Genomic DNA, 143385 nt, shown 5'->3' on the forward strand with positions numbered 1-143385 from the left:
AAGGACAAAGAAAAGCAGCATATTCTCACAACTGAGAAGCTGGAAGTTGGGAACGTTTGGTGTTTCTAGCTTGAAATTTAACGATTTTCTGTCGATCCAATAATCATTTCAGCTCTGACGGTTTGGGAAAAAAGAACAGATGATGAGGAAAATGGTGACACTAAACTGACTCAATGATTATGCATTCAGTATTTCTGGATAATTAAAATATATTGCAAAAGAAACCAGCATGAGAGAATGTATAAATTATACATTTTTGTCAACCCTGAATGACTTCTATGATTCTATATCGAAGGATAATCAATATAGAATTAAATAGACATTCAGTTGCCAGATTATGAGGCATATCTAGGTAAAACTAGTGTAAACAAAAGCCTCGCAACTGTGTTTGTTGAAACCGTTTGATTAAAGTGTACGGTAATCTCAGTAATTCGTGTTACATTACATTTCGATACTACTGGGATGCAGCTTTCTAAAACAGTTTCATTAAAACTAAACATTATAACCCTCGAGAAATTAAATGTTACTGCAGAGCTGTTGTGTTACACTTTGTTAGCTTTACCTAGATGTACCTAATAAACTGGCAACTGAGTGTTTATTTACATTCACGAAAGGTCAGATACAAACATGGATGACTCATCCATCGAATGATTACAGCATTCAAATAAATACAGACCGATATACCCTGTCTACAAACTATAACTCAGTGGATAATAATAACTTTTTTTTTTCCAGCATATAGAAGCCGTGCAGGAGAAACAATTAATTCATACAGCAGTGTTCCTCTTTACAAAGCTCAGCACATGAGGTACCAATACAATAAGCTCTAATACTTGTAGGTCAGTAAATACATTCTGCGTGTGATAAGTACTATCGGGTAATACTTAGCTGCTCTTGGAAGGGCTTATGTGTAGTAATGCAAGATTATACTGGGGTTTTGTGTTGAGTCTAGAGAAATATCCTTTAGGTGTGGTTGAAGGAGGGAAAAAGGGATGAGGGAAGAGGAGGACAGAAGGATACATGCAGATACTGAGGTAGTGAGGATGCAAACGGCAAAGTTGAAAAGGTTAAAAAGCAGAAAAAAGACCTGATTGACTAAAAATGACGAGCAGGAAAATATAAACACCCGGTGTGAAGCCATCAAAGAGTTGGACAAGGACAGGTGCTAGAGGGAGGGGTAGAGAAAAGCTGAGTTGTAGTCCGGAGGAGGGGAGCCGCCCTCGTCGGACTCCCAATCACATGGCAAGATGGACGGCTCGTTGTCACGGAGACCTGTGATGTCATTGCACAGGAAAGGCACCTGGTTGTCTCGGCACTTAGCGAAGGAAAAGAACCTAAAACATACAAATTAAGAGTTATTGTCTCACTTATTATGCGTTTAGTTAACACGCTGCGTTCATGAATTAACTGGTTCCTAAATGATGTTGTTTATTTCGGTGTCCTGCTTTTAAACATCCTCTCATCTTTTTCACATAATGTCTGTATGACAAATACTTTCCTGTTAAAAATAGTCATATTTTCCCCAAACGCAATCAGCGTTTCACCAACAGGAAATGATTGTAATCTCAAATTCAACTGAAAACAGTGCAACATCTTTGCGTGTCGTCATCATGACGGGGTGTCTTGGCCATCAGGATGCAAGTCGGGAGTTTAAATGTCAACGATAAGATATCACCACCTGCTCAGCTTCCTGTTCTTGGTGCCGTTATTCCATGTCAGATGCTTCAGCTCCTCAGACGGCAGGACCATGCCGCTGTCGCTTTGCTCATCCTGAAGCAGAGAGGACGCAAACATGATGCTTATCAGGCTGGGTTTTCCATTCACATGTTTGTGTCGTCCTGTGCGTGCATGCAAGCAGAAGTGAAGGTGTTTTCTTACTTCAGGGCTGTCTGGCTCCTCGCAGGGCAGTTCCTCAAAAATCTGAAGTGTGGCCATTCCCCTCATGTAACTGGATAAAAAATGGATTCAAATTAAAAGATTGAGCTGAAAATGTCTTTACATTCTCAAGCTGTTTCCTGTTCTTCCTTAATTTAATTATCAGTTACTCTCATAGCTTTCACATCTGCACCTGTCCTGATCATTTTTTTAAGGCGAGGTGCGCTTTCTCAGACAGTCTAAACTGCAGTGTTTTCATTTTCTCTCTCTTGTTCCTTTACCTCAAGTTCGTGACTGCAAGCGGGTTTTCTTTGAACGTCTCACTGCGACCAGTGTCTGCAGTCTTGAAAGATCCCAGAGGAATGTAATCCTTCCCATCCTGCTCAAGAAAAGGAACAAATCAAAGTATTTTTAAGACCTTTTAAGCTTTGTCTTTTGTGTAGCTTTTCCATATGTTGAGAGACATTAAATAATAAATAAATCACAAGTCTGAGGATGTAAGATCTAAATATAACCCTGACCTGCTGAACCATTGCTTGCAGCAGGTCTCCCAGAGTCTCCACCAGGTTGGTGAAGGTGGGTCGATCTGAGGGACTGGCCTCCCAACATGCCAGCATAGTGCTGTAACTGCACACACAAACATACAGGTATAATGTTTAATTTATTATTCAAAACACACCCTCTTCCACTAAATGATTTACATGTTTTTACTATGTCCCTAACAGTGTTGAAAACACATCAACCCACATCTCAGGTGTGCTGTACTCAGGCGCTCGCATCCTTGTTCCCCCCTTCAGCCTGTGGCAGAACTCTTCATCTATTTGAAGTCCAGGGTACGGAGACGCTCCTGTTGGACAAACACACACACGTCACTACCTCAACACGTGAACAGTATAAGAATTTAATCAACACGGTCTTAAAATGTAAAGATCACAAGGTATAAGATCATAGTATTTGTTGCAGGGCTTTTATATTGGATAGTGTTTCAGTTATTTTGTCCACTTCCTATGTTTCAAGCAAAAACACGGGGAGATGTCTCTTACCCAAAGAGAAGATCTCCCACAGCAGAATGCCGTAGGACCACACGTCACTCTGGGTGGTGAACACCTTGTCAAAGATGGACTCTGGAGACATCCATTTAAGGGGGAGGCGGGCCTGTCAGCCAATCAGATCACAGGAATAGGGTTACAGATGTCCACTCATGAGGAAACATTTCAAGTTTGGCTGACTGTGTTCAAATTGTTTAATATTTCTAAAACATAAGCAACATGTTAATGTTGGGAGAAGCAGTAACAGGAGGCATTATTCATCAAAGTAGTATTAAAAAAGACTTGCCATGTAGTTTAATGTATCAGTTATGGCATTTTGTTGCCTATTTGGTTGATTTTATTTTCACATTGTGCATAATTGTCCAGTTTCATGAGTAACTACACATTTTAAAAATAATAAATCCTATTTGCCTCTAGTGAGTATCTTTTAAGAAAGTGTCTTCAAAAGTTCTTTATCTTATAAATGACTCAGTGGAATAGGTAAAGAACATTTTAATAAATGCCCAATTTGTAATAATCTGATTTTTTTTGTTTAAAAATTAAATTAAATTAAATTCTTAAATATGAAATATCCTAACCCTTTTTAAAAAAATTGAAATATCAAGTCAAAAATGCCATTCCTGCCGGTTTATTTACAGTGTGAAACAGTGAAAATAATTCACTGACCCCCCAAATTTTGTTTTCAGTGGCACATTTTCTTGGGGATGTCATCTATCGTTTTGTAAAAAGGCAAATAAAATATTTCTCAGATGGTGCATTTTTGAACCACGTGTACTCACATCTCCCTTGCGGACGTAGTCAGGGTCTTTGTAGATGTCCCTGGCCAGGCCGAAGTCACAGATCTTGACCACTTTATTGTCAGAAAGCAAAATGTTCCTGGCTGCCAGGTCTCGGTGAATACACTGATGTAGGAGCACAAAGAACACAAATAAGGGCTTTAATGAATCGCACATGTGTACCTGCATCCACACACGCACATCAAGTATCAGACCTTGCGAGAGGCCAGAAACTCCATCCCTCGCGCCACCTGGAAGCTGAAGGAGATGAGATCCTCCAGGAATAATGGAGAGTTTGAGGCAGATTTGGGATCTATGGGAAGAAGGAGAACGAGCATGGGGATTTAATAAAGCAGTTTGGTCACGCGCAAACATATTTAATGTTCACTAAGCTCCTGTCTCACCTTTCTCATCTCTCTCATCAAACTCTGCTCTGCTGTTGCTCTGGCTGTCAGACACGCCGCTGACACAACCTGACTCTCCATCCTTTCCTCCGGCCGACTGAGAAGGGGAGAAATCAGTTCATTGCTATCAAATGTCGTATGACAGAGAGTGAAAATTAGGACTTTAAAAGGTTACGATGGAATCCAACTGTTGAGATTTGTTGAGCAACTCATAAACATGTTTTGCCCTGTGAAAATTACCTTTGAGGCACACAGTTTTTAGTAATGTCTTAACTTGTGCAGTAATTAAGGAAGTACACGTTCTGCTTGAGAACTGATAACACCTTCAAACCTCAAACAGATTGCAGAAGTGAGTTTCTGAGGGTATGATTTTGTAACTGCGCGCAGCACGAAGGGGTGTTTTTCTCTCAACTGTGAAGAGGCCGAAATGTAGATCACACAGGCATGTGTGGACTCATGTTTCGTGTAAAATACGACTATCAAGACACCATCTTTACTTCTGTCTGTAGACTCACTGGGTTGTGCACAAACACTTCTCTCTTGCTCTTCAGGAAGTTGGAGAGATTTCCATAGCGACAGTACTCGACAATGACCATCAGTGGTCCTGCAATACATATATTATAGTTAGGATGAGTGAGCGTGAGGACACAAACACACACGGAAGTATCACCAGTGCATACATTATTAAATCTAATTTAGAAAACACACACACCTCCTGGCTTGGTGCAGGCCCCCAGTAGATTCACCACATTCAGATGATGGCCAATGTGGTTGAGGATCTTGAGTTCAGTCATCAGAGCCTTGTGTTCGCTGGCTGTAGCTCCCTCTGGTGGACACAGAGCAGAAAAGGAAAAAGAGTGGCGCTTATCTTTTTGTGCAGAATTGTAATTTATGCTCTCAGAACACCAGGGATCTGATCTTGTACCTTTGAGCATCTTAACAGCCACAGTGCTGCAGCTGGTGGCGTTGTCTATACCGAACGCAGACGCCTGTATCACTTTACCGAAGGCTCCACGGCCCAGAGGTTTCCCTGAAACAGAGGGAGAGGAAGAATGTGGGTGAGACTGACAGGGCGACAAAAAGGGAAGAGTGTTTTTTGTGTCTAATTGAGCAACATTATTAATTACTATTATCATCCACTGCGGACGTGAGACGCTGATAAGGGAAGACTAACAGTCCATCTAAGCGAATCCCACCCTGATGATAGTGGGGAGCTCATTAGTTCCAGTCAACACAGCTCACACACCCCCTGCTGGAGTTGATTAGCTCCTCCACAGACAACACAGACACAGAGTCTGATTAATGGAATGAGAGTCACTCCCAATAATAATCTGATAAGACCTATGAGAAAGTCCTCGTATCTGTTATGTGATCTTAAATACCTTGCCTCTCTCCCATTGTTAGCATTACAGCCCCAAAGTCCTTCACAGCTGAAATCAATCTGGCAAAAAAAACAAAAACGTGCATTTTCTGCATCTATTCTGTATCTAAACTTTTAAATAAAGAAGTGTACCTAATTTGAGCCGCTCCCGGGGGAACTCCCACTGGTTGGGGTCGTACTGCAGTCTCTCACACTGCTCCTCTATTGGCCCCTCTCCTGTGTCCAGAATGATGGACAGGTACTTGGTTTTGGTGTTTGAGTTGCTGGGCTTCATTTTGTAAAATAAACAAAAGATAAGTTAACATTAAAACAGATTCTGTTCTGCACGATAGAAGTACAGCACGCAATAAGAAAAGTAAGACCCAAGTACAAAGTACTGCCCTTAAAGTGGAGGTTATTCAGTCATTAATAAGAATGTGTAGGCCCGGTGCTTCCAGTAATTATAGACTAACAGAGTGGATTTGTAGTTTCTGGTATTTTGTAGAAAGCTGGGTGCAGGTTTTTGACAATGCAAACACGAGATCTAAAATCATGTCGCCAAAAAGCATTTAATTATGACTTATGTTATTTAGAAATCAAACCTAGACGACAGTTAATAACCAAACATCTATTGAATAAAATGGTACATGTGCATTTTCATATATTGTATAGTGAAACCTCTCAGTTCAGTTAAAAGAAAGATAACATGTCCTGCAAATTTGTTTCATCTGACCAGTAAACAACTTGTTCTTGCTTCCTCTCACCTGTTTCATTTTGCGTATGAAGAGCGTGAGCAAAAGCCAGAAGAGAGTGGCCACCACACAGGTACAAGTGAGCGTGGGGATCTCCAGAAATGAGGCCCCTGAGGCACCTGCACACAAACCAGAAATACACATTAGCGCTAAACCAGCTTTAATGTTGCATTAGGTTAGATTTGCGTATGTTACCTCTACAAATGGAAACATTTAAGAAGTTATATTTGGTTGTAGATTATTCCTAAATGCACCTCTGATATTCAAATACATTCACTTCAGTTTGTTTCCAAATCGAGATATTTAGAGAAACTTTGTGAAAATTACAATAAATCATTTTATAGGTGGTTTATGTTTTGATTTTTCTCCACCCTTCCAAATGGGGGCGCTGTGTTCTCACCGTCACACACTATTCCATAAACACTGACATCCATCCCCCTCATTAAATCCCAACTTTATTTATTCTTTCTTTTTTTAATCTGAAAGACTGGAGGTGCCCAGTTCGCCGCGGTGCAGAGCTGGGATGCAGGCCGGCCCTTCCAGAGGAAATAAAAACGGGAGACGGCTTCCTTCCTGACTGATCAGAACACAACACACAGCCACTCCTCTCTCCAGACCCGGACCGGGAAGTGCGTCCACCACTCCTGCCAGGGAAGGGTGCTCAAACTGGGGGTGTAGCAGAACCACACGGTGGCCTGTCTCTTCTGCCACCACCGGACGTATGAGTGTGTGTGTGTGTGTGTGTGTGTGTGTGTGTGTGTGTGTGTGCTCCACATTGGGATTATCTTAAGACCTTCTTTGATCAGTGTTTATCCAGAGATTGGTAAACAGACGTATCTTCTTCCATTAATAGAATTGTCTCAACACACCTCCATGTATAAATACTACATCCATAAAAACAATGTGAATAACCGCACTATACATCTGCACATCCAGACGATACATCTATTTAAAGGACTGAGAACAATGGACATTCAGACGTACCCATATATGGAAGAGCCGTATCTTTGAGAAGAAGTAAACACAGCCAATCAAAGACACAGACGCTTGAAAAATACTACTAGTTGACAGATACTCACCGTTGACCCATATATAGGCAGAGCTCTCTGCGGAGCCCCTCTCATTGATGGCCTGGCACGTATACAGGCCCTGGTCCTCCCCTGTGATTCGATCAATATGGAGGGTCCCATCTTCTGGTGATATCACAATACCTGAAGATGGTGGTAAAAAGTCTTTGACACCAGAAAACAACAACTTGCTTGCAACATGCTTTTGGTATATCTTTCTTTTTTCTACCTGATCCCTGAGACAGAGTTCGTTCGTCCTTGTACCATGTGATGGTTGGGGGTGGGATGCCTTCAGAGGGGCAGCTGAGGATCACTGAGCTGCTGATGTTGACAGTAAGATCTGTCAAATTATGAAGCAGCACTGGAGGCTCCAAAACTGAAAGGAGAAACACACAACATGTGATCCTATTTAGGAGGCTGTTATCTATGAGTGAGTACAATTCGATGCAGATTTTAGCAGATTTAAATATGTTTAAAAACTGGCCTTGGCGGAGGTATGCACTCTACTGACTGCCATTCTAGTTTTTGTTTTATTTTCCCTTTTACATGTTCCTTATTTAATTCCACAAACTTACTTCTTTCTGTATTTTCTTTTGACATTCCTTCATGCATTTCTACTCCGTTACACAAATGAGGGGGCTGCCATTCAGTGTGTGTCATGGTGTCAACCATTCGCCTGTTTGCTGAAAGACCTTAGTGTGCAACTATACCGTGGGTAACCTAACACCTCCTGAGAAACATATCAGCATTTTAGCTGCTACACTGTAGTTGCTGACTCGTAGTCTGCTGTTTGCAGTTATGCACGTGGTCTATCATCTTTTGCTAACCACATCTCCCTGCCACGGCCGAAAATAAGAGTGACGAGAGGAGCGTTAGTGTGAACAAAAACAGTCAAGAACTGAGCCGGAAAGACACTAAAATCCTCTGTCTAGCTGAGGGGAACTACACAGTCAGGTCATTATTACCTGTGGGTTTGTCCCTTGAATGACATTTGATGTAAGTACTTAAAGTTAAGTACAACTTTAAATAGAGGGCTTTGTAGTATTTCTACTTTTTACTTAAGTGAAGCATTTGAATATTTCTTCCACCAATGCAAACTTCCTTAGAAAGATCAGCGTTTACATCTGTCTCGTTACAGCTGCAGTTATTAATAGACTAAACCAGAATTGTGATGAAGTGGAACCAGTGCTATTCTTTCCCACTGTTTTCTGGACCAGTGCCACTTCTGGAAAATAATTGTGCAATGGTAGTGACACATTTTTTTCAGAAGAGTGGCCTTGGCTTCAACTTTGAGTCAGCTGACGTTTGAGTTCTCTTGGGCCCCTCACTCACCCTGAAATACCCTGGAACACAAGCCCGTTTCTAAAAAGCAACAACAATGTAGTATTTCGTCATGTGGACGATGATTGGCCTATGAGTGCTCACAATGAGCTGAAGGCACACTTTACCAGTTTACCTCTCATGCACTATAATTACATCACAATACTCACACACTATAATTAGACCAGATAAGTCCTTGAATCTCTCTAGCCCCATTATTTAATTTCTATTTCTATTCACCCTCTTTTTCTCTCTACTTGGCGTCCCCACTTCTCTCTTTCTGGTCACCCTGTCTCTCCCGCAATTCCCTCATGGGGGTCCCGAGGGAGGAAGTTGACGCGTTGAGCCCTGATTGTATAGAGCACAGCAGTAAAAGACATGAAGAAAAGTCACTTAACCAAGGCGACTGATTGTTGTTTCCCCTATCTTCCTCCTGGACAACAATTGATGATTGTCCGCGGGGGCTGGGGCCTGACAGTGTCTGATTGGCTGATTGTTCCTCCGGCCCTGTGTGGGGGCCTGTAAATGTGGCATTGTGGGAAGTGCCATTGTGTGCTCTTCCTCCAGACAAGAGCTCATTCCCACGTGAAAGAGGTGCTGAGCTGGAGCGCAAGAGCAAAGGCAGGGTGGGGCCCCAGGAAGTCGAGGGGACCCAATTCCCAAGCAGCGAAACTCTGTGAGAGAGTGTGGTTGTTTGTTTGTTTGTATGTATGTGCAACATATGTGCACAGAAAACATGTGGAGGATGTGAGCTTTACCTAAAACTGTATTTGAAAAGCTCCAAATTCAAAATCCTGACAACACCTTACTTAATCCTTATCCTTCATTTCAGGTGTATTCAGAGGCCCTTGATCAACTCTGGGACCCTCAAATAATTCAGCCCATGAAGACATATTTAATTCTTGAACGCCTTGAGTTTGGCATTACGGGCATCGCCATCTTGGTTTATTGGACCAAGAAGTGACCATATTTTGACTAAACAGTGGAGCTTGGGAGGATATCCTGATTGAATCTGACTGTGAAACATATGACACGCTGTGGTAGCGACTTGTCAATTACCAGGCAGCCACGCCTTTAAGCATACCCTGCTTTATCGTCTATTTTACTCCACATGGGACCATAGTTTACAAAATGAGCATCATCCTGAAATGAAGAAGACATGTAAGCAGTGATTCAGACCATAAACTCATTAGGAATCTGTTTACTGAGGTCATAAATCAAGTGAAAAGTAAGGTCATTTTCGCATAAACTTACATACAATTAAGTTTTTTCTTTTTTGCAACCAGTGGAGTCGCCCCCTCCTGGCTATTAGAGAAAAAAATGCAGTCTATATTTTAAAATCATAAGCAACTGAATACTTGAAATCCACTCCATAAAAATTACACGTAAAATTACACGTCCGCTCAAAAAAGCAAGTTGCTAAAATTGAGGAATTCAAACTTGCATGTTCAGACTACCAAGGAGAGCTCAGATCTCTGTCCTGTCAGATACATTCAGTGCAGTTATGATCTGACCTGACGAGACCTGAGAAAAATAAAGATTTGTGACTGGAAACAACTGGACACAATTTCCAGCAAAAACTGTAATTTTAAACATTAATTATTCAGTCGTGATTAAAATGTTAGATGTTCACTTGCTGATAACCCTCAAATGATTGTGGCTCTTCTTTGCTTCCACAGTTTGTTGCTTTTAATCAGCTGTTTCATTGTTGTTTGTTATGTTATCTTTCTATGTTGTTGCTCTTGTGTTTGTTCCTATCCTCCCATTTGTTTTCCTAGCTAAATGCTTTGATTGTGAAAGGTGCTATGTAAATAAATCTTTGCGTTCTCACTCATTTAGTTTTTTATTGCATGATCTAAAAAAATAAATAAAACCAATGTAACAAAATAAAAATGATTCATTTCTTATAAAAGTAAGTGTCCCCAAAATGCACAATATTAAACTGTAGGATTATAGATGTTGAGGGAAAAAGATGAGGAAGCGATGACACATTTGTAGTTACTCACTTGTGACCACCACCTGCGTGTCCAGGTGTGTCTTCCGTCTGGTGATGAGGTGGCGGGCGGAGCATCTGTAGGCTCCAGAGTCTCTGGCTGTCAGGTTGCTTATCGACAGGACCAGAGAGTTGGAGAACTCCCCTGACGTGAGCTGCTGACTACTCGGGCTAGGGCTGCGGGAATGGGCGTCCTCTGTGTCATTCAACCTTTGCCATGACAACGCTGTGTACAGGTACTTATTGGCTACACAGGTGAGATGAAGGTCTCCGCCCTCTCTGGGTCCCTCCCTCCGGCTCACACTGAAGCCTCCTGGGACGTCTGAGGGAAACGGAGAAGAGATGGTAAGATGGATTGACGGGGAAGAGGATGTGAGGGAGGGAACATGAACACGACCTCCTGTTTGATGAACAAGCCGTCTCAGTTTCTCGACAGGCGAATGTGGATCCTGTCAGGTGCCTGAAACCAGGAGAGCTGATTCAACGGTTCCCCCATTTTTGTAACCTTTGGCGACAATGTTGAATGGCTATTGTGGGTAAAAGCAGCTAGTGGAATACAGTGAAAAGGCTTTTTATTTACTTTAGCCATTTGAAACTTCCCGTGGAAACGGCTCGAGAGTTTCCTGATGGCAGATAGTGTTTATCTTTCCCGAACACCCCAAGGCCTCCAGAAATAAAGCGGACCTGCCAGTCCAAGGAAGTGCGCTGCACGGGGAAGTGGAACGATAAGAGCCCCAGGTTCCTGTTTCGCGCTTGCTCACACACTAATAGCTCAGCACAGCCATACGCACAGGCACAAACGCACTCATGCACACACTTGAAAACAAATCGACACCAAACAACCTTAACCTGTATGCCTGGTATCAAATCTATCTACAGTATACACCCAATGCACGTACGCAACTTTGTTTTGCCAAGTTCTTCGACCTACATTCGTGTGTTTTACTTTTTCAGTGACACAGTATTTAAAACGTCTATTTGAGTTCTTGTATCTGGTAAAACTTTTCCAACAAAAATAGTCAAATTTGTTACCAATTACCACAAAAGAATTTCATAATAGTCCAAATAGCCTTTACCGAATGTCAAATGTTTAGATGCATAAAGTTACATTATCGCAATATAAAAATAAATAAAGGGACAGTTCACCCCCAAATCAAAAATACATTACAGGAACTATTTTCTTTCTACCAACTGTATCACCGCACAGAAGGAAATGTGCATCTTCTCATGGACGAGAGAGTTGGATGTGAGCATTAAAGGGGCACTAGAAGAAATTTAAACTCAGAATTGTAATATTTACATATTTATTTATGTTTATTACTGAATAAACAAGCTGTTCTCAGAGGAAAATAAGGTTCCCACAACACTGTTTGAAGCTTGAAAGGTGGCAGGGTCCGCCACATATAAACAAAGTTAAACAGTATGAAACTGTGTTGTCCTTTAAGGTCAGTTTGTTTATTCAGTTTATTCAGTCATGAAAACAAAGCGAGTTTGTTTATTTAGTTTGTTTAGTCAAAGAAAAATCAGTCAATGGAGATCTTTCACTTCTGACTACCATCTACTAATGGCATCATCCTCGGCCGAGCTGTAATTGAGTTTAGTTAGCTAGCTTCCTTCTGTGCCGTGATACGGTGGATCTGACTGAGTTGGGGTTTTAAGCAGCTTTACATTGCTATGGAAGCAGCTGTTGTCCCATCACTCCAGGTCCTGATCATTTTCAGACTGCAGTACAGTGACCTTGCTGCAGTGTCTCTTTGCACGTCTCTGACACTGCATCATTAAATGACCTTAACGCAGCTGTAACGACTCTATACACTCCTCCACTCCACTCTATCCACTCCTCCTCCTCGCCTGCTTTTTTAAATCAGTATTTTACCTTTCTTTCCAGCTATTCACAGGTGTGACATTCACACTATAGAAATAGAATAACATTCATCTACTGGTAATGCTCAGTGTCCCTTCTAGTCTTTACAGCACTGCAGACATCACATTAAACTCTCAAGTTCTTTTTATTTTTCACTTATTTTGTTTGCCTCATACTTTATTTTGGCAGTATAAGGTTAGGATTAACCCTGGTTAATTGAATAAATGCTTTCAAAATCTGACAAAGTAACAAGTCAGACTTTGCATGTGTATGAGTGGGTGTTCGGGTGTGATAGAAAACCACAAGATGAATAAGGGAATTCAAAATAGTGAGTTTCGAGTTTCAATCTGACCTAAAAAATTGTTTGGGGGCTTTTCTAGCATGTGTATTGATGGAAAATACGTTCTTTTATATGCTCTTATCAAAAAAAACATCAACAACATCAATGACTTTCAGGTTGAAAAAGATGAGTAACTGCATGTGAAGGTTTAACAGAACAGAAGAATTTAGATTATTTCACAATTCACTTATTAGTCCGGATAAAATATCAGTAAAAAAAATGATTTGGCAACCCAGTAATGACAAAATCATGTGTGGATCGGCTGACAGAAGCGTAGTGTCACATTAGTCATGACAGTATGAGGAAGGAAAGGAAAAAGTGAGACAAGCAAGCATAATACAGAAACTAGTTATTTAAAGACAGAAACTAGTTATTTAAATGAAGTTTCTGGGGCGGGGAGGGGCGGGGTAAGACTGTAAATGAAGATTTCATCAGTGTTAATTCTTATTTAAACTTTGACAAAAATTCCCAGATGTGAACAACAACAGAAACACCCATGTCTTTGTATATATGAGGAGATGAATCATCTTTGCCGGGATCACCTGTGACGTAGAAGTGAACGTCTAGCTGGTCGGTTCCTGCAAAGTTGGAGGCGACGCAGCGATACACTCCAGACACCGAGGCCTCTCCGACAGTCAGGACCCCCACTGTCTATGAAAAGCATAAACATCCGAATGAACAAACCCACACTTAGCACACCATGGAACACACACACACACACACACACACACACACACACACACACACACACACACACACACACACACACTCTTATTCGTGCACACATGTAAGGTCCAGGCTCATTACCTCTGCCACTGATGGCAGGAATCATATTTTCCATGGGTCCACTGAGCAGACAATAGGGGTCCGTGAGCCAGACCTGCTGCACACTTCCACCCCGGTGGGCAGCTCAACATGCAAGCTGTCGATAAGTATTAATACCGGTGTGTGTTTGCCAATGTGTGTGTGTGAGAACGTTTTCCTGTACAGTGAAGTTTCCCGGATGTCTTTTATTATAGAAGTTGTAACACATGATCCAACTCCTATTCAGATTGGTGCGTTCTTGGTTCTCATCAAAGAATCTTTTAATAAATGCAATTATGATATTTCTTCCAGGACGAACTGTATTCACTGAACATATTACACACATCGTACGTAGCTAAGAACCCCGTTACTAACACAGCATTGCTCTGCTGTGACTCACGGTGTGTATTTCAGCTTTACCCACCTTTTTCTTCCCCTGAAGCACTTCCTGTCTGTCTGTAACACTCAGGATGTGGTTGCTTGTGGACGTGGCAGGGATTCTTTCTGTCACAGAGCTCCACAGCGAAGAGGACGCTGGACACACACACCTTGAAGGAGAAGAAGGAGGAGGAGGAGGAGGAGGAAGAAGAGAGGGACAGGGACTCAGCTGTGTTGACACAAATCATTTTATGCTGCCTCCAGGTGTGTGTGTGGGTGTGGGTGTTTTTTTCAGCTGCGCTCTGCAGGAGGAAGACCAGAACATCAGGGACAATGTTTAATCATCGCTGCTTGATGTTATCTTCGGCCAAATTCACATCATCATCATCATCATCGGCAAACCATTTTTATCAATAGCATCACTTCCTCTCACCCTGTCCTGCTGGCTGACAATAGTGGATCTTTGGTGTGCTATGTAATGCTGGATTGTTCATCTATGGAGGATGCAGAGGTGGTATTGTCATCCCGTGGATCAACTTCCTTCCATTCTTAACAAATCATCCCACATTTCCAGGACAAGAGCTCCTCTCCCTCTCAATGACTCTCACAAGTCTAAATCCATAGATTACACCATAGTGGGACTGTGGGAACTAGAGCTTATGCAAGCCGCTTTGTGGTTTATTTATGCATATTTCCTTGTGGTGAAAAACTCTGAAGTCATAAAGGCGGTGGGGAGGGGCCTCAGAACATACAACGCTTGATCAATTGGTTTCAGAGTTGAAGGGAAAAGATGTATTAGAGGAGAAGAAAAGTGCACTTCACAGTTCATCTACTTCTCTACGTCTCATAAAAGTTATGCTGAAATATTCAGATGTTTTTAAATCAAATTTGTTTGCGTGTATCAAATATGACGATAAATGTTATGTAATGAAAATGTAAAAATTACTTCTACAACAAGAATCAAGTAATATATTGTAGTAAGCCTTGATTGATTGATTCATGTAGGACCCTGAAACAATTAATTAGTTTGTTTTAATACAGTTTTTAATATTATCACTTTTTATATCAATGTGTGTAGTTACTTAATTCACATCATATTTTAACTAGTACAGACGTTTCATTCAAACCTGACATTAGGGCCACAACCAATGATTAGTATTAAGGTTATTTATTAATCTCTCGATTTATTTATTTTATTAATTGGTCGTTTAGTCAATAAAATAAAGGAAATGGATCACGTTTCATGATTCTCCCAGTGTCCAGAATGTTGTCTTCATATTTTTTCTCCAAAACCCCAAATATATTCAATTAACATTTTATAAACCTGAAACCACTCACTGCTCACATTCAAGAAGCTTGACAGCTAATATTAATGTCAGCATAATTAACTGTTCATCACCAGAAATGTTGCCTATCTTAATAGATTAACCTAGCAGGCTAGCCAACGGTAAATCAACTAAGGCTAGCTAGCTCAATTGTTTGATCTCTAATGATGATGCTACTTTTCCTAATTGCCTCCTTATTTTGAAAAAAGAGAACTATTAATGAGTACTCACCCAATGGGAAGAGAGCACAAGGAATAGTTTGACATTTTGCGGGAAATACACTTATTCGGTCTCTTGTTGAAAAGATATAGCTAGCAGCATGTCTGTGGTGAGGTGCTAACAATCAGCCCTGCCTCCATTAGCTAGCTTAGCTGGTTGCCTAGCAGCCACACAGTCAGGCAAGAGGAAAGACTTCAAGGTAAATAATGCACTTTTTTTAAGATTACAGGATTACTGCTTCTACAGTAGCTAACCTTCTGTAAGACTATGACTCCTTTAATCAAACGAGATATATAACATATTAATTAGTGAGATTTAGAGGCAGCTTCATATTTCAAGGGTTACTATGAGCATATTGTCGGTTGTCTCTCCTGTGGGGCCTAATTCTTGGCAATAAAGCAAAAAAAACTATTTTTTTTATGAGTAAGTGAGAGGGACTTTGATTTTTGTGTGTGCAGTGTCTTAAGTCTCACCGTGAGTATGACTGTTACGGATGTGTAAAAAGTATTGATGATGAAAATAGCCTAATGGGTCAAACAAACTCTTGGCTGAGGTATACTGTGCTGTTCTGAAGGTATTGTCTTGACAGTTAAAATGCTTCCTTTCTTTGATAAGGTTGACAATTATGTGAATGATGCTCAAGATTATCTATCTATCTATCTATCTATCTATCTGAAGAATGCAGCTTCATTATTGAGACATTAGTCACCCTCCTCGCTGTAAACTGTCGTTTCCACTCTGTTCATTGATCCTGTTTATGGATGTGTCGCTGCCCCTCTCTACTCCCTGTCTCTGTCTGTATCCTTGTCGTCATCCTTCTCTGTCTGTCCTGCGCTCCTCCCTGAGGTTGGTTCCTCTCTGCTCCCTGATTGCTCTTCCTCTTGGCATCTAGTGCACGAATGACCCACCCTGTGCATGACACCACAGCCCTGACACACACACACACACACACACACACACACACACATCACACAGGGGCAGATTACACCGACACTCCCACGCTTTCCAGGAAAAGCTTTCTTACTCAAAGTTGCACTCGCACAAATATGATTAGTTGGATGGGTGTGTGGACACAAGCGTGGTTAGCGACAGAAAATGAACATACACACTCATACCACAGTCACATTCACACAGTGTGTGCCTGCCAACAGGGTGAGCAGCAGCCGCCTGGAAATATGAATGAACTGTTCAGTTGTGTATCAGTGGGGGTCATCTCCTGCCTTTTCTTCCTGTCCTGTTTCGCTGCCTAAAATACACTTTTACCGCTGTCCCTGCCGGTTCCTGTCTCAACCCCGAAATAACCACGAAGACGTATAAACCAATACACAAATATAAGCAAAGTTTAATGCAAAAAGACCCACAAACGACTGATATAACACTTCAATACATATTAACAGATTCATACAAAGCTGGCAAATATTGTCATTCGTCATATGTAAGTTAGTTGTATAAAATTATTAAATATTAGATTCATATATTACTCATAAAACATCTGTATACAAGGAATGGATCACATTGGGAGACACCCGTAGAATGGGACAAACACACACACACACACACACACAAACACACACACACACCTGCACATTCTTACACTTGCTTTACACACACATACACACACACACGGAAATGGACATTACTAAAACACCTATGGCACTCATTCTCCTAAGATGGCACATACATTTAGATTTGAATGAACTTTCAATACAAAGACAACAGGGCTGTTATACTGACATCATTTGACAAACAAGACATTTTGACATGGGATGACACTGGACGACACAGGATGACATTACATGACAGAGAGCGGTCATAGTCTCTGGTCTGTGGAGACTTCCTACATGGTAGGCGTCTGCTGACCATCAGTCTTTTTAATAGAGAACTGTAAGGCATCCCATAGCATCCTCTCTCCTGTTTCGCCCGTCCAAGGTGAGCACATTTTGACCTTCTACCAGTGGCTTAAAAATCGGAACAGAAACTCACAGCTTTTGTGGATGTCAGAATCAGATTAGGGCTTGGGACAGGCACGGATCATGCACCCATTATAGTACCACTCTAGGACACAAAAAACAAAGCAAAGCAGCTCCAGAAATGTGGCTGGTGGATGGATGGAATTGCACTTCTTCTGGCTCAAAATGTCTGAAATGTAAAGAGCATAAACCTACAGGATGGCTGGGTGCAAGGGGGGATTTACATTGGGGGGGAATGAAGGAAATAAATAAATAATCAGTAAAGCAGGTGTCCTTATATCCTTAGTGATGTGGCTTATTTTCCTCCTCGTTTCCTGCGTCTCCTGGTCTTCACTGCTCAGCAGTGTTCCAAGTCACTTTCCTCACTTTCCACATCAGTTTAGCAAGCACAGGATCATCACATAGGATCACTGGTAATGTCTCTGAGGGTTCTGGCTGCCATGGAGAAGCACTGATGAGTGTGTGGTGGAGGTGGTGGTGGAGGGGAAGTTTTTCTTCTGTAGAGATGGAGGATGCTGGGTTGGGGTGGAGGGCAGAGCTGGTGAGGGAAGGGGCTGGAGAGGTATGTGTGAGGGGCAGCAGAGTTGGGGGAAGGGGTGTGGGGGTGTTGGGGGTGTGTGTGGGGGGGCTCTCAAGAATAGATCAAGCTCTTGAGGAAGCGGACTGTGCCACGTTTGAAGACGAAGGGACAATCATGCTGCTGGGAAGCGTCTCGCGTCGGAGAGGAAGCCAAACAACGAGAGGAAAAGCGCTCTGATTTTCGCACAGGAAGCCCAGTGCGCCTCCTGCCCGGGCCAGATAAGAGCGCCGCGGTTCCCAGGGCCAGACCCAGGAGTGGGGCCCAGGACCCAGGCGCGAGGCCCCCCATCAGCCTGGGCCAGCCTGGTCCACTGTCCCTGGGCCTCCTCCGGCGCGGCGTCAGGCTCGTGGTGCAGCCGGGCTGCAAAGAACAAGGGCCTAGTGAGGATCCAGCCACAAACTGGTCTAAAAACACACTCAATACAGACACTGAGAAGAACCAGAACAGAGCTTTACAAAGGACCACTGAGGAGGCCAAATGCAATCTGCTGAAACATTACTCTGCAAATATACTTGAATTACCTCATGGTAACAAGCTGCAGAGTCAGTGCACACCTTATTCGATCTGCAGAAATCTTTATGCAATTTTGAATGACTTTTTTGCAGGATGTTTGTTTGCTGTTACGCCAAATTGTGCAATGACAAAAAGTCTGAAATAACTTTGAAATCTGACACTCATCAGTTTAAACTTCACTGTCGGGCAGTGATTAACCACATTGATCAATCAATACACAGGTTTTTTGGCCTGTGTTCTTCCATTTGCAGATTGCATGTGACTCAAAACAATCATACATACTGTACTTCTACACTGTAATACAATAATGAGGAACAACAGCGGCAGAAATTCAAAATAGCTTTTACCTGAAAACCTAAATTTATTGTCTGAGGTTGACATTTCTGCAGGATGAAGAGTTTATATCGCTCTGCCTTGCTTCAGTCTAACAGTGAATATCAGATACTCGTCTACAACATGTTCATGTCCATTATGTAGATTACATTTGGCAGAGACAGACGGATGAAACCACGCTGGAGGCACCTCGGCATGGCGCCATGTGTGAGTGCCGGGGTTAAGGGTCAAGTACACTGATGATGTCAGCGTGTCTCAGAGGGAGAATAGAGTATGGGCGGCTGCTGCGGTGCTCTCAGGTAATACTTAACCTTTCTGACTTGGTCATAAGCAACACAATAAGTGTCTGACCTCCAAGAATAACTCAATCAATGTTTCTGCCAAGTGCCTGCTTGAGCACTCGTGTGTGTGCACGAGTTGACTAAATGACTGTCCCTCGGCATCGCTGGGCTGGGCCATTTCTCATGAGAACTTTATATATAGTGTGTGTGTCAGATATAAGAAAAAGCATCACAGGATGCGGTGTGCAATCACAATAATAAACAGGCCTCTCACCCTGCGTCCTGGACAGGAAATTCATTAAATCATAGCGTTTGATTTGGAAACCAACAAATCGTGACTGAGAACACGGAACTGGCTTCTATTGAAGTGTGTTTTTTTTCTCTGTCCTTTCAAGTCCGAGATACACTGTGTACTTGTGTTTGTGAATGTAGCACACGCGCGCACGCACACACAGACACACAGACACACACACACACACTGACACACACAGAGGCTATGCATTTGAATGCACTTAAACAAACATGGAAAAGATCACATGGACAGTAAGAGAACAAACATATGGGGAAAGAGTTGCACAAGCAAGCAAACATATAAACACAGACACGATGAAACACAAACACATTATATGGGTGCATACACACAGACACACACACACACATTTTCACACATTCCCGCACATGAAAGGCCCCCAAAGGCATCTGTTCTGGTTACAAGAAGGAAACGCTGTCTGAACACATGCTGAAATAGACAAAACATGTCTCGTTTTTCAAAATCGCACACACACACACGCTCAAACACGCACACACGCCACATAACATAAAACAAACAAGACATCTTTTTTCGTATAATGCATAATAGTATTTACATTACTTTTAGCCTTTGCAGCCAAAATGTGTCTAAAATATACCGAGTTTAAATTAATATCAACAAATAAGCTCTACTTTTTTTCTGTGCATACTTTTCTTTGCATACTGCAGTTTTATTTGTTACAATATATTGAGTTTATAAAATTTCATTTATTGGTGTCAACATCAAAGAGAGCTCAGTTTTGCTGTATGCTCTAGATTATCCATATTTCGCCTAGTTTGAGTTTCTGTTTCGATTTCGGTTTCTATTTTCCGATGGTTTATGGCTCATTTCTAGTTTCTTTTCTAGTTTTTTTTAGTCTGAGCTACTTACAGGCCTTTGGACGGGCAGGGATGCCACAGCCACTGGATGTGTGGAGGTGGGACCCCGTGGGATGTGCAGTGAAGTGCTTGTCTGCTCCCTCGTGGCACTGAGCCCGGGTCCTGCAACGACACCGCTTTCTCCCCTATCTGAGGACTCACTGTCAGACGAGAAACCCACAAACACACACACACACACACACACACACACACACACACACACACACACACACACAAGAGCAAGGTTTAATCACTGCGGGGAGTCAAAGACGGAGCAGAAATGGGATGGTGGGTGGATAATTGAACCAGAGCTTCTCACCATTGACCACAAGTCTGAGTGTGAGATTCTGGAAGAGTCCATATTCCTGGATTTGTACCAGGACAGTGTACTTCCCAGCATCCTCCTCTGCTACGTCCCGGATCACCAGGGAATTTCCCTCCATGTGGTATCTGGAGCACTGGTCCGCTGCCACCTTGCCGTCCTTCAACCTGTCGGAAAAAAAAAGGTTTGGTGAGGAGAGTCGACATCATTTCAAAATCATTTTTCTCCATAAACTCTAAAAGCTTCATGTAGGAAAATTAATCAGAATTTAACATCACACTATAACACTTAGATTACGAAATATGATGAGTAATGCTTGGTTGCTCAAGTAAACATTTACATGGAGTCGGTGCTTAAAATAGATTTAAGGCGTGTGAGAGATTCTGGAGAAAAATAGTTGATTGTTGAGTCACAAATACTGACTTTGTAATAGGAAGTCCACCAGTCAGTATTTGACAACCTGGGACTGAGACTCAACAATTAACTATCTCACATTTTAAACTTTTGAAGACAGGTTTTATATAGACATCAAGAAAGGCAGGCAGAAAAGGGGGAATAAACAGACAAATCTCTGTCAGGTGTGATTTCAAGGATCAAGGTGATCTCTTACCAGATGACTTTAGGGGCGGGGAACGCTCGTAGTTTGGGAGAGATTCGGTAAGATTTCTGTCCTGCCTGCACCTCCATCACAGCTTCGTGTCTGGGCTTCAGGCGGATAAATGGGCGGTCTGAAATTGAGGAAATTGTTGCGTAAGATTAAGAGAGTGAATGGAGAAGTGTGATCATTGTTGTGACATACATCCACCTCTCAGTTGATGAAACACATGAAGAAATCATCAGGAAATATGAAAGTGTAAATGAGTAATCTGTCCAAAATGGCTGCGGTTGATGAATCTAAATGTCAATACGTTTCCTAGAAAGACACTCACCAAAGACAGTAACAGTGACTTTCTGCTGTTTGGTATTTTCCCCGCTGGTGACGCGGCATGTGTAGAGGCCTCGGTCCGAACGCTGGAGCTTCGGGATGGTCAGAATATTGTAGAACAACATGTGCGTTCGGTGTTTCAGGAGCCTCTTGGAAGTGAAGCCGGTGTTGTTAACCTGAAGGTGGAGAGGAGAAAAAGCCACGGCATTAACACTGAAGGCTCACCCCTGTGTCGTTAACATTTATTTTGAAAAGCTGCGAACAATAGGAGGTGGGAGTTTCGTTTACTGAAAATCTATTAACTGAATTTCTTCTTGAATTAATAAACAAAACAAGAAAAACAAAGAATCCACTGATTTACAACTCCAGTATCAGACAGTGAGACACCAACAGGCCTTATCAGTGATTTACTTGATGGGCTGAGAGCGGGTGAGTCCTTATTAAAGGGTTTATTTCACCGCAATAATCTGTCAAATCCAGACTTGTAAATGATAAATAGTTAATAATACACAAGATGCTCTGTAGTTATGTAGTCAAACTGCAATAATCCTCCAATCCAGCAAGTTTATGATGCATTTTACAACCTGAAACCCAAAGAGTTGTCTTTAAAAATAACTTCTCACTAATCTATGTAGCTTTAATAAGTGATTTATTAAACAATGAGGAAGTCATAGTCACAACTAATAACCCCTAAAGCCATACTGTAGATCATAAAGTGGTACAGTACTGGGACTTCACTGCTACTGAGATCCTATCCTTTGCAACTCAAAGCTACTACAAAAAACTGTTTTGTTGATTCTGGCTGTGGACAAAAGTTGTTGAGCACCACCGCCTCCTGTCTACAGATCTTGATCTGGTTGGAACTTGCATTTGTTTTGAAAGCAAGTGAAAGATACATATTTTATCTCCGCCAAGGAGGTTATGTTTTCAACTGTGTTAGTTGGTTTGTCAGCAGGATTACACAAAAACTACAGAACAGATTTCCACCAAACTTGGATGGAGGATGGGTCTCAGCCCAGAATAGACCCAATTAACTTTTGGTGCGGATAAAGGGACGCATCCAGGAGTTTTTCCTCACTTTCTTGAACATTGCAAGGTGATTTGAGCTGATTTAATGCATTATTTGATATTGGATTGAGCCAATTAAATTAAAGGGGAAATGTTGGGCCTTGGTGGAGGTAAAATAAATCTAACAGTTACTTGGATAACATTTGACTTTTGCTCACATAAACTTTTAAAATAGTAGCTTTATATCTACAAAAAGAAAGGAAACTTAACCAGCGTGCCATCAAACTTCAGATAAAACAGACCCTCTGAAGGTAACAGAATAACACACTCCTGCTCAGTCTCTGTCAAAGGTCGTTTGTCATCTAAACCTGTGCTTTTCTGCTTCATACAAAGTCTCCACAGACTTTAATGTAGGACTGACCTTTCCGGGGTAATCCCAGGTGATGTTGACTCTGGTATTCAGCTCCCCAGTGGCAGTGCAGTTCAAGACCAGTCTCTCTCCCTTCAGGGCCTGCACTGGTCCACTGCTGTTCAGATACACGTCCATGATGTTACTCACTGTGACAGGGAAAGAAGAAATATAGGAAATTTGATACAAAGACAAAATGGACAGGAGGTTTCACTTAGAAAACACTGATTTGTTTTGTATCTAAAGTGAATTTATACGCAGCTGACCCGTTCTGTGTACGAAGTATACACGTGACTTGTGTGTGACGCCGTCAGTGATTGTCTGGCAGAAGAACAGGCCGATGTAAAAGAAGGTGGGAGTTCGGATGGTGAAGCCTTGCTTGCTGTTCCAAATAATGTTCCTCTGGTCCGGACTCAGGCTGTGGTGGGGGAACTGCTGGAGGAGGACAAGAAGACAACACCCATCAAATGCGTCACTGTACCGAAACCAGAAGAACAGTGGCAATGACACACTTTAACCATTGAAGTGAAATCTTAGAGGTGCAGACATAATGTACCAACAGAATCACAGCTCCAGGAACACAGTGACTGATATCATAAAAACATTAAAAATAGCAAATAATAAAGAAACATATTCACAAGATAAAGTAAAACGCGGCCTCAGTGTTCTGTTTTTTTCTTTCTGGCCACTCGGGGCCTCCAAATCCAGCTAGTCCATCCTCTTACTCTGGGTTTTAGTTTTTAATGGACCATCCACCTCACGCTGGGTTTCTTTTGGAGTCTGATCATCTTTTGGTCACGCAAAGAAAACCTCAAGAAGATGGCGGTTATGGAGTACAATCTGTCAAACGTAGATGATGCTGCGTGTGTTGGCTTTTATAACTCTTGGCTACCTTGGCGTGGACGCTTGTGTAACCGTGCAACCTTGTTGTTTTCTTGGAGGCAGCCTCGAGGAAATGTTTACTAGAGTTTCTGTGACACAGTGGAAGCCTCCCACCCTCTCCCAGGGGAACAGGTAGACCTCCCCACCACACACACACACACACACACACACTTCCGTCCTCTCCTGCACCCCCAGTGTGAACTGGCTGATATCACCCCTCCCAGAGTCAGGTGACCCTCTCAGACGCCACTGAGCTCCTCCTCCTCTGCTCTCAGTCCTGTAAAGTAGATGTCTTACACTTTTCCCTCCGCCCGAACTCAATGACGCCCAATCTGAGCGCCCTCAGTGCCCTCTCTGCCCCTCTCACCTCCATCCTTCAAACCTGCATGTAAAATATGCGAAGGTGGAGAAACAGGAGAAGGAGCAGAGGAGTGAAGGAGTCAGAGGAGTCAGGATATGAGAAACGTGACTCCAGTCCATCTCCTCGCATCCTGTTACTACAGGATATAGACATTTCGACTGGAACCCCGGGTCGACCCCGTCATCCTGGACCTCCTGGTCACTTTCACAGCGAGAGCGAGAAAGCAGTGCCTCCTGGGTATTGTTCCCAGTGACAAGGGTCACATTAGAGATCCAGGCGAAGTGCAAAATCCTTCCAGGAAAAAAACACTCTAGAGGCTGTGACAGCGAGTGGATTCCTGGTCCAGACCGGCCAGCGCAGGGTTGGAGGAGGGAGAGGGAGATGAAGGAAGAGGAGGAGAGCTATTTTTAGATTAATTACCTTTGTGGCTCCAGCCATTTGTGAGGAGATGGAAGCAGGATAAAAAAACATGTGTGCGTAATGATGTCCAGTTATGTCTGTTTTAAGATCAGATTCATAGTTTGGAGACTTGTAGGATTTGTTGCACAGGGTCTGGTTTATCCTTAGTTGCACTTCCTAGATCCAAAATCCAGAGAATTTCAAGTTCCTATTGTCCTTTGCACTTGTTGCAGCTTTCCACTTGTTTTTTAGCCATACTCAGTGTCCACCGCTTTGGTCAAGACTAAAAAGTCTCAACAACTATTAACTGAAATACAGTGAAATTTTTGTCCATACATTCCCAGTTGATTGATCCCTCTGACTTTGATCATCCCCTGACTTTCCCTCTGGTGCTACTATAGAGTTCATATTTATTGTTTTGAGTGGAACGTCTCAACAACTATTGGATGAACTGACATAAAATATAATTCAGACATTCATGTTTGCCTCAGGATGAATTGTAATAAGGTTGGTGATCCTCGGGCTTTGGTGCTAGCGGCATAACAACATATGTAGTAGGGGGTCCCTGCTGACTTTCTATCAGCTGCCTTAGCCTAAAAATGCTGAGGACCCCTGGACTGTTTCATTAAAAAGACAACTACTTTACATTTTTGTTTTTTATACATGTTCATGTGCATGTAAAAGGTCTTGAAAGTTGAAAAGCACAAGTCCGGACCAACCGGAGCTCCTCTCTCCCACAGAAAACACTGCTCCTGAAACACCTTGTCAGACCATGGTCGAAATGAAGCTAACTGGAAGCTGAAAACAGGACAGAGCTGACCAGAGACACGGTGAGCTGTGCTGGCACAGGCGTGTGTGAGCAGACCAATCAGAGGAGACTGGGTATTCAGCTTAAAGAGACAGGAGCTGAAAGAGAGCGTTTCAGACAGAGGGGGAAAACAGTGCTGCAGCACTGGACACTATGAGAAAACTGGTATGGTCTTTAAGCAATAAAGCTTGTAAGTCTATTCTAGTAGTAATCCAGAATAAAATCATGAACCTGAAAATGAGCAGAATATGTCTCCGTTAAAAGGACACTCAAGGTTTTACATGTCAGAGTGAATTTAATAGTCTGTACAAGTGCTTTTTAGCCACTGATAATGGTTGTATAATTTATTCTCTGGCTCTGGAGGAGCATTTGTCAAGTGTGAAAAAAAAACTTAGGTGACATTACTTAATTGCTTGGATGATACACAATTTTAAAAAGAAGCGTTTGGTAGATGAGAAATGTTGAACCTGCGATTTTTTAACTTTGAAGTACGCAAGGAATCTGACGCTGCTGCACCAATTTTGACTTTTCTGTTCTAATCTGTCTCCTACAAAGTCTTCCAACTTTATCAATGTGCAATACTTAATTGTTGGGGTGTCCATTTAATACACTTTTATTCCTTCTCTTATTCTTTGTGTATCTGTTACAACAAAAACAGTCCAGTCTAGAGCCTTCTGTATGTTTTACCACTACTCTATTGTAGTAACACCACAATAAGCTTCCTACAGTGACGCACAAGCCATCATACTAATGATCAGCGTTCGTGATTAAAGAGAATGGACTGTACTTTGATCTGTTGGGGCCAACAGTAGCTACCTCTGCTTCCTCCACCAGGCTAACCAGCTGTTTTAAGTATCAGTCGGGGGAAGTTGGCAGCCAGGATTCCTACTACAAGAGGTGGAGGGCGAGATGTGGGAAGTGGTGCTGGCCGGGGGCCAAAGGGGCACTCCAGACCTCATGTCCTGTCTCCAGAGGTAGAAACAGCGCCAACAGGACGCTAAGGGCGCCGCGCCATCGGAAAAAGGCAGTAAAGAAAGGGGCATCTCTGACTGGAAGGGTTTCTTGCAGATTTACGCAGACAGACGTAAATAACATTTACACCTCAACAGACACTCACACAAAGCAGAAACAGACACACATGCAGACAACAAGCGCTCTAAACACTCCTCTTCGCACTCAGAGTAACACTGTCCACACACCCCCTCACTCAGCACTCAAGCACCAACACTCACAAACATATCCGCACACACTTTCACACATATCCGCAGACGGACACAAACAAACGGACACACACGCCACAGAGTAATGGCTGCCAAGATAAGAACAATGTGAACGATCTGGAGAGGGACTCTGCATTCTGTGCATATGTGAGCCCCGATGGGGGAAAAAAAAAGTGGGACAAGTGATGATGTGCATAGAAGGTGAGTGGTGTGATTGGGCAGAGAAGGACATGAGTGTGTATATTCAACATGGATTAAATCACATGCACTGACCTTGACCAGTGTGGTGGTGACATTCGGGTGGGTGACCCGGCAGGGGATGACCAGCGGCTGCTTCTCCTTCATGTACAACACATCTGGGCTCATACCCGGATGGTCCACAAATGGCTGCTGGCTGTCTGAAACCCAAACACTGCGGTCAGGGACACATATGGTACAGATAATAAGCATGTCAAATAAATGCATAAACAAAGCCTATTAGGGACATTGCCACTTGGCCTTAGATGTGCAAAAATGATTAATCATTTATAGAAGTGATTGCAAACAAACTTCCCGACTTAAATTAATCGACTTCTTGTTTCATTTTTGATATTTCTGCCTCCTGCCAGTAAGTGAATAAGGTTAATCTCTTCACAGTAACCGGGACCTGGTTACTCTGGATAATCCACAGATGTTAACGCCAACATGTAACATGAGAAAATATCTCTTGTGTAGAGAGATGTTCCACTGAAAAGTTTCACAATGACACAGTGTCAGGAAAGACGTGCTGCTGTTGTGTTTACTTAAGGCTAAATCAGTCAGCTCACTTTCATTTCTGTTAGGGTGGAGGAAGAAATGTCTTTGAGAGGCAAATAACTCAAAACACTGACTGATAAAATCAATATTTATCATCTACTTGGAGCACTGTGAGTTACTATCTCATCTTTCAATGCTTTCTTTGTTTGCTGTTTCTCTTTTAACCTGAAGGACGAAACCGAAGTTCCTTTTTTCTGTCCTGTAGGCAGGTATTCCTCTCAGGCTCAGTACCTTTCACCATAAAGGTAGGGCAACATGTAAATGGACTGGGAGTCATAACCCAGTTTGCTGCTTTTAGCACAAGATAATAGCTAAAGATGACTCACAAGAGTGAATCGACATTATTAGCAACTCAGGAGGAGGACGATGTTCAGGGAGATTTTAGTAAGAAAATCAACCTGAAACAACAAAATAAGATTTTGAAACAGTGAAGGAGACGTGTCCTGCCATCCCAGGTGAAATTACTTCCTTGATTAAGTGAAATATGTTTTTTTTTTTTAAATCACTTTCCCTGAACTGGCCTGCTGATTTCAAACAGAAAGGAAAGAAAACAATCAGCAGCCTATATTCACAAACACACACACACACACACACACACACACACACACACACACACACACACACACACATCCAAGTATCAATCTCAATAACAAACAAAAACAAACAAGACACACTCCTAAATATACACACCCATTCATTGAATACCCATTCAGCAAATGACTGCCTGCAGTCAACAATAAACACACAGATTGTTTAGAAGTAATCAAACGGCCTCGCTGTGCTTTCTCCTCCCAGCTCGACTACTGTATGAGTCCTGTGCCATTGAAAAGTGTGGGTGTTGCTCACTGTATTGTTTGTTACCGTAGGGTGTTATTCAAGGAAAGCAAATCTCTGAACATTCGAACAAAAGTACCCCAAGGACTAGCGGACTGAGGGCTTCCTTCTCTCGCTTTGATTCCTAATAGAGGACTCGGGGAGGGAGGCAACGTCTGAGCAGAGCCGCGGGCCAAGTCTGACGCTTAATGGACATGGTGACCTGAGCGATTGATGGCCCCCGAGGGTCCTGTTGGCCAAACAGTAGCGTGCCCTGTGACCCTGGCATCCAGCCCGGCTCCCTGCCCGGTGCAGCCCAGCCCGATCAGCGTCACCCTGCAGGACAGGGAGGAGCGGGCTGGGCAGACATCGCGCCTCCTCTGCCCCTGGATACCACTGAGCCACTGGCCTTCATCTTATCCTTCTCAGCTCCTCTCACACACACACACACACACACACACACACACACACAAACACTTCTACACACCTCCCCGCCGCCACCTTTTAGAGACACAGCGACATCCCCTCCCAGCACACCCCCTTCGAGCCCTTCCCCTCCCTCCCCCAAGCACAGGATGCTTCAAGCAAGGCTGAGCAGAGCAGATAAGGCTGATGCCCTGGGAAACTCTGCCCAGGCCTGAGCCTTTCAGCAGCTGGGCTATTCCTGGCCTCGAGGTAGCACGTAAACGAAAGTAAAAAAGGATTTATATATAGACAACAGGGAGGTAGTCCCGGGCTGAGAAAAGAGAGGCAGGGGAGTCAAGGGGGGGGTGGGTGAAACTGTGCCAGAGTCATCTAGAAGGATGTGTTGCTGGGACAAACAGTGTTTAGATATTATTGGCTCTCTGGCATTGGTCTGTATTTAGCACCCACCACATCCTGTTTAACCTGGGGATATAAACAATAAGCATGAGGGGGTGAAGGAGTGTGGGCCTTCTCAACGAGTGCCAGAGAAAAGAAAAGAAGTTGTTCTCTTGGGCAGCAGCAGTGTCTTCTTACCTGTGACATATACATAGATGGAGGTCTGTTTTCGGGTTCGGTGCCGGTATCTGCAGCGGAACAGGCCGGTGTGCTGCACCTGGCTGCGGCTCACCGTCGCAACGCTGCAGTACTGCGTGCTCGTCCTCCCGCAGCGAGACTCCTCCACTCGCACCTGATCTCTGGACAAACCTGACGGGAACGCCCATGACAGCTCCCAGCGACCCCTGGCCAACAGGCAGTTGAAAGTTTGCTTAGAAAAAACTTGGCAATCTTTGTATGTGCTTCCCCACATAGTTTGCATTGTATCATAGAGTAGGAAACCTTATCACTTCATCTAATGATTGCGTAAGGCAGGTGATTCTTGCCATAACTTGATAAGTTGATTTACTTTCAGGCTGTGGATGAATGAGAGGTTTATTGAGACTCAGCCCAGTCGCCAGAATAAAATGTTGGTATTTTACATTTCTGCAAATCATGGAAACACATTTAATTTGTAAATGTCATTTGCATCATTTCTGCAATCTGTGTAATATCACACCACATCTATATGAGCTGATTTTCATATCTCTTCATATAAGACAGCTGTCAAAATAGAGACCACTGATTGACCACTGAGATGTTGGGACATTTTCTAGCCCTGTTGGTGGCATCAAAACTAGATATTTTTGATGAGATGTCGGGACAATATGCAGCGGAAAACCAGGTATTTTTAACGAGAATTCCCAGCCATGTTAGTGGCAACAAAACTTGATAACTTTCCACCCCTGTTAGTGGTAATAAAGCCAGGCATTTTCAACAAGATGCCAGGAAACTTGTCATGTTTGAGGCAATAGAACCAGGTAAACCAAAATATATTTTCCTAAACCTGTGTGTTTTTTTGTGCCTAAACGTAACCAGACTTTAAGCACAGCGTTGTCACAACATAAAATAAAAGACAAACCTAAAGAAGACGAAAAGTTGCAACGTAAAGAAATGTAAAGATTTGTCACAGTTCCAGAAATGTGCATTGCTAACATTTATTCTGGCGATTGGGTTGTGAAACTTTGACTGCACTGATGAAACCTGTCGAATTACATTTCTCTGAAAAAAGTCAAATAGGAAACAGCTGATTTGTGGTCAAAATACTGTTAATAGCAAGAGGGACTGGGGCTGAATAACTCCACTGACAGAGGACCATTGTGCTAGTAACTGTTGAAGAAGTACTTGTAATGGACTAACAGTGATTGATATGAAAGCGCCTTGGGATGAGGTCCAATTTCATTGGTCAAAGTCAGCTTGGTGTCTCAATAAATCATTTAATGACATTCTAATGAGTCTCTTCATGGTGATTTTGATGATTATTTTTCTGTTACTATGAGGATACTAAGCCTTGAAGATGGGAATGTTTGCTTTGACTTGCAGGGGTCTATCACAGCGATCGCCAATTCTTTGTCCCACCATAGCTCCAACCCTGTTGACCCAGTAGGAGGTCTCTGGCTTGGATCCATCTACCTGAAACTCACCTGCAGCTGAGCAGTAGTGTCTGGTTGGTGTCCAGGACCAGCTGCCGAGATTTCACATCCAGAATAGGGACGCTGTACTTCCCCTTCTGATCTTTATCTGCAGAGGTCAGAAGAGAGGATGAGAGTACAGAAAACTCCATCACTGATTTAAGTGCATTGTACTGTAGTATGGGTTGTCTAGTAGTGACTGCAAGGTCATTGATTTATTCAACGATAGAGGTCAGAGCTCAGCATGTAAAACTTCAGTATGCAACATTATTTAGGGACATCTGGGCCGGATGCTCACTCTGAAATGTGGGCTTGAATCTGGGATTCCACAGAAAGAGATTTTACTGGTTTATTAATAAACTAATCGTGCAATAATAGTGGATACACCTTCACAATTATTCAATTCTAATCTTATGAATGGGAGTCGCCTTTGTGTGGACCCAGACCTACATGAGACCACTTTCAGAGGAAATCCTGGAAGGCAAAACACTTTACAAGGAATAAATATTTTCAGACAGTTCCCATAAGCTCTGTCCATTACAGGCCGGACTAAACTAGACTCTTGACTCTCTGACTGCAGAACCGATCTTGGGTCCAAGCTCCGCCGCACGTCCTCCATCAGGGCCACGGTATCTGTGACCCTCCTCACATCAGGCCACTTGACAAGCTTGTGTGGAAATGCGTAAGCAGCGTCCCTCTTGTTTATCAAATGAAGGCATTTCTCCACTCCATCGCTGAGGTTTATTAATGAGAGATAAAGACGACTGTCTGTCCGCCCTTCCTTCCTCCCAACAACAGCGGAAACATCATTCAGGGAAGTCCGTCCTTCACTGTGACCGGTCCTCGCAGAGTGAGACTCAAAACACTCCTCACATCACAACTGTCTTACTGCTCTGCCAGTAGTTAAATCACAGCGAGTGAGTTTATCACTAAAGTCCATTATTACCATTCATTGTCAGCATCATTGTTCCCAGTGGATGCCCCATTGAGCAGATCCAACATTACTCACACTGCTAGCACTTCCTATACTATTTCCTTGCATTTCAGTGAGTCAGTAGGCAAGACACACACACACACACACACACACACACATACACACACACACACACACACACACGGCAGGGAAAGGGGAAGTTTGGGATGTCCTCCTTCTGTGGCCTTTTCAACAAGCTGTGAAGTGTCTAAAAGCACCTTTTACAAAGAACTCGGTCCGGTTTTCCCGATACTTCACCAAAGTGGCACAGAAAGTTCAGGTTTTTGCACACAGGAAACTAAAACCATCACGTGAAAGTTATCTTTTTGTGGCAGTCTTCCACACAGTCGCTCAACATTACCTGGAAAACATTGTTCTACCGACTTATCAGGTATTTTCCAGGAACACTTGGCAGGATAAAAAAATATTGTTGGTGTCAGTTTTCAAGGGTGGAAAAATGCTTTCACTCATACAAAAGTGATATTCATCACTGAAATGAAATGAGGAAATTACTGAAAAAATGTGTTTTGCAATGAAACACAAATTACTGCATCTAATCTCAAGAGCCTTAAAATGACTTCTATATAACATAATGCACATTTGTTTATGTTATATTGTCAGTTTTCCATTCAATGCTTCTTCCTTACGTTATTTGCTTTTTATCTTTCTTTGCATTTTCAACTGGGTATGGGATATAGGGATTCAAGGCAGATCACTCATGTGCTATGTGAAGACCTACTTGGAAATATGCTGACGGGATCATTTCTAGAGAATTCATCCACAAAACCCTAATTTGTTTGAGGTTTCAGGAAACGAGTTAGCAAAAACCTACAGTAATAATATGCAATTAAAATGTCACTGATTTGACAATATTCACATATTAAATCATATTAAGTTGTGCCTTTTCTATTAAATTTGATTTCTGAAAATCAGATGTCTTCACCTTTATCAAAAGTGCACTATGTAGTATCAAGATCACTTTTAATCAGAAGATTATGTTTCTTTTGTTTTCACGACTGAATAAACTAACTGACCTTAAAGGACAACACAAGTTCATACTGTATATGTGGCGGACCCTGCCACCTTTCTAGCTTCAAACTGTGTTCTGGACCTTATTTTCCTCTGAGAACAGCTTGTTTATTCAGTTATGGAAAAAATAAATATTTAGGTTTTTTGATTACCTCAATAATATGGTAAATATTAACATTCTGAGTTTGAATTTCTTCTCCAAAACTAAATAGGGCAACTTTAAACCTACTGAAGTTAATTATAACATTTTAACGACAGCAACAATGAATGATGTGTGCAAATATAGATGAGTGTGAATGTTTGACAACTCTCCTCTCCCGATCATGATGATGTCTTTATGAAACTTATTTGAAATTGTATTTAAATGTATAAGTTGATGAATATATTACAGTTAAAATCAATATATGTAAAATCAAAGCTATTGTTCCCTAAAATCTAATTAAAGATAGGCCTTGAAGTTGTATCCTAAGTGTTGATTTGGCCAATCAGCAGGAGAGAATGCGTGAAAAATGAAGAATAGACAGAAAACATTTAAAACAACCGTCTTAGAAAATCGATTTTGCAAAAGGTGCGTACATAATGCGTGTTAACAACATGAATGACAGAGTTCATTAAGAATTAATTCACTGACATTGTGATAAGGCGTTAATAGCTCATCTGTATTCACAGAGACAAGGATGCGCAAATGAAGCTCTTAACTTGTTGATTGCGCATCATTACATTTCTCAGGGAATAAAAAAAAAAACATTTTTTTTTTTGCGCCACTGATGACTTCTAATCGACCCGTAACACCGCAGAGAAATCTGTGAAGCGCATTAAAGCAACATGCCGACTGCAGATTAACCCCGCTTCCTGCTCACTGGATATTTTCCTCCAGTGGGCCGTGACCCCTCGTACATTTCTATCAGAATTTTTCATTTGGCAAACTCATCAGTCTCAGGAAACAACGCCCTGCGTGTGTCCATTCAACCGGGGCCAAGCGCACAAGGAGCCGGGCCACAGAGGTCCGCAATATCCAAACAAAAGTACCGCAGGATAGAGCTTATCTCCCTCACTGCACTTGGTGCTAATGGAGGTTTACACGCTGGACGGGCTCAGACACACGACCCCACAGACGACTTAATTGGCCTGTAAATGAGCAGCCGCGCCACACTGCGCCACAATGGAAAGGCGCATCTTTTGTTTTCTTCCGAAGAAAAGGCCGAATGCTCTGCTTCGGGGATGGAGATAATTTTCTTTTAAAAGAGCGTCAATGACCCGTAAAGGAACCTCTGGTTTATTGTAAGTTATATACGTCACAAAAGCCGCGCGTAAAACGCAATTTTTCCATAAGTTAAAACGTGTCCAGTCTCCTTTTTGGGTTCGCACATGTTCAAACTAAACTAAAGGAACAAATTAAACCAAGTGCAGTAAACAACTACATTATTAAATAGCTGAACAAGTTATTAACACCGGGTGGAATGACTACAGCAGGTGCTCTGTGCGCCATTCAGCGGCAAAGAGTCAACAAAAGTGAACCCGTTACTCACCTTTCGCAAGAACACCGTACAATCCACATAGCAGGCAGATGAGGATAAAATTCATCATCTCTGGAGACTCCGATGCAGCGAGCGGCTTGTGAACACAAAGTATGAAACAAGTTTTATTCCTGCTCTTGTTTTTCCTCCCTCCAGACTCAACACAGCGCAGCGCACTTGTCTGTCTGCGCTGCTGGTCAGTGAATACAGATGGTTGGTTTCCTGAGGATAGCTGCGGGAGATCACGCAACAGGACACCGCGCTTGAACTCCAGTGCAACTTTTTCCCATCGTTTTGGATAGTGGCGCGGATTTATACAGTTCCCACAGTGCGGCCACCGGATAGCGGACTTCCGTGACGTCCATTGACACACCCAAGGCGCGTAACAGCAGTCCCCCTTTCAGTCCTCACCAGTGGTCAAGCACTCAGCCAGCGAGGTGTTAATACAAGTAGAGTCCAAACACGCATTTACGCGTTAAATCGTCCCTTCCTAACCAATAATCTGCAGCCTTAGTTATTTTCAAAACTGGCTAGAATTACGCACGCCTGGATATGTGAGAGGATGCGCACATGGCAGCTGTGCATCAATCGCTGTACCCTGGATTGGTACACGGGATGATCAGCACGTAGGCACAGGGGGAAGCGGGTCGTGTCCTGATCAACAACTTGACAGACACGTTTCTCGCATTTCAAACTGACAAGTTTCCTTCTTGCAAAAGTATGGCAGAATTTCCAGAGAAGAAAAATACTTCTCTCTCCTTTTACAGACAGTTCACCTCAGTCACAAACTATCCTCCAGAACCTCAGCAGATGATATATTACAGTGGTGTACATGTTTGATGATGTTTTTGTTCTCATTTCCTCATTTGTTTTAAACGGTTTTATTCTTTTTTGCTTCCTCCAACTTCATTTCTTTTAACCCAATTGTATCTGCCCTGTCTGGTTTTATTTCCTTTTGCAAAGCACTGTGTAACTTTGTCAAGAAAAGTGCTATATAATACCAGTTTATTATCATTATTATAAGTGTACAGGTGCCTTTACTGCACTTTTCAGTCAAACTCACCAGAGAGTTCCAATCCAGAGTTTTGTTGAGAAACACACCCGACCTCCAGCATGGGAAATGTGGTCTTTAATATAAAGGCATACAATCTGATATTATTCAAAAATGATGCACACTGCATGTTTTTTAAAAATCCTTCAGGTGTAAGGTGCATCATTCCCTCGAGACGTTAAAAGAATCAACTATGCACATTGACCACTGGGTGGTGATGTGAGCCGAGCGAGAGCAGGAGAAACACCAGTGTCAGCATAGTTTTCAGGTGAGCTGCGATCACGCTGCTCAGGGAGCATGAAGTACAAATGAGGCACCACAAAGATAAATTAAATCATCGTAAAACTGAAATGCAAAATATATTATCACCTCCTAAACTGGGGGATTATTCACTTCTCTACAGTTATAGATGAACGTACGGCTATGACCCAGATAAACTCATGATATACAAATGCACATACATACACATACAGTACAATAACAACTCTTAAACACATACAGTGAGTCATGAACACGCATATACAGTACATGGACGAATGTAGACGAAGGCAAAAATATAAGCAGGGAGATAACTCTTTCCACATTCAATAAAAGGGCTGACGTGTATTTTGTTGGCAACAGCTGACACGGTCACTAACTCTGTGGAGAACTAAAACAGGAACAGTCATTGGCTACATTTACATGCACAGAATGACCTGGCTAATGGTCGTACTTTGGCAAACCTCAAATCTGTACATGGTTCTGTGTTGGTGCAGGAAGTGGTATTTGTAATAACCTGATTTTTACCAAAATTGTCTTATTACTGCGATTTTCACGAGCACCACTGCTTTCTGTTGTAAAGATCTTGATCTTTTGTAATATTATAACTGTAATATGACGATCGTGAGAGAGAGTAAACTTTGTTGGACTACTGTTCATGCACCTAGGTTACCGATCTTCGTGCTGTGAATCATTTTGTCTGATTTCGTAGGAAATCCAACCTGATGGCTGGCTTTGAGAGTAGCCAATCTTCTCACCGATGATCTCATTTGTTTTTGTAGGTCATCGAGAGGCATTACTATTAAATTGAGGTTGTTTCATAACCAATTTAAAACTCCTTGTCGCTGCTTTAATAACCGAGTTATGTACTGATTTTGTTGTGCATGTCAACATAGCCACTGTTGATGTTTGGATGAGGAAGTTGTTTGGTTTAGAGCAGGGATGATGATGATGATGCAACCGCTAGTCGTCGGCATGGACACGCTCCCAAAAAACTGACTGAAGGTGCTGTCATGCAATCATGACGACAGTCTGAAGATGGACTCCAGGTCTGAAACCTTTGTCCTGTGTGTCAAGTCTGTCAGTTTTGTTCATGTCAGTCAGGTGTTCAGTCACACCTGTCCTTTAGTCTGCTGATGGATCCAGTCAGTGAACTTGACCACCTGCGTGTAGACACCTGGACGGTTCAGCCTCGCGCAGCCCTCACCCCAGCTCACGATCCCCGCCAGGAACCACCGTCTGCCTCGCTCCAGACACACCAACGGACCTCCTGAATCACCCTGAGTGATACAAAAAAAAAGAAAACACATGAAAGAAAAGGTAAGCAAATACCCCTCTTGGGCCAGTTTAGCCAATTGTTGATGATTTTTAAATTTAAATTTAGAGGGGGGGTGAAAGCGGGTCTGTAGCAGTTAGTCTGCATTTCAACAGACATCGCTACATCCACCATTTTGTCATATCTGTTATTGCCTTCAAAAGAGGTCATGTTTACTGTGCTCATGAGAAGAGTCCATTTAAACGCCACCCATCTCGTGATAGCTACACCTTTACAAAGTGGAAAAGTTTTGCCTTTTTTACATTTCCTGCATTACATTACCTGCTCGCTAGCTTGCTAAACTGTTAGCCTTGGTGTACACAACTTACGTCTTAACCACTAGCTCACGAGTGCCATTCAAAGGCAGTATGTGACCAATCACTAATAATTACCATCAATGAACTTGTTGTCCAATAGCCTACTGTTTCACAACTGTAGCCAGTAAACCTTCAAAGGCCAACCAGTCTTCAACCTGTATTGGAAGTGTGTTTAGCTGACTGCAAAGCCCTGCACCTTAACCTGTAGTGAGGGCAGAAGAAGTGGAGTATGATGACCAAGAGAAAAATGTATGTGTTTCTCAATTTTTCCTACTGCAGACACAGTCTGTTGTGGTTTAGATAAAATTCTGTGAAATGTAAAAAATCAAACTGAAATCAAATTCACTGAGGCAGCTGCGCATTTTGTGGTTATGACTAAAAGGTAAATCACAACTTATTGTTACACAACAATTCTAGGAATGAGTGTTAACAGTATCCAGTACTTTTCCATAACTTTCAACAGCAATTCACACACTGACCTGACAGGCGTCAACCCCTCCCTGCAGGTTCCCAGCGCACAGCATCCTGGGAGTGACAGCGTCGTCATACAGCTTGTTACACGTGTTCCTGTTGATGATCTTCACTGAGGCCTCTTGTAAGCGAGAGGCCAGTTCACCTATCAATTAAAAAAACACAAAATCTTTGGTATGATCATCAAACTTTTGTAAATTAGCTCTTCATTTTCATTAGATAACATTTAACATTTCTTACCGTCCTCCATGAGGACCCCCCAGCCTGTGACATAGCAGCTGGTCCCTGTTGTGAAAGTGTGTGAGGGCGCGGGGACGCACACAGGCTGCACCAGGTCATTGAAGAAGACAGGAGCACTGAGCTCGAGAAGGGCGATGTCATAGTCAGAGGTGAACTGGTCGTACTGCGGGTGGAGGAGGATCCGGCGGATCGGCCTGGTGGCTGCTCCGTTATTCCCTGTAGTCATCACACGCATTCCCATGTAGGCCCGCCACGCACGAGCATCCGAATATCTGCAGACACAACATGCATAAACACAATGCCGACATTAATGATGATTATCATAATTCAGGTGTCTTTCTTACTTGATAGCGTCTGAGTCCTGGAAGCAGTGAGCTGCAGAGATGAGCCAGCGGCTGGAGACCAGTGTAGCTCCGCAGACGTGGCCGTAGCGATCCATCTGGAGGCTGACCTGCCATGGCCATGACCCTGCCCCAGCATCAGATCCACCCACGATCTTAGTACGCTTCCTGGGCCTGGTGCCACAGGCTGGAAGGGAGACACGGAAGTCTTTTCAGTCAGAATGACATGACTCTACGGTGGAGTTTTGTGAGTGAGAACTTACCACAGCGCAGTTCATCAGAGCTGTCATAGCAGTCTTTGACTCCGTCACACTCAGGGTTAACCTTACTTACACACTTTCCATTGGCACATTTGTACGAGGATGAGGAGCAGCCTTTAAAATCTAAAAAGGATGAAAGACAAAGTGAAACAAAGGGCATTTAAAATTGAAAAAAGTCAGTATTAATACAACACATTCACCGATGTCTGATAACATAAATTCTCACACGCTCTGGTACAGTTGAGTTCATCGCTGCGGTCTTTGCAGTCAATAACACCATCACACACTGAAGACTTCGGCAAACAGACTTTGTTAGGACACACGTGGTAACATTTACCCCCTAAAAACAAACACATAGGCGTTTAATTATCAAAATACACACCAGTACACACACGTGTTACGACAGTGACAGTCTACTCACCACAGGTGCCTTCTTCACTGCTGTCTGCACAGCTGCTGTGACTCACACACTGGCTGCTTTGAGGCCGACACTGACCGTTCCCACACAACACTTCTCCTGGCCTGCAGGATGCTACATGTTTTGCACATTTGTGCAAACACAAACAGAAAAACAGAAAAATCTGAGTGTAGCACAGGTCATGTCTTTGAAATTAAATTCTATCTACAATCTTCAGGCAACAGACATACAGCATCTAGCCTCGTCCCGTCCGTCTGAGCAGTCTTTCACTCCATCACACACCTTCCTCAGAGGGATGCAGCGTCCGTCTCCACAGCGAAACTGACGGGGACAGGCTGGAGATGGACAGGAAGCACATGTGACCCCAAGTAGACCTGACATGCTGTGACAGTGGAGTGAAAGCATCGGATTTTACTTACTGCCCTCTGGAGAGAAAGCTCGGTAGAGCAAGTAGAAGCCCTTGTGAGTGAGAGATTCATCCGAATGGAAGTGGAGGGAGACAGGAGAGGAGTAGACCCGCTTTTTGCTGCTGTCTGACACTGGATTACACAGTCTAGACACAGAGGAGAGCGGAAAAGAAGGATTTTACTTTTGACTGCAGCTACATAAAACATGGAAAGTCTCGAAAATTATTTAAAATTGCCCGATGTGAATGAAATGCTAATCCTGAGTCTTTCTTCTGGGCACCTTGGTTGAAACACGGTTCAGCTTCACAACTCACTTGAGCCCTCCGATGTCTAGCCAGTCTTTCTCACAGCCGTCTGACGACGAGGAATCCTGAATATCCATCATCACGATCGTCATGGAGATCAGGTATCCTGGCACGGGCGCCTGAAGAAAGAGAAAAAGAAAAACACGCTGGAATGTGGACAGGTAAAACAACAAAGAGATGATTCACTCTTTCATTCTTCCACTCACAGGCAGGTACACATACAGTCATGTGACTCACCCGTACTGTCCAGGTGCAGTCTATATTAGGAGGGTAATAGGAGGGGTAGTAGGGTGAGGTAATCGAACCGTTCCAGGAGGAAATTGACCCTCCACATCCTGCAGGGGGAGATGATGACACGGATAAGTGACACAGTAACGCCGGGCCAACTTTGCTCTACATATGCTCGTCAGACCCAGACAGAATTTTGCGTGCTTTGTTTGTCTGTGAGAGCATCATACCTGCTTTTGGGATGGCTTGGAAGTAAGCTTTGAAGATTGCTCCATCCCTCTGCCTGCTGAACGAGAAGGTGACCAACATCACGTTCCCAGAGGACGTCAGCTTCATGACAGGTGACGAACCCGAAACAGGCAGCCCACACCACCTGAGACGAGCGAATGCATTCAGGAAAGGTTTAAAACATATAAATGAGAATGAGATCAGCGCAGAGTTAAAAGGGAGCGGCCATGAAATGTCTTTACCTGGCGATTATCTTGTTCTGTAACGGAAGTAAGAAGTCATAAGCTGAGAGCTTGTGAGCAGTGCAGCTTCCCGGCGTGGCACCGTGCAGGGTGAGGATGACCAGTCGAACCACATGACCTGATGGCACACGGAGACGCCACTGGTAGTATGGCTTCTTGGGACTCACGAGGCTCAGGGTGCGGTTGTTGCCATACTTGGCATAGAGGTCAAAGGACATTGCTTGACGGAGGAAAGGATGGAAACATTTATTTTGTGTTGCAACACATTAGAATGCACAAACATCAGTTTAAGTAAACACAAGTTTAAGTTCAGTGTAGCAGCAGTCCAGACAGAGTTGCCTCAATCACGCTTTTCCCTCATGTTTAACTCACCATTAGTAAACCACATTTTGTAATATAAAGTCACCTTGGAAGCCAAGCTGCCACTTCCCACTCTGGATGCTGTTTGGATTCTTACTCTTGTCTGACTTTTCATCTGATTCAAAGTCATCAGGGTCCAAACCTGCATACACACACAGTGGATATCAAAATACTTTGCAGATTCAGTACCACTCAAGAGCAATGCACACACATAAAGCAACATTATTAATACTTAAAGGGGCTCTAAGTAACTATTTATGATAACGTGACGTAAAATCTTTAAAAAACTTTATGCACATTCTCTCGTTTCTCGTCTCAGGGCCTCTCTCTGCTCCGCTAACAGATAGCAACAGCAGCTAATGTTAGTTTAGAAATAGAGCCCGCTAACATAAACTAACGACCTGCTTATATCACCACACAGAAGTTACACAGAGCCCCTTTAGTTATTAATTCAATCAAAATGAATACAACATGTACAATATCAAGCAATTACAAAGGATTAGCTGTTAATCATGTGTTTCTAAATTGAGCGTTTGCATTTAAAATGTAAAGGCCTGTTAGAGTTTCAACCTATTTGTTAGGAGCTGATTGTTTTAGTGTGAGTGGACTAGTTTCAAAGACATCAGCTGTAGACATGTCCACCTCCTCTCAATTACAATGGAACAAGACTCGAGATAGATTACTAAAGATAACCCACAGACTTTGTTGTGAGCTTCATGTAGGAACTACTTTCTGTATCACTGCGCAGAAGGCAGCGTGCATCTACCCGAATAATGTTTTCATCTGGCACTAGAATAAAAACAAATAGTTCCTACATGAAACAGCTCACAACGAGACTTGTGGTGCTCAAAGCAGAAACAACATTTATTTTTTTGAAAATCTCAACAGGAAAAATGGGTATTTTTGATATTGGGGTGAACTGTGTGTACATATGTCTGTGTTTAATGCGCGTGTACTGTATATGTGTGAGCGCCTCTACCCAGCAGGTGGAGCATTTTGTCATCTCGCTCCATGTAATAGCTCTGCTGGTTGCGGCTGTCCCGCAGCACCTTGTTGCTGCCGGGGAGCCTGCGCTGCAGCCTCTGTGGGCTGGACCTCCGGATCGCCATGGCAACGTCGTCCGGGGCGGAGAATTTACTCCAGTAGAAGACGTTGAGCCCTTCTGCTCCTTCACTGTCACACAAAGGGGGTTCACAATGTTGCTATTCTGCAGGGGACGTACAGCTGAGTGTGTTGTTGCCATGTTGCATTTTTCTCTCTTCAGTAAGCTCTGTGTCAGTGCAGCGTACCTGAAGGCAGTAATTCCTGAGTGCAGGTGGTAAGAGCTCCACGGTGAGGACTCGTAGAGCTCTGAGATCTGTTTTAAAAAAGACAGACGGACAAAGAGGGGTCGCCATGTAATCGTTTGTACAGTACTGTAGGTGTGACATCACAGAAGTGCAAGTGAGGTCACTTTCCCAGTGTGAGCAACACATGAACACACCTGGTCGAACATGCAGCCCGAGTTCAACAAAGGCATTGTTCCAGTGTGTGTGTATCAAACTCTGCATGTGTGTATGTTGACTGTGAGCAGCACAGAGCTCCATTGTGTCTCTACCCGCCGGCCGTGTAGAGGTAGGACCCTGGGAGGTATGGGCTCCTGGCCTTGAGTTCACCTGCTCTTTAATGAACAGATGGCCACACAGATACTATGACCACTTAACAAGCCTGCTAACTCACCCTCACAGCTGATTAAAGGAGCATTACACTGTGTAACAGCAGATTTGGAGGGGATTTACAGCTATCAGTTCACCATTTCTCCACTGCTCAGCAAGAATGTGCAGCCGTGCATGTGACCTTTAGCTCCAAAACCCAAATTCCCCCTCTGGTATCCTCAATCCCTCTGTCGTCCCAGCCTGCCCTACTGCCCTGTCTCTCCCTCTCAACCCCAGCGTCAAACCGAGGCTCTCCTCCTCCCTGTAGTGTACGGCGCACAGAGCGGCTGATTGTGTGAAAGCTACACAGACAATGTTTTTATTGAAGGCCTGCTCTTCCTCTCACTGTTGCTGCCTCGGCCTAGCTGGGCTCACAAATGCCGGGCTTGTCCTCAGCCCTGAAAGGGCCCTGTCCCAGGGGGTCTGGGGAACTCGCACACACACTGTGCCCAGCTCCTGTTTCAGCTTTACATTTAACACCACCAGAGAGAGAGAGGGACAGAAGAGAGAAAAGTGGTGTGCGGAAAAGAAAAAAAAAAAAAACAGAAAGCGAGAAAGAGGAGGACAAAGCCGATAAAGAGAAAAGCGAACAAACAAGAACGTAAAGACGACAAGAGAGGAGAAAGAGGGCGGCAGTGTTTTGAAAGCGCAGCATAAAAGAGACGAGCAGCCCGCTGTAGTGAAGCACGTAAGAGATAGAGTAGAGACATCAGCTCCAGCCCAGAGTGGGAAGGTCATGCAGCGCTATACACTGTCAGTCAGAGGGGAGGCAGTGACAGTCAAGTCCACCGTCCCACTTACATAATGGTTCAAAGCCTGAGCCTGCAGGCGGAACTGAGGGGAGGTGGAGTCAGTCAGCTCTGAGGTGAAGCTCAGGTTTGGGAACTCCACGCTGCCACCGAGGAAGAACACTGAGGAGGGTGGAGCTGCAGAGGAGGAGGTAGAGATGTGAGGCAGGTGCACTGAAGGTGGAAGTCACATTCATAAACACATTTTAAAAAAGACAGGAAAGCGTCTGTACTCACATGTTAAGAAGTGGAGGGTCAGTGCAATGGCGGCAGTGAAGGGAAAGAAAGGCAGGAGACCCAACATCCATCTCCTCCAGGAGCCACAGGCCGGAGCTCGCTGCCCCCCCTCCACCTCAGGCTTCGTGGGGGGGCTCAGTGACTGGGTGGGCTCCTTCAACTCCACCTCTCCCTTCCACACACAAGCACTCAAATATCATACCAGCTTTTTATTACATCTCTGCTCAAGTTGCTTGTAATTGTTTGGATTTGACATCAGCAGAGGGGCAATAAAAGAAAAGGCAGCCTATGTGCCAAAATCAATGAGACATAGATTTTATTATGGCTGAGCAGACACTGATTCAGGGAGAGTAACGGTGAGCATCTTTGAGCTGAAAGGATCTCCTTAAACATTTAAGGGGTTGGCAGGATTCCCCGGGGGAGCAGACAAAGCGTGGCTGGAGGAGTCTGCTTTCCCACGGCCTGGCTCTGCGGTGTCAGCACTCAATCAAGTGGCTCACGACACAGACATTCATGAGAAAGACAACCAGATAGCCTAGAGACGGATTTTGCAATTAAGCCGAGGTCGGTTTGATCACTTCTGATTATGATCCATCCCTTTTGGAAATGCAGAAAAGTTCTCAAAAGTTCAGTAAGTTGACCAATTTCGAATTACAGAAAGAATATATTGAGAAATTGTTTTTGCGCAAGGAGATTCCCAGTTTGGCACCGACTTTTACGCGCAATGAAAACAGCCCACAGATGGCTTACCTGTGCAGCGGAGCAGCCTGAGTGTCCATGCCCGGAGACGCAGAACACCTCGCAAGTTTTGCTTTTGGGGAGAGTCCTCATGGCACTGTCCCGTTCAGCTCCGGAGAGGCGATATGCAACAATACCTCAGGCATAGAAACGATGGAGAGAGAGGAAACCCCCGTCGTCGCTTCCTTTGAGAGAAAAAAGCGCAAGAAATCCGACCTGAGCGGCTCGGATGCGGCGGGCATTCACCGCCTCCCGTTTACCTGAACGGGGCGGCAGGTGTCACGCGGAGCCCCAGAATGCAGTGCGGGGGACAATGAGAGCACTATGAAAGCGTACAATCCGCACAACCATCCGTGCGACAGATATTGTGGGCAGACTTCCTCACTGGGTATGAGGGAGTAGAGCTGAGGGGGACAAAAGGGTGCTTGAGGGAAACGTGTGCGAGGTATTACAATTGGTGCTTGGCTGCTGTGTCCTTGGATGCTCCGCAGGGGTGCAAAGCAAGACAGCAACCCTGCAATTACAAAATCTGGCACCAAACTTGACCATTGTGATGCTGGGATAGGTCAAAGCATGGGCATAGAGTAACAGACCTGGAAGAAGGGATGCAGGAAAAAGATACCTGGAGAGAATAAAATCTTTCAATGCACTAATATCAGTTCAAAAAAACACACAGCACACTGTCTCTGATTGATCTTTTATTATTTGGTGCAAGCAACAATATTTAAACATCTGCTGGCAGTGGATGAAAAAGAAGCTTTCATGTCAGCTGATATGGCTGTAGATCCAGGAGGTGAACTTGTTGACCCTGGTGTAGACCCCAGGCAGGTTTGGTCTACCACAGCCCGCCCCCCAGCTCACGATGCCAATCAGGAACCAGCGACCCCCTCCTGGTTCTTGACAGGACAGAGGACCACCTGAATCGCCCTGAGACACAAACAGTGCAGGTGATTCAGAAAATATACTTCACAAGCACTATAGTGCAAATTTAAAGAAACGCATCACCCGAAAATCAAAAATACATATTTTTCCTCTTACCTGTAGTGCCATTTATCCATCGAGATAGTTTTGGTAGTTTTAGCTACCATTAGACAACAGCTAACGTTAGCATACATTAGCTAATGTTAAATCGGTTAGTTTAAGGACATAATTCATTTCTACATCCTGCACTGACATGAGCACAATCTCTTGTCCATGATTAAATCCATGCTTCTTTCTGTGCTGTGATATGGTGTAGTTAGGTAGACAGAAAATAATTCCTAGCACAACAAGCCAGGTGCCATCTATTTCCATTATATTCAAAACAAGGAAGACTTTCTACGGCTGATATCTCCAAAATACAGCAACGCACACCCAAAAAAAAAATCTAGGTGTATAAATATCACTACAGGTACGAGTAAAAAGATGTATTTTTGATTTTGGGGTGAACTGTCCCTTTAAATGCAGGTCATAATGGGTGATTCAGTCAGATGAGAGCTCACCCGGCAGGCGTCCCGCTCTCCAGAGGCGACCCCGGCACACAGCATGCGTGGAGAGACAGGTCCGTAGCTCTTCTTACAGTCAGTCTGGCTCAGAAGAGAAACCTCTGCTTTCTGCAGCACTGAGGGCAGCACTTTGTCTGCAGCGGGGCAACACATGGACATAGATCATGCAACTGACAGATATAAATATTTATATATTTAGGCAGTAGCTATAAATGTCACTGAGCTCAATCCAAGGTATTGCTCACCGTCCTCAGAGCGGTACCCCCACCCGGTCACCAAGCAGCGGTGGCTGGCAGTGACAGTGTGGGAGCGAGGTGGCAGGCACACGGGCTGGACCAGCGGGCTGAGGGAGGGAGGCCAGGGCTTCTTCAGCTGCAGCAGGGCGATGTCATAGTCGAACGTGTACGCGTTGTAATACTCGTGCACCACGATCCGCTGGATTTCTGCCACGTGTTTGGCACTGCCCTGCGTCAGCATGCCGAGGTGGGCGCTCCAGTAACGTGGATCTGACAGCCTGGAAGAGGCAGAGTTCAAAGGTCAAAGGCACTGAGGGTAGCACAGATTTTACTGTATGTAACTGAACTTGATAACAGATGAATTGTACAGTAAGTGACATGTCCGTTCATAAAACGATAAGCCATAAGACTTTGTTTTGATAATAAAAGATAACCAGATCAATTAATAACTTAGTCATTATATGATTAATTGTCATTTAAATGGGGTCAAATGTCAGAAAAAAATAAACTGAATGTAGAAAATTCATGACAGACATCATTTTGGTGTCAGAATATGAAGAATTAACAGATATGATGTTATGATATATTGTGTTTTAAAGATATGTACTGAAGTTAGTTGCTAACCAGTTAGCCCTGTCCTGCCATGGTCTAAAGCTCCTGTGCTCTGGCGCTCCAAGCTCCCAGTCTGAAACACTAGTTGCACGGCTAAACAAGCTACATAGCTAACGCTGACTACAGTTAGCAGCAGTTTTAGCTGTTAATCTAGTGATATGCTGACCCCCCATTTGTTCTTAATAATTGAATTCAACGGACGGTCAAATCTTACGTACTGCTCTCTATAAGTTAAAGAGGAAGTGAGCTAAATGTAACGTGAATGCAACGTGTAAAGAAAATAATCAAACTTCGTCATTGTTTTGATTGAGAGACCTCTAATGACAGAAGTTACACATTGTGCATTTTTACACACAGCAGCCATTACAGTGATCATATAATATTAACAGATTGTTCTTAAGTGCCTCACCTTTCCTTGCTGAAGCAGTGTGCTGCTGAAATGAGCCAATCAGAGGAGAGGACAGAGGCGCCACAGTACAGGTTACCAGAGAAGTGGAGGCTGACCTGCCACGGCCACTCGCCCTCCACAGAGTTCACTCCACCCACGATACGCTCAGATCCTGTCGATGAATCCACGTTCTTCACCACGGAGGGACGACCACAGGCTGAGGAGTACACAGTGATGAAGTTGTAACAAAAGAGTATCCAGGTGAAAAGATAAGATAAAAAACAATAATGTTATTAATATTATTTTATGTGTAGTTCATTGATCTAGTAGAGTTTACAGTATGAGTGTGTGTTTGTACACCTTCATTCACCACTACTGCTGACATGCTGAGTCATCACCATGACAGACAGGTCTGCTGCCGCCTTATTAAAAAATAAAGCTTTGATGTGTGTGTGTGTGTGTGTGTGTGTGTGTGTGTGTGTGCCCGGTATCAGCGAGTGATCAAAGACTGTTCCCATCACCTTGAGACCCCCTCGTGATAAAATAACAGCAGACAAAGAAAGCCATTACAACTGGGTCACCTCAGTGCTGCAGGTCAGCAGGTTTGGAGGACGCTGCCCAGTGGATTATGAAATAACAACTTTCTCATGAGGTCTCATAAAGGATCTCATAGCAGAATAACCACTGTGTACCAAATGCTTCATTAAGAAACAATTCAGGTGGGACTGAATGTGTGTGACTGTGGCTTAGGTTGAATAGGTAACTTAATGAACTGGTCTTCATTTTGGTGAGCAACAACTTGAGGACATGTTCTTGGCAGGAAAACAAGCATCTTACTTCTGTAATTCAACATTTGGTTGGAACTAAATGTGCCAATGTTGAATAATACAATGCAGAAGTCAGTGTTATCTATCACAGTTCACATATATTGTCTTAGTAGGAGTTAATGGATTTACACCATTGCATCATACCACATGATGGCAGTTTAACCTGTACTAAATGTAGCCAGAATACTTTCAGTACATACCTTCATGTTTTCTAGGAATGCCCTTCTATATCTAATCTTCGGTTTAAAGTGTCTTGGACTTTGAACAATAAATACAGCCAGCCAAGCTGTAATTTCAGACTGAATAACACCAGATTTCCTAAGCACAGTGGGCTATATAAAGGGCTGGATATGATGTTGTTTTGGAGATGAGTATCATATCTTGTTTCAATGTTAGAATGAAAATGAAATGAAATATCCTGGAATTTTTAATTCCTAAACAGCCCACCTTGTTAGTATTCAATGACGACTCTGCCCCCAGTGATAACACCAGGTCATCCCTTAGAACAATCATATTTGGTTTGGTTTTAAATTTTTTAACTTAACTCTTACTCCGTTTGGTAAACTGCATTGTAGTGTCATTTGAATTTGCACATTTAGCTGCCACAAAGAAGAACTTCATACACTTGTGGTTCTTGACTGGGCCTCCATCAACAAAAGACTGGATCAGTTTTGGGATCTTGCTCTCATTGAAGGAGGATTAGCTGCAATTTATGAAGCTTGGGCATGTTCTGGAGAGGCTTGAGATAACCTCACTGGTTCTTATTGGTACCCACGCTTTCTTGCATATAAAATGTGTCACAGAATGTAAGAAGACCCACAAACACACATTATTTAGTGTGTGTCTGTGTTTTTGTCGGTGATATGTCTATAGTTTGTCTATGGTACCGTGTGTACACATTTTTTCAAGTGACACATTCATTAAAAAGTTGATCACAACTTTTGGCTGTGACTTCAAGATGTGCCCATGGAGCACTCACCACAGTCTGCTTCATCACTGTGGTCCCCGCAGTCATGAACACCATCGCACTTTGCGTTCTTCTTCAGGATGCAGGAGCCACTGTTGCATTGATACCTGATGGCAGAGCAGGTAGTTTCTGCAACAACAAAAATCAGAGAACGTATTGCAATTATTATTGGTTAAAGGGTGTAACAGCATGTACAATGCATTTTTTAAAGAATTGAAAAAAAAAAAAATCATACCTTGAGTGCAGTTGATCTCATCTATTCCATTAGCGCAGTCTGTCTCTCCATTGCACACAAACAAAGGATGCAGAGGACTGTTGCCAGCACAGTTCTTTGTTGGCCTCGCTGTGAAGATATGCAATAATTTTCCAATGCATGGCTAATTCCTCAAGCAAAATAAGTGTTCACTTAAACAACCAGTATTATGCAACACGTAGGACAACTTACAACAGAAGACCTCGTCACTCTCATCCTGGCAGTCGTCCAGGCCGTCACAGCGACGGCTCTTCTCCACACACAGTCCTGTGGAGCACAGGAAGTGGCTCTCTGGACAGGCTGGTGCACACAAAAGCAGGGAAAGAGTTTTAAAAAGCGTGCGAAGGGGATCTGATTAAGCACGTAAACACTTCTGATCTGTCATTTCCTACAGTGTATCCTGGCTGTTATAATGAGTCACGCTCTGGGCGCTGCACTGCTTACGTTGGCTGATATTGTAGCTGCTGTAAGACGCCTGAAAAGGCTGAACAGAGTTACGTGAGCTGCAGCGAAACTCCACCTCAAGGCTGTGGTCAGCGATCCGAAACACCGTGCGGTGTCCCACGTAGCTGCCACAGAAACTGTGGAAGGAAAGCAACCGTCAGTGAACAGTCACAGGATGTTGTTGTGGATAAATAAGCAAATGCACAGGTGACTACAATGTAAAAAATAGATAATTTCTTCTAGCTTGGGGATGCATGTAGCTGTCCACACTTACATGATTTGATTGACTTTCCACCAGCCTTGGTCGCAGCCCTTCATGTCCTTTGGTTTCAACACATAGTTCTGAAACTGCAGAGCAACTCCTAACGCACGGTTAGGGGTCTAGAATAGAATATAAACAGGACACACAATCAATAAAAAGCTATTATAAGTTAGAAAAAGTTAAGAAAACCCCACAGTTTTACAAGTTGTGTGTGCTCTACCTCAAACCTCCAGGTGCAGGAGCACTGCGGGGGCAGAAGGCTGGGGTAGAAGGGGCTGTAAATCTGACCAGTGATGTCAGGGTTTGAGTGGGTCTCAATTTGAGACATACAAACTGAGGGAGACAGAGACAGATGTAAACATTACCCTAACCCTCTTAAAAAACACATATAAGATGGGAATAATCAATGTATTCTACTGCTCTACAAAGCCAGTGTGTGTAGTAACCACATTTTTTGTCAAACTTAAGTTATAACTGAAATTGAACTTTTAATTGTCTGTTTTATCTTGTGACAACATTTCTAAGATTATATTTGCTCTACCTTGGAGAAAAAGTGATGTAAAGATTTCAGTAACTAAAAAATCCAATGAAAAAACAAGTCAGGTAGTTACTGCCATCTTGGTAGGTTATCGTTTTCAAGGTCATACAATGACATGGGGCAGTATCTGCATTTTTAGGGTCAGAGGTCAAATAATCGGTCATGATTTTGAAGACACTCAAATTTAGAGTAGTTACTGCAGTTGGCCTTTGTAGGGCAACCTAGACATTTTAATTCTGTGTCGAGGGGTCATATCTGGACATTACTTATTCTATGTGGACATAAGCCAAAAAGGCTGAGAACCAATGGAATAAAACATGAGATAAATGAGTCATACTTTCATCAGCAATTGCCTCAAAGTGTCCTCTGAAGCTCTTGTTGCCATTAGTCATTCTGAAGGACAGCAGCATGACATTGGAGGTAGACACCAGGGAGAAGGAGCTGGACACCAGCTCACACAGTCTGCAGGACAGATATACGCTTTAGTATGCAGTGTTTTGGAAGGCTACAAATATGGAGATAGTGACATATGGTAAGAATTATTTTGAAACTGTTGCAGCTAATGTGGAAAAAGATAACATCATCAGCTGTCTAAAGGAAGCTGCAGACTCACCTGTGCAGAATGCGCCCTCTCATGGGCAGCAGAGCGTCGTACACAGTCAGGGCATCACTCACACAGTCGCTGGGCTCGATGAGGAACGAGGTGACGGTGAGACGGATCAGAGAGCCGGGGACAGAGGTGAGTTTTACGTGACAGCTCACACCACCCCATGAAGAGAAGACGTTTAGAGGGACACTCGCCCCAGGAAGGTTGGCATACAGCTTATCTACACACTCTGAGCCTGGAAGAAGAGGAAAGAAAAGTTATGGACACACGATACGACACACAGTGTAACTCTTATTACAGACAACTTAAATACTATCGCCTACCTGCTCCTGATGTATAATCTGAACGCTGAACAGCTGCAGGAAGACACAATAATCAATCTCTGCACTGATGAACACAGTCAGGATGCATGTGTAAAAACACTAACGCACCATTAATGAGGATGGAGTCTATATCCACCGGGAGACCGAGCAGGTAGCCCACATTGGACCTGTTCTTCATGCTGGTGTGGACCGAGTCTCTGAAAATGGCTCCTACACACTCCTCACACACTGCGGGGCTCTTTAGTCGAGGCACCACAAACACCATCCAGAAATGAACCAGCACGCCACCCTTGTCGTTGTTACTGAGTGAGGAGAAGCTTACGTTAGAGCTTTATAAAACAACAGGGTGTGCTGCTCAGTTTAAACCCGACTCACAAAATATATAATCATAATCATCAGCTTATCTACCTGAGGTCTGAAATGACAGCTTGCTTGTAGAGTCTGGCCACTGAGGACATCTTGTACACATTGCTCACCTGCACCAGCACACACCAATTATCAGTAAGACTTCCTCAGATCTCATGTTAAGCAACAACCATTAAATAACAGGGCAACACTGATACACACCACATGTTGTATTTTGTTTGCCATGGATGCAAACTCATTGGACTCTTCCTGACGGTACTCGGGGATAAACTCCACATTGGCAACACGGAACATCCCGGCAAAATACACTCCACTGTTGCTTTCCCTGCGAACTAAGGTAGGAAAGTCAAAATTTGCATTATATGGCGCAGTTAAAGATGTATTAGGTCGTTTCATGTGCAATTTAAAACCTCCCATTTTGTTGAAAGTGAGATTTCCTGTCCGTTTTCACTTACAAATGAAGACCCACAGCAGCGACCACATGATGACCACCACCACAAACACCACGGCTGTGATGATGATAGCGAGGTGTGGGATGTTCAACAGATAAGCCCACAGCCTCTTGAGTCCCTTGGGCTTCCGTCTGGTCTTCCTGTACTTCCTGCAGAACTTCTGCAGAGTGTGGTCAACCGTGGCCACCTCCACAGACACATCTGCAATCTACGGCCAGGAGGAGGGGACACATTCTTACTCTCGATGCATTAAATATTACTTGGCATTTCAAGTTGACACTTCAATCTGTGTGGATGCTAATGAGGAGGTGGTTAATGATGCTGAAATGATATGAACACAAACATGTGCCTCTTGATACTGTAGGTCCCTCATTAAGTGTAGTACAGCCCTCGGGCAGTGATGGATTAAAAACAAGTACATTTACTAAATGCTGTACCTACATGTAAGTACAATTTTGAGGTACTCCTGCAGTGTTTTAAAAAGTACCTAAAAGTGATACTTGTGTAAAAGTAAAGATATCATGTTTGAAAATTACTTTGGTAAAAGTGAAAGTCACCCACACGAACAGTACTTGAGTGAAAGTCTTTAAGCATTTGGTAATAAATGAACTTCAGTATCAAAAATAGTTTTCTAGGAATACATGTACTTAAGTATCAAAAGTACAAGTAATAGTTAATTATACATAATATCACATTATACCATGGATTGACAGGTTATTGGCTGACCAGTTATTGGATCAAATATTTAGCATTTTTCTGGTTATCCTTTTTTGTTTGTTTGTTTTTTGATCCGATTGCTGTGATGTGCTACTTCAGCTCCTTGCAGCATGCAGTCTGCAAAGTAACTAGTAACAAAGTTATACTTGTTCTTTTTACACTTAACATTTTATATTTTACATGATATCTTTACTATTACTCACGAATGACATTGGAGTACTTTCTCATAATTGCCCTTAGGATCCAGTGTCGGGGACAAAAGGGCACAAGGACCAGAAGTAGGTTATATTACTAGAGAAACATCGAGAGGCCTTAACCCCAACGCTACCATTCAACTCTTATCACTGTACCATATCCAGGTCAGTTAGTTTACATTACAGTGGACTGAGCAATATGCTAATCAGCCTGAACGCAGAGATATGACTGAGCAAGTTTTTAATGGATCAAGGTCTTCATTATCTCAGAGTGCACTGAAAGTCATTGTTCAAAGAGTTAAACCAAACTGTCACATTTAGCTGCTGAGCTGTAGCCTACGGCGCACGCTTGTGTCTACTGCTAATGATGCTCTGTTACTGGTGGAGGGGAATGCACTCGCTGCTCATTGAGTTACCCAGACCACATATATTATTCATTTAGTGTCATCCCATACTGTGCAAGCGGCACTTCATCCATCACAAGTTAGAAGGATATAGATTCCCACGGGAAAAAAAAACTGGCGTTTAATCTATTTTACACATATTTAATCAAAAATGAAAAAAGATGGGACTTATACGTTTTGATATGTGGACAGACTTATGTCCATTCTAATCTTAAGGGTTTAAACAGGAGAAACAGCCTGATTAAAACATGACAGAAGGATTTGAATTACCTTACAGTTTAAGTCACAATGCTTCGTGAACAATAACACCATATTAACGATATCTTTACTCACACTGGCAGTGTCCTGTTGAGATGCATCATCAGCTCCGCTCGTCTGCTCGTTCTTCTCGCACTCTGTGCCCATGACACAGGCATCCCTTCAGGACTCCATCATCTAACTCCTGAATTTCGGACTTTAAGATCCATTCTCTTTTTTTCCTTTGGAACAAAAACTGCTTTATTAAAAACAGCAGCAGACACACAGCCTCGTAGAGCCGCACAGCACGCTGTTTGGATGCACAGCCGACAGGTGTGTGAAACCAGATCCTTCAGCACAGGCGAGCGGTGGAGAAACGGGGAGCGTGGTGATGGAAACATACCTCCTCCAGTCCTGTGGCTAATGTTTCATTCATTAACTTCTATTCACTTCACATTAAATTATATTAAAAGTCTACTGTATTTGCCAAGCAATAAAAAAGAAACAAAAACTGGTTAAGTTGCAAAAGCAAACAAAACTTCTCCTTAGGCATGTTTGTACAAGAGTTTTATTTACAGTGTTAACAGGGAAGGTGAATGTGTCAGTTAATTCATCCTCTGGCTGTTCTGTGCTCAGAGTTGACAGACTCGCAGCAAAAAAGGGTCCAGCCTTTGTGAAATAAACTAAAACCATGTTTGTCAATGTAAAAGCTGAATATACATTGTCGTCATAATCAACATAAAAACGTCTTTCAGCTGGATTTAATAAGACAAAGGGGTGGGAGTCTCTTCGAGTGAGCAGCATCTTTAACACACCAACAAAATGGACAGAGTCAGTATTTTAACACTTTCATCATGCCCTTTCCAAGTCGTAGGCACTGAACTTCAACATGTGACAAAAACAGACATTTAGAAACACACACAAGGCACAAAAACAGAACTTGACAGTACATTCACATGCAGGAAAATACAGGAAAAAATAAAGTGTTCTTTGAGTCTTCAGGACAGTTTTAGGCGTGCTCTGAACATGCACAGGGAGGGGGGAAAAAAAGATGAGGGAGCAAAAGCCTCATTTCCTGAAAAAGGCGTTGCGGGTGATGCTGTACAACAGGTGATAAGGCTTTCGTTTTGGGGGCTCGGCCAGTGAAAAGACCTGCTGCTGAGGCACGCTGGTTGGAATGGTGATGTGACGCTGGTGAAGTGGGTGCAGGTTTTGGTGGTGAGGTGGGACAGAACCAGAGTAACCAATGGCTAAAAGTTGAACAGGTAAAACAAAACAAAAAAAAAAATTACAAACGAAAATCAAAATTAAGCTGACTTGATATGAGTGGCTGAACAGCATGAAGTGAGATATTTCCTTACTTTTACTCTTCCCGTGTTTGGCTCTTCTTGCGTTAACAATGGCCTGTTTTCTTTGCTCTTCACTGATCTCCATGCCTGCCAAGAAACACACACAAATACACCTTCAGGTCAAAATATTTCCCACCACTCCCGTTTTCCAGCAACCTCTTCTTCACCTTCTGTTTGACATCTACCCACAGTAGCTAATCTGCGTCATGAATGAAAGGAATTCCAGGACTCACCCATCTCTTGGTCTTCCTTGACTCTGTATCTCTCCTTGGCAAAGGCCTCTAACCACCTCTGCTTGTCCTGAGCCTTCCTGCAGCACAGCACACACACAAATTCCAGAGTGTTGGCGTTGCGCAGACGCAGAGCATTCCTCAGGGTCAGGCCCAGGTCTTGGTCCCGTCCGTCGGGCACATCCACCACCTCGGTCTGGTCCATATCCAGCCGTCCACGGTAGTGGAGCAGATCTCTGCGCAGGACGTCTTTTTTACAGAAGACTAACTGGTGGTCAAACAGGAAGAAGCTGCGTTGTTGCATTTTGCCTTGTCGGACAATTCGAGTCAGCTCGCCAGAGTGGATCAGCTCTGAGCTGCGTTCCAGCACATTGGACCCCTGCAGCAACACATAGAAAGAGTCAAAAGATTTATACAATATAGCTAATATTCTTTATTAGAGGTTTGCAAAACACAGCTTTTACATTTAATTTATAACCTGGGTAAAAAGTCAAAGAATATTGATTAGCTTTCATCACCTCCCAGTGCAGAATGGCCACCTGCCAGTGAGCGATGGTGTCGATACTCTCCAGCCGTCTTTTCCTCTCATTTATCAGACTGGCCACATTCTTCATAGCCTCGTACGCGTTGCTCACTCCGCTGTAGTCACTGCAATAAATCAGTAAGGGGCAATAAGGATATGGTCCACCTTAGACATTTAACCGATAGAGTGGACATTTCCATTTACAGTAAGTAATAAAAAAAAAGTAAGTCATCAAACCATTGGGACCACATGACTTGTTTATTTAAAGATTAAATGCTCCTGAACGTCAAGCAGATCACTATAACCACAGATAAGCTGATGGACAAATTGACCATTGATAGTTATTGAACTGCTTAATGTTAGTTGACTAATACTATAAGTGTGATTGTGGCTACTTGCTCATAGCTTTCATTTTACAGTCAATGTAAAGTAATTCTACGGATATCCTGAACAGCTTTGTTGAGTCAAATTATCTTCATTATGTGATTAACTAGCATAACAGGTGGTTGGAGAGTTGAATGTGTCCAAGAGTAGTGTAATTAGTAAAGTTGTGAATCTCAAAAAAGGGTACCTGTGGTCTTTGGGGGTGTACTTAAGCAGCTCTCCCAGCTGCAGGGGGTATTTACAGATCTTCTGGACGGGCGTGAGCAAGAAACCCGCAATGGAAATGTCGATCATCTGCTGGAGGAGCCGGCAGGCCTCAAAGAAATGCTTATATTTGCCCGACTTCATGAGGCGCTGCAGCTCAGCACAGGCTGCTGGGTGAGTGTTACAGTAGTCGGAGTAGATAGAGAAACCTTCTTCCTTCAAGAAAAATAAGAGAAAAATTCAAAGACAATTTAGAGCTGCTGAAACAGATTAATAAATGAGCTGCACAGTGATTAAGTAAATTGGAAGATGATTTGATACCTGCAAGAGAAAACAAGAGCCTATTTCACTGAGATGTGGTTGTTCTTTGTTGTACTTCTTCTCCAGGTCTTTGAGAAACTGCCTCTGAAACCTGTAGATGTCCTCTATGTTGCTGAAGATGGTTTTCAACTGCGGCTCGGTGAACATGTCCGGGTGTTTACGGCACTGACGAATGTAGCCCTGAAAGTTAAACAAAACCAGCATGCTGACTATTGAAAACAATGCAAATACTGACCAACAGGAGGTGCTGGAAGGTTGAGTCATTCCTAAAATACAAATACAGCTTTTACTAAATATTTTAAACATTTATTAGACTGTAGGACTGCTTAAGAGATAATATAAAGGAAAAATATGACAGAAGCAGAAGCCCTAGACTTAAATGTTGACGCCGTACCTCACAGATGTCCCTTAGGTGCTTGATGTAGATGCGTTCAGTATTCATGATTTCCTGAACTACATTGGTTCTCATCTGTTCCTTGTGCTGAGCGCAGTGTGTGTCCCTGGGAGTTGGATCCTCCTGGTCCGCTACACTCTCCACGCTTTCTGCACCGGAGTCCTCCTGGTTGACTCGCACCTGAAACACATCCACCACACCACTGAATGGGACCTCCTAAACAGCATTCACTCATATCTAGTCTAGAGCCAGAACTAGGGCTTTTTTTCCCATTGTCTTGACTAATCAATTAGTTGTTTGGTCCATAAAATGTCAGAAAAGTGTTTCCCAAAGCCCAAAATGGTGCTCTCAAATGTCTGCTTTTGTCAACAATCCAAAGATTTTTAGTTTACTGTCAGAGGAGTAAAGAAACCAGAAAATATTTATATTTAAGAAGCTGGAATCATAGAAGTTTGACATTTTTTCTTTAATTACTTAAACCTATGAATCGATTATAAAAAAATAGTTGGTGATTGATTTAATAGCTGACAACTTTAATCACTCAATCCTTGCTGCACTAGGCTCCACAGTATCAAACAAATTAAATAAATAAAATCCTTGATACATTTTTGTGTTTTAATTCAGCTCATAAGCAAAACAAACATAAATGTAGAACAAAAACTACTCAAAGAACAAAAGACTCAGATTAACTCCAAATCACTGTGGCAACAACATGTGCAAGTTTAACCAGCTCCTGTTTGGCAACATTGATTCAGCTACAAGCAATTACACAGCAGACGCCTATCTGCCAATCAACTAACTTCACCATGGTTACCACAGCCGACCTAATTAAGACTCAACTGTCAATCAGCTTTGGTCACCACAGAGACCAGCTGAACCTCTGAGGTTTGAACACTTCCACACACACTGCTAAGAGGGCTGGCAAGGTTTGTTTGGAGCTGAGCCAGTTTACAAGTCTTTTCTGTGCTACTGGAGAGCAAACATGCGTCCGACATGGAGGTCAGGAAGTCCACTTACCCTCACAAAGCTGGAGGGGAACCAGGCCTCCCTGTCAGCCCCCCTTCCCCACCACCAGTCCTTATGCGAGGCATCCAGGACACGGATAACGTCCCCAGCTTTGAAGGCCAGCTCCTGCTCCTCCATGGTCACATGGTCCCAGAGAGCCTCAGCATACACCGTGTGGCCCGAGCTAATCCACTGAGTAGCACACACACACACAGATAAGATAAAGATACAATTACATGCAGCCTAAGCCCATGTCTAACATGTACGATTATGTCTAGACTTAAGGACACTGCAGTGGTTGTCTGTTCTGTTTAACTCTGGCCAAACATCTTAAACACACACCAAAACATTTTCACATGGCTGCTCATGAGGCATGCTTACGACAAGATATGTGTTGCATCATAAATTTAATGCGCATTCTTGGAGACGATGTATGTGAGTGTCGCAACGTGACGAGCTCCCCTCCTCAGCCTCACCTCGTTGAGCACAGAGAGCTCCACCCCCGGCTGGAGGTAGGGCGTGACATCAGGGAGTTCATCAAAGCTGCCCTCCTCCTCCTCCTCACTCACGCTGTCATCAAGTGTCACCGAGCACTCAGACATACCCTCTGCAACACATGCAAAGAGCTGAAAACCTTCTGACAAGATTGAAACAATCCAGTAAACAAGCCACAGATGCAGGCACCCACACCTTGCTCCACACAAACATTCTTGCTCCAACACATTTATTGACATTCCCGGACTCTGTTTTCCCAGACACTTAAAACACGAGACCTACAACAACCCCCAGTTCTCACCGCTGAGCACTCTGTGGAGCTTACGCCGTCCAACGCGGTCCAATCCGATTGGGGTGCTCTGGGAGAGGACAGAGGGGCGAAACCTGGCTGACACTGCTCTGTAGGGGGGCACCTGGTGGGAGGGGATGGGCGGCCGAGACAGGGACTGCAGAGAGGGCAAGAAGAAGCATCCAAGGATTGAGGAAAAGCCACTTACTTGATTTCTTGATAGATAACATTCATAACCAAGAGCATGATCAATTATTTTGGTCTTGCTTTTTTTTTTTAAAAAGGTGTTTGTTTGTTAAAAAAGGTCCTCAAATGTCTTATTTGGTTTTCAACCCAAAGATATTCAAGATATTGTCATAAAGGAGCCAATGAACAAGAAAATATTCACATTTAAGAAGCTGGAATCAGAACATTTTGACTTTTTCTTTTTTTTTTTTTACAACTTACTTTATTATTTTAATAGTTGACAAGTAGTCAACAGCTCTAATGTTGTGTATAGTCAGGAACTTTGATGCATTCCCCCAACCCTACTTTCTAGGTAAAATCTTGGTGAGTCTTATGTATAAACCACCAGTCATGTGGCAGGGAAAATATTGTTTCCTACTTAACAGTGTGGAAGATATACAGTATTTCTTTAACACATTGGAAACAACAAGTTTGAGCTGTGTTTAAACGTACTTCTAACCACAAATTTCATAATTTATTGTCATTGGCGGCTAGATCAGCCTGAAGTCATCCTTGTTCCAACACTTGACTGTATGCAATCGTATTTCTAGTTTGTAAACTGTAGATCAGAGTTCAAGTAGGCAAGTAGGCACTTTTTCCAAAAATGGTATGCTTCTAGTAGGTTTAAAGTAAGTAGTTGTAAATAAGGGCTTACAGGTGGAAGGCGGTCGTCCTTTTCTTCAGCATCAGGTGGGAAAAGATCCACAACTCCTATCACTGAGTTCGGCCGGTACCTCAAGCCCTGAAAGTCTCCATTCACGTTGCAGCTCTCGGGGCTCTCTCCACTCGCACACATGTCATCACCACTGCTGTCTTTATGCAGTGATGCATTTCCTGTCCTTTCTTCAGCACGCAGCTCTCTCACTTCCTCGGGAATGGAGTGCTTCCTGGAAAGGAGCTGCCCATAGTCAGAGATGGGCCGAGGCCTCGGGCGCCCACTCCTTCGTCTGGGCTTGACGGCGGGTTCTTGCGTGGAAGAAGTGGGGGATGCATCTGTGGGTGATGTGGATGACTCCGAGAGGCCTGTTGGAGAGATCGGAGGGGTGCTGCAGGCTGTTGGAGAGGCGTCTTCAGTTTGGAGAAGTGCTTCTTGGCCTTGTTGGTCTGATGTTACCTAGGGATCAAAGGAATGATGATGATATTGACTTTCCCCTGTTTAATGACCTGTTATGTACAGAAATGAAGAATGTAATGTCTGCGTGGAAGAACATCTGTTAATAAGAAACAGAGCAAAATGGTACTGCAAGTCATAAAAAGCTCCAACTAGAAGCAACCGTCTTGGTTGGATGTCAAGGCAGAACACCAAGAATCAGGGTGAAACTATTTAAATGAACTTTATCAGGATTCTCGTGAGAAACTTTATTATCACGAGAAAGCATTCAAGTTCACATAGAGATTGGCTCCACATATTGAATACAAGAAACCCCTCTGCTTATCAAGTTCAAACAATCAAGGCAACAGAAGTTGCACAAATATCCCACAATTAAATGTTATCACGCTTTATGTATTGTACAGTCAACGGTCAAATATTGGCTAACGGTTACTCATTTGTTGCTCTGAGTCTGTAAGTCCGCCAGCGATATCAAAACTCACCTCTTGGTTTTCTCGATCGGGGTCCGGTCCCCGGCATATACACTGGAAAGGCATACAGTGGACTAGCACCATTGTCAAACACACACAATCACAGACTGGCCTGTTTCTCCGAGGCCGAGTCCCTAAAATTGTTTCAAGGCCAGTAAAAGCCTCTTGATTTCTAAAGTAAACAAATCTGATTATTCTGCCTCATTTTCAAAATGAAAATCCTCCTCTTCGACAAAAACACATCGTACTATGACCGCGTGATTATGGTCCCGTATGCTTGAGGGTGCTGCTAGCTGTCCCAGGCCCAGTGTCCATGGTGCTGGACTTTGATCCACTGGGTTTCAAGCTGGAAGGGGAGACGTGAGGCGGGGGACGTACTTACTCATAGCTACCTACCCCTCCCACAGCAACAGGACTATGGAGTCGTTTTTGCGCAAGGACCGCTAATCATAAACAAAGCCTAATCATTAACTCTGACTGCTCCTTCAGCGCGCCTGGTAGCACAGAACAGCTGGCTTCAGCATGTGACCTTGCGACAGCAGAAGTCAGTATATCAAACACAACTGACAGGAAGAGGGCACTGAAGACCGGCTATGTCGTTATTTATTTGACACTGAAGGGGACTTTGGACGGACGGACGGACACGCACACACACAGCTACTTTTTTTTTAGCATACAAGCCCAAGTATAACACTGACAAGAGAACTTATCTCAGTACATTTGAATCATGCCAGATTCAAAGATCGCTTCATAAAATCACAACTCAGAGGAAAGGCAAGGGTCAATGCCATTCCTCTAGAGTTGGCACCCATTAATGATCATGCTGTTTTAGATTATTTCTTCTGTTTTTCAGGGCTTCCTGCCTCTTTGAACCTGCACAGAAAGCCTGTAAGCTAATGATTTCCAATTCTGTGTTTCTAAGTCAATGATAAAAGTGTGACTAATCTGTGATAGTGTGAAACCTTGTCTTTCAGCTTCAGTACCCTTTATTCATCTGTAGGCAGTGGAAAGCTTGAGAATCAATAATGATTACACCCTAGCTTGATGTCATTGTTTTACACATCCAGCATTTTATCAGAAAACCTGCATCTTCCTGTGCCAACAGAGTGATACAGGGATTAAGGATTTTTGCAGGCCAAACTGGAAGTTCCCTCAACAGAAAGCCAATGGGATTTATCCAGTGGATTTTGGATTATTGCAGAAAAATAAGCTCTTTGGCAAAAAAGGTTAATGACACAGCAAAGATAATCTTTACAAATGAACACCACTTTTATGATTCTAAAGTGTAAATGCAATCAGCAGAAATGAAAAGCTAATGATAGGCTTTCAACAAACTACACCACGTCACCTGACTTTAATGTCACCACAACTAAGCCTCCAATGACCCTATACTTAGCACATTATACATTGATAAATTTACAAGCAAGAAAGTTTGATTTAGAAAAGTTTGCAAGTCAAGTGAGTAGGTGAGTTCTTGTTTGTAACGTCCCCGACAACCTCTGTAGCCTCCTTTAGCCACTTGTTATCAACCAGCTTTTTAAAGATTCATAAAAGCTTCATAATTTACCTGTGGGGTTTTCACTGACATATTTTACAATTTACAGTGGACAATCTCTTAAGCTTGTGTTAACCACAGACCTTATTGAAGGCATCTAACCAAAAACCAAAAAATAATCCAGTCACATCCAAACAAGGGAAGCGAAAGTGCAAAAACTCACTTCTGAGTTTAGGACTCATTCCTGCAGCGATCTATATACATTGGGAAACAAGTAGACTAATACTGACTGCCAACAGAAACAAGACAATTTAAATCTGCAACCTGTCATCTTATGCACATGATTTTACTCCCTTACCTCGTTTGGTAGCATGGTGACCTCAGTCTGTTCTTGCTGTTGTGAAGGCTCATTTTGGCTGAGTGGAGATGAATCATATTCTGCCGCACTTGTTGTGGCAACAGAGATGCCAGGTGAAGTTGGTCCTGTTCTCTCTGGGGGCTCCACAGAAACTGGGCTGATGAGGACCTGGTGCTGCTGTGAGCCGACGTCGTGTTCAGGCTGAGGGTGAACCAGAGGGGTGTGTCCAACAGACAGGACCCGGGCTCTGACTGGCGAGGGTCGGCGCTGTCGCTCGTTGGTTGTTAGGCAAGGCACACGGCGGGAGTAGTCGTCATGGAGACGGCTCAGGGGTGACATGAGAGATGGAGAGGTGGTGCTGGGAGAGGGACTCCGCCTGCGTCGGACAGTGAGGTCAGTCATGCTGCCCACTAGCTTTAGCATCGGCCCCTTGGTCTTCACAGGGCTCTTCTGGCGGCTAACAGCGCGGCCCCGGAGGTCCACTGAGGAGGCGCTGGCCGTCCTATGGATGCTTGGTGTCCCGTTTGATGTGCTTGTCCTCTGGGCGTCTTCCTCCAGCGAAGGAGGTCCTGGAGATGCGGCTTTGCGTCTGAAAGGTCCCTTAAATATGTGAATATTTTCTGCACTTTTGCTCAGTCTGCTCAGCACCTTCACATTTGTGTTTTTATTAATGTTCTCTGTTTGGGCGTTCGCCTTGGATGTCTGATCTGCTTTCTGACTGCTCGTAGCTGCATTTGTGCTTCTTCCTGCTAATCTCCCATTCCCCATGTCGAGTAAAGAGATGCGTCCTGCTCCGTACGCCCTCCTGATACTCCTGGAGAAACGTGTGTTGCGTGTGAGTCCATCTCCTTCATCATTTTCCTCATCGTCATAATCCTCAATATCTGATCCACACTGGGTCATCACATTTCCATTAGACACACTATATCCTTCTGAAAACTTGAAATGATCTGTTGCATCATCTAGACCAGAGTCAATGTTGGCCACAATGGTGCCATTAGCCATGTCCTGATGCGCTGAAGGGAAAGGCTCTCCATCGCTGTTGACTGCTCCTCTACTCTGTATACCCTGGAGCACAGAGGAGCGGAGCTTTTTAAAGGAGTCCACAACAGCCAGTCCTGAAAGTCCCGACCAGGACTGGGGGCCGCTGTTGCTGCCACTGATGTTAGTTGAGGTGGAGCAGTCAGTGGTTGGACTGAGAGAAGGCACAGGGCCCTTCTTTGAGTTCGAAAAAAGCTTCATAATTCTTGCAGAGTAAGGCTTTCCCTCAGGTTGACCTATAACAGGGTTGGACCAGGCGGAGGAGTTGATGTCGTTTAATCTGTTTTCATCAGGACCTCCAGTCATCGGCTGTACTTGGGCGCCACACCCAGACAGTAGATATGGGACTGCACTTCCGTCAGCACGACTGTGGAAAGGGTATATATCACTGAGGGGTCGGTTTCGGGTCAGCGGGTCAGCTTTAGAGTTGAGGATGCACGGGAGAGGGTCTTCGCTTGTGGACAAGACCCTGTCCTTTTGTTCTGCCTGCAAACCAAACAGATACATTTTTAGGATGTGAAAGAATTCACTGTCCTATTCAAAGGTTGCTATGAAGAAATTCAACTTGATTGATTAGATAGAGACAGATGCTTTTTCAGAGAATACAACAGAGAGACCCAGATAAAAAGAATGATGAATGTCTTTTCTGTGTGCACAGGGTCCAGAGGAGTGAGGCATCGTACACTGAGAACAGTACATGCATTTGTCCTTGGTGCTGTATTTCCATGTCCAAGGAGAGCTGAGGCCCAGGTTGGGGAGGTGTTGCACTAAGTTCAATTTTATGTGAGTGTGTATGTGTGTGATTCAGGGCAGTGGCTAATGCAGCTGAGCCTTTGAAGTGGGGCTTTGCGAGCGTGACTAAGCAATGAAACTTGCTAATCCATTGTGATTAATGTAATAAATTGCCTGGTTTTCACCAAATTACGCAGATGATGAGGTGATTGTAGGAGGAGGGTGGTGGTGTGGTCTTCAAGTCAGTGACACAGTTCAACTCTTTATCCTAACAGACAGAAAGTCCTCATTGTTTGTCTATTGTCTACACAGGAATCCTACCAAAAGAACCTTTTTTCACAGGGTACATTTAGCTTGTCAAAGTAAGTAAAGCCCAGGCATTACTCATACCATTATTGATAGCTCTCTTCTATTTAAGTATCCCCGTGAGCTATGACAGAGTGACAATGAGCCAGCATGCTGACACTGGCAGCCAAATGGAATTCAGCCATCACTAATTTTACACCTGTGCTTTTCAAACTGTGACTCGTCAAAATATCTTCCAGGTTTCTTTAATGACTGGATTTGACAATTTTGTCCGGCGTTCAAAAGGTTACATAATGACACATCATAGTCCTTCTATAGCTGGTAACTGACTTAGAAATATTCTGAAATATTCTATTATGAATCACTGAATATGACCAAATCTTCCTGTCTCTGTTTTACAGCTTAGGGTGATATGTGGTTGTAATATTAATAACATGGTATGAGACCAGACATCATTTCAGAACTTGGTTATTAGGATAATTTAAAAAAGCAAAAAAAAAAGCTTTCTTTTCATATTCCTGGAGGTTTAATAGTTAAATTGATCAATTTTATAGATAATAATTATATGTAACACTTTAACTCCAGTTAATATATACAATGTTTAAAATAAACTATAATGCAGTTGTAAGCAAATATAAGGATATTGTGGTTACATTATGTGTTAAATTAAAGGCATGCTTTGCAGGATTTATCAGTTGCTGTTCATAAACTCATCATTAAAAGGTGAAAATACAGGCCGAGGGCAGAGTCTCTGCAGATATAGACACTGCCACACACGTATAGAGGGTCATAATTGAGAGGGATTATTTTTGTATGCGCCTATAGCTTAGACCTAACATTGTAATTTGTGAGAGTCCTGCCTCATATACCTTTAATGAACAGCAACTTCAATAATCAGAATGACAATTGTGTTATACTATATGATCATTCTTTATCTGTTTACATACCAGAGTCCGGTCATGGCTGCTTCACAGGAATAGTTAAAGTTTATAACTACATCATCCATAAAACGACAGTACAAATACATAAAAGAGTGTTATATAACAGTAACAATTTATTGTTTGTACGCTGCATATTACGTGTTAAAATAAGGCGTTACAGTATTCACATCACTGCTGTTTGTTTTAATTGTTTCCAGTAAAACTGTCTATTAATAACACAAACAGTCACCCCCAATATAGTGTCAGTATTATTCAGGTATTCAACAATGTTTTTGTCAGCACTGCTCAGTTTTACCACAAACTGAAAGCATTTTTTTAAGCTCTGAAAGCAGTGTTGTTTCCACTGACTGCTATGTACACATGCAGGGAGTTGCAGGATCCTGGAACGTTTCCCATACCTCCCGTCCCCATGCATGTTTCAGCAGCAGATGGGCTTTCTCAGTCAACTCTGAGGAATCTGCCGTCACTTAAACCAGCTCGTTCCATCACACCGAACACTTATGTAAACGTGGAGCCACCGCTGCCAAGCACCACTGCTGACAGACAGTAAACAGCCCTCTTGAACAATGCGCTGCTTTCAAAGCTATACTGAATTGTCTTCTTGTACTTTCCTCCTCCTCAGCCACCGAAGAATCGTGTTTGGTTAGAAACTGGAAAAATAAACGGGATCAATTATTCCATCTTTTTTCCGAGCAGAAAGATAGGAGATGGGAAAGGAATTTCTACAGCTCGAGAAGCTTGTTTTTGTTTTGAATACTCACGTTGTGCTATCAGCCATTCCACCAACTGTGCTATCCTTCAACACCTTTCTGCCTGCTCCTAAACTTGGCGCCAACTGTCACAGGCCAGTTGGTGTCTACTAATGCTTGGCAGTGCTAGTCAGAACCAGGCTGACACAGGTGGTAAATATGCTATTGCACAAAAAGAAAACAGACTTGAAAAAAATCAACAACTCATATGCAGTATGCTTTATACTCCAATAACTCCACAGTATGTTAGTTTTGGTGACTTTTCATTGGCATTTTATGGCTTTATGAGCCTTATTATATATAAACTGAATGCATCAATCTCAATGACAATGTCAGCTCACTGTTGAAATGGCTGGTCTGTTGGCAATCCATAATTACATCTGCAGTTTCCTTAATTATGAAAAGCTTTTTTTAGCCTGATGAACATAAAAGGTATACGGTAACTACACTGTACACAACACTTACACAGTACAAGGATATGTTGAACTGGCATAGTGATGCAATTATCAAAACATCTTCAAAGATCAAAGGTCTACATTTTAAGCTCTGGCCTCTTTCCTCTATATTTTCTGAAATGAAAGAAAAATAAACCATGTAAATAAAAAATATATAAATGCAAAAAAGCATCAACTTCAGTACAACCATGTCTACAGCTATGCATATTGCAACATCCAGAAGAATATTACTCACGTATGTTTTTATCACGGCCTACTGTCTGTAACTGCAGATCACTTTAACTATATCATCTTTGCTCTGCCTGCACCAGGATCACTGCCGCTCTCCGCCTTCCTCCTGCTACACTGTGGATGGGAGCGGCGCTCTGGGGCCCTGGCCCAGAGTTAATTAAGAGCTCAGGGAGGAGTCCCCCCCCACACACATGGCAGCCAGCTGGAGCCAGCCTCAGATTAGACTCCCAGAGACAAGGATGAACACGCACCTAGATACATAAACATGTATACAAGGGCTTAAAGCATGCACTTCAATAACACATGCATAATTAGTGAGAGCATCCTTTCTCATAGTGCGCACACTCGCACGCATGCATGTACAGAGCTGAGGAGGGAGGAAGGCACTTAAATCATTGACTCCCTTCCTGTTTAGCTAGTAACCCACGTGGTTATGTAAGGAGTCATAAATGTGTTGTTATAAGTGACCTCCTACCCAAAGTTCACCTCTGCAGAGGTATGTCCTGCTTGAGGCTAGGATAAAACTCATTAGGCCAAAATGAACTGAGCATTAAACTGAAAGACCAGCAGATAGGGAGTATCGAGGGAAAGTAAGCTCTTCTGTCATTTTCCATTCTCTGGCTTAAGTCTGAGACAGACACAACCACCCCGGAGCAACTCCACCATTCCTTTGTAAGCTGTCACTTTACTGTCTCGACGAATGAAAGCTGTGAGGAAGACATACTTCTAAAACAACAGCACATAGTGTTTAAAGAACAGATTGACTGATTAGCTAAATCAGTTCAGTGAAACTTAAGCTGAACATATGTTCAGGACTGGAGAAAAAGTTCCTCGATTTAATCTTTCAGGTGAATGAGTTCACTTTTTTGGCATGTGGAAAGATGAAGAAACACTTGACAATATTTGAATCCATATTGAAATCTTTTTAGCTGATCTTACAGCTTGTTTCCAGGCAAGAAGGAAAAGTGTCAGCAAGAAAACTCTACTTCGTGAGTGTGTATGGAAGTGTTTGTGTGCATATAGCCTATACCTTATACATCCCTGTAATAATCTGATTAGTGGAGCTTTACCAGTCTGTGTTTAGGACTGGTTTCATCTACACATGATAGCCTAATCAGGTAGACAACTAGGCTATTCAGAAGTGATTTAGAGTGACACCCAAAGCTTGTTAACAGCCCACCAGGACTTAACTGCAGAGGGCAACTTGGCCTATGTGTAAAGCACACATTTTAAAAGTGAAATTCAAGAGATAAAAGGTTAAAATTTCACCATCAGTATAAAAATGTGTCACCTCTTTTGTGGTCACATGATTATGAAATAGACAACATGTCCCATCAGGATCAAGTGAGCAGAACCAGTTGCCTGGTTAAAGTTTCATATTTGGTCATGACCTATTTCCTCATTTTTTCATCTGGCAGAAAGAAGGAGATTGGGAGATGCCACGCCCCTTTCTATAGAGCGTGGGAAGTACAGGTACCGGCCAAACCAGGGAGTGTCACCACCACTCTCACACAGGCAGCCTCTTACTCACCTGATCTGCTTTGGACTGTCATAGAGACAGACGGACAGAAATCTAACACTACACAGGGCACCAGGCTTAGAGAGGACAAAACACCTGTGAGCCTCGTTGTCAACAGTCGACAGTGTAACCTGACAGTGGTGTAACAATAATCAAAAGGCTGCCCCATCAACTAGCCTCAAATCCATCTTCTGTGGCATCTTAAACATTGCTTCCTATCAGTTTGTGAGCTTGGAAGTAGTCACTGATCAGAAAATGGCTTGTTAAAGTTACTTCATCTTCTACGGACTGAAGTTCATAAGAAAGAAGGAAACAAACGCAGGATAACTTCATAAACTAAAGACACCCTTGTGAGACAGAATTACAACTGTGTATGAAATAGAGTGGTCTAGTGTAAAATTATATTGTAGTCGTCTACTCCTGTTGTAAAAAAAATGATTTTATATATCCTCTATAAAGCATACATGACCTTTAACAATGATTGATCCAGACACCACAGTTTAGCTCTAGTATAAAAGTCCAGCTGGTGAGCAAAGGACACAGGTTAATTAATTGTGACTACACTGTGTGGATGACTATAGACTCCTAAGGAAGTGTAGCTATGTTGGACCATGCTAAGAATGAAGCAGGATCTGAAAACAAGGAGCTATGAAAGGGGCTTATACTGAGTAAGTAAGCTCAGAAAGAACTCGGGGCCAAACTGCTTATTTATTTCTGCATTAATTAACTTTCTTTGGCCATAAAGCTCTTTGTAGTTGGTGGCCCCCTGCCCCTCCTTCACCAGCTCCCTGCACAGCCTGGCATCTCCCACATCACTATAACAACCACGGCTGTAATGCACTACAATAACCCCCTCTGGTCCCATTTCAAACAAGAACACAAGAGGGGAAATCAATGCAACTGTAATGTGATCCAGGAAGAGTATAAATAATTTAAGTGCATCATTTTTACTTACTGGCTGTGAATTAAACAAGGAGTTACTGCGCAGTTAAAAGAAAACATTTTTAAAAAAGCGCTGCTCACCCTGCTCATAGTCGCTGATGTTGGTCCTCCTGACCTTCTCTCTCACATCAACAGAGCAGCTGTTTTTGTTGTTTAGCCATAGTGAAACAGCCTGGCTCTCTCTGAGGTCCAACCGCTTGCTGCCTCGCACTCCTCGTCCTCTCGCAAAAACATGTCGGGTACAAAAACAACGACAAAGTGCGCTGCCCCTGCTCACTAGCTACCACCGCCACATATTGAGACAAACGGCTGGCTGACTTCTTAAACGCACTCGGCTAGCAACTCGAGCTAGCTCACTAACTCACTGATAAACTTAATTGCGCAAGCTCCCAGGTTTGTAATTTCGCTTTCACCGGCCGGCAAAAAGCCTTGAAGCAGTCAAACAAGTTCCAAGATAAACACTGACTCATCCGTTATCTTCAGAAGTGGCTGAAGAAAAGCTCACAGTTTCGCAGAGGAGTCCAGTTAACAGGTCTTTCTTGGAGGATTGAGCTCGCGAGCATCATTAATGCACTTGTTGCAAGTGTTTGCGAGGGGCGGGGCTTCGAGAGGTTACGATGGAGGTTACTGGTTGACCGCAGCGTGGCCAATCGGTTGACAGCCAATCACAAGTGAGCAGGTCAGCCCGTGACCGCAAAACCACGCCCACAGTGGAAAGCTCTTCATTGAAGAAAAAAAAAAGGAGAGACAATGCAGCTGTGCACTTCCTGCGTTTCTCTGAAGACAAAAAAAGACTGGGCCTTCCAGTTGTTGTTGCACCGTCTTCCTCGTGCCTTGTCAGTGTATCATGCCAAGACAATTAATGTGTGTCGTGTATTTCTGGTGTGTGCGACAATCCCTAAATACCAGAGGCAGGGACTGGATGCCTTAGTGAGTGTTGCTCTTTATTACAGGGTAGAAGACAAACACAAAGGCAAAATAACTTTTTCTGGTGACAAACATGACACAGGCACCTTCATTTTTTATCTGATTAATGTCTTCTTTTTTTAATTTACAGGCTGATGGTTTCTATTCGAGAAAATGAATGCACTTGATTTAACCAGCTATGCAATGCCAGAAGTGGGAGAAAGTTCACATTCTTTACTTAATTAATAACAACAGTGGAGTAAAATGCTCTAGTTCTACATTCAGAATGATACAAAAGTAAAAGCATAGCAGTGTTGTCAGAAATGCATAAAAATTGCCGCTGTGAGTGTACAATTATTACAATTATTGGGATATTCTCACAGATGCACAAACATGTAAGACATATTTTATTGTTGTAGGTAGTCGAGGTGGAGCCATTTTGAATAACTTTACATTCCTATGTAGTTAATCTATAACCATTAATTGTATTTTACAAACCTACTATGTTTTGCTTGGAAAATTTCAATCAGCAATGCAACCACAGTAGTCAAATTAATGCAGTGGTGTAAAAAGTATGATGTCTTTATCTTAATTATAGTGGAGCGTAATCAGTGATAGAATGCAACTAAGTACAATTACTCAAGTACTGTACTTAAGTGCAATTTTGAGGTACTTGTACTTTACTTGACTATTTCCATTTTCTCTTCCTTTATACTTCCACTCCACTACATTTTGGAGGCATACGGTATATTGTACTTTTTTCTCCACTACATTAATTTGATTACTTTAGATACTAGTTACTTTGCAGATTGCATGATGCATCAGAGCTAAAAGTAGCGCATGCCTACATTTATTTTATTGCCAATCGGATTACAAAAAACACAGATAATCAGGAAAATGCTTAATGTTGGATTTGATAATCGGTTGTATAGTATACAGTACATACATTAATATTAATATATGTATAGTTTTACTTTTGCTTGTACTTTTGATATTTAAGAACATTTACTGCCAGAAAATTACTTTTGATCCTTCAGTTTATTTAATATCAGATACTTATAGACTTTTACTCAAATATTTCAATAGAATGGAAAAACCCAACTAAAGTACAAGTAAATCATAAATCATAAATTTGTACTCTAATACAATAGTTGAGTAAATGTACTTAGTCACTTACCACCACTTTACAATGCATTAAAGAATCGACTTAAGTTTAGACAGAGGCTGATCTCCGATCACTGATTATTCTTTAAAACATTTTCACACCAGCAGGTATAAACTAATCATGCCTCATTTATGTCCCAAAGATCAAGAACCCAGAGAATGTAGTGTCATCATCTTCATCAGCAAACAGCCCATTGAACAGTTCTCCCCCAGCCACCTGCAGCCACACCTTGTCCCCCACTTCCAGGTGCAGCACAGCACCCCCTGCTGCCTGATCCTCACTGCTCTGGTAGTTATCCGTGGTGTGGATGATCTTTACACCATTCTTCACGAGAGCCACCTTAACATTTCTGGAGAAGACAGTGATATGATAGGTAAAGAAATATGCTCCTGCTGCCGAGCACGTGAATCTTCCTGTTTGGGGATCGTAGTGATTCTGGTGATTGTAAATAATCTTGTCGAAGCGGATCGGTACGTTGGGTGCTGGGAGTTTAGATTGTGCTGTGAGTCCCACTGAGAAGGCGCTTTTAGAGATAACAAGTTCTTCTCCCTTCTCACCCTTATCACCTCTCTCTCCCCGACTCCCTCTTTCCCCACGGTAACCAATACTGCCTTTGTGGCCTGGAACACCGATTTCCCCCTTAGGCCCTGGCCTGCCAGGGGGTCCCAATGGTCCCTGAATGCCTCTGTCACCTCGAAGGCCGATTTCCCCCTTTGGACCCTTTGGTCCAAGAGGCCCCAAATCCCCTTTAGGTCCTTGGGGTCCAGGCAGCCCAAGCTCTCCCTTACTTCCTTTCAGGCCAATAGGCCCTTGGACACCTTGGGGCCCCATTTTCCCAGGGGGCCCCCGTTCTCCATTATCTCCCCTTTTTCCTTTGAGCCCTGCTGGGCCAACGCCACCTGTAAACAACAAGCACAAGATCAACCTCCCTATCCTTTAATACTCAGTGATTGCTATCCAGTATTCCAGAAAGACAGATATAGTAAAATATGAATAAACTGTGTGTCCAAATAACGGGTAAAAATGAATGAATGTATTTTAAAAAAGGCTACTTTGCAATGTTAATTCTGAGGATACATACCAGGTTCCCCCTTGTCTCCCCTGTGGCCATTACTGCCTGCTGGTCCAATAGGACCAACTTCACCTTTTGATGAATGATTCATAAATAATTATATTATTATATTGTAAATTGCAAATTGTAAGTTTAGACATATAGAAAAATGTGCTTAGAGTCAAGTTTTCTCTTCTAAACTTACCTTGATCACCTTTGTCACCTTTGAGTCCATCTCGCCCGTCTCTGCCAGGTGTACCATTATGTCCAGGATCCCCTGGTATTCCAGGGTATCCACAAACACAGCCTTTATTTGGTGTTTCTTCCTGTGCCACACACCTGACCGTCAATAGAAGTAGCAAGAGAGTGACCGTAAACCTCATCTGCAACATTGTGCCTGATGCACCTGTCTCACAAAACTAATATCCCACTACACAAAAACCTTTAGACTATAAGAAGTTAAAGCCAGTGCATAGCTCGCCTCATAAACATATGCACTACTCAAATGTGAACATGCAGCAATGAACAAGAACTTTGGACAAGAGTGACCTCAGCCCTCAAAGCCATTTCATTGGTCGGACTGTGTTTTTGGCTTACTTATTGAGTCTTCCAGTTACACATCACCTCTAGCCCTTTAGACACTTCTCCAGTCTAGTTAAGGCTAATAATAAGCATATGCTGTGTGTAGTTGAGGGCCAGACCTGCAAAAGGCCACATAGCTTCACCTGTGCTGTCCCTTATACAGTGAAGCAAACAGGATATTTAACTCAAACAAATGATTACATGCTGTCAGTACACAGATGCACAGAAGAGCATCTTGTCTTTAATTGATTAATAAAAAGATGCCATTAGAAATAGATGCCTTAGACTAATATTAGCTGAAATTTAACACAGCACTGCTGTAATGGGATGTGTTTAGTCATTGGACACTAATAGCAAGCTTAAATGTTAATTCATGCATGTTTTATTTTATATCTGCTCTTTTAAATGCCAACAGTCAGGAACAATTGACCACATAAACTGGAGCATTGACATAAAATGTGACCTTTTGTGGTCCAAAGGCCAACCCCACATCTGTAGAATGGCTAAACACATCTGCTTATCTTAATGATATGGCTTCTCAGATGTTATCTAGATGCTAGACCGATGTTAGCATTAACCATGTTTAGAGAGGACATTTGGTCAATGAATTTCCAAGGAAAGAGAACCACAGCTATTCCCAAATACCAGTACAATATATGTTTTAGAAGCAGTAAAATGCAGTTTTTTTTTTTACTCTTCTGTTTTTCCTATACCCTCCACAAAGATGTTAAACAGCATTACTGGATTTAATATCTTAATAAAGGTCATTTGAGCAATCCAAATGCTTTCTGGCACACAGGGTTGAATCAGGACTGTCTGGTAGAACAACTGTCATCCTAATTATTATGGCGAGCTGCTGCCCCTTTATTAGCTTGTGTACAGTGAGGAGAGACAGGAGGGGTGGGTGCAAGGGAGGAGCCGGAGCATTAAACCGAGATAAGGAGAAAGAAACACTCTGAGAGCACACGGCGTACTCCCCCGAGCCCCCCAGTCATCAAGATACTGACACAAGCACATGTTCACATACTTTATTTCTTCAATTTTTCCTCTCACAAGCCTCCAGATATAAATATATTTAAAAAATATAAACATGACAATACATAAAAGTGCACATTCAAGCAATGTCTTTACCTGGCACCATAAATGGAAACTTCACTGTCATACATGTTGGCTACTGCACATTTACTTGCTTGGAACACAAAGTAGCATGACACATTATGGACAGAGATGTGATCTCACAGACAAATAACAAGGGCATGGCTCAGAATGAGTGAGACTCATTTATAATTTGAGGCCAATACAGGACCCAGTCTCTGTAGTCCCATAACCAGGCACAACGTGAGGTTGATTTGGTTACAGAGGATACTGCAACAAGTTTTCAGACAAGATGGCAGAGACATCGTCGGTCATTGAGTTCCATTAGGTTTAAGGCTAAATAATTACACAGTAACAGACCATCCGAAAACAATAACAAATGTAATGTAAATAAATATAAATGCAAACAAATATCATACAACATGCTGGATAACACTGATGGCTTGTTTTGTAAAGAGATTTTAATCTTAAATTCTCTACAAGACTAAATTGATATCGAATGACTTTGAGTTCCACATTAATCGGTCAGACATGGAAACAGAGTTAACAAAGCCAGAGAGGATAAGCACATGACAAAAGGGAAGAGAGGAACAGGAGGAGAGCTTGAAGAAAGAGATCTACAGCATTTGACATCATCATCAGAACACTCTGTTTGGGAAAGCAGCAGTTTCAGGTAAGTTGAGGTTAACATGGCGGGTGCTACAAAGGATATGAACATTACAACTTTTTGCGGCGTTAGTAGAAAATAAGGTCTGGAAGCAGGGATGCAGGGTAGCTAGTGACTGGTCTACATAATCTGACGGTGCATACCGTAACCCGTCATTCCAGATTGGGAAGCACCGCGGTTGCTGCCCATCTGCAGGCCGATCAAACTTTCGCCTTGGCGGAGCTGCTCTTGGCTGAACTCTCGCCGATATCCCTGGGCTTTCCTGCACAACAGTTACAAGGTAGAGGAACATGAGGCATCATGGGCATGCAGTCGTTAAAATGTGTCGCTCCTATGTTGCAGTGAGGTCTCTCTTTACCTGTGAAACCAGTCTCGGTCACCTCGGTAATGACCATCATCCTTCGTGACAGCCACACTCCCCAGAGCCATAAGAGTTCTTTGCACTGCTGACATGTCCTTTCCTAAAGCCAGAGCAAAACGATAATGTTAAAAATATTTTTAATTGAATGTGAATGTAAATAATTAAGTCATTAGAAGTAAAAACTCGCCTTCCCAGAGGTCCACAGTTTGAAATATATCAGTGGTTGTGACTCCATAAGCTTCAGATGCTTGCAGGAACTGAGAGATCTTCTCCATTTGCTTGAAGGCCATCTGGGTCTCTGGAATCTTCTTGATGGGCTCCTTCCCCCTTGGGTAAAGGCTGTTGATAAGCCTGCACAGGATCTGGGACAAAGGCTCGATCACATCAAACTGACCACATTGACCACAGCAAAAGGACAGTTGAGGGTCCTATTTGTCACACTTTTACATATTTGTCATGCTTAAATGAAGCAATTATGATTGGTGCAGCAGCTTTCTCTCATCCTACTGTGTCAATCTCTACTTCTGCCAGTGATTTAAAACATTTCCAAGAACAGATATTATCCTGTCTATAAAGAAGGGGTTTAAAATAGCAATTGCATTTAGCTGTGAAAGCTGGTACCATTTATAATTGTCAGTGAAAATGCAAGATGTTTTGTTGCTGCATTGCGTTATTGTCTGGTGCAGAAATTGATGTCTCTGCCTGCTCTAAGATGGATTACTCGCAATGATTTTGTTCAATGTTAGAGTCAGCTGGAGTGTCAAGCAAGGAGACAATGCAGCACCTGCAGGGTGCATTTTATAATTGGTTGTTAATTAGGTCTGACAGTGCCATGCACTTTCAGTGTGGAGAGTTTTCCATCACAAGCTCCCTGAATGACTCAGTACAAAATTCACAAAAAAATGGACCACAACAGTTAGCAATTTCAAATTCACAGTTTGCTAGAAAATACACAGTCTTCCTACCAAATATAATGCCTCAAACAGTAAATTCACATCAGTATCAGTAGTATTTACTGAAGCTCTCTTGTTGAAAATAACTGGGTAAATAAATCTGACTGCTTATTATAGCTTTTACCAAAGCTGGTATCTAGTTTAAATAATTAAATGGTTACTTCTATTTAAGGTAGAAGTGCTGCAGCCACTCACTGTCCCATCCATCAGCCATTTCTGGAAGTTCTCTCTGCCTGGCTGCGGCCTCTCAATGTTTCCCCCACACTGTGCAACGATCCAGTCCACCAACCGCTGCTCCAGGTCAGGGTCGTACTTCTGCTCGATCTTCTCCTGCACCTCTCGGCTCAGTCCGTAGCTGGGCCCTCTGTTCGCCATGGCAGCTCTTAAAAACACTCAAGTATATTTACAGTATGGAAGCCCTGAGGAGAACAAAGAGCAGTACTCTGTAACTACTGCAAGCATCATAATGTTCCTATAATATACTTGTTGTGGTAGGTTAGGGGCTATTTAACTGCCACTGGTCATCTTTTTAACTTAACTCTTACTAGTACACAGCAATTTATTTTCTACTGCATGACTTTTACCTTCATGCTATGTGTTCTTCTAATGTGGATTTTCCATGTTTGCCTGCAGAAATGGACAATAAAGTTTTTTTCTGTTTACTACACTGAAAATCACTATTATAAACCATCTCAGCGTTTGAAGAAAAGCCGAGAAGCCAGGTTTTAGTCTCTCTTTACAGGATCTCTGGATCTCAGGGTCTCCATCTCTGGAGGCTGTGCCAGTGAAGGGTGTGGTCCCTGGCTGCTATCCCGAACAGGGACATGCCCTCTTATTGCTATGGTAACCGTCAAGCCCGTTTCCGGCACGCTGTGTGCAGTGATGCGCTGTAGGCTACGAGATGATGGTTCAAGCATGACCTCCAGTAGACAGTCAACATGACGCAAATTAAATAATCAAATACATTCTCATAAAGTTTGACCTCATACAGAAACATGAATTCATACATTGTACAACAGTTCTATATTTAGTTTGATTGAATTACGTCACCCCCCTCCCTGTGCTGCACACACAAGGTTTGTGTTAATTCTTCAGTTGATTGTCCATTGTTGGCCGCAATTCTCATTTAAATAGAGTAATTTCAAATAAAACCCCGCCATTTAATGTTACTACGCCACACTGTGACGTATTCTGCAGTTTTTTTTAAAAAAACAACAACATGAACATTTAACAAACCCAAAGGCAAACTGCGCAAAGCTCACGCACCAGCTGCGACACCGCATCGCCTGCATAAAACATAACACGCACAATATGTCACGCAGTCAAAGCTCTGTTATATAGTAAAGAGTAGCCTATACGTGCACTTACTGCAGAGGAGAGAGCGGTCAGATTTGTCCGTGTCACTGTGCTTCAGTTCCGCTGAGCTGGGCAGGGCTGAGGAGGATGCTGAAGTGCTGAAGCATCCATGAAGCGCAGCACAGGGCAGGCGCGTCCGGCCAGGCTGGATCTACTTTGTCCGGGAGGGGCGAGTCACTCGTTTTATATGCCAGCTCGTCCAGGAGGGGTCCCTACAGACTCTCAACACAGAATGCGACGTGACACCGTTTCCGGACAGTGGACAGTGTAGTGCATGCTCAGCTCCATGCTTCAGGCAGCATGAAGTGACCCTCAGTGTACCAAGGCACACATGATGGTGCAATATTAATGTAATTCTTTTAATAATAATAATAATAAATTTAAAAATAATAATTTATTTATTTATTTTTAACTCTCTTCCTTGAGACGGGACATCCACCCACTGTGTACAATATATAAAACAAATCAGCCTTTCATCTCATCATTCATAACAGGTAGAACCAGTCATTTGCTCAGAGATGTTTCCTTGTCTCGCTGGAAGGCTTGCTCTAACCAGTAGGCCTCCCTCCCGACTTATTGTTGTCTGTTTGGCTCCTACACTAAGGCTTATTGTTTGTTACAGCGTCTGTATCTTGGTTTCAGTAACCAGAGCCATTTCTCTTCACTTATTGAAGAGGTTTAATGTGGTGGATCGAAACCAGAAGTGCTGCGGCTCAATATGGGAATTATGCTGCATTATTTTACACAACTAACCAACTTAAATGGGGCATTACATACAGAACATGTATTCTGGTGCAAAAGTATGCTTCATGTAAAAACTACACAAACATCACCACATGGAGTGCCTTTTTCCATTGCCATTGTCATGCTGTATGCTCCCATAAATTGGTGCTCAGTTTAACTTTTGACACAAAAAATGACTGACTCCATAGCTCAAACGTGTGTTAAAGGTCACCGCTGCAGTAAAGTGGGCCTGAGAGAGTTAAGTGGTTTGGTTTCGCCCCATTGAGCATAGTGCAGCTAGTTGCCAATTACATGTTAATAATCAACAATCCACTGGCTCCATTCAGCAGGCCTCTCTATGGCTGAAAGCCAACAGGTATGAGGAGTCATGTAACAGAGTGTTCTGCTAACAGAAATAAAGCTCACATTGCTCACTTGATGATTTTGACTCACTATATAGAACCATGATTCATTGTGTTTACATGCTACCATACCTGGCGAATTGTTCAGAATCTTGTTTCAGTAAAAAAGGAATGCCATAATTTTGAAATCCCCCTCTTTTTTAAAAAGTCAGTTTAGTTATGATGTTGGGCTCTGATTTTGACACTTTAAAATGTACAGCTTTCAGATATATAAGAAACATATAACACAATCAAGGGTAATTAACATGTGTTTTTTGTGATACAACTCTTAATTTCATACAATTCCAAATCTCTATCAATGGCCCTTGATCATAAATTTGCTACAAGGAACTTTAATTTATTGATGAATCTGGCGGCCCCTGTGGACAAAAGCGGTATGAACCACCACCTCCTGTCGTAAAGTTTCTGATCAGGCTGGTACTGGATTTATTTTGGACGCGAGCGAAGGAGAGACAACATAATTGTACAACTATTTTCTTTCTCTAAACACAGCTGTTTGCAGGATGCATTGCAATGAGGTCATTTATATATCTGTGGCTATGTGCGATTATGAAGATGTGAAACAAAAGAAGCTTTGTTTTAGTGCTGTTCATACACCTAGGTTAGGCTACAGCTAACTAATTCTGTTGCTCATTAATAGTAACTTTGTTGAGAAAGTTAATGTAACAAGAGAAATAGCCAAACTTCTTGCTGATGATTATATAGAGGCATCGAAATTAAATTGAAACTGTTTCATAAGCAGTTATAAACTCCTTTACAGTACATTTAATTCATAAAGACAGTGGATGTTTGTTGGCTGCTTATGCTGTGTTTGTTGTGGTAACAGAAAGAGACCTGCACTCTATTGTGCAGAGGTTTTATTGGCCAAAATGGGTGAAAAGTGATTAAAAAAGGCACAGGAAAACTATGCGTCTAAAGAGGGATGGAAACAGTCAAACAATAAGAACAGTGGCAGAGACAGCAGCAACGGCAGACCTAATGAAGGCCAACATAACACTCCATACAACAACCTGGAACACATACAAATGCAACCTGAAGATATAAGGGAACAGCTAGCAGGAAAGCTCCCTTTCAATGTAGTATGCAATGTAACGGCATGTTGAAATGACAGATGGCGTACAGGGAGAATAACAGATGGATAACAGGTCATATTTGGCAGAGTAACATGCCATGTTTGGTAAATTTCTTGAGGGTTGACTTCCCAGTAAGTCTTTCTCTCCTTATCTCAACAACCTCTCAAGTTCACTCCCCCTTGCCTTACTCAGACCAAAGTGGTCAGCTTGTCTATGAGATCGTCAATAGTGTAGACCATGAGCTTGATGTCGTCCTTCTCGGACATGCGGTGCTGGCCATGTCGCCGAAGGATGACGTCCACATCGGGGCTGAGGACGCGCTCTGCAACCTGCATGGAGATGTGCCAGGGGACGTCCTCATCTTTGAGCCCGTGGATGAGCCGTACAGGGCAGGTGATGGGGATGGGACTCTGGAGCACACAGTGATTTTCCGCCTCACGCAGAAAGTCCATGCTAAACTTGTAATGACCTTCCTCTGAGTGTTTGGTGGGCACTGACCACTCCCCCTTCTCCTCAAACTCCTTGCGTGACTGCAAATCAAACACAGACAAATCCAATTCAATGAAAAATGTTTAAATAAAAATCCATGAGAAGTTTGAAATGAAATGCCAAAATTGTGATACAAGTGACAACATTTTGTTCCTACCTCTATAGGAAGAGAATTGAATGATGTGACGATGTGATCAGCGGCAGTGGAGATGCCCACAAGTGCTGCAGTCTTCTCTGGTCTTGCAATGGCTGCCAGAAGCATGAGCCAACCACCTATACTGGATCCCACCATTATCTAGAAGAGAAAAGCAAAAAAAAAACACCATTTATAGACTGCCAATCAACTGATTAATAAAATATAATAATTAAACCTCATGAAGAACATTCCATAAAGATTCATGCAGTGTAAGAAAAGGTGGTAACACAGCGCCATCTTCTGGAGAAATGGTTGAACATCCAATGAACACGAGATGGAAGAAGAGAGTGAAAAATAACGTTTTATAGTGTTAATTATATTGCTTTAAGTAAAATACAAAATACAAACAAGTCCCCCTTCTCTCAATTATGTGTTTCGTTTCATCATTACTTCACAGAATGATGCATGTGATATCAGCTGGACATCAGAAGGCTGTTTCCACACTGGTCTGCTGAAGGGGAGGACATTTCTCTTTGCTCACCTTAAAGAAGTACTTCACTTAGCATAAAACTTGGCAAAAATGATTTAAAGATAGATAGAAAGATAGAAAACCTACAACAACAAAAGCACTGTGCCTCACCAGACCAACAAACACTACCGCTGATGGGTAACATACTCTGAGTTGGGTGGTGCCTGGTTGTGGCTTGGATTTGGTTATGAAACAGGAAATAGTTAGGTAGCCAGCTAGTATCAAACAATATTGTATTATAGCTAAACAGAACACTAAAATAAGTTTTTTAAAACATTTTAATCAAGAAATAGACAATGAACAGGATTGTGGTTCATATTTGATCAGCACTGCCTTTTTAACAGTTTGATCAGCATTTATTCTGCAACCATTTTCACAATACAGGAACGATATGTCACTTCTGGTTATAATCCTTCTCCACTGCAGCTAAATAGTACACTAGAATATTTAATCTGAAAACATCTCCCGAGAAATACGTAGTGTAGTAACAGAATCTTGGTTTATAGTTCACCAGCACTGCCTAGTTTTGACATTTTGACAGTCACTCGATCCAAGAGAAAGAGTCTAAATCTGACTACACTCTTTGTGTCTGTGAATGTGTGCATAATAATGCAGACATGTAATCTGAAGCTGATACAAAAGCCCTGGAATGTGCCTGATGACACAATTTGTGTGATTTGCCAGATTTCCGCTGGCAAAAGAGTGGGAGGCTCTGGGTGCAGGTAAAATAGAGAGAGGTTTAGCGTTGCTCACTTGCTTTTACAACTAAAATAGTAGTGATACAGCGCTGGTTGAAAATTGGGATACTTCCTGTTTAAAAGGTACCCTGTGGAGTATTTTTGTAAACAAACTCAGTTATGTTTACATTCAGTGTTTCTCACCTAAACGCATTCTGTGTCCTTGAAGCCTAACATTTGACCAAGTTTTTAGGAAATATTTTAAACATGTATTCTACCCATTGGCTTCTATATTTCTTCTTCCATATCTTTGCTGCATGTTTAAGTTTCTTGGTACTATCAATCAGTGGGTAGCATGAAACCATTGGTAGGAATGTGGATTGCATCACCGACATGTTTGTGCACAAATGTGCACACCCTTGTGTGTGTAGGTAACAAATACACTACTTGGCTATATGTTATTAAAAAACATATTCTTGTAATTGTGTTTTGCAAGTCTTGCATTTTGCCCTTCTTGTCCAGCTTGTTAAAGTTCATGCGGACAAGTCAAGTCTGGATGATTCAAGATGTGTTCCTTTCATGACACAAGTCAGCTGGGACAGTACGAGTATGAATTCTGACAGTACGTCACTGTTTGCAATGCATATAAATCAATAACAGAAAGGGTTGTGTTCTCAGGAAGTTTTCATAACATCATTAATTATTAAACACAAGTAACTTGAAAAGGGATATGACTCTAATAAATATGTACCTGTGGACCCTCTGCTAACTCATCCAACACGTAGAGGACATCTTTTTTCCAGGTACCAATAGTTCCTTCAGCCATCACCCCCTCTGAGGCCCCATGTCCTGTGTAGTCAAACCTGGGAAAACATAAATAGAACATGAAGCCCATGGCCATGGACATGAGAGGCCAGGGACAAAGTGAGTTTTGTGTGTTCTTTTTTACCATTATGAGAGCAGTAAATCAGTAATATTCTACACTGAACAAGGGATTCAGTCTCTGAGTGTGCAGTATGATCGAACACATGTTTTATATCCAACCACCTCGGGAATGGAGGCTCTATGAGAAGTTTGGAATAGTTGGAGGTAGTTTTAAAAAGCTGAAATGATTCATTGAAACAATTTTAAACAGATAATTTTGATTTACACAATTAGCCTGATTTCAAGTTATGATATCTCAAACATTTCACCAGTTACTGCTTTTGCGGGTCCACATTATTGTAAATAGGCTTCTTTGATTTTTATATATTAAAATGATTGAACAGTGAGTGCTTTCAGGTCTGCATAACCAAATCCATTAAAAAAAATGTTTTGTATGTACTCTGAACTTGGGGGAAAAGTGCTTCTTGGAAACAAGATGAACTTAATCTATTATTTATGGTATGACTCATGACATTTTTGCCTAGTCACATTTTCTCCTGTGTTTCAGTGTCACTAAATGTATTGTAACATAATCATATGGTAACCAGTTCTTTTCAGTAGCTGTCTTACAGAAATAGTACTCTTTCCTTCTTTAAATTATCTGTCACTTATCGTTACGTATCATCTTCGTGTGCTTCACTTGTTCTTTGATCGTGGCTGCAGGAGTGTAATTGAGGATGTGTGGTGGATGCATGCATCTTTTTCAGCTCATGCATTTTATTTTTGCTTCGTGCGGCCCTGTACGAACTTTGGATCACCTATGTTATGTGATAGCGTTTAACTGGATTTTTAATGCTCAACCCAAAAGTTGTATTGCCTTAAGAGTTATTTATGTGTTTCTCACTAGATAAAAACCAAGACTACGGACATCCAGGACCAATGATATATGTATCAGGTATGTTTTTTGGAAGTGATCTATTCTGTATTAAGAATGAGATTATGAGCATGGCACGCCCGAGCATGGCATCCCTCTTGGGTGGTGTGTTTGGATGACTTACCTAAGGTATGAGTGTCCTAGTGACCTACAAAACTCCTCCAGTGACTCTGCTTTCTGCCCATTCATATTTGAGCCATATCCTGGGAGGAAGACCACACCTGGACTCTTCCCCTTCACTCTTCTGTAGGCCAGCTTTGGAAGGTCTGGTCGTGAAGCATACTGAACTGTGGACTTGTGTCTCCTGGCACCTGGTTGACACAACACAAAGCATTACTGTCATGTGAAAACGTGTAATGCCAATGACTCAATGTATGTTATGTGAGCTTAATTAGGTTAACATCACTGCTGAATACAGTGTCCCACTCCATTTTAAAGGATAAGGCTTCTCTTGCGCAAATTAGATAACCGCACATGGGTAACGAGGACACGGCGGGGTACTTTTCACCAGGACCAAACATATACAGAATTCAGGCACAGTTACACGTATAAATGGGGCTCATTGGTGTCGAAATGTTTTTAAAAATACTACGAAAATCAACGTAGACAGCGCAAAGCGCAAGCGCAGCACCGTTTACAAGCCCTAGATTTTTGAGACGACGCAGTCTGTGTGCGCCACACCCCCTCGTCTGCGTTCAAAATACCCTTCTATGAAAGTCAAGCGTCGTAAAAGCAATTGTGCCTGAAGCGGAGACTTGAACAAACCTTCCAGACGCTGTGAAGACAAAGCTGCGGGCCCTCCATTACTTAATATCTGTGAAAGTCCTCTGCGGCAGGACCTCAGCGCGACGGCTGCCATACTGCTCCGCGACCCACTGAGGAAGTATCGCGAGAGTAGCAGCGGCTAGTCTCGTTTGGGGTTGTAGTCCCTGAAAACCACAGGCAGCACAGCTTTGTGGAGCTGTGCTGGGAGAAGTGTTCAAAATCTCTAAACAAAAGTAACAATTCTACAGTGTGAAAATACTCAATTACAAGTAAAAGGTCTGCATTCAAACTTTTGCTTCAGAAAATGTGCAGGAATATTGTCAAAGCATTTACCCAAAGAATCAAAAGTACTAATCAATGGCCTTTGCCAATGTTATTGCATCATTCAATAAATGTTATAGATGCATAGATGTGTATGTAGCTGATCGAGGAGCTGACTATATATACGGTTGGTCAGGTTAATCAGCACTATTCATTATATAATTTTATACATTGATCATATGTTTTGTATGCAAAATCTTATCTTTAAAGTCAAACGTAGAAAATGGAAACACGAATACCTCATAATCATATGATAAAATTATGACTTTTTAAAAACACATTTTACTCTAGCTTGTTTTGACTCATGCTCAGATCCCAAAACAATAAATCGCCCTAAATCTCTGCGCCTCACTAACATGTTTCATCTTTCATCTAAAACTGCAGCCGGGCTTGTTTGTTTTGAGTGTTACTGAGCAGAAGAAGTCTGAAAGTGTTTGTCAAGAGGAAGTGAAAAACCCTTTACTGGACTCTTCAATAAAGTGTGCTGAGTGTTTTATACATTTTATAGATAGTGATGGGTGTAATAAGTAATCATATCCTTTACACCAGAGATGAAATGCAATTATGTGTACATTTACTCAAGTACTGTGTTTTGAGGGACTTGTACTTTACTTGAGTATTTGCACTTCAACTCCACTACATTTCGGAGGGAAATATTGTTCTTTTTACATGTGGCCTATTTGATAACTTTAATTACAAGTTTTAAAATGTATTATTTTATCATCAATTGGACTCCACCGATAGTATGCAGCAGTATGCACATACATACACATATACATATATATAAAGTTTACTCTACTTGTAATTTGGATAATTGAATACAATTTTGCCAGAAAAATACTTTTTAGACCTAAGTACATTCCATAGCCTATTGGTTACCTAACACAACATATTTAATTGTACCAAAGTAGGGCTTTAAGGTACATTTTACAACACTGTCTTTACAGTAGCAATACAATAATGTGAAAATACTGAATACCCTGTATTCAAAATGGCTCCTGGGAGTGTGATATTATTAGATTGTTATGCATTAAGTAGTATAAGTATAATTTTAATATTGTAGCATGTTGAGTAGGGGCTAATTATATGAATTCAATTTTGGTTATTTTAATTGTTAATTTTATAGGCTTATAAAAACATGTATGAATAGATGAAGATGGAAACATACACAAGTAAAGTACCTCAATATTGTACAGTATCCGAGTAAATATACTTAGTATCTTTGCAACACTGCCACTTATGCATGTAATCATGTCTCCCCCCACCTGCAATTTATTTTGTATTAACTCTATTTTATCCACATGGTGATTCAGACGTCCATTCATTATGAGGTTATGTTCAGGCTAAGCTAAAAGAGGCTCCCTGATGCAGAGGTGACCAGTACCGTGCTATCAGACGGGACGGCGGCAGGTTGGTAAAACGGCTAAAACAAGCGCGTATAGAGCATATAAGTAAAGTATGCGGGAACTTGTTGTGTGTTTGTGACTGTCATGTGAAGTGTCAGTTTGTAACATGACTCAGAGCGTCACAGGCGGAAGGTCACGGAGCAGCAGAACGGAACGGAAGCGGGAGTAAAAAGCCTATCCGCCATTGTGGAATATGGTAAGGGATATTCCAGTAAGACACTCGTCACTTTCAAACTGACTGTTTCGTACGATCGCCGGCAGGATCGGGACACACTAACACTGACGCCTTCTCCACAGACACACAGTCGCCGTTTGTAAGAGCCAGAAACAGCGGATCGTCGTCAGGCTTTGACCAAAGGGGGGGGAAAGGAAAACGCCGCCTTGTAACCGTTACAGAGTGATTGGACAACCCGAGAGACGAGCCAGGAAAAGCGCCGAAGTGCAGAAGAGAGGCAGGGGGAAGCCGTGGACAGTCTCACGAACAGCGATCAGTTTCGGTTCCTGGAGGATGTCTGCGACCACAGTCGATCAGGTTCGTGCATTGACAGCTGAAATGTTGCTAAAATAATTAGCCGTGCGGCGAATTGAAACTTTGCCGACAACAGTTTGATCTGGTTCGGCGTGCCGGATCACACAGGCTAAAAAAGTCTTTGATATGTGATAGCTATTAGCTGTAATGTAGGCCGGCTGTATTGCCAAACAACTCTAGCTGTAGCCGGTTGCCAATGCGGCACCGTTTACTGGATGCCAGAGCGTTTGACATCCGGTCAATAACGCGAAGCAACCTGTAAATGTGAACATCCGGGCTGATGGTTTTAGCTTGAGGTTACTGCCATCGGCTGTTATATTTATCCATGTATTAGGATACAGCCTTCCCTGTCTGTGTGTATGTGTCAGTGTGTGTGTGTGTGTGTGTGTGTGTGTTTGCTGTTTCCTGTCGTGATCTGACAACAGTCTCACCTCTTTTCCCTGTGCTGCCCATTATTTCAGAGACCTAAAGGACAAGGAAATAAAGGTAAGGCTTTTAACAGTGGTGTGTAAATGATGCACAAGCCCCCGATTTTAAAAAAAATGTAGCTCAGTGGAGCAGTGCCGGCTGTTTGGATTGAAAATTAGCTAACATGCTATCAGGCTACTTAGTGATTGTGCTATGAAGCTGTAGCCTAAACTGCAGCCTATCATTTATGTTACAGCTGTTTACTGTTGACCACTGTACACATGATGATTTATTAATGTCCTCTCCTTCCGTCCTCAGTGCAAAACGGATCAATGCATCAAAAGGATGGTGTGAACGATGATGATTTTGAGCCTTATCTAAGCGGCCAGACAAATCAGGTAACTTCCAACAATAAACCATATTACGGTCAATGTATCACTTAGAAATGGTGGTCAATATTTTGCTTATATTTTCACGTTATGGACAAATTACAGCCATGAACCAGTCATTCAGATTTGCTTTACTGTTCTGTCATCATTTTATTTTGTACATTAACTGACTGTCTCCCTATGTCACACAGAGTAACAGCTATCCACCAATGTCTGACCCCTACATGCCTAGCTACTATGCTCCATCCATTGGTTTCCCTTACTCTCTGGGAGAGGCTGCCTGGTCCACTGCAGGAGACCCTCCTATGCCCTACCTTACTACCTATGGACAGATGAGCAATGGCGAACCGCACTTCATCCCTGATGGCGTATTCAGTCAGCCAGGTGCCCTGGGGAACACCCCTCCCTTCCTGGGTCAGCATGGCTTCAACTTCTTCCCTGGCAATGCAGACTTTTCCACCTGGGGTACCAGTGTCTCTCAGGGTCAGTCCACGCAGAGTTCAGTCTACAGTAACAGCTATGGGTACGCCCCCAGCTCGCTGGGTCGGGCCATCACGGACGGACAGGCAGGCTTTGGAAGCGACACCCAGCTTAGTAAAGTCCCGGTGCTGAACAGCATTGAGCAGGGTATGACAGGGTTAAAACTGGGTACGGACATGGTGGCAGCTGTCACCAAAACCGTGGGCTCTCCCCTAGGAGGCACAGCAGGTATGAGCAGCATGGCAGCCAATAGCCTCCCTCCGTCTGTCAGCTCCTCCGCACCTAAACCTGCCTCCTGGGCAGCCATTGCCAAGAAGCCAGCCAAGCCACAGCCCAAGGTCAAACCCAAAGCCAACATGGGAATGGGGGGAGGCGCCACCATACCCCCACCCCCCATAAAGCACAATATGAACATTGGTACTTGGGACGATAAGGGCTCTATGAACAAGCCCCCATTAGCTCAGACTATGCTACCCCCGCAGCCTCTGGTGCAACAGCCTCTCCTCGCTCAGCACCAGCCCTTACTGCAGAACCCGTTGCCCCCTCAGCCTCAACACCAACACCAACACCAACACCAACACCAGCCCCAACACCAACACCAACACCAGCCCTTCCAGCTTCAATCTCTCCAGTCCCCTCAACACCCCCACCCCCACCCCCACACCCACCCCCACCCTCACCCTCACTCTCTGCCTCCTGGCCCACCTCACCTGCACCTTTCCTCTCAACCTGGCCCCCCACAGCCCCTTCATCAGCAACAACCCCAGCAGCCTGGTCCACCCCCCAACCGTTGGGTGGCTCCAAGGAACCGGGGTGAGGGCTTTGGTCTGGGTGGGGGAGTCCCATTGAGTGCCTCCCCTTGCTCCGGAGAAGTGCATCCCGTGCTGGAGAAACTCCGGGCCCTCAACAACTACAACCCCAAAGACTTTGACTGGAACTTGAAAAACGGACGTGTTTTCATTATCAAGAGCTATTCAGAAGATGACATCCACCGCTCAATCAAGTACTCTATCTGGTGCAGTACAGAACATGGCAACAAGCGCCTGGATGGCGCCTACCGCTCACTGGGCAACAAGGGGCCCCTGTACCTGTTGTTCAGTGTCAACGGCAGTGGGCACTTCTGTGGCGTGGCTGAGATGCGCTCACCGGTGGACTACAATGCCTATGCAGGTGTCTGGTCTCAGGATAAGTGGAAGGGCAAGTTTGAGGTGAAGTGGGTTTTCATCAAAGACGTGCCCAACAACCAGCTGCGACACATCCGGCTGGAGAACAATGACAACAAGCCAGTGACCAACTCCAGGGACACTCAAGAAGTGCCTCTGGAGAAGGCCAAACAAGTGCTTAAAATTATCGCCACTTACAAGCATACCACCTCAATCTTTGATGACTTTGCACATTATGAGAAACGTCAGGAAGAAGAGGAGGCTCTGAGGAAGGTGAGATAAACACACATACAAAGAGTCCTGTCCCCTGTAAATAGCTTGTTTGTATGCATGAGACCATTCAGTTTAGTTACCCTTTAATTCAAAGAGAGGCTAACTTTCACTGAGTCACTGCTACAGGCTGTGGCCTGACTGTAATCAGCTGATCTTGTTCCACCTGCTCTCAGACAGAGCTTGTAACATCCTGTGACTGAATGAACAGTGGCGTAAATGGAAGTTCCCAGAGGCCTGTCAGCAGATTGACATGCCACCATTACTCATAAGCAGGTTCAGGAAGCGCTGATTCCTCATCAGCCATCTTGTGCCGCTGAGATTGCGATGATCTGCCCAAGTGGAGTTGGATGCATAGAGGTTTCCTGAAATAGCCCACATTCCTGGCATTCCGTCTTTCAGACAAAGGCAGATGTAGGCTCTGATCTCCCTTTGAACGCAGAGCCTCTCTGCTCTCCACAGGCTCCTCATGCTTTATTAGTCTTTAACAACATAAGCCCTCGGCCTGCAAACTGGCTGCAGCGTGCCTCAGAGTTGGTACAGTTTACCTCAGATGTTCGAAACGGTTGACTTGAAATAAAAAATGTTTCCCAGCAAAATACATGATAAAAATACACGATTACAATTGCCTGTGTGCAGTTCTGAAAACCACACAGTGTAAGCCTGCGCCCTCTGAGGAGAAACTAAAATATGTTGCAGTGGTAATAACAGTGGTGTACCACAAATGTTAGTCTAAGTAGTAAAAACTCTGTGGGATGCTGCTGTTGAGGAAAAACAGCAGCCAAGGAGTGAATAATATGTTATCATTGCTAGTACTCTGCGGCATCCATTCTTAGATTCACCAATATGCTAATCTAATTGCGTTTAGAAAACCCCCATGACCCGCTCCCTCCTTTTTTCTCCCACTCCCCCTCTGCTGGTGCTCCATTGATGCTGTATTGACTCCTCGCTGCTGACCTTGTTAATATGCGCTGGGTTACTTTCTCATAAATATTTCAAGTCAATGTTTTCAGGCTTCTGAAAACAACCTGTCAGTAGAAAGCCTGTTTCATCCTGCGTTGTGCAGGCGTTGCGCTGTGATGCTTTTGTAGCCCTGACCTCCTACATGACAGGATCGGCCCAGCTGAGGCCTCACCCTCCTTCGTCTGACAAGGTTAATTGTTCTCTATTGTTTGGCCTGTCCTTCCCGAACTTTGAGAGGTGTCAAACCAGCACAGCTACCTGCACTATAACACCTTCCCAAAGTGTTTATTTGAAAGATAACTTTGGATCTAAATGTTGTTGCAGGATTTTATTAGCATAACTAATTTGGCAATTAATACTCGGAGGTTAGCTCTTTCTTTCCTGTGGATATACTGTAATAATCAAGTGCTCATGTGTTAGGCCGTCTGCTGCAATAGTTACAGTTGTATTACAGCAGTAAAGATGCGGTTGATTGGATTCATTTAAGCACCAGGATGGAGTTTTACTTCCTGAACGTTAGACCTAATATCTATTAATGCAGAAGATTTTTATTGTGCATAAAAGAAAATTAAAACATTTTAGTTCACCCATTTTCTGTCAATTATTTTGAATCAAATAATTGAAAATGATATGGCCACCAACCTTGCTGAGGTAGAAGTTAGCATACATTTAGTTGTATTGATTGGATTTTGTGAAGTTTTCTGCCCCCGGAGCCACAGTCCAGTCTGAGCAGCCCCCTCTGGGGATAGAGTTACAGTGGGGCCCTGGTCTCACAGGGCTTTTCCCGCACCACTGACATGGACACCCACTCCTCAAAGAGGAGACTGTTCCACCCAGGCACAAAGAGTCCCTGGGTTATTTTGACTCCCATGTTTTTTTAATTTAATTTTTTTTTAGGATTTTACCTGCACATCGTATCTTTAATGAGAAACAGTTTAACAGCATTCCCATTTTTGTCACCCATCACACACCTTTGAATATTTGATATTTGAGGTGTGTTGTCATGTTTTATTGAATATGCATTAGGACGGTTGCAGCCCCTACACTGAGTGTTGGGGCTGCAGTGCAAACGTAGACAAACATTTAGATACCGGAGGCATACTAAACACATTTAGAAAAAACAAACTTTTTCTTACTCTATTGACACGTTCAATTGTGCTTATATTTGGAATATATCGTTTTAAAGACATTATTTAAGTTTTCCGTGATTTAAGCTTCAAATGTTGTCACTGAAACCATGTTTAGAAACCAGCACCTCTCATCAAGAATAAGAAGTCAAACTGTACCGTATCATAACTAAGAAAGTTTTATGCAAAATGGAACAACACTTGACCTAAAAATGCTTTTGGTTTCAGACTAGTAATAGTCAGAATTGATAGAAATACTTAAGACGCAAGATTGGCCACCTGTCAAGTTCATACTCAAAACAAACAGAAGACAGTCCATCACCAGAGTAACCACTAACTGCTGCTAACTGTAGCTGTCATTAGCTAGTTAGCTCAGTTATCCATGCATCTAGCGGTCCGCACTGAGAGCGCAGAGCACAAGGGAGGTGTTAGCATGCTGACTTCAGAAGATATCACTGCAACACAAAACATAAAACTGTTATTTCTTCACATTTGTTGATAATTTTAGTTCCAGTCAGTTATTATTCTGTTCATTCTCAAACAGAAATGCATGCAGAGAAACATGGATTAGCGATAGCATTGTTATTAGCATGGTCAAGCAATAGCATGAATGTTAGCAGGCATAGTGATAGCTGTCACTCAAACAGAAGTCCTTCTTGTGTATTGAGGAGCTGCAGAGTTTATTCACGGTCAAACTGTAGCCTGTACTGTATATTTACTGCCACTAGACAACTTCTCTGCTAAACTTTCCGCTCTGCTCCGGTCGCTAATACCCGTCTGCTCTGAGCACCATCACCGTAACAATCTCTCCTTCTGCTCACACATTATACACTGCCCTGTTTCTTAAAGGAGCCACGCTGCTTTTATAACCCCTACTGGAGGATGATGTCATATTAGCGACTTAAATTAAGTGACTTTGAACACAAAATGAAGTTGTTTGTCAAAGAGTGTTTGGCAGACAGTGGGGCTCATCAACATTGCCAGGAAAGGACTCAGAAAATTATGAAATATAAAAATATTAAAATACACTGGAGGGGGGCTTTAAGTCAAGCAGTTTGATTGAGCTACTTGCCACGGGCTGTAACTGCAACATCAATCCCTGCTTGGCTGATGCTTTCAACTCATTACTACTCTTTGAGATGTAACTGATTAAAAAAAGCTCCTACAAGTAATATAAGTTAATAACTTAAAATAAAAGTATTCAATAAATCCTGAGTAATGAATGAGATTTGCAGGGTGGTGCGAATGCAGATCGACACAATAAAGGCATTCATTCGATACATCTCTCCCAAGGAGTGCAATCAATACTGATTGCCTTCATAAGTGTTTTTTGATCATCTCTGACTGCATTAAAATGAGGAGCTCACTTCAAGCTCAAGTGTCACATCTTCTTAGTTACTGGTCCAAGAATTCTTTGCTGTAAGTTATTCCCAACTTCGCCTCAGACATTAAACGCATCCGTATCTGACGGCATAGAACGAAAAAGCGTAATACGTTGCTTCTGAATTTGACATTTATAGCATGAATGAAAGGCCAGGGGTGTTACTCTGATGTTTGCTCCTGTTTGTGTCTGTTTATGTCCTTTGTTGCTCTTCTTTCCGATGCCATCCACTGATCATCTGTTTTTCTCTCTTCTCTCGCCAGGAGCGCAATAGAAATAAACAGTAACCTTCAAGCAAGCTCTCTGCTAGAACTGCAACACTAATGACGTAGGACCTTAAATAAAAATTTTGCCTAACCACAAAGAGGAAAGGCTCTCACAATCTTTCCGCTGAAGATGACAATGTAACTGAACACTTGAACATGACAACTAGATGGACTCATCTGTATCCGTTGACTGGTGCATCAAACCCCGTGTTCCTGTCTCACGAGAAAAAGAACGTAACCCACTCTGACTCTGTCTTTAAAGCACTTTCAGTCCTTCTAAACAGCGTCTACCAATACCCTTAACTCTCTAACTCTGTGTTCTTCTTCTTTGATTTTGTTTGTGAGCAACTAACTGACTAACCAAAGTAGTCAGAAGATTTCACCAGGCTTCTTTGTAATTTTTGTAATGCCTCAAATGTTTGGGATAGTGGTGAACTTTCATCAGCTCCCGAAGTGAATTAAAGATGATATGTATGAATTAATCTTTTACTTGAATCTGTATTCAGCTGTCTGATCCTCCTCAGACGGAGCTTTGGGTGATTGACAGGTGGGATGAAATAATTGGGAAACAGCCACAATCATGCCAATCATAGGATGTATCCTCCCCCCTACCTGTTCCCTTCCTTTCTGCATCTGTTTCTGTGTACCAAAAGATTACGATTATGCAGCAGGCTGGCAATCACCGGCCAGTGCACATCTTTGGTTTTTTTCTCTCTTGTGATTCTGTCATTCTGAAGTGCATTTGTCTGAGGAGAAACCTGCTGCTCTGCTAGAACTAGCAGTGGCCTCCTTGGGCCCTGTGGGTGACTGTCTTTGCTCTGATGTTGATGTACTCTACTGTACCTCAGGCTCGATCAGACTGTCTGTCCTCAACAACTCTTAGCACTTTTGGGAGAACCCCCACATCACCCCACCTCCCGCTTTGCTTGACTGGGATTCCCCCAAAACGGCAAAAGACACCAACTGCAAGGATGTGACAGTTTTCTCCTCTAGGTAACTCACTAGCTAAATAAAAATTACCCATGTTTAGCGCAAACCTTGTTTTTGTGTTTTTTACTCATTTGCCTCAGAATCACTTCTCTGTTTGATATCACAGTATCACACGCAGTCAAATATAAACTCGTCCCCTGCAGCACAAGCAGATTCTCCCTTATCTCATTGGTTCTCAACCCTGGAGGTCAAGTTACTTTCCAGGGCTCACCAGCTGGTTGAACACTTTAAAAGTCATATGAAATCTAATTAATGGATGGGTCTAACATCTAGATCTAACTAATCTTTCTCATTAATTCACATTAAATCAAGTTTTATTTGTTTCAAGCTGATTAAACTTAAAATTCTAGTTTTTATTTTCAGATCACTTCAGAACTAATAAACATGAGTTCTCCTAATGTGAAGTCTTGACATGAAATGAAGTCTTGGATACATAAACACAAGAGAGTTCAATCAACTTATTAAAATATATTTCTAAAGTCTTCTTCAGACTTCCCAGCATGCATTGTTTGACAGTTAAACTCTTCATATTCATAATTTGAATAAAACATGATGGAAACTTGATGTGTGTGTTTGATAGGCTACATTTTGAGATATGCATGTGTGCCTCTAAATCAGGGGTACCCAAACTTTTTCCTTTGAAGGGCCAAAACTGAAACTTAATGTTGGGCCACGGGCCAAGAGCAAGCACTTGGATGAGCACAGATTATATTAAGATGCAAAATGGTACCAGGACCCTAAGTTTTAAGTGTCACTCTGCCCGCCAGGCTCAGATTTTGAAAAATAATTAGATCCTAAATATTTATAAAGCATTTTTACCTCGCAAATAATAAAACAGCACAACTACTACATTTTTAAAAAAAGGTTTTCGCTGTAAACATCTGGTGGGCCAAATTGAACCTTACGGCGTACCAACTTTGGCCCATGGGCCCCACTTTGGGCGGCCCGACTCTAAATAAATGAGTGTATAAACAGTATCAGCAACTTCCATTTCATCCAATTAATGACTGTGTGTGTAAAATGCGGTTATACCAGAGAGTGGGGTGACCATAAAGTATCAAAGGTGTGCAATAAATAGACTTGAAGACACCACATCAACATGTTTGCTATGTAGGAGGCGGACCTGCCAGCCTAAAGTGGGTTAGTTAACATCCCAGTATAATTGCAGGATATACCAACCAGTATTGGAATGGACAAGTATAACAAGGACATGGACATAAAGCACAAAGCTAACATTAAGTGGTTATAAATGGCTCCACCTCAACCAGCTGCTACAGTAAAGTACTGCTTACACCTTGATGCATTAATGACTGTTTACAATCTCATGTCATATATAAAAATATATATCAGTCACAGGGGCCACTATGCATGATGATTTACTTTTGATTTGATTGATGCATTTAGCTGATAATACCTCTGCACTTTTGAATGGAGTTTTTAACGTACATCATTGTATTGCCGCTTTTACAGTACTTAAGTTTAGTAGCACGCAGGTTACCTTTCCTGTAAACAGTAAAACAATGAAGGGAGTTAAAAGCACTGCGTGGTCGATGACAGGAAGTATCTTGTCTGGTCTGATAAATCACACACACTTACAAACATGATGGCAGACTCAGGTTGTGCTATAAAAAAACCGAGGTAATACAAGCTCATCGCGCATGGTTACTGCAGAGGGACACCTTGACACCACAAGAGATCAGCATCACAACAGGGAATCGGTACATTGAACAGGTGAATGCTCCACAATAGTGCAAAGATTGTTTAGAAACAGTTTGAGAAACATTCAGATAAAAGTGACATTAAGCTGAAATCAATTCTTACATCTCTGGGATGAACTCGGGCGCAGCGTCCTCCATGAGCAGCATCTGGCTATTAACCTTGGACAGTTGTTAAAAGCACTGATGTTTCTGTGGTGAGCTTTTAAGGCACATGATCCAAATGTTAAATAAGTATAAGTAAAATAATGTTTGAACATATGCTGCATTTATACAAACATATTTTCAATTGTGATCAAAAAACACAAATACTGAAGACTTTCCACCTGTTTAATTAAATAGAGACAGCCTTGTTAAGTGTCATAAGGAGTAGCAGCTGTTCAGGGATAAAGATACTCCTACATGCTGCTTAACACATATTTATACTTTTCATTGCACATATTTTGACATATAAGATATGCAAAAATATAAAATATACAGTTACAGAGATGTTGTTTTTTTTTCCACACAGAAATCTGCTCATAATTATCTTGAAATACAATGGGATAACATAATATGTGTGATTTCCTGTTTGCTGATTTATTCACTCTTCTGTCTAAATGTGCTGAGGGAGACCAATTAGAATTTAATTAATTGATTAATTAATATAATTGATATAATGCATTCATGTTAAAAGATGACAGATTAGTAGAATAGATACTCAGGGTGGAAAGGCCACTGAAACGTCTTTTAGACGGTGTGATAATAAAACCCCAAACACATGAGATTGTTTTAGTTTAGACATTTTAGATCTATATTAGACATAATAATGACAAAACACATTTTGTTTTTTCAGTGACATATTATTGAATGAGTACATTTGACACAAGTAAACACATAAACATTTAGTGTAGATCTTGTTTCTCTTAGTTCATGTCAACATACTTTGCAGCAAATACCTCACACTGACTTTTCTCCCCACAGAGATAAGACAGTTAATGAGAATCCACTCCACTACTTTTTTTTGGATTACTTTAGGTACTAGCTACTCTGCAGATTGCATGCTGCATCAGTGTACTTTTGTACGGGCATATATTGCGAGATATACGTATATATTTGTAATCAAATGTCACATACATTTACTCAAGCATTATTTGTATAAGGAGACATTCATTTTTAGCAAAGTAGTATTTTAACACAATATCTTTACTTTAAGGTACTTTTTACTTTAACATATAAAAACAAATAAGAGAAAATAAATTAATAGTAATAACAATAATTATCATAGATGAAACAAACATAATGAGCACATAAACTATGGCGCAGTTGTTTTTTCATATGAGGCCTAATAGTGATAATAAGGGACAGGTTTTTGATAACTGATTAATTGTTTGAGTCATTTTTGAAGCAAAAATGTTAAACATTTTCTGATTCCAGCTTCCTAGATGTAAGGATTTGTTGCTTTTCTCTGTCATTTATGATAGTAAGCATTAAGTCACTTTTAAAAAATGTTTTATAGGTTAAACAAGTCAAGAAAACAATCAGCGATCAATAATGAAAATAGTACAACAGCACTTAATGTTTACATGCCCTACAATGAGTCATTTTATGCTGTAACGCTAACGTCACTTATCAAATGAAGTAAAGAGGATAACGCTTTTATGTGCCTGCCTTGACTTTTATAATCTCTGTACACATTTATTTCACCCTGAAAAAGAAAAGAGCGTTTCTTTCACAGTCCGTCCACCAGAGTGCGCCATCATATCACGTTCTCTCCAACCTCCTCCGCTCCTGAGACTCACTACAAAGCCTTTCCTGTAAGCAGCAAAGCCCCCTTTCTTCTCAAGCCCTCAAACTCCTGCAGACACAATTATACCAGGATGAGAAGCACTTGTTGTGCCTCCACAGCTTTTTGGAGCAATTAATGCCAGCTCGCCAAGCTGTGCAGTGAGAGGTGGAGAAGAGAGCGGGAGAAAGAGGATGTGAGCAGGGAGTGAGATAAAATCCCCCCTTTATGTTTGTCAAGGAGGAAGAAAGAGCTGTAATTATAACATTGGACGCTTTGGATTGCAACTTCTCTCCTCTGTGTGTTAATTTGTGCATCCATCAGGTTTTTCGCAGGCGGCCTTTGAAAAGAACCACACTCTTCCTGCCTCCATTTGTCTGCGAACACAACAGCCAAACTAAGCAGGGAACTCGCTATTTATTCACCTCACAATGCCCTCACAATTACTAGTTGTGTGTGATGGTGCTGGGATGTACAAACTCTCAAATATGCAAAACACTGATTTAATTAGGGACCTCTGATGCGGTGTTGTTGGTTTTGTTCAGTGAATTTCATGAAAAGTGCCGCATGATAGTTGCTGCACTCTTGTCGCTTTTAAATCATTAGAATTAAACAGGAAAAACATGTGCACAGCGAGCCCACCCCGTCCCTCTTTTGATTCACTTTCAACGGCTTGTCATGTTGCGTTCACCATTTAGGGATCAAACTAACTGGTTAATGACTTTAATGTTAGCAGCAGTCAGTGGTCAGAGCTGTTCCAAGAAAGTGCCACACAAACTTTTTTCTTTTCCCCCCCCCCTTCTTCTTTCAAACCATCAAAATGTCCTTCTGCAGAGAGATTCAGTCGAGTGAAGATGAGAGAGAAGGAGCATCCTCTGCTTAGTGAGCTGAAATGCCTTTGAAGTTTCAGTCACACTGAAGACTCATCAACACATGGCTCAAGGCAAGGTTAGGGCTAGTCTCAGGGTTGGCACTTCCTCGATGTTTTGAAGGATTTCACACTCTGGGCCATGGCGTGTCACTCAATAAGTCCTCACAGAACATTAGTCCTATTGATGACTATGTTAACTGACACGCGGTGATCAGAGGAACCTGAAATCATTCTGATGCATGCGTCCGCTCTGCTGATTGAGTATTGTAGAAACACATGTAGCTTCAAGTTGCCCGTGTGAGGAGGGCGAAGTGAGAAATGTAAGTGCATCAACAATGATTAATGTAACGGGACTTACAGCCGCGTCCTATAGTCAGAGCTATATTGAAGTTTCAAGGTGTTTTTCAGCAGGTCAGGTTTATATTTCATCTGAAAACACTGGGTTTTGACTGACAGTAATGTCTAAGTTTTCCTCCTGCCCTTTTCCAAGGTGTCTCTGTTGCCATGGTTATATCATTATCTGTGAAAGTAGAGGCTGAGCATTTTGTCGAACACAATGATATGATGTAGATCTAAGCTGGGAAGACTTGATTGTTCTGCATACAATGAAAGCGAGATGAAAGATTTGCAATCAAATATTTTTTCTTCTAATTCTGTTAATGCGAGTTATGAATAGGGCAAACATTGATCAGATAGATCACACGTTGATTTAAATAGGGCTGCATGGTTTTTATTTAATATCCTGTCTTGTATATTTATGTTATGCTTTTGCTTGTATTTACAGCAAAGCTTTAAACTTCAAGAGCAGTTATGCAGCACATTTTGGTGTTGTTATTGTCCCTGGTGCCCACAGGGAGGCACCATCCCTGGAAGGGAAACAGACTTCAACTTTTTCTATTATTAGACATTGTCAAACATATTGATTGCATGTTCCCGATCAACTTTGAGAGAGTTTAGGCTTTTAAGCAGCATTGTGTCTTCAACTATTGCAGTGGGTGATGAGTGATAAGGCATACAAAACTCTTGAATATCTATAAATGTACAGCCTTTTAGAATAGCCGACCAAATGGCACCGAATAAATAAATACAAATAATAATGTGACCCACCAGCCTGTCAATCGGTTCTTATGCCAGGTGGTATTCTCCTTCTCTTTCCACTATCTGTGTTACTATTTTCAAAATCCCCTTGGCTACATCGAACAATCTCCAAGCTCTGCAAACTACATGCTGAAATTGGCAAGTGACTTTGACATTTACTCGGTTGCCAATGGTATGAACCTAAACAAGCCAGCAGCTGTAACCCCATGTTTTGTGGGGCTTTAGCGAGAATGGCGGATTAGAACCGTCTTGAGTCCTGCTGGTAAGAGCAAACACATATCAGACACAACATCAGCATCTTGTGAATTAGTGAATACCCGTCCGCTCACTCTTGTCTTAAGGTTCCTATCACTTTTCTTTGCCTCCTCCATCAGCTGGGTTGTTTTTCTTTTGCAGTGTAGAGTTTCCACAGTTATTTCAGTGGTTCCACCGTTACCTGGGGATACCGACCGTGGAAAACAATGCTTCTTCCTGTTTTGGTTGTGCAATGACAGACACACTTCCTTTGTGCTGTAATGAGACCATCATTTTTGTGGGAGAAATCTGTCCCGGTGGGCAGGCCAAGTGACACAGTGAGAGCAAGGTTTATACCAATCTATATGCGGATGGTGTCATTTTTCAGTGACAGCCATTAATTACACTGTGCAACCAGTATTTACTTCAGAATGATAAGTAGAAGCTAAAAAGTTGTCTATTATTATCTTTCAAAGAAATCAAAACAAGCCAGAGTGATTTTGACCCTCATAGGGAGGTGAAGTCACGCCCCTTTCAGTGGACCACCACATGACCTTCAGGAAAAATATGTATTGTTGTGAATGTCGAGAGATAAAGCATTTTTGGAAGTACACATCATTTAAAACATGATTTTTCATCTCGAGAAAGTTGCAGTTTGTCATAAAACTTTTCCGGTATAAGACTGTGAAGTACGTTAATACAAAGACTACACACCCAACAGTCGCACATGTGACGTCTCGTTTAACACTCACCTTAACTGCTGTTATTTTCACCTTTTTTTAAAATACTTTTTCTGTGCTGAGGTGACAGCTATGTTGGTGCAGGGGATGTAATTGTGCAAGATGATGTAGTCCACTGAGCTGTTTTACACAAAACTAAATTATACTTTGTACTAGTACTAATTGGACTACTACAAGTGAAACTGGATCAAGAATTTGTGTCTCTCGTCATTGACTACTTTTCCATTTTTTTTCCTGGAAATACACCAGAATGAGAACTAGTGCAACCAGACCTTTCTGCAGTGATGACAGAGAGCTGTGATATGTGTAGAATAAGCAGAGTGAACTTTTAAGAAAAGTTCAAACTGAGCTCATGAAGTAAGGTCATAGTCTCTGGAAAAAAGCTATTACAAACTGTAGCAGGAAATTCTGTGTGTGGATGTGGTTATGGACTGATCCTGCAAATACAAGGCAACCTCTCACTTACATAATCATTTAATTTATGAACCAAATTCAACAGGAGGGATAATTAATGCAGTGTGTTAGGCAGCGATTTGTGGGAGCACGCTTCACAACTCTGCATTTGTTGGACAAATAAAGCGTTGATGTACAGCACATAGGAAGCGTTTAAAGCAACAGGGAGTAATTCAAGGCCCAGGGTTATTAATCTGTTCAAATGTTCCCTGGCAACAAGACGCGCCAAATCAACGCCTCAATGCTGGTGCAAATCCTTGAGCAAGAAAAACATTTTTTTCTGTGGATCACTAATATTAAGTGCACTTATATATGTATAGGTCTCAGTGTAAAGATGAGTGCCTGTGTATACGGCTGTGGTTAAGATCCTTGCATTCCCTTCTGTCCTTCAGAGACAAGGAACATGAAAAAAGACAGCTTCATAAATCCTGTTTTATGATGCTTTATAATGTAGCGGAGGGTGAGTGCATATGGCTAATGGAGAAAAGAAAATAAGAGTGGCACTGGATAGGGCAAACAAGAAAGAACCACTGATTCCAAAGGTCTCTTATTTAAGATCATCTGAGCATATCTGGGCCACCGTTATTCATTTTACAGCACACGCAGTCCTGCTTCTGCCCTGAGGTTATACGTTATTGTCAATCCACTCTTTAATTTATGGATAAGTGACAGCAGTATGGAAGGGGAAAAAAGATGCAAAGACTGAATAAAAGAAAGAACATGAGAGCAGGCGCTGAGACATTGAGCGGACTGCTGCTGCGTTTTTTATTCACTAATTTTCTAACTCTATGTTTATTATGCTGCGCTGCCCTCTAGGACACTTGGCTACACCCAGCGCAGGGCCTCATAAATATGAATCTTTAATCTATGGAGCAGATGACTGAAATACATGAAGTGAAGGAATGAGAAAGAGAGCGCTGCATCCAGAGCTTTGGTACCACATTTATACTTCATAACTGGACTGCAGCCTCTTTCGATGAGTGGAGACACAGTAGCTGCTGTGGTCAGGCTGCTTATTGAATTCAAAGGTTGGAATATGTCCTGTGCTGGGACGGTGTGTTTCGAGCCAAGGTTGTGGATCGCGGGGGGTAGCGCGGAATGGAAAGGTCTGAAATGTAATGCATTTGAAATGAAATGAAAAGGTGCCGAGGAATGAAATATGACATGGCTGCTGAGGCCTGGAGTCCTCGAAGTCACTGGTCACGACTCTACGCTCAGCTCTGTGTGTGTGTGTGTGTGTGAGAGAGAGAATCTGAGCATTGTGCGAGTACAGGTTGAGTGTGTAATGTGATGCAGGCTGCCTTTGCTCCTGTGACTTCCTCTTCTACCCTCCTGTTCAGGCCTGATGGAGATTAAGGGCCATTAAAGGCTCTCTGCTGCATGTGCAGTTTCTATTGATCACATCGACTCAACCCACTGTAGCCAATGATCCGATTACAAGTGTTGTACCCCCATCCTTATCCCCTCCCCCTCCATCTTCTCTCCTCCTTGCCCCTCCCTTCTCTTCTTCCTCTCGCCCACCCTTCGTGGCTCACGGTGCTCTGTGGGGGTTGCTCTGCCTCTGCTGATGTCAGCACCGGAGCATGCCCACAAGGCCCCGAGCCCCCTCTAGATGAGCCTCTGAATATCTGCTTGCGTGTCTGTCTGTATTTTTGTCTTTTGGGCCTCGCTGTCCGCTCACGCATCTTACCCATTCCTCGCTTCTGTGCTCTCACCATCTCCAGTCATCTCCAAACACAGCAGGGTTATGATGAACCTTATTTCTACATGAGAGAGATAGATCGACCCTGCGCCGAAGAGCTAAATCAGTTGAGACAGTCTGAGAGGCGTCAGCTCAAACCCACCTGACCCCCACCTCTCCCAGCATCACCCCTCCCATTGCCTGCATGGTCAAACAGCCCTGGGGGAGCTTTCTGCAAGACCACTGTGGTTATTAGCATTGACAGAGGCTCACGGAAATCTTCTTAGTCTCTACTGTACAGGAAGTGTCCCACTATGCTGCTAATTCAGGGGGATTCCCACAGACCTGGCAACCCATTGCCTCTCAGAAACTCCTTATCTTTAAGAAACTCCTTATCTCCTTATCTTTGAGGGTGGCAATGTCGGCCTTCCACACTTTTGTCCCAACAACTCTTGGATGGATTGTGCGTAGTAAACAGTCACGGTCCCCAGAGGATGAATCTTAGGGCACCAAAATAGCTCATGCAAATATAATTTGATTCCAGAACACAACGCGTGAAATCAGTCTAATATAGCTTGAGGCTTCTGCGTGTACGTACTTGCATGAACCATGTTTCTGACTTTTCCTTTAATGCAACTATACGGCTGACATTTTTGGTTTTAAGAGAAGTATCTTGACAAAGCATCCTAAAGATTTTGGTTATCCCCTGACTTTTTCTGTATTACAACAAGCAGGTTGACATTTGTGCTTTAAAGTGAAATATCTCAACAACTCCTGGATAGATAGACATGACATTTGGTACAGACCATGGGCTCCATCTATTCTGGGTTTTATGCTCCCCTAAAGTTAAAGATATGGTGGTAAAATTTGGCTGTTTTGCTGTGACCCAGTCAAAGCTTAGCCTATTATAAAAATTTAAATTCAATTTCCTAGTCCAAAAAACATTTCTGGAGCTTCATAGCAAAACAGCATTCTCCTTAACAACTGAAGTAGATGGGGATTTGTTTTAAAACATTAAGAAAATACATAAAATGGCTCCATAACAGATTGTCCAAGTCACTGGAAGCCAAGAACCCAAATAGATTTGAATACATGTTATTTACATCCTTTTTTAAACAGAAATCTTCCCTGTAGCTGCTAAGCTAAAAGTGTTAGCTCGCACCACAGCTGAAGTGGGTACGAGGTTCAACCACATGCAGAGGTGTTTATATTGTCCTTTGAAATCAAACTGAGATCTTGAGACTTCCACACACTTGAACAAGCTGTATGGAGCCATTTTATTCGGTTGTTTTTCACATTTTAAAATAAGTCCCCATCTACTTCAGTTGTTAAGAGAATGCTGCAACGCTGTTTTGCTGTGAAGATCCAGAAGTGTTTTGTGGACTATGAAACTTCACCTGGCTTTCAATCGGCATGGGGGTGAGTAGATAATGACTAAATGTTTATATTGGGCAAACTTTTCCTTTAATGTTAGATTTACATAAAGAGACATAGTTGGTCTGTTACTTGCCAAACCTCCCCACAACAGTGAAAGTACAACCTGTCGGTGACATCTAGTGGGTTTGTTGTGGGAAGTGAGGGAGTGTATGTGTGTGTGTGAGGGAAGAAACACATCAAAAGATTTCAGCACATTGTCGCAGCCACAGAAAAGTGCTCTTACGGGTAGTTAAGTTACTTAAGTCAGCTATAAAGCATCTGGATAAGCTCAAGATGCAGCGTAATAGTCACTGAGAGGCCCAGTATTGCGTTAGCTGTCACAGAAGAGATATAAAAAGTCTTCCTGCATTCTTCACAGCAGAGTTGGTCCGGACTGTTATAAACGAGTTAGCAGCTACGAGCCAGGTTAGAGTAAAGCATAAAGGTTTAAACCAGAGGTCTCCCAATAGTAGTTATAAAAAAATAGTTGTTTGATCTATAAAATGGATAAAAATGGTGATAAATGTCAGTCAGTGTTTGCCAAAGCCCAAGATGACATCCTCACAACTCAAAGATATTAAGCTTCCTTTAATAGAGGAGCAAAGAAAAGAGAAAAGATTCAGATTTATGACACATTTATTGACTATTTTTCTTTAAGAATTACTCAAACTGATTATTACAAATAGTTGGTGTTTAATTTAATAGCTGAAAACTAATTTATTCATCACGGCAACTCCATCCACGAGATGAATTGTAATAATTCTGGTGAATCCTTACTTAACACCATCATCAGTTCAAAATGTGCCTAATACTTTGGTTTATAACCGAATACCTGTAAAACTATTTCCCATCAGGCTGAGCTGTACAATAAATGATACGTAAGGATGCTAAACATTAGCATGTTAGCATTTATTGTAAGCTCTTTAGGCCTGTTACTACACTGCTGCTCAAAACTGCTTTGCCACTAAGTGTATGCAAGGAAAAAAGTGTTGAAAAAGTTTACATCAAATAAACTTTTGAGTGCAGCTGTGTGAGTCGAGTGTCTTGAATTGTCTTACATGATGGTCATCAAGTCTAGATTTATCCTGTTGAGATTATCTGAGTGACATTTTTGACTGAAAACTCTCTGAATACCTCCAGGACAGGTTTGATTCCATGTTAAATACTGTAATACATATTGATATTTTTTTTAAAGTGAATCCATACGAGGTGACAGAACTGGGTCTGATAGCCGGCATATCAGCGTGATAGAAGTTCTTCTCTGTCCTGGTTCTATCAATCAGCTGCACCGGTGAGGGATGCACAGGACCCAAAACAAGCAGGAAACAATACAGAGAGAATAACTGAAGCTACATCAAGTCACTACAGGATGAATCACTCGCTACAAAGGCAAACCATGTTGGATTCCACTTACAAGGCATGTTGTATTTTTAATAATGTAGCAAGGGATCTATATTCAAGAAACAGATAATTTTTCGGTGATTCTCATCAAATATTTGGGTGCTTCGCTTTGATATACAGTAGAATCCTTGGGGCCAGATCAGGGCCAGAGCTGGAACATGAATAGAAAGGAAGGTCCATTATATTCAGAACCAGAAGAGCCTTGAGAATAGGACCACACGGGCGGGTGGGAGGCTTGTAAACAGCTTTACTCCCTGGATGAAAGGCTCACTATGATGTGTGTCCAAGGAGAGAACATGAGAGGGTCAGACCCCTGAGAGCAAAAAAAGTTTGGCCGTAACACAATTAGAGGCAGATTTTCATCTATTTACACGCCCCTATCAGCAGAGTCATCCTCCATCTTCAAAATGCATGGAGATTACCATAAAGAAACCTAAGTGGTGTGTGTACATCTGAGCTTTGATATTGTGCTCCGGCTGGGCAAAGGCACTGACCTTCGCTGCTACCGCAATTACATCATAGGGCAGCTCCCACTCTCATGCATATTAATGCAGGTTCTGGAGGCATCACCCACACCTTTGATTCCCAGGGATCTGAGCTCGCCATTGCATGACAAGTGTATCTGGACACAAAGTGTGTGTAATGGTTTTCTGCTTCGGGTGAGATACAGACCACGAGCAAAACCAGATCAAAGGTGCACACACACTTTTCTCTGCAGGGGGATGAGAGGGATAGTGTGTGTTTGTGCGAGAGAAAGCGAGTTGTTCAGTCAGTAAGTCTAAAATGTGCCAGATACAGAACCATGTAGAAGTTAACACACAAAGTTGGAGCAAAAGGGTTCATCAGAATCCTTTTTTTGTCTCATTTTGTAGCACTATTATTATCATTCTAACGAGGTCACTGTAATTTGAACACAATCGGTTTTATTTTGGAGCAGATATATTTAAACTGAGAAACACATGATGTTTCTAATTGCAGGAGTGTCCTGGGTGTATCCCAGTGTTTCCTCTGCATTCATTCAGCAGCACTGGAGCAAGACAGAGAAAATGCCTCCAGAATGTCAAATTAAAATAACACCAGTCTTTTCTTTTACCCCGCGATCCACACCATTACCACGACTGAGGCTGAAACGGGGATAAATAAGGAACCCTGACTTAAAAATCCCCAAGGAGCAGCACTGAATAGAAATAGAGAGGAGACCCTGGCTGTATTCTCCACCATAACATGTTGTAACATGGTGCTGGTGCAGAGACTCTTGCTGCCAGTAGAGGGCCTCGTTGTTATAACATAAAGCTCAGAAATGAAATGGTCGGTTCCATTTTCTAGCAGCCACACACTGATTTGATTCCCGAAGCAGAGACAATGCTGATTCAATGCCTCTGAATTTATTTTCAAATAAAGGTGACACGGTATGCTCACATTTCAATAATTGCAATACAAAATAATATATTTCAAAATAAAATACATAAATATTAAAAGATAATTCCTGCAATAACAACAAACCACACAAAGACACCATTTCTAATGTAGTATTTTTGATAAGTCTTATTTAAAAACATTATTTGATTTTATGTGGTGACATGGTGAGACAATAGAGTGCATTAACTGAAGACTAGCTGAATTAGTAAATGACTCTTTACATGTATGAAGCCAAACTGCTCTGTTTGCCATCGTACCATAAAAGGCCTGAAGCAGCGTTAACTTCTGCGAAAGAGCTTTGCTCACCAGGGAGCCAATAGGGGACTAACCATCACATGAATTGGCTCCATTTGCTGTCGCTGCACTTATCGTGTCATGCCTGAGCATTAAAAAAAAATCTGTGAGAATAAAATAAAGATTTATTTAATTTTTGTGGCATTTAGGGGCTGGATAAAATAAGTGAGTCGAGCAGAGAGTGGATATTTCTGAATATGAATCAAGCTCAAGTTGAATACACACTGAATGGGGATGTTGTGTATTAGTTACCTCTGATCACTGCAGCAGGACTCTCTCATATTAAATCTCCATAATGAGTAAATTAGTAGGTCTCCATCTGTGGCATTGCAAACTTACAGTCGCACATGCTGACTGCATTCACAGACTCCTGCTGGGTGTGTTGGTGGAGAATAAACATACACAGATTATTTCACACACGTCACAGCAACTACAGTACATTGCACAAAAGGGTGCATTATAGCGTGCATATACACTGTAATTCACACACTCGCTGCTGAGAAAATGTTGGCACGGAGGAGGCTTAATTTACAGTGTGAAGTCAAAAACGGACAGGTCTTTCTAGCAGTGCTATTGATCTGACTGCAAAATCCCCGCCACCCCCACCTTCCTCCTCTCTCCTGCCCTCCCCCTGTGGTTACATTTCTTCCTGTGTCATGGAGTGCGCTGTAACATATATCTCCGATTCATTGCACATTCATCATTGATTTACCGTGCCTCATGCTTCATGCTAAGAAACAGAACTCACCGGCTAATGTTTAGTGTCAAGTGAGCTTGCTTGTAAAAGAAAAAAAAAAAAGTATTTTAGGACGAAGAGAGGATACTCTTGAGGAGCCGTCAAACAAAAAGCAGACTAAAAAAACAAATGTCTCAATTGACTTACTATGGCCTAGATTCAGCTCAGTGCTCTGCAGCCTCAGAGCGTAAAAATTTAGAGCGGATGTGTCTGTCAAAAATACTTATACAACATCTTTTATCCATCCAAAAAACGGACCTGAATTAATCAAAAGCAAATGTAGAACACATTTTTAAACAGAAGGTTAAATATACATTTGAATGAATATGCAGGCAGCCTAAAGAAGGCTGCGAGCAATTACAGAAAAAATGCAACCCGTAATTATGGTCTCAGTCATTAACACTTTATCTGGCTGGAATAAAACAATCCATATCACGTTTTAAATTGCAGCCCCCCCTTTGCAGAAATACAAAAAAGCATCCTCATTCTCTTCTCTCCCTGTGTGTTAATGTACATTTTTGAATACACATCCATAAGATGGGGAATGTATTGAGAATATGCAAACAATCATTTGCAGTCACATAAACACACGTACACAGGCAAAACCCACAGATACACACACATTGTCACGTGCATTTGGATGCAGACACACACACACACACACACACACACACACACACACACACATACACACACACACACACACACACGCACACACAACCATTTACATATCATCTGCAGCCATCTGCTCTAAATGATAGGTAATTAACTCAGGCCTGCCTTTGTCTCTCTGGCTGGTCGGCTGACATATAGGAGCTCTTCAGGAGGATATACGTGAATCAAGGACTTGAAAAGAGTGAGAGGACAAGAGAGTGAGTGAGCGAGCGAGTGAGGGGAAGGACGAGGAGGAGGACTGGGTGATGTTTGTCAATGATGCTGCATAAACCCACAGAGGCAGCACAGAGAACCATTACAATGATGGGAGGGAAAAAAAGAAAAAAACTGGAGATGATGGAAAGAGGACATGCCGGGTCAGAGAGGATGTACACACACACTGTACATTGTGTGTGCATGAGTGTGTGTGTGTGTGTGTGTGTGTGTGTGTTGAACCTGCCTTGCAGCTCACCTACAGTTTTCCGATCAAGGTCAAGCTGCACTAAAGAGAGAAGCTCTGCACTGTGTAGGTTGGAACAGAGAAACTCTAAAGCTAATGTTTGCAACACAAGAGCTCTGGATGCTATTTTAGACATTTTACTTCACACACTGTCTCTCGCATTGGGTTATCAGAATTCAGGGACTGAAATATCTTTATACCAAAGATAATATGTCCCATTTCTGCATTTAAATGTTTAAAAACGACCGGACCTTTTTTACTTTTTGGGCTGCGTTCTTACATTATCCCAAATGTTTCCAACAAACCCAGTTCTGTTCAAATCCAGAGAAATCTGTAATTTTATTCGAGATAATGGTGCATTTTATTTAGGTGCTTGTTGCTCCAATTTTGGTGAATGTGACCAAACACAACGTGAATAAAACTTACCCCGTCTATGATTTTCGGCAGCAATGGTGATTTTTCAACAAAGAAGACTACAACTCCCATGATCCCACGCTACTTACATCTTTTGTCTTGTTTTAGTGAGAAAAGCCTAGTGGAAGAAATTACATACTATGCATTTAACTGGGAAAAAAAACCCTCATTAAAATCTGTTTAAAGGGGCACTATATAGTTTTGGAGAGGAAATTAGAACTCAGGGTTTTAATGTGTACAATATTAATAAGGCAATAATACAAATTCAGGAATGTTTATTTTTTTCATGACTGAATAAACAAGCTGTTCTCAGACAGCACTGTTTGAAGCTAGAAAGGTGGCAGGGTCCGCCACATATAAACAAAGTAAAACAGCATGAAATTGTGTTGTCCTTTAAGGTCATTTATTCAGTTTATTCAGTCATGAAAACAAAGACAGTTTGTTTATTTAGTTTGTTTAGGCATAAAATAAAAAAATCAGTCAATGAAGATCTTTCCTGTCTGAATCAAATGTCTTCCCCAAAACTAAACAGTGCTCCTATTAAACTGTAAAAGAAATGGTGAAAACTTCATTCACTATTTTCATTTTCAGAATTCATGAAAAATGTAAAAATACTTTTTTGTATTCTAGACGTGCTGTTTATCCGCTCCACCCAGTCACCCTGGTATCCAGGTCTGTCTCTATTACACCAGCCAGGTATCCCCCGCAGTAAATTGGGAGAGCAGCCCTGCATCTACATCCTCTGGAGCCAGAGCAGCAGCAGCAGAGTCCTGTTCCTCATCAAATGGGATAATTAGAGAGTGTATGGAGATGTGATTCCAGGTAAGAGGTGACAGAGAGCATGGGAGAGGACGCTTGTCTACATGCTCACCTCTCCTTCTCAAATAGTGAGTGGACTGGGGTTGAGGAAGACGAGGGCAGCGGTGGAGGAACAAGATGTCATGAGGCTCCTGTGTAGATAGAAAAAAAATAGACACAAGGAGAACAAAAAAGTGTCAGGGGTGGGGAAAGAAAGATTTAGTGGCATGATTTAAAGACAGGATGTACGAAGAAGAGGACTGTGCAGGAAGGGCATAACCTCAACAGCTCAATACACTTAAGGCAGCATCTTTGGTGTATAGGGTGTGGTGCAGTATAGAGACTGACAGATGACCTGATGCAGTAATTCCCCAGTGGTTTGTGCTTCACTTTGAGAGGAAGAAAGAGACAGGGAGAGAAACACACAGACACACACACACACACACACAAACACACAGACACACACAGAGAGAGAGAGAGGAATGATCAAGATGATGATGTTTAAGATGATGATGATGATGATGGTGGCTCCTCTATCTAGATCCCACATCTGCAGTCAGCATCGCCTCTAACCGCAGTGTCCCTCCCCAGACGCCCGCCCGCCCGCCACATGTGCACCGGTCAGCGGGATACAAACACACTAATGCACCATTCCAGCAAACAAACAAACAAGTGTTGCCGTAGTAATTGCAGTGATTAGGAGATAAGCGCCGGGAGAAAACCACGCGTTATGGAGGAGGCCCCCCTGTGTGACCTTTCGCTAGGCTGCAGAACCGGAGCTGCAGTGTGATTCCAGACACGTATGACTAGCGCCACATAGATCTACAGCGCCGGTCATAAATATGAAGACACTAAAGCCTCTGCAGGTCACACAAAGCACCTTGAGCTTGGCTTTCAGGAGGTATTTCCAAGCAGCGGTCTGAAACTGGGGTATTTTCACCACAATAATGGTCTGCAGGCCAAATGTTTTCAAGAATCTCAGCAGAGCGTGGTTCACAACTTTATACATGGGCGGAAATCATTTTCCATAAATCATGTCTGGAGACTCTTGGCTGGGACTCTTCACACAACTCCCACAATCGCCTCATTGTATACAAATTAATTCACACAATGTCTGCCGGGGAAATATTCTTCTTGCAATGGTGTATTATTATTATTATTTTTAACATTGATTTCTATGGTTGTGTGTAGCTATGTGCAGTATGAGCTACATGTCTAAATCCTTTTCCTCGGCATTATGATAGTTCACACTGTTGCATTTTCCATTTATCTTGATTATAATGTAATGGACAATATGTTAGAAGTTGGTGCACTACGTAGAAATGAGCCGGCACGTATTGTTTAAAGGAACGCTATGTAGTTTTGGGGCAGAAACTTTTAATCAGAAGAGAAAGATCTTCATTGACTGTTTTTTTTATGCCTAAACAAACTAAATAAACAACGTCTCTTTGTTTAATAGCACTAACATCTATAGTAGCTTACTGTACTTGCCACAGAGAAAATTAAGCCAACAAACAAACAAGTATTTCAGCAAATAACTGAACTTAAATCCACTAGAGCCTACACTATAAATATAATTAATATTTGTCGTGTAAAATGGACAATTTAATTGGTATTAATTCTACAAAACAAACACCCACAATCTAAGCGACAAAGTGAGGACAAACTATAATACAAAAATAATACAACAACACACATATATACCACACATCAAACAAATAAGCTCAACTCAACCTCAGTATGTTGTATCTGGTCAACACAAATTAAATATGTTAATATAACATAACATATACATACATCATTTATATCTCCAGTACCATTTTTCTCTATCGAGTACCAATGTCTTGTTTCTTTCATCAGCTTAAGGTATTAAACCATCCTTCAGAGTAAATACATATCAATCTAATTTCACCATTTTTTATAAACATACATTTCAAGTTTTTTTCATTCTGCTGAAGACTTGATGGTCTAAAATTCTCACTTTGACTTTTGTTAGTTGTTTTTCTGGATCTATCTTGTACTCATTCATGGTGTCTTGTAAGATGTGAGCTGGGAACAGTTGTATGCATGACAATAAGATAAAATCCATGTACACTCTGTGCTATTGTCCTCAATGCAAGTCTTTGATTCCGTGGAAATACTGACGACATTTTAATTGCACATTAGAATAAATACCATGAGATCACACACCGGACTTGACACCTTTAAGAAAAGAAAAATTGTTTTAACACATCAACAAAAACACGCAGGCAGACAGGCTGGAGTTACGATATGATCAAAGCTCCATACCAACCAAACCATCAGACTCCACATCCAAAGTAATTAAAGTTCATTTTGACTCGACACGCTCTCTGATCCGACACAAACTGATCTTCCAACAAGTTCAACAATAATCTAATTCAGGTTCAAAAAGCAGTGCGCTGAGCCTGAATTTAATGCATACAGTGAAAGATGGAGAGAACCAAAGTAAAATGTTTATGCTTGTTCTGTTTTTCACAGCGAATGTCACGGCCGGTAAAACTGGCTTAGTCACACATACAGAGCTGAAGGTGTTAGAGGAAAATCAATGGTTGGATTGCAGTGTAAGGTCCTCTGGGTGAGGTAAACACAGTTTGCAGTATATTCTGCCTCGGGAATGTTGCAAAAAGCCTCCATGTGTGAATTAAGTACAGAAACGTCGGAGCACACATGTAAGCACATCATGCATGCGCTGTACGCGACAGAACAGACAGATTAATAATAGTATTCCTTTTTTTAACTATAGTTTTTGAGGAAGATGGAGAAAAGCATTAGTTCACTGTGTTTTGGGATTGGTTTAAAAGATGTCTCATGTTTGAGCCCACGTGACCTCCATCCCCACCCCACATCCCACTTGCTCGCACTCACACACACACAAACACACACACACACACACACACAAACACACACAAACACTCCTCATTCCCGTGCAGCTCCCCAACTCTCAGGCTATGAAATGTACATCACACCTCCGATCTGAGGGAATCGCACCCCAAATCCTTCCTTTGAATTATTGAAGAGGACCAAGCCAGCTTGACTCTGATTATCCTCCAATCAATATGCCTCGCCTCTCCTCCTATAACATCAAATGCCTCCGACGATCGATCTGGCCAATCAGAGCTGGCGCTGCAGCTCGAAAATGCAGAGTGTATTGTTGTGCATTGTTTACACTGACACCGCTTGGCGTGTGTAATAGGTGTGTATTATGCTCGGGGACAGGCGTGATTGCTGATTGACTGAGGTGCTCCTGTGTGTTTTTGCTGTCTGGTACGTGTCACAGATAATTCCACCTGTTTGTTTTGCTCTCGCCGTTAGCAGGACGATCGAGTTTTGCAGAGATTTCACAAGCATTCTCCATGTTGAGCATTCTGTTCTCTGCTTATGAAGAGTTTGTATAAAAAGAGAGACTGCTTAAATCATTTTACATTTCGTAAAACTGTTAAAGTTTGAACCCGTGAGTTGTACACTGTAGACATTTATCGTCTACCGGCAAAAAAGCCGGAGAGAGCTGAGTCGAGCACTAATGCAAGTTTCCCCAAAAGCACTTTTTTTCTCAGAGAGTGACTTGGAGCGATTTTCTTTTTCAATTACACGCTGAAAGGTAAATCAACACCTCACAACCTTTTTACAATGAGAAGAACGAATACAAACATATGCCGCTAACCCTACAATTATACAAGGCACACACGCTCTCCGTCTTACAGGCCCATATAATGATTGCAGGAGGCGCTGCTCTATTATTTGCGAAAATGGTTGATGTGCGATTGTTGTCTGTCTCCGGCAAAAGCTGTCGGTTCCTCCTTACGATGCTGTCAGCGCTGGTACGCCTTTTTCTCCTGAACACACAAGTTCCACGCTCAATCTGCACTGATAATCGTGTTATTATACAGATTACCGGGAACGGGCCCCACGTGTGAAAGCTTTGACGACAAAGGTACATTCTTTGTTGCACATCCATTACACATGTAGACTTACGAGGACTTGTCGATGGATCTACATGTCAGAAGTTGTCAACAAAGTCCAAACTCTTTAGCACATTATTGCATGCCACAACACATTCAAAAGCCTGCACAGATCTGCTGTTGCATCCCTCCACACACAGGCACTCTGCAGACGGATGGATGTATCAGCAGGGGCCAGATGATGGCACTCTTCTCTCTATACCAGGCCCCCACCGCGTGCTCCGACTGCATGATGCAGCTGGCCTCATTTTAATGATTTAAATCACTTGAGGTCCACCGCTACACATTTTAGAGGCTTGACTGAATTTATCCTCGTTGATAGAGATCAGTGCCCTCAGCCCTGGACGTTGCCAGACTACAGTAGAGGGAGAGACCTCTCCGACTGACACGATTGGATACAGCTCTCCGCTCTGATTTTACTTTTGATCCCGCCGCTCTGACTCCGGCCCTGGGGACAGATGAGTGGAATGGAGCGGTGGAGATAGAGGAGAATGCCACGCGCTCGTCTATCTCACTGGTCAGCCTTTTATACAGATGCAGGTCCAGAATGAGCACTGTTGAAATGTAGACTCATGAAATCTTACATTAATCTCTCCGTAACATGAAGTACGGCGAAGTGCTGTTACTTTCTACAATCAAAGATGCATTAAAACACGTTGTGTGCACTGATTTCCAATAAAACAATGATCAGTTGCCAGTACAGATGCACGTACTGACAGTACGCGAGTACAAGCATAGGGTTAATTCTTACAAAGACAGAAATAACCACAAAGAAATGTTGCAAGCAGCTGCCCAGCATTTTGAGTCACAGTAAGAAAAAGCTGCTTTTCTGTTTCAGTTCAGTTAAGGTAGGTAGAAACAAACACACGGGTGTTAAGTGCCCCTGTTCAGCAGCAGGGCACAGCGAGGTGGAGGGGGAGGACTAGATGAAACAAGTGTAACCTCTATAGAGGAGGTTCAGGTGCCTACATAATGCTAACACACTCAGCAAACCATACGTATGATCAAACAACCCACATGCACAAACTCAACCCTGCGCAGCCGGCAACAGGTCATCACTGAAATATCACTTTTAGCCTTTGCGCCCTGCTCATTACTAAAAACACACACAGGCAGATGTAAGCACACATACACACCATCCTACATGTGTGACCAGTCATAAGGCTGCAGAGCCAATGATTTTTCCCAGAAGCCCCCTCCACGTGATTGGGCACGCTCAGTTAATTCCCTCTGTTGACCCCGAAGCCCGATGCACTATTGATTAGCGGGATGTGCAATATGTATGTGTTTGAGTGTGTGTCTCTAATGATGTGTCGGCGAAGCCACAGGGGGCACAGCGAGGCATGCAGCATGGCGACAGAGGGCATCGTGGTGCGCCAAGGTCAAACGAAGGACGCCGGCGAGTGCTGCAGAATTAGAGCTGGGAGCCCGAGCCTGCCTGAGCGAGGGCCGTGCTGCAGAGGGAGAGCAGAAAATAGCACAGCTGAGGGAGACAGAGAGACAGGGAGAGACAGAGCACACAAATAACAGGGCTAAGATTTCACTCTACGCTTCATACTCGGTCACCTTTGCTTCACAGGTAGCACACTGTGACGACGAACCGCAAATCTGTGCTGCCTGAAAGCTTTTCAGCGGCGGTCCGACAGAGGAGGGATTTGGAGCACGTTCTGATTCACACACACATCATAAACAGAGAGGAGTTTATATAACTAACTTTCCACGACTTGCAATAGAGAGCAATAGTACACTGTGTTACACTCAGTTACTGTCACATCAATGATCACTTGAGGCTACTATTACTCGGAAAGTCGTAACATGTAATACGCTGCACGGTGTGTGTGTGTGTGTATGTGTGTGTGTGTAATGATGTATTTTAGACTTTAATATTCACTCTTTTGTGCCTGTTGTTGTAGGTATGAATAACAAGAAAAATTGCAATCATATCAACTGCAAAATGTATTTAAACTATCAAAAGTAAAAGCGCTACTCCTGCACAAAGACCCCATTCAGAATATTCTATTATACTATTTGTACATTATGTTGCATTATCATTATCATGGTCAAAGGTGTATTTTAATATTGTAGCTGGTGAAGGTAGAGCTCATTTTAATTTCTTTATGTGCTATTTTCTAGTTTTAAATTACACTAATGCACAGGCTTGGGGAGTATACATGTAACAGGATAACGTAATCAGGATACAAAAAAAGTATTGCGTTGAAGGTGCAATATGTAAGAATCGACCACCCGGGGGCAGTATATCACCAGGGTAACCGCTAACTGCTGCCAACTGTAGGTGCCGTTAGCGAGTTAGTGGTATAGCTCGCAGAACAGACTGGGATTTGGGAGCACCGGGGGAATTTTGGCGTTTATGGCGTTACCACAGGAGCTTTGGACAGGGATGAGTCGGGACTAGCTGGTAAGCATGCTAACGTGAGTGGGCTAGATACATTACAACAAAATACATTGAAGTCATGAAGTTATTCCTTCACGTTCTTTCGATAATATTAGTTAGTTTTGAAATGAATTCATTCTTACATATTGCACCTTGAAAATGAAGACAATTAATTAATTTAGTTAAAAGAGGGATTACTAACAGGATTACAACAAAAAAAAAAAAAGATACACTAGTCTGTAACCATGCACATGCACTCTCATGACAACGCTGCAAGACTCTCACACAACATCACCCTCAAGTGAGAGTGAATACACAAGTGGGTATTTTTACAGAATACACACTTTATTTATTATTTATTTATTAAAGGTGCATGTGTACAAAAATTACTAAAATTATAGTGACGTCAAAGAATTCTATGTATTGTGTTGCAGAGATATCTATTGAAGTTAGCATGCGAACAAGCTAGCCCCTAGCCACTTTGCACCTTAAGATGTAATAGTCTGATAGTAAACAACACCCACCCTCCCTGTGACCCCCCAGCCCTGCTAATGCATCATATTTAATAAGCTAGTCATATGTTTTGTGTGTACAATTTTAAACAAAGCTGCAGCTGTCCCATGAATGTAGTGCAAGAAAAAACTACATTATTTCCTCTTGAAACGTAGTGGAGTAGAAGTCTAAAATAGCAGAAAATGGAAATACTCTAGTCAAGTACCTAGGAGAGGTACTCAAATAAAGAACTTAATAGAGTATTCTCACTATTTTAATGCGACATTAAAATGAATACTTGTGCAGATAAATGAGTCACCTGTATTGTCACACACTGTTATACAGTACGTGGTCTCCACTCTTCAACTTTCTCATCACTTTGCCTCCTCACTCCTTTATTGTTTCCAATCTTTCTTGTTCTACAGTGTCATCTATCATGGGAAATTTGACCCATATTGTGTAATTAAACGATCAATAGCTCTGTAATAGCGAGGGATGTGTCCGGGCCCAAACTCCAGCTACCATGACTGATTGAGACCTGTTGCCTTAGATGTGTGGCTGCGAGTCCTGTCCTCTGTGGACACAAAGTCGTGAGAAGGAAAAAGCTCACCTGGGAGTCACATGGTGTGATTACTTTTGCAGAAAGTTGAGGAACACAAGCAATTATTATGTAGAAGAGAGTGATATATTTTCAATTTCACCATTTAGGTAACTTTTGCCTCTTGCAATAGAAGCTGCAGTAATTGGAAACAGTTTTCATTCTGTTGTAGTTTAATTATAAAGGTTGGTGACCTAATAGTCAGCACGGCACTGGCATTGTAACTTACAATAGAATAGAATAAATAATGCAACAAAAATGTGCTCTTATTTTTCATAATGTACAAAGGTAAACATGTATATTCTCACCTATTATTAGATAACTGTTTTATTTTCTGAAGACATCAGAAAGTTACGGTACATCAAGTGAAGTTTACATTCTCCCCTGCTGCTGTAATAATCATCCGCTGACTCCTCGACAGGTGCGTGGGCGTTACTGTGTATACTGAGCAAGGCTGTGGCCGACACAAAGTGAAACTCCAAGAGAGCTGTTAAAAGCCAATTGTGAGTTTGTTGAAAATGCCAACAGCCATTTCTTATCTCACATCACAACAATTAAAACTGTCTGGGAGGTAATACATAATGAATCAAACCTGGACTCCTGGGTTTCCATAGAAACATGTATCATTATGGTAATTAGACCATTGTGAACAATCTATTCCGCCCAAATTAAGTAAATATGCGTAGAGACCTAAACGTGCGAAAAGAAAAACTTTTGGCCCCTTCAGGCGTAACGGCATTTACTAGAATATCAGGATGGAGCTCACTCCATCCCTAATGATCCTGAAGTAGGAGGGAAAGACGGATAAAAACATTTACACGCCTGAACCATGATGTCTAAATATACACATAAACTGTAGATATATAAGGGATCCACCAATATGTTTGTTTCCGATACAGATTCTGATTTTCATAATCAAAGAGATTGATAACCGCTATGTGGAACCAATATACTGTATATATGCAGTAAAAATGAAACTCTGTGACACAATTAAGAGCAACCAGGGATTGAAAGCGACTAAGAACCATTTACTCAAGTACTGTACTTAAGTACAATCTTGAGGTACTTGTACTTGAGTATTCTCATTTTCTGCTGCTTTAAACTTCAGCTCTACTACATTTTGGAGGCAAATTCTACAAATGACTGGCAATAGCTTTTGCTCCACTCCATTTATTTGATAACTTTGGTTAGTTGCTTTGCAGATTCAGATTACTCAGTGTTGACAGGCTTTTACTTGTGGCTTGTAACAGAGTGTTGTAGGCAGGATATTGATAGTGACCACAGAGTGGTGACTACAGACACAGAGAGGATGCTGCATCAGAGACAAGGTTGCACCCCACCAATAATAATAATAACTGGAAAAATGCTGAATATTAGATCCAATAATCGGCCAGAACGATAATCAGTGTCTAATTCTTTTCTCTTGTTTACAGTTATTTTAAGTTAGCCTTTTTCTAACAGTCTTACAGACACATTTCACACTTGGAAAAAGTACTTAATATCAAAGTGATCAGAATTAGACTGAACAATGTTAATACATTGTTGTTGACATAAATGACTACGTTCAAATGGATGCACATCACACAGTTAATGTGTCTGTACTTAAAGAAGCAAAGGAAATTTCATTTTTTGTTGATTCTGGCAGCCCCTGTGGACAAAAGCAGTATGAGCAATACTGACTCCTGTCATAAATATCTTGGTCTGGGCCGTGCATTTGTTTTGGAAGTGAGTGAAAGAAAAAAATCAACATATATATTATATATTTCGTACCATTTTTCACTCCATTTTTTCATTTAACACAGCAGTTTGTAGGATGCTTAATGATTAGATAATGTATCCTTTTGTGGCTATGTAAGATTAATGACAGACTTTGTTTTATTAAAGTTACGTTCAAACTCCTGGGCTACATAAAATGGCTACATACAGCTTGTTGCGTCTTTGGAAGCCCCAGTATCCCAAATTGATTTGAAAAGATGTGAGAACACATTATTAAATTACAGGTTTACTCAAGTAAACCTGTAATTTACTTGAGTATTTAAATTTTGTGCCACTTTATTCTTGGCCACATTTCAGAGATTGGAAATACTGTGCTCTTTATTTTATTACAGTTGTCTGACAGCTTTACTGGAGCTACTAGTAACTCTTTTATACAGAGATTTTACATAAAAACTAAAATGATCTTTTATAGTACAATGCTTTGTTAAAGATTAAACCAGCTGTTCCCACAAAAACTGTTTGTGGCCCAAAGACATAATCACATATTTTTCAGAAGAATAAGATTAGAGAAGATTAGAGAAAAGTCTGAGGCAAACTATTGTTTCTTTCTTCTTCCTCTCCCATTATTTCCTCTCCCCCCATATTAATATTTTAACCCTCAACCCATGCATCGGTAAGCACTGGTCTAATCCTGTGTATAAAATGGCTTAAACTAGCTCTACCTCCACAAACTACAAAGGTAAAATGATAACTATGCTTTGGTGCGTAAGTTATAATGTGATATTCAATAATATATCAGTCACAGAAGCCATTTTATCTTTATTTTTGAAACTTTAAGTAGGCCTACATTTCTGACAATGATTCTGTACCTTTACTTTTGAATGCAGGACTTCTACTTGTAATACTTTTTAGATTGTTGTATTGGTTTGTTTATTTAATAAAAGGAACTACTGAGCACTTTTTCCACCACTGAGAATGTTTGTGACATTCAAAATATATAAACACTCACAGTATATATGTTATTGCAGTGGGCAATCGGGTCAGTTATGTTTGAACGATTCATATAACTGGGACAATTTACGCTCATTTAAAAGCTTCAAAGCCTGCACTGTATGTAAGACTGAATGTAGCATCTCTCCTAAAGATTTATTTAGCTACTGAAAGCCAAGCTTTCAGAGTTAATGTCAGAGGTCAGCGGTATAGCGTCAGAGAGAGGCGTCGCCTGTCACACTCACCCGGTCCAATCTGACCTCGGGGGTCAGACAACATCCACAGCAGGTCACTGGGTTCTTGGTCACATGGTCACCGTGGTCTGTGGGGACTCCATACAAAACATGAGCTACAACCGCTGCATGACAGGAAAACATGGCCGGTGTGTAAAGATTAACCTCTGACTTAACATCCTGTCAGATGTTCCACCTGAGCAAAGTGTAAGAATTACAGTAGCTGTGATATACAGCTGCAGAGAAGACAGGCAAGGACTCGCTGTGTTAAAATCAATGCAGGTCACTCCGTTTTTGATCTACTGTGATACAATTTGCGAGTTGTTGATGTTATAGCCTCTTTTTGAATTCTTCGTCACAGATATCACACTCCCCTTCACTCTTGCTTGCTAATAATATTGATCCCCCTTCATCATACATCTTCAATGTAAATTGTCCACTGCGACTTTTCAATTGATCGTGCCGGCTGATGAGGGAAATGTTAGCACGGCAACAGTGAAGCCATTGATTTGCGAAGTGATAGATAAAAAGCATTTATCATTTTGGAGTGCCCGCGATAATTAATTGATATTGATTGAAGCTGGCTGTGAATGCTGAGACTAAGCAAGCGACTCTAAGAGGCCGCAGAGAAAAGATGATCCAACATCACGCTGCTCTCGTGTTCAGAGCGTCCTCAGAAGTCTAACACTCCTCTTCACGGCATTCAAGAAGTAAAGGAGATGGATATGCAGATATCTTGTGTAATTGAAGGCTATTATCATAATGCACTCTACCTTGTGTATTATTCATATTCAAATGGACAGGTTTGAGCGGAAAATATTTCACGACCCTCAGCCGTGATTGCAGATTGAGAGTTAGAGAATGGCGACCACTGATTTAAATTGCACATGTGAAGAGGCAGGATGAGGGCTTGTCTTTTGTCTCCATCTAGAAGTTCATGCAATTTAAACATCAAATTATCAAGTTCAATATTTGATGTTTCCACTATTGCTGTTAAGAGGAGGATATGAGATCCACTTGTGCTTTGTTATAAAAATGGATATTCCAATATGCGCCAAAGTCCCATGAATTATCTGTGAATGCGCGGTGCTAACAGGTGAGTAATTTCAATGATGAGACTTTGCAAGAACAGCCATTACCTTCATTTAAGTTGAGAGAATAATGTAGCTCTCAGTGAGAAGGCTTCTTTTTCAGCAGAGGACATTGTTGTACTCCACCTAGCTGGTTCAGAGGAAAGCCCATTGAGCCTCTTTGCCAGCGCTGAGAGAAAGACTCCAAACCAATCTGCCCAGTTCACCAAACACTTAGCCGTACAGAGGTTGCCAACGGCGTGGATTAAAGAGGCTCTACCCTTTAATTTCTCCATGACTGTCACTTCCTTTCTGGCACCCACAGCTTTTTCAGATCACTAAATCATTTCCTTGACTCGCTGAGGCCAAAGGTGGCTACACAGAGCGGACCTCGGCTTTGTGATCTGCAGGAGCCCGGGCACACCTCTTGGTTATATTTATTTCTCTGGGAAATATCAAGAAGCTTGAACCTTGCTCTCGCTGACCCTTGGCGCGCTGCAATCACACTCCGCAGAGCACCCTGTAATTACAAGCACCATCTCTTATTCAAAGGTGGACAGAATGAAAATGCCTGTGTGTATGATGGACTTCTGAATCCTAGATAGCATGATTGCACTGTAAGCAGTGGGCTAAATTTCTTGTGCAATTAAATACAGATAAAGGTCAGTCACAGAAAAATTATTTGTTGTTCTGAAATAGATTAAACAATAAATACAATCCAGTGATGAGGAGGCGTAATTACCATTTTCAGTTCACTAGTTTGACATTTTCGGAAATACAATTATTCACCTTCATGTCAAGAATTGAATAAGAAGATTGATATAGTTCTCCTATCAGCCTGTTAGCATGAAGACTGGGAGCAGGGGGACAAAGCTAGCCCAACTTTGTTCAACGGTATACAGATCTTGCTGCCAGCACCTCGAAAGCTCACTTAATAACACTATATCTTGTTTGTTTATTCCCATGACCATCCTGAGTTGAGTCATCACGTCGTGGTTACCATCTCCAAAAGCACATTGTGTATGGATTAAACAAATAAGATATAATGTGTTATTTGCGAGCCTTATCTTAAAGCAGGGCTCAGACGACAAGAGTTTTAAAATCCTAATCAATTTTCAAATTGTGTTGCATGATGGACATGTTGTTTTCTCTAATCTCAGACATGGACACGTGACAAGATATGAAAAGAGTGGTGCATACGGAAAAGGAAAACAACAGAAGAATCTTTATTTTTAATCACACATCATTCAATGTACGACATAGCTAAACTGGACTCTCTGCATTTGACTCATCCCGAAAGAGACGTGGGCAGCCGACGACAGCACCTGCGGACCAACTCCAGATCATAGCCAGTGCATCGATCAAGGGCACTGATTGGAAAATCAACCTAATTTATTAAAAAAAAAAAAAAAAAAAAAAAAAAAAAGTTGTGGTCACCACAGTTTGTCTATTGTTCAGTGATAACTGAGTTGAGATTTTAACTGTCACTTTTAATATCTGTTAACAGTAGAATGCTAGCTAACGTTAGCCTCAGGGCTAGAAATATTACTGTTGTTCGGCAACACTGTCAGCTGCTTAATGCTTCACATAGCTTGCGTACAATATAGTTTTATTTTTACATGATCGTATTTCAAAGACTATACATTTTTATGCTTTATATCTCATTGATAGCAACCCAATCACGAAAGGTCAGAGGGCTAATTTACAGTATTTAAAGCAGTTAGTCCAACCAGTGGTGAGATGTTGTTGTTTGCAAACGCCAGCAAAGAAACACGGTGCTTAAAATAAGCGCAGCAAAAACATTTGATATGTCGGACCACTGTGTTTGACTACATATCTTTTGCCAATTTCAAATATCTCCGCAGTGCAAATCAACAGCCAGTTGTCCACCAAGGAGTGACTGCTGTCATTGGCACGATGTCACAGTGATTACGTCTGACAGTACCTGACATAATCATCAAAAGTTGAACTCCTAAATATCAAACGTGTTTGAAATTATCAGGGCGGCCCGATGAGTCTGCGAGTGCTTTATGAGGTTTAACACCGATCTGTAAATCCCTCACATAAGCAGATAATCTGGACTGAACATTCGTAGCGACCAAGGTAACGGACTAGATTTGTCTTCCAATTGTTGGAACGTGGAATCTGGGATAATTTGGCCGGAAACTCCTGTAGTCTGAACTTTAGAGGTGCTTGTAGGCAGCGTTTTAGAGACTTTGGACAGAACCAGGCTGTGGTTCCCTGTTTTCAATCCAAATCCTTTGCTAAAATAAGCCCCAGCTAAGCTAATTGTCAGTTCAGCTAACAGACAGGTATGAGAGTTTCATCAATCTTATCTAACTTGGCACAAAACAGAATAAACATACTATCTGATATATATTTAATTACTAATATTATGTTTTTTGTTCTAAATGTCATGGAGCTTCTAACCTCAGCGTTTGAAGGGCAAAAAAAAAAAATCAAATTGAGAGCGATTCGCTCTGATTGAAAAGTCAATCAAGGACAATGATACAATAGGGAATAAAGCACTCTCACAAAGTGACGTTCTCCATTTTCAAGAACGGATTCATGATTTTTTAAAATGAGAATTAAGAGGTTTGAATAAATACTGCAGCGCTACGATGATAACGTCTCAGAGAGAAAGAGCTGCTCGTGCAGTTAAGATGTTCGAGCGGTTTAGAGAATAAAGAATTGGGCGTGCAGTGGACAGCTCAAGTGTAGGCAGATGTCAATAGGAAAACTCATGTAAAATCCGCTATATCAAAGAGAGCGAAGGAGCTCAAGATAGAGACAAAGGAGAGAGGGAGAGAGAATTAAAGAGTGAGAAAGGAGGGAAGAATGGAGGGAGAAAAAACATAAAGCGACGCTGAGATTTCTCCACATGCTTTTCTCTGATTTGCTGAAATTCATAATCCTCTCTCCTCTTTCCCACACCCAAGATCCTTTCCCAGCATCCGTAATTCTCAGCACTGAACCAATCCCCTTGTTCATTTTAAAACTCCATTGTTTCTTATCGCTGTGAAAGAGGTTGCTGCACAGATGTGGTGTGCTTCTTTTACACACCAGCGGCAACAACAGCAACTGATAAACACCTCAGTTTGCTTCTTCGCTGTTTTTTCATCCCTCGCCATTCGCGTTCTTTGATTCGAGCTCCTGCAGTGACCAAAAAGATACGAACGACCAGTGTAACACACAACGCGGTGTAGCGGGCTCTTTCTCCGCAGCTAAATATACACTGCTACACTCGTCTCTTGTTATATTTTTAATGGCTCCAGTGCACTCATGTTGCAGAGTCTCTCCAGGCCAGATTCTTTCTCTTCCCCTCTCCTCTACGGCCCTTATCCCTTTCGCCTCGGGGCACTCGCAGGCCTGCCGAAAGAAATCACCCCCGCATCACTGGAGACATGCAGACACCCCCCCTCGCTGCTAAAATAAACTGCTCACCTTCCCCCTGTATTGTTAGCCCATCAGTCTCGCTTTCAGGTGAACGGGCTGCTTCTCTTGTGCTCTCAAGCTTCCCATGTGTGTTATTTAAAAAATCGCTGCAAATGAGAAGGTGGCTTATGCTCGAGTCCGGCGTCGCGCTACTACAACTGAAAGGTGATTTTGTTTTCAGCTAAAAGCTGCAGGGGTCACAACATGCACCTTGCAATAGCGTGCTCCCTCTCTCTTTCCTGCTGTAGCAACACATTTGGCAGTCGTGGACCCGGAGGGGTGAGAAGAGCATGATGTGGTCGCAGACAAGTACAAGTGGATTTGTTGCAGCGGTTTTGTCCCCGTTGGTGTCCTGGGCAGAGCTCCTCCATTACACGAAGCTCCATGCAGCTGTTCCAAAATGGCTGCCTCTCTGTTTCCGTTTTGTGTGGTGTCAGAGAAGTGAGCACAGGGAGGAAATGTGTGCTGCTGCGGATGCATACAGATTAGGATTAGAGCGTGAGCTGCAGCGTTGGGGCCTTTGTCATTAACAGGCAGTTTTAATCAGGGTCTGTCCCAGGGCTCCGCTGCTCGCCTCAGGAGCCCTGCAATCCTCAGAGAGCAGGAGAAGCACAGATAGAGGGAGAGGCAGAAACAAGAGGGAGAGGAGTGTAGAAGAGGCGATACAAGGAGGAGGAGTGGATGAGGAAAAAATAAAAAGAAGACCCCATAGTATCGTTGGGAATAGGGTGGGGGAGGTGGCGTGCAGAGCAAGGAGTGCTGGATGTGTTTCTGCATCTACATGCTCTGTGTATCCTGTAGTAGGCAAGATGGCTGCTGGATGTGCTGTGCTCTTCATTACGCTCCCTCCATGTGCTATTGATTTTGCTCCAGCCCGGTGTCTGTGTATTATTTAAATGTTAAGATGTCGGTGTTGGTAATCGCTGGCTCCATTAAAAGGCGAGCAGCACGGCTACAGCCACAGACCTGCAGAGAGCCCGGGCAGGCGGATGAATTATTAAGGAGAGGATGAGGTGGTGGGACATTTCCACCGTCGCCCTCGCGAATGTCATCCCACTCAGCCGGGAGACACACAGGCACAGGCTGGCTTGACAAAAATCGACAGTGACTTCCTCCTCCCCCACCCGGAACCGGTTTGATCCTGATTGCAGACACTGCAGCTGGCAATTTCCAGAATAATCTGCAGCTCCAGCCCTGCCTGCCCTGCCCCCCACAGATCTGCCAGCTCTTCCCACCCCCACCCTGCCTTGTGCCCCGGCATCCTCTACGGCCCCTCCAGCAGCATCGATAATATGGACAGGAGGAGAGGCCTTTGATTTGCTGAATCAGAGGATCCCACCTCACCACCACAGTGCGTGTGAACATGTAGATGAGGGAGGGAGACAGAGGGGATACATGCACAATCTAATGGGTGCCTGTATATAAGTCAATAAAGCTGCAACAGTTTTTTTTTTTCCCCACAGAAACCTGAATAACAGGCGGTTGAGACGAGAGCAGGTGAATGACAATACAATACACACAAGTACATAAATGTTTATGGGTGTAGTGTAGATATATGCGCGTTAATCAATAAACATGATTAACACATTACAATTAATGACACTGAATGCCATCAAAAATCTTCATTCGAGCTTTCTGGGCCGTATTTTACTATCTGCGCCCCCTTTATGTGCTTATGTTTTAATGTTTATGATTTGATCGCGTCGTCGGAGACAATTACACCGTCTTCAGCACATCTTCCTTGTTTTTATGGCGTTCGTCTGGAATAATGTCAGCAACACTGATTGGGATGTCACTGACAGTCTTGTGCACGCGCGCGTTTGATGGAAATTGAATTATAACAGAACGTTTCACCGCGCGACTGAAATTAGGGAACAAAACGGAAACGGCCTACAACTTTGGGGTGTCACTTAGTCAGTGTTTTCCGTCATTCATCAAAGGCCCCCGCCCTTTCATTACGACGCATTATTTTACAGGCCGCGCGGGGCAGAGGATCGATTGTGAACGCTGGTAAAATTCTAGCTGCCTTAATAGATAGGCTTTGTCACTCACAGCTGGTAAGTGGAAACCTAGGAGCGAGGCTGTCCACCCACACGCAGGATGCTTGGAACAAAAATAAATGTCCTATCAGAGGGCTTTTTCTCTCTCAGTCAAGTTTATTAATACAACACTTCATCAGAAAAAGCTCGCTATATCCAACTAATCAACAGATATCTAACACATGAGTATTCATCATACAGGATGTGGGAGCTGTTTAATTAAACAATAATTATCAACTGTATGGGATTGCTGCTGCGTACATTAATCCAACGCATGATATACAAGGATGACCCCGTTGAAATGTGTGTGACTCTGCTTTCTAGCAGTCAAATTAAGATTTAATTCAGACGATTTAAATGCAAACACTGGAAGATGTGTAAACAATAAAAATGATTAGGAAATCAGAGGTAATTGTTTAACATCTGGCATCGGAGAACATTTTCATTTACTTTACTTTTTATATAATGAGCGAGAGAGAAAAAAATATTTAATCTCTGCATAATTTCCTCAAACAGAAAAGCACAGATCAAATATAGTCAAGTGATTAAAAGGGAAGCATTTACACTAACATACCTCCACTGCATCATTTAGTTATTTTGCAAACTAGCCATTTATTTGTGCGGTTCAACAATGGCGTGAGGATGTGGAACAATGTGCATACTGCATGGCCAGAATTTATACAATGTCTTCATGAGCACCTCTGACACAGTGACAGAATGCATCACTGTCGGGGCGAGTAGAACGAGTCACTATTTCCACCCAGAAATGGAGAGTAATTTTCTCTCTATTTGAGATACTAGGTCTCAGCACAGATAGACATAATAAGATGTAAATTGGCTGAGGGCAGATATAGGGGAGGGGGTGCCTCACTTGGAGTAACATGAACAGCAATTAACCATGGGTGAGACGGTTGAGCGTTGTCTCCATGGATGTGAGCTCGAGCTGCTCCACCGACTACAACATTATCATCAAAATACACCAAAAAACACGACCAGGGCGAGTCCAGACTGAGACCAGTGTTGCTTTCTGACAGTTCAGATTGGTGGTGGTGATTTTTAATCACATGTTTAGCTCGCTTTTAAAATTCAAATACATTTTGAAAAGGAAATGTATTTTACAATACAGACAGGCGTACATTTAAGCTTACAGGGCTTTTAAAGGGACAGTTCACCCCAATATCAAAACTACATATTTTTCCTCTTACCTTTAGCGCTATTTCTCCATTTAGATTGTTTTGGTATGAGCTGCCAAGTAGAGATGTCTACTGTCTCTCGAATAAAATTAAAAAAACTAGATGGCACTTGGCTTGTGGTGCTCAAAGTGGCAAAAAAAATGTGTTTGAAAAACTTAACATCGACGTTTCTTAACAGAAATCATGACCCAGTTACTCAAGATAATCCACGGACCTTGTCGTGAGCAGTTTCTAGTGGGAACTATTTTCACTTTGTAGCAGGAAGTGTGCATCTATTCACGGACAAGAGGCTAGCTAAATAAGAAAGCAAACAATGCAGTTCAGCCAAGGACGCCGTTATATGGGCGTCATGACCAGGTCACTCCAGTTCATTCACAGACCTTGTTGTGAGCAGTTTCATGTCAGAACTCTTTTCTTTCTACTGAAGTACCAGCATATCACCGCACATATGGAAATGTGCATCTTCTCATGGACACGAGGTTCATGCTGGTAACAGTGCAGGATGTAAACATTAAAGGGCGGCTGTGGCTCATGAGGAAGAGCATGTCTGCCTAAGATACTGAACCCCCAAAATGCACCTGATTGGCAGGTTGGCAACTGAAGTGAAGGTGTTGTAAAGCACTTTGAGTAGTCAGTAGAGTGGAGAAGCACTATATAAAAATGCAAGTAAAGTAAAGTTCATATAAAGTCCAATTGCATTTAATGGTGTGCTTGGCTGAGCTGTAATATTAGCTAGCTTATTTAGCTAGCCTCCTGACCATGTGTAGATGCACACTTCCATCTGCGCTGTGATACGCAAAGAAAGTAGTTCCTAAATGAAACTACATGAAATTATCTTGAGTATGTGGGTCATGATTTCTGGATTTCTTACCACAGAGTGTTTCAAATGTTTGTTTTTTTTTGGTGCTTTGAAAGCCACAAGCTGAGAGACACCTTGTTCTATTACATTCGAGAGAAGGTCGATATCTCCAATACTTGGCAACTCGCACCAACTCTCTTACAGGTAAGAGAAAAAATATGCATTTTTGATTTTGGGGTGAACTGTCCCTTTCAGTAGATATCCATTATAAATCAGATGTACTACCTTGCTACCTTGCAACCGTCTCAAACAACATGGCTGCTCTGTAGACTGCTAAAATTACTGTTTGTCAAGCAAATGACAAGACACACACACGCACAAACAGGCAGCTATAATTTCTGACTTGCAGTCACAGTATCCAATTCAGAATTGAGAAGTTTGTGGCGTCCCATTGTTTGTGGCTCTTGGGCAAACTTAAATCCTTTGACGCTTACAAACAGGCTGCAAACTTAATGGGACTTGGGGGAGTCAATTGGCTCTTTGTAACTGCTAAGAGAGAGAAAAGGAAAAGTTGGAAGAGAAAGAAGGTGTGTACACAATGTGTGAATGTGTTAAGAGTTTGCATGTTTACTTTCCTGCTTGTTTAGGGGCTAATTGGCGGCAGGCCTGGCAGCGCCATTCTTGAACTGTGTGTCCTGTCACTAACGGTGGTTCCCTATTATGTCTGCGAGGAGCTGTGTGCTTACTGATTCAGACAGAGAACTGGCTAACAGTTCATGCTCAAAAACACCATAAGTCTAAAAGCATTGGTCCATGGTGGAGGCCAAAGAATATTGACAGTGATTAAAAATGCTGTTCATTTTATTTTCTCCTCTAATAGATTGAGTAAGTGAAGTTGCCTCGAACTTACGTAACGTCTCTGGTGGATTGGAGCTGCAGTGAGGCCATGTGAGTGGGGGAATTCAATGAGTGAGTCATGTCTAGAGTGCAGTGTCTCTTTAATCCTGGAGGCTGAGAGCAATGGCACAGCAGGACCACCGTGCCAGTCAATAAAACACTAACACATTTCTGGATGGCAAGTGATGAGGGTCAGATGCAACACACGGCCCAAAATACACTTGTGCATTCCATTTGGTTTTATTATGGTGTTGTGTTGAATTTGAAAGTAGGACTTCTGGGAGGTGATAATGTTGATTTTATAGTCAATGACAGGTATGTGCATGTACATGAAGACAATGCAATATTTTAATATAAAGTATTATAGATAACAGAGGGGAAATAGGGTCATGCTTGAAGACAGCTCATTCATATAGCATGCCTGACCACATTGCTCTGAAAGACCACTATGGAAGAGCGAAAAGCCGGACGCATTATCATTTAAACTGGCAATAGACACGTTTTTGGTTTTAATGCATCAATATAATATATTTACGCTGATTGCACAATTTAATGGCTATAGAGTAATGACACCATCATTTAGATTGGTTCTCTATAAAACTAGTTTTGTCGGCCACCAGGCATGAAATCTCCCAGGAAAATGAAGGTTGGCTGGTGACAGGCTGGCAGCCTGGCACCATTTCTTTCTGCTTTCTCATCTCCATTATAAACCAGATAAAGGAATAAACTATTTTTTTGTCCAATGTTGTTGGTAGTTGCGACTCTGAGGAAAACGGAAAGCATTCCAGTCTTTGCGACAGCGGTGCCAACAATAACACCGCTTTGAAATGCTGGGGGAGGGATAAAGTAGTCTGTTTCGACTTTAAATATAGGCATAATGATGCACATTTTCAGACACTCTCCTCCTCGCCATTCATGGCGGAAGAGTGAGAAAAAACTTGAGAGAGAAGCTCAGACGTGGCCAATTGCTGCCTGAAGTTGGGTTGAACGTTGGATGATAATTTTTCAATTTGTCGGATCCAGCACCCTGTCTTCTGATCGATAAGTTGTGGCGGTATTTGGTTTCCTGAGGCTGTTCGACCATCTGACGAGCACTTGTGTTGAAGCGTCGGTCTTTCACCTCAGAGGTAAATAACAGGGCTTCAGGGTGCGACTATTTTGGTCGCGCCTACACCCAAAAATCTGTCACGTGCGACTAAACAGTGTCAGTGGTTGCAGCAGTGCTCATGAGATTTAGAGGTTTTAATTTTCTGAACAGTTGAGATGATCGCAAATTCTTGTTGCACGTGATTTAAATGAAGTAACATGTGTATTTCCACCTTTTTTCCTTTTCGCAATCATTTACATAATGTGTTAAAAAAAAGGGGAAAAAAGAATGCAAACCTGGCGACTGCATGTAATAGTCTCACATTTAGTAATGGAGCTAGGTGTAAATTAATGAAAGCATGTAAACACAATTTTTTTTGTTGAATACACAAAATTAAAACTGTTGTGCGGGATTTTTGTCTCTCCCTTCTGGCAGAGAAATTACACAAACACCATCAACATGCTTGTGACGCCAAAGGCTTTGGCATACTCTTAATTGCTCAAGCCTACTCCGTCGCTATATTATAGTATAGTTGATATCAATTGGTTAAATCTGATGCTGAACTATGAATCAAAATGTAGGATGTTTGGTATTTGGGACTGAACTGCTGTTAACCCCATTTGCGTCAAGTACAAATCCAGCTTTCATGGTCAAGTGTTGCTCCCCAGCCAGGCTAAGGCCCCTGGACTGAACTACGGCTTCACTGACTTTATAGTAAGATTCGGATGAAATGTAAAGGGACCTGCAGAGAAACCTCCATAACAAGCTGAAACTACTTCAGCCATATCAACAAACTGGTGAAAATGTCAAAGATAATTCACACAATCCTGCTCGAGCCTCTTCGACTTCATCTCAATTTCAGATTTCAGTTTGTTTTCCATTGCATTGCATTTCAGATACATTGAAATGTGGACATGAGAGGAACCAAAGAAGGATCACCAATGGCATCAAAAAGCTGTGGACTTTGAGCTTTGTTGGGGCCTGAGATTTTTTTATTCATATCATGCACCGAACCTTCTCTACCTGTCCAAAGTTCAAGTTCAGTTGTTTGATGTTGGCTGCTTTTGTGTCCCTGGTGTGTGTGTGTGATCAGATGTGTGTGTTTGTGCATGTGAGAGAGAGAGAGCGGAGACAGCCAGAGAAGCAGTGTGTGTGTGTGTGTGTGTGTGTGTGTGTGCCTGTGGCTGTGTCTCTGATGTGACAGTATGTGTGTACACTAGCTATGTAATTTAGTCCTTGTAAATTTATAATTTGGTTAGCCCAACTGCTCTCAGAGTCTGTTGGAATGCTGCCAACCTCATGCTGAGTGTGTGTGTGTGTGTGTGTGTGTGTGTGTGTGTGTGTGTGTGAGTTCATTGCTGTGACTACCGCTCGGAGCCTCTAAAACTCACTCATAGCCCGCTCTTCCTCAGCCTCCTGGCTTCTCACATCAATACACCGCAACCTTCAAGCCCAAGGTTGCAGCTAACCGGCCTCCTCTGCCTGCAACATGACAGCATCATAACCGGCCCTCTCTTCAGTGACAGTGGTGTTCTATAGCCCACCATCTGTATCTGCGGGCTCTACAGTAATGTAATTGCGGCTCTCGGAGTATCTGCGCAGAGCTGCGGCGGAGCGGTAACCTAGATGGATGGAGAGCAGCTCGCAGCGCTCGGCTTTGGTAATCAGCTGGAGTGCTGGCACGGGCAGAGCAACACCTGCTGCTGAGGGGAGTAGCCAGCGCTAATTGCGGGAGAGTGATGGGGGCCTAGCCGCTGCAGACGCCACCGACAGTTCAGCCTAATGCAATTAGCTGCCATGTTCTCCTCCAGCAAAATTGCATTATGGTTTTTACATTTAATTTAGCCCGCGCAAAATGAAACGGTATCAGAGAGGAGAGATAATGAGAGCAAACTGATATTGAAATCTGCACTGTGTTGGGAGGCTATTAATGAGACAATGAAACACTGTGGCTGACAACATGCTATACTGTGGTAAAACAGTTTAATAGTGTCATTAGGAAGATCTTGTTTTGTGTTATTGCTCCAAGCCTACAAGGTGGCAGTGAAAGCTAATATTTCCCCCTCTTTTCTGCGCTTCCTGTGCTCCTTATTTCCCAATATTGACTGAGTATTGATCACCAACTGGTTTCCTTTTCTACATTTTATTGATGGCTAGACCCATCTGTTGGAGTGCATGTTTATGAGGGTTTTCTATTGATCTCCCTGAATGGTCTCTTCCTCTTGTCTTACTGAATGTACGTCCAATACTCATACAATAAATGCTAATATTTCTAATATAAATATTCATTGATGATCTGGGGTTTCAGTCGGTGGTCCGGCTTGTATTTAACCGCATATCAAAGAGAATTTTTTGTTGTACTGCTGTGTGGTTGCGGAGGTGATAGCAGGGTCTCGGCCCTATTAGAGCGAGCTTCTTCCAGGCTGCATTCATCTGGCTGAGCTAAAGTAAAAGCGGTGCAGGGAGACAAGCTGCTGCAGTGTGACTTTGCTCCTCTCCCATGCTTTGATTCATTATTCAGCACCCGAGAAGTCGTCCTGCAATCCCACAGCAGCACAGAGAAACACGCATATACTGTAGATGGATGCGCACACACTCGCAGAAGATTCACACAAACGCACAAATCCTCTGTGTGTCAAATGTATAAAATTCACATATATATAAAATAAACAGACTTTAATGCTTCGGCTGTACATTTAAAACCTGAACAGACACACGTAGATATAAAAAGACATGATCACAGAAGTACACACACACACACACACTAACACACACACACACACACACACACACACACACACACACACACACACACTGCCCCCTTCTGCCAGCACTACTGGCCTGCACGCTGTATGGAAATGTTTCTCCTAATGACTCCGTAATGACAGCGACTTATGTCCTTACCATAGTTGATTTGTTTCCTGGGTTTTAAGAGTAGATTATTTCCATGGTACAGACTTAGCGTAAGCCGTTCAGAAACCACAAGCACTGCACTTCAGCCCCGGTTTGGGATTTTAGCCAGGTCTAATCAGATTAAAGCACTGTTTTCCCCCCCTCCTCTTCTCCTTTTTGAAACAACATGCCACACTGCTCTCTCAGTCCTGCTACATGAGCCTGAAGAAGCGGGCCAAAAACAAATTGCTTTTAGTGGAGGTTGACAAGTAGTTGTGTAGAGAAAATAAAAGGTTGTTTGGAGCAGATTAATTCTCCTTCACAGGAGAGCCCGGCTGCACGGCTGCCTCAGTGACGGGGAGAAGATAGCTTCTGTGGGATATTCTAAGACGGGAGGAGCTCATTGTTATAGACTTAGCCAGGCCGGAGGACACTTTGTGAACGAGAGAAAAGCTAAATAAACTAGCTGTATCCATATCTAATATACAGTAATGGCATGTTGCTGTGGTTAATTCAGACTCAAGATGGTATTATACTCATCCCACAAAAGACAACTGTGTTAGACAAAGCGTAAATTCGAAATCATCTCGAACCTGCTCCTCCAGTGAACAACTAATAACCGCGCTTGATGTTCTCATCCCATCTCATATCAGCTCCCTGTTCTGCAAACCCTGTTGAGCAAATATAATTTCAGAGACATTCTGTTCTCATTAGTTTCACAGTCATATTACAAATAGAGGAGAAACAGCTGTGGAAATATATTTCTAGTGGATAATAATACAACACACCTCTGGACTTAAGTGGTTTTGTTCTTGCCCGTGCTTTATGGGAGCAGAGTCCTGACTTCTAACCTGTGAAGGGTGCTTGCTGGCCTGACCTGGATCCTTCAGCATGAATTAAGTGAACAATGGAAGAGCCGGCTGAATGATGGCTCCACGCGCCTTTGTGCCTCTGTTACAAAACCACTCCTAAAAGGGCGGCCTAGATGACACACTCTCTAGAAATCGATCACATTTACTCAGCCCCCGGGCCTTCCAAAAGCTGGATTTAGAGCAAAAAAAAAGGAGCTAAAATGGCAAAAGGAGAATGAAATGAAATCCCCTTTGCATTTAAAAACAGAATTGAACAAAAGTGAATAAAGGCTGGTTAAGAGAAATGCCTCGGCCCAGGTCTACTTTGCAGACTCTGACGCGCTCTCATGCGTCAAATTTCATCAGCAGTAGCCCTATTGATTTTTAACCCTGGAAATATAAGACCAGGGAAGTCGGGCACAGAGATATCCATGGATGTTTGGGTTGGATTTATCTGTACCTCTCCCCCCATCTCTGGCTCCTTCCTGGGAGCGTGAGCAAACCAGTGCTCTCTCAATTGTCTGACAATACTCGGCTAACGCAGAGGCTGAGCTTTATAGACATGATACTAGATTGGAAAGACAGACCTTGAATCCAGCACTGGGAGAATTCAATATTTCTATTGTATCCACTGATTCCGGCACAATCGCATACAAAGCCCACACAGTCCACCTTGACTTGACTGTTTAAACTGATGGTTTAACTTACATTCAAAAGCTTTTCACGTCAAATGTAATCGAAGCTCTAGAAAGACAAATAAACAAATAAAAGAGTGGAGAAGCTTCATGCACCTGTCAGGAGCGGCCTCTAAGTGGAGCCTAAATGGAAGGTGCAAGCCCTTGGCTGCACTGTGCACAAACTCACTGCATTTTCAAGCTGACAGTGTGCTCTGGTGCTCAAAAGCTTCAAGGCCCAATCTCTGTGACAGGCCCATCTCCTGCTAATGGGTCACATAGCCATTAAAGTGCAGGGAGGGGACAAGTGTGGCGGATCAGTGTCTCTGCAGGTTGGATTGTTTCACTGTTTGGTTTCTTACCGTCTCTGAGCCTCAGCGGCGAGCAAACTGAGAGCTGGAGGCGGCGAGGTCTGTTCGCCATGCCACTAAAGAGGACAGAGGAGCAGGACGGAGCTCTTTAGTCTCCCAACACAAAGCATGAGTCACTGCTCTGAAAGGGACTGGGACACAGAAGCCAGTTAGAGTCCCTTTCTGTTTGGCCTGCAGCTTTTTCAGAAGCCTGGATTAAAGAAAGGAGTGTAGCTGCTGCGAGACTGGTGTACTTAATGGGAGTCGCCCCCTTGTTTCTAGAGCTTACTCCAAAGAAATTAAAACCCAAGTGACCTGAAGGCAGTGCAGCGGGTTTATCAGGGTCAAGGTTAAGCAAGGGTGTCCAGTTATACCGCTCCACTTCCAGACACCACCCTGATCCATCTGCTTCAGGTCAGACCTCGCTTTCCATCACAAACACGCACGAGATGACACGTCAAGGGGCGCCTGAGCAATCACCCCCTCCAAATAAAGGGAAGTGATTTCATAATGGTGCCCTATCAGACCGCCACGCGCCGGGGTTATCTGTATGACAAAGCAACTTTCCGATTCTATGCATTTTCATGAGTCGACCTGGAGAGGTGGATGAAAGAGGAGGGTAGCGGTTGGTGACCCCGGGGTCAGGGGGTTGAGGGCTCCAGCTGGTCACACTACCTCCTCATTGACTGATTCTGCATCCAGCCTATTGTGTTTGGCGCGTGTCCATTGTTCTGCAGCGGCATTAAAATGCATGGATTCCTGTCAGCCATTTCACTGCTAGTTGACCTTATTAGTTAGGGTGGATACATAAAACATGAAGTTTAGGATCATTAGATATATGCGATTCACTTAAAGGGATGATAGGATGCTGAATACAGCTGCAATATCTAAACGGATGCTCAGTATTCATAGTGCAATCAATAAAACATACAGTCTATCGTTATGCTGGGTGATGGCAAACAAATCCTCGGTGTAGGTGAGGAGATATATTCAAACAATAAACCGGAGGTATAAACGCCTCTGGAAATTCCTTGTGCTCTACGGAATCTCCAGGCAGCCTATTGTAGGTACTTGCAACCCTGCCCCCACTCTCCTCTCTATTTTTCTTCTCTGCACGCTTCTTGCAGAGCACACACAGACACACTGCAGCGAGCAGGAGGAGGAGAGGAGAAAAAAGGGGAGAGAGGAGGAGAGGAGAGGTGCTGATACTCAGTAATTGAAGGGGCAACCCTGTCAGAGTTGACCTGCAGGAGACCAGGGATAAAGTGTATTCCATTTTCTCTCAGCTATCCTGGGACTGACAGCCTGCAGAGTCCCAGGGTCTGACAGACCTAACTGAGGGCTGTCACCCTGTGCCCACCTCTCTCATAGCATATAACACCCATTTCTTGCTTGTGTTCCCACTCAAATGCACACACACACACTGTGCACACACAAGTGTTAGACTACAAGGCTTCAACACATTGTGTTTTTGAGATATATCTGCTGAACAGGCCCGAATATATCTATTCTAGATATCTATTATCCCAACAAGGCCTTTGTTTTGTAGTTTTTTGTAGAAACCGACTGAAATGACAGCGCTGCCTTTTTTTAGAGACACTCTAATGCTTCTCTAGTAAAAACAAAGTACAAGCGCTCATCACCAGAAGCGCATCGCCCAGAAATGGGGCTGATGCAGTGACGGATAAAGGGAGTATATTTAGACCCCCAGTCCCTGCCCTTTGTGTCTTCCTGATTTGTTCTAATGTGGGAGCCTAATCCAGCAAAAGCAGATTACGCATGTATTAAATTCCTTAAAATTGCAGTATTTTTAATACCACATTTGCAGTGGAAATGCAATGGAAGCAGCTTACAAAACATAAACCTCCCAGACTGTGTCTCCCGCAATAAAAGGGTTGAGACGAGCGAGCGGAATGAAGCACGTTTTCAAAAAGAGATTGTTGCACTGATGATGTTTCTTTGTAAGAAAGTTAAAGGAAAAGTAAACTCCCCCAGCCGTGAGGTAGAAAAAAGTTAGTGATTACAAAGACTGCTGACATGGGCTACGAGTGTGTGTGTGTGTGTGTGTGTGTGCCATTGATTGTGTACTGTGACCCAAATAGTTGCACTCAAAAACAAAAAGGTTTTCCGACTTTACTTATGTTACTTTACTAAATCAATATAATATCGCTTTGCCACTTTTGCCACTTTAGGGGTTTTATGAGACTCTCCGTCTCATAAAACCCCTCAAGTGGATTAGCTCCAAATGAGAACATGGAAGTGGGCAGACAGAACAATTCAGCTGACTTTCTGCCTTACAGGCTTCCTGCACATAGTCTAAATCACTTCTTGCATTAGCTGCTTTTCAAGAAAAAAAATCACTAAATCAGCCGTGTAAAAAACAAATAATTTAAATGGGATTTACATGATTTACAGATGATTTCTAGCTGCGAGACACCCAGAGAGAGAAAGGTCATGGAAATGAACACACACTCAAAACAAAAGCCTCCACATAATGCACTACATTCACTGTCCGCCTCTGCACACCTGACCCAGTGAGCGTCCTCTCAATGTCAACATGGCCACCCCCCACAAGCTGTAGCCCGGCCGCCATAATGACACAATGTACCCATCTGCCCTTCAAACCAGCCCAGCAGCATGAGGCTGACCTATGTGTGTGTGCGTGCGCGCGCGTGTGTCCCATCTGCCCTTTCAGCCAGGCGAGCAGCATGAAGCTGACCTCTGACCCTTAGGATTATGGTTCCACCATGTGCCAGTGAGCAGGGTGATGAGATTGACCTATGTGGGCCGCTGCTGTGTGTGTACATGACCAATATCTGACAGCACAAGACCCAACTACCCACACACACACACACACACACACACACACACGTGCACATGAAATACTGCTCGCACTGCTCACTTTTGGATCCATAAATCAATGTCTTTCTGTTCTAATGAGTGTGTTGTCAAATTTGTTGGTACGAAGAGCTTTCCGTCTTTCACTTTACATGCAAGTCCAACTGTGTGTGTGCATGTGTGTATACTTTAATACAAGTACCTCTCCAGTGAGTGATCTAATGCGGGTCTGAGGACAGCCAGCCATCCTGAGCTCTGACACAACCAATCATCGCAAAGCCAGCGTGATCGCCTTGGCAACCCCTGTCACCACATAGTTTATCCGGAGCGCCCTCCAATCAGGGAGAACCAGAGCCTCTCCCAGCTCCTCCCACAGGGGTTGGGGAGGTGGCGCCAGCCGTTGGTGCAGAGCCTGCTGCATGAGCGGATGCTCTAATCTGGATCCAGTGAGGAGAGGGGTCACTAATCCCAGATTATGGCTCTCTGGGATTAAGACATGCTGATGCACAGGTTTGCACTCACCTCCAGTCCCCAAACCTCTCAATCTGGCGCTCAAACCTCCCCCAGAGAAGTCTATTAACAGTGTCGGTGCCTGAAATGGTGTTGGCATGTTGGGAGGCACACACATGTTTCTGTTTGATGTCGCAGCACAAGCGCACACAGTGATTTGCGGTTTGTGGATGATCTGAATTGTCCGCATGCTGACGGCAATGGAAATGAAAGTTTCTCTCTGTCGCTGTTATCTGACTGAGCACAAGTGACGGGGACATCAGGGAGGGAGGTAAACAAAGCAAAGCAGACACTCCACCTCTACGGGATAGCAAATCACCATGCTGATACCTACTACATGTCATACAGAATAAAAGCGGGGACAGCACAGGAAACAGCTCAGGCGAGACGAACACAAAACTTCATGAAAATGTTTCGCCGTTCTTTGTCACTCATAAGAAATTCAATCTCTACTGACAGCATTTCTCTATAGTGTTTTTTTTTCCCTATACGAGCGAGCGAAGGAAACAAAGCAGAAATCACAAACTTTTCCCCACAATTCCCTCAGCCGGCAGCCGAGTTTGATTTGTGTGTGACAGTCGTGAGGATTTAAGCCCCCGCTACATGAGTTTATCATGAGGCCAAATGGTTTCTGCGCACAGAGAAAAGGTGGAGGACAACAGGAGGAGGGGAGAAGAAAAATGGTGGCAGGGTGAAGAAATAACTGCTCAAATATTGTTCATTACAATAATTCATACATCACACGGTGACGTGTAAATTAGAACCTCGGAGTCGACACGAGCACAAATAATTAAGTTGAAATATTAATGATGAAATGTCCTCACAAGTGTGCAGCTCATGATCAATTTGGGGTTAATGAGTCGTTTATCTCCGTCCAATCCCTGCTCTTCCTCCCGCCGGCGCTGTGCTGCCGGGGCAATACACATGGCGGGGTCCTCCATAAAGCGTGGATAAATGTGCAAATGATCCCCTAAACAAAATCAATTTATCCTGCAGAGTGTGGTGGTTTTTTTCAGAGTTGAGGAAATGGGAGACAGTGAATGTGGAAAGGAGGCCACAGCCAAGTGCTACAGCAGGTAAAGAGTGCTGCAAGTGAGCCAAAACACTGTCAGTGATGGGCGACCATGTGCTATAGAGAGATGAGAGTCTGCGGGTTGTCATTCCACGCAAAATCTACAAGAGGTGATTTCATTGAAAAAGTTCCTCAGCTCTGTTTGAAGTTGTCTTATCAGCGAGATTGCCTGAAGACATGCAGACGCTGAGACGTTCACAGTGCACCGTCCCCAATTTCTTCTTTTCTTTTCTGATATTCAGGAGTTTTTTTATTTTGGGTTTAGTGGTGCAACTAAAGAGAACAATCAAATATTAGCTGTTTTGTCTTTTTTTTCTCTGTAGTGGCTCGTCCATCTCCATGCTGACTCAGTAACCGCACTGTGCTTGCCTGGGGCTGTAGGAGAGCGTTATTGTTTGTGTGTGTGACATGACGCCTGTTTGCGCCGGACAGCAGTCGCATCCCTTCGTCTTTCTCTCATTTACTCGTTAGAGACCTTCCTTCTATTCTGAAGCTGATTAGTCCTGACCTGAGCAACCTAGTGCTGCTATATCCAATCAGCCTAATCACTCAAACTCTTGCCTTCCCCCACCTTCTTTACGCTAATGGGCTTTCCCTGCTCTGGTGACTTAGCACTTAAGAGCCGGGAGGGGGGTCACTACTTCAGGAAAACCCTGTTAAAACTTCTTAACAGAGCCACTGCTGTCCTTCAGTTGGCAGGCAGCTTGGGTATTTATGGAGAAATAACCAGTGCCATCCGTAGTTACCCTTATTTACTCATATGAGCGGTGGATAACCCAGTTGCCAGGGTGCCTTTGTATGAATTTGCATCACCTCCCAAAGGGCAAGCAAATTAATGAATATTCACACTTAATCTATAGCCCACGGCAGCCATGCATTATTCATGAGTTGTTGCTGTTTTTGTGGCAGCACGCGCACGTCTCAGTTTTGTCACCGCAAATCATAATTTCATTTTCCCCTCACTTCATTTTCTGCCATGTGCAAGTGAAGGCTGCACTCGTTAAAAGGCATGCAGCAAATCACCGCCCGGAATGAGTCTGACTAACGTCTTTAGCACCCCACAGTTTTTAATCTAACGACTAATATACAGCCCCGTCGCCTAACAGAGAGATTCACGCATTTCGCTGCTACAACAACAGTCCTAATCTGAAATTCTGCTTCTGGTTCTCGCTGGGTTTTTCTTGACAGCGAGGACTCTGGCTGTCACTAAGCTGCAGAAGGCTCCGAGCAGCAGCGGTAAAGACATCAGCGAGACAGGTGCCATCTTGAATCATGGCAGACTGTCGACATGCAAACTAGACTCCGACTCCTGATATGGTATGTCGGTATGCGTGAAATCTTTTATGTTTCACGATGTCAAAACCGTCCATACGTATGCGCATTCACACACGTTCATCCCCGAAAACAGACATCAGATCAGTCATTAGACTATTGAATAACTCAGCAGCAGAAAATCAGAATAGGGAAACGTTCACACTCCATTGTCCAAGCCAGCGAAGAGGAGGACCTCTAAAAGGTTTCTGTATGAAGGAAGGAGAGAGTGAGGTGACAGTTTAAAAGCCTCCCTTGACACTCGGCGAAATGGGCCTACCTTCTTCCACACAATTGCACCGGCAAGTCAAATTGCATTAGTGATGCACAATGTTTTCACGGGAAAAGAAAAAAAAAAAATCACAATAGAGCTGAAATATGGTGCATTGTATTGAGTCAATGTTTGGAGGGCGTTCCTCTTTTACAGGGAAATACTGCAGGACTTTGACATAATCTTTCACAACAAAATAAAATCGACACTGCGGCTGCAGGCGAGAAAACCTTGGCTGAAATTGTCAGCAGAGAGTGAAAAATTATGAATCAACCAATTAAATATAATCAAGCAGAAAAGCACACTCTGATCATTTCACTGCCTTTTCTTCCTTTAGCGGTGCAATCAAAATGTTCTCACAACAATCACTCAGATTTAGTCTTCTCTTGACTTCGAGAGTTACCTCAATTTTCTTGACTGTCAAATAGTTTTTAAAGGAGGCCTTTTTGAAAAAGTAGCATCCAGGCAGAGGAAGAATAATTGCACTCCTTCTTGGTCAAACATGAATATTCAAAATCCTTCAATTTGCTGTGAGAAAATAATTAGGAGTTTATTAGCATTTGTTTATTTGTCCATGCATAAAACCTCTTAATGAGAATGTATTAACAAGCTCTTGACTCAGGGGAGTGAAGTTCTCAGCGTTAAGAATGCCTTCCATCTTTGGAAAATGTTGCTATCCCACGAACGGCTAAATTAACCGCGCACGTCTAATGCGGCATGACATGTCCTCAGCAGACCTCAACGCGCGGGATTTGCTCTCCATGCATTGAAACGTAAAGGGGAGGAAAATACCAACTCAGAGTAATTATAACACATACAGTGACTTGACATTTAGGGCACAGTGTAGAGAGGGGAGATAGTTGGCCTTATCAGAAGCTATAATGAAAGGTCAATGGCCTCCTCAGTGTTTACCTCCAATCATGTGGTCTGAAGAAGCTTCTTCAGTCTCTATTGAAAGAGCAGCGGTCTGGTTGGGAGATAACAGCATTGTTGGCCGCAGGTGAAACAAACACTAACGGAGCGTCATTTTTTTCCGAAGCGCGTTCTGAGATCGCTGCAGCTCAAATTGTGCTGTTCATTTCAAAGTTGAGCTAAAACGTAGGACAGGAAAAAAGTGACACACCCTTAGTAGTGACGCTCAGCACGCAGCAATGCAAATAAATGCATCATTTACTATAGCTACACCTGTTTTTTCACACGTCTTATGGCACACTCTGCTTATGTGAAACCTGAGTGAAGTCTATCTCTCCTTTCTCTCTCTCTCTCTCTGTATATTTTTGGTTCGGTCTCAGTCAGTGGAAGGAAAAAGCTGCATTGATAAATAGGTCAGAGAGCTTTTCCACCCCCCAATGGTTTCAGGCCCAGCTTGGCAAATTGAACATAATTAAGGCCCAAGGCAAAGGTTGCACTTTCCTTGAAATAGCGGGAGGAGTGGTGCAGGAGGTAGCTTGCTACAGGAGGAAGACACGCTGCCATGCATGTTCAGTACAGCATGCCTGGGCACAGAGGATCCACAGAGCCGCAGCCGTGAGAGGAGGAGGAGGAGGAGGAGGAGGAGGAGGGCTGGAGAGAGAGAGAGAGAGAGGATGGCAGCCATTACAGAGCCAGGAAAACTCTCTGCACATGTCTCTATCACACGCACTCTTTCTCTTCGACTCCGTTTCTCTGGCTGGCACACATTTTACATTTATTCCGTTTTTGAAGACACACTTATTTGCTTTCTTGTCGAGTTAGACGACAAGATCGATACTACTCTTATGTTTGTGTGGTAAATATGAAGCCACTGCCAGGAGAGGGTTAGCGTAGCTTAGCATTAAGACTGGAA

At 42.6% G+C, this 143385-nt stretch overlaps 8 protein-coding genes across 10 annotated transcripts; 1 reads left to right on the plus strand and 7 right to left on the minus strand.

Annotated features, from left to right (window-relative positions):
• Positions 1 to 242: 242 nt before the first annotated feature.
• On the minus strand, positions 243 to 34572 carry flt1 (fms related receptor tyrosine kinase 1). 2 transcript variants are annotated; one of them, XM_084340398.1, is made up of 30 exons: positions 34315 to 34572; positions 30796 to 30892; positions 29312 to 29517; positions 26978 to 27102; positions 23301 to 23466; positions 23047 to 23183; positions 21622 to 21793; positions 21303 to 21420; positions 20690 to 20859; positions 20384 to 20531; positions 14029 to 14152; positions 13343 to 13451; positions 10610 to 10918; positions 7513 to 7659; positions 7296 to 7427; positions 6229 to 6335; positions 5618 to 5753; positions 5030 to 5134; positions 4817 to 4930; positions 4620 to 4708; positions 4105 to 4201; positions 3916 to 4013; positions 3704 to 3826; positions 2919 to 3030; positions 2623 to 2722; positions 2397 to 2502; positions 2157 to 2254; positions 1879 to 1948; positions 1679 to 1770; positions 243 to 1334 (listed from the first exon to the last, which is right to left on the minus strand). In XM_084340398.1, the coding sequence occupies exons 1-30, from the start codon at positions 34370 to 34372 to the stop codon at positions 1166 to 1168; spliced, it is 3834 nt and encodes a 1277-aa protein (XP_084196524.1). In that variant the 5' UTR covers positions 34373 to 34572; the 3' UTR covers positions 243 to 1165. The 2 variants fall into 2 exon arrangements, with proteins under 2 accessions (XP_084196524.1, XP_084196523.1); XM_084340397.1 differs by having other exon boundaries at positions 23301 to 23469.
• Positions 34573 to 35411: 839 nt separating this feature from the next.
• LOC311249290 (suppressor of tumorigenicity 14 protein homolog) lies at positions 35412 to 44334 on the minus strand. Its single transcript, XM_084340215.1, has 19 exons — positions 44213 to 44334; positions 43463 to 43634; positions 43239 to 43363; positions 42033 to 42100; positions 41723 to 41916; positions 40790 to 40885; positions 40384 to 40603; positions 40144 to 40286; positions 39923 to 40020; positions 39695 to 39804; positions 39393 to 39526; positions 39204 to 39308; positions 38977 to 39087; positions 38782 to 38895; positions 38559 to 38678; positions 38299 to 38482; positions 37955 to 38226; positions 37723 to 37859; positions 35412 to 36891 (listed from the first exon to the last, which is right to left on the minus strand). Exons 1-19 carry the CDS (start codon positions 44291 to 44293, stop codon positions 36724 to 36726), a joined length of 2652 nt encoding a protein of 883 aa, XP_084196341.1. The 5' UTR covers positions 44294 to 44334; the 3' UTR covers positions 35412 to 36723.
• A 551-nt stretch (positions 44335 to 44885) lies between these two features.
• On the minus strand, positions 44886 to 53976 carry tmprss7 (transmembrane serine protease 7). The gene is made up of 18 exons (XM_084340267.1): positions 53608 to 53976; positions 51963 to 52167; positions 51709 to 51839; positions 51550 to 51617; positions 51250 to 51443; positions 51142 to 51174; positions 50825 to 51053; positions 50549 to 50673; positions 49894 to 50006; positions 49686 to 49792; positions 49412 to 49548; positions 49160 to 49267; positions 48950 to 49057; positions 48727 to 48843; positions 46942 to 47137; positions 45930 to 46198; positions 45682 to 45818; positions 44886 to 45127 (listed from the first exon to the last, which is right to left on the minus strand). The coding sequence occupies exons 1-18, from the start codon at positions 53677 to 53679 to the stop codon at positions 44966 to 44968; spliced, it is 2511 nt and encodes an 836-aa protein (XP_084196393.1). The 5' UTR covers positions 53680 to 53976; the 3' UTR covers positions 44886 to 44965.
• Positions 53977 to 54061: 85 nt separating this feature from the next.
• Positions 54062 to 69882, minus strand: spata13 (spermatogenesis associated 13). The gene is made up of 13 exons (XM_084340266.1): positions 69362 to 69882; positions 62365 to 63891; positions 59586 to 60044; positions 58718 to 58862; positions 58398 to 58528; positions 57934 to 58113; positions 56917 to 57096; positions 56523 to 56702; positions 56185 to 56417; positions 55609 to 55738; positions 55094 to 55469; positions 54873 to 54947; positions 54062 to 54761 (listed from the first exon to the last, which is right to left on the minus strand). The coding sequence occupies exons 1-13, from the start codon at positions 69368 to 69370 to the stop codon at positions 54580 to 54582; spliced, it is 3807 nt and encodes a 1268-aa protein (XP_084196392.1). The 5' UTR covers positions 69371 to 69882; the 3' UTR covers positions 54062 to 54579.
• A 377-nt stretch (positions 69883 to 70259) lies between these two features.
• On the minus strand, positions 70260 to 72794 carry c1qtnf9 (C1q and TNF related 9; the record flags this gene model as incomplete). The annotated part of the gene is made up of 3 exons (XM_084340627.1): positions 70260 to 72250; positions 72433 to 72495; positions 72608 to 72794. The coding sequence occupies 3 exons, from the start codon at positions 72792 to 72794 to the stop codon at positions 71481 to 71483; spliced, it is 1020 nt and encodes a 339-aa protein (XP_084196753.1). The 3' UTR covers positions 70260 to 71480.
• A 1203-nt stretch (positions 72795 to 73997) lies between these two features.
• On the minus strand, positions 73998 to 77640 carry tagln3b (transgelin 3b). Its single transcript, XM_084340628.1, has 5 exons — positions 77429 to 77640; positions 76256 to 76479; positions 75295 to 75469; positions 75105 to 75207; positions 73998 to 75008 (listed from the first exon to the last, which is right to left on the minus strand). The coding sequence occupies exons 2-5, from the start codon at positions 76433 to 76435 to the stop codon at positions 74867 to 74869; spliced, it is 600 nt and encodes a 199-aa protein (XP_084196754.1). The 5' UTR covers positions 76436 to 76479; positions 77429 to 77640; the 3' UTR covers positions 73998 to 74866.
• Positions 77641 to 79403: 1763 nt separating this feature from the next.
• Positions 79404 to 84153, minus strand: abhd10b (abhydrolase domain containing 10, depalmitoylase b). The gene is made up of 5 exons (XM_084340986.1): positions 84029 to 84153; positions 83388 to 83574; positions 82217 to 82328; positions 80281 to 80418; positions 79404 to 80164 (listed from the first exon to the last, which is right to left on the minus strand). Exons 1-5 carry the CDS (start codon positions 84120 to 84122, stop codon positions 79823 to 79825), a joined length of 873 nt encoding a protein of 290 aa, XP_084197112.1. The 5' UTR covers positions 84123 to 84153; the 3' UTR covers positions 79404 to 79822.
• Positions 84154 to 85730: 1577 nt separating this feature from the next.
• On the plus strand, positions 85731 to 93767 carry ythdf3 (YTH N6-methyladenosine RNA binding protein F3). Of its 2 annotated transcripts, XM_084340983.1 has the most exons (6): positions 85731 to 85951; positions 86053 to 86287; positions 86746 to 86770; positions 87011 to 87090; positions 87273 to 88997; positions 92729 to 93767. In XM_084340983.1, the coding sequence occupies exons 2-6, from the start codon at positions 86264 to 86266 to the stop codon at positions 92750 to 92752; spliced, it is 1878 nt and encodes a 625-aa protein (XP_084197109.1). In that variant the 5' UTR covers positions 85731 to 85951; positions 86053 to 86263; the 3' UTR covers positions 92753 to 93767. The 2 variants fall into 2 exon arrangements, with proteins under 2 accessions (XP_084197109.1, XP_084197110.1); XM_084340984.1 differs by lacking the exons at positions 85731 to 85951; positions 86746 to 86770 and having other exon boundaries at positions 85958 to 86287.
• Positions 93768 to 143385: the final 49618 nt, after the last annotated feature.

Source organism: Pagrus pagrus (genome assembly GCF_965226575.1).
Source record: "Pagrus pagrus genome assembly, chromosome: 20".
NCBI classification, from domain to species: Eukaryota; Metazoa; Chordata; class Actinopteri; order Spariformes; family Sparidae; genus Pagrus; species Pagrus pagrus.

What these genes read in the sequence shown, in the direction of transcription:
- flt1 (XM_084340397.1), bottom strand. Translation starts at nt 34,372, where the DNA reads ATGATGAATTTTATCCTCATCTGCCTGCTATGTGGATTGTACGGTGTT. An exon ending in CCTGGGATTACCCCGGAAAG is followed by an intron (nt 21,794 to 23,046) that starts GTCAGTCCTACA and finishes CTCCACCTTCAG; the next exon opens with GTTAACAACACCGGCTTCAC. An exon ending in TGCTTCAGGGGAAGAAAAAG is followed by an intron (nt 13,452 to 14,028) that starts GTGGGTAAAGCT and finishes TGCTTTTCATAG; the next exon opens with ACAGTGGGGGTCCTGACTGT.
- LOC311249290 (XM_084340215.1), bottom strand. Translation starts at nt 44,293, where the DNA reads ATGAGGACTCTCCCCAAAAGCAAAACTTGCGAGGTGTTCTGCGTCTCC. An exon ending in CAGAACAAGATAATCGCCAG is followed by an intron (nt 40,287 to 40,383) that starts GTAAAGACATTT and finishes CGCTCGTCTCAG; the next exon opens with GTGGTGTGGGCTGCCTGTTT. An exon ending in AGCTTTCTCTCCAGAGGGCA is followed by an intron (nt 39,309 to 39,392) that starts GTAAGTAAAATC and finishes GTCCATCTCCAG; the next exon opens with CCTGTCCCCGTCAGTTTCGC.
- tmprss7 (XM_084340267.1), bottom strand. Translation starts at nt 53,679, where the DNA reads ATGGGCACAGAGTGCGAGAAGAACGAGCAGACGAGCGGAGCTGATGAT. An exon ending in CAAACAAAATACAACATGTG is followed by an intron (nt 51,618 to 51,708) that starts GTGTGTATCAGT and finishes GTGCTGGTGCAG; the next exon opens with GTGAGCAATGTGTACAAGAT. An exon ending in TGAGATCAACTGCACTCAAG is followed by an intron (nt 48,844 to 48,949) that starts GTATGATTTTTT and finishes TTGTTGTTGCAG; the next exon opens with AAACTACCTGCTCTGCCATC.
- spata13 (XM_084340266.1), bottom strand. An exon ending in TCCCCTCCAGCTTTGTGAGG is followed by an intron (nt 57,097 to 57,933) that starts GTAAGTGGACTT and finishes GATGTGTTTCAG; the next exon opens with GTGCGAGTCAACCAGGAGGA. An exon ending in CAAACACGGGAAGAGTAAAA is followed by an intron (nt 54,762 to 54,872) that starts GTAAGGAAATAT and finishes TTCAACTTTTAG; the next exon opens with CCATTGGTTACTCTGGTTCT.
- tagln3b (XM_084340628.1), bottom strand. Translation starts at nt 76,435, where the DNA reads ATGGCGAACAGAGGGCCCAGCTACGGACTGAGCCGAGAGGTGCAGGAG. An exon ending in AATGGCTGATGGATGGGACA is followed by an intron (nt 75,470 to 76,255) that starts GTGAGTGGCTGC and finishes CCTTTGTCCCAG; the next exon opens with ATCCTGTGCAGGCTTATCAA. An exon ending in GACCGAGACTGGTTTCACAG is followed by an intron (nt 75,009 to 75,104) that starts GTAAAGAGAGAC and finishes ACTGTTGTGCAG; the next exon opens with GAAAGCCCAGGGATATCGGC.
- abhd10b (XM_084340986.1), bottom strand. Translation starts at nt 84,122, where the DNA reads ATGGCAGCCGTCGCGCTGAGGTCCTGCCGCAGAGGACTTTCACAGATA. An exon ending in GTCTTCACAGCGTCTGGAAG is followed by an intron (nt 83,575 to 84,028) that starts GTTTGTTCAAGT and finishes TGTGTCAACCAG; the next exon opens with GTGCCAGGAGACACAAGTCC. An exon ending in AGTTAGCAGAGGGTCCACAG is followed by an intron (nt 80,419 to 82,216) that starts GTACATATTTAT and finishes TTTCTCTTCTAG; the next exon opens with ATAATGGTGGGATCCAGTAT.
- ythdf3 (XM_084340983.1), top strand. Translation starts at nt 86,264, where the DNA reads ATGTCTGCGACCACAGTCGATCAG. An exon ending in TAAGCGGCCAGACAAATCAG is followed by an intron (nt 87,091 to 87,272) that starts GTAACTTCCAAC and finishes TATGTCACACAG; the next exon opens with AGTAACAGCTATCCACCAAT. An exon ending in AAGAGGAGGCTCTGAGGAAG is followed by an intron (nt 88,998 to 92,728) that starts GTGAGATAAACA and finishes TTCTCTCGCCAG; the next exon opens with GAGCGCAATAGAAATAAACA.